Genomic DNA, 136840 nt, shown 5'->3' on the forward strand with positions numbered 1-136840 from the left:
TCCTAGCACTTTGGGATGCTGAGGTGGGCAGATCACTTGAGGCCAGGAGTTCAAGACCAGCCTGGCCAACATGCTGAAACCCCAACTCTACTAAAAATACAAAAATTAGCTGGACATGGTTACGTTTACCTGTGATCCCAGCTGCTCGGGAGGCTGAAGCATCAGAATTGCTTGAACCTCCAGAGGCAGAGGTTGCAGTGAGCCAAGATCACGCCTCTGCACTCCAGCCTGGGTGATAGAGCAAGACTCTGTATCAAAATAAAATAAAATAAAATGCACAAAACTGCTCATGTTACTCCTCTCAGTGGCTCCCTGTATTATTAGTCTGTTCTTGCACTGCTATAAAGAAGTACCTGAGACTGGGTAATTTACAGAGGTTTAATTGGTTCACAATTCCATAAGCTGTACAGGAAACATGGCAGCATCTGCTGGGATTCTGGGGAGGCCTCAGGAAACACACAATCATGGCAGAAGGGGAAGGGGAAGCCAGCAGTTCACATGGCCAGAGCGAGAGGAAGAGAGGGGGGCGGGGAGGTGCCACACACTTTTAAACAACCAGATCTCACAAGAACTCACCATTATAAGAACAGCACCAAGCGGACGGTGCTAACCCCTTTATCAGAACTCTGCCCCCATGATCCAATCACCTCCCACAAGGTCCCACCTCCAACGCTGGGGATTATAACTCAACATGAGATTTGGTGGAGACACAGATCTAAACCAGATCACTCCCCTTACACTTTGTGACTTTTGGGTTGTAGCCGAGACTTTTGGGAATCTCCCTAGTTCCAGGATCATCTCCACCTTCCCTCCCACACCCTGCTGGTCAGATCTATAACCTCCTTGAAGTTCTGTGCTGCCCACCCTCTGAGCCTTTGCTTACACTGACTGCTTTCTGCCTGTGACGTCCGTCTGCTCCTGGTTCCCCTCCAGCCACTCACTGGACCTCAGATAGTGCCCACTGTATGACCCACCTTGCCCTTTAAGGACTGGCTTTTCTGCCACTCCAGCCATTCATTTATTCAGCACAGTGTTAGGTGATGAGGGGTGACACACATAGAACCACATGGAGACAGCACATGTGGCAAAATGATCCTAGTCAATCCATCTAGGTGAAAGAAATTTGGGTGTTGATTGTAAAGGTACACCATTCTTGCAACTTTTCTGTGGGTTTTAAGGTTTGCAAAATAGAAAATCAAGTAAAAAATGAATAGACTCCAATTACAAGAAGGGTAAAAGATCTGAATAGATATTTCTCAAAGGAAGACATACAAATGGCCAAAAGGTACAGGAAAAATTGCTGGACATCACTAATCATTGGGGAAATTCATATCAAAATCACAGTGAGGTATTATCTCTCACTTGTTAAAATGGTGTTATCAAAAAACAAAAGACAGCAAATGATGATGCAAACGTGGAGAAAGGGGAACCCTCCTATGCTATTGGTGGGAATGTAAATTAGTAGAGCCATTATGGAAAACGGTATGGAGGTTTCTCAAAAAATTAAAAATAGAACTACCATATGATCCAGCAATCCCACTACTGGATATATTATCCAAAGGAAAGGAAGTCAGTGTGTCAAAGAGATATGTGTGCTCCCAAGTTCATTGCAGCTCTACTCACAATAGCCAAGACATGGAATCAACCTAAGTGTCCATCAATGGACAAATGGATAAAGAAAATATGATATATATACACAATGAAATACTCTTCAGCCTTAGAAAAGAAAGAAATCCTGTCATTCATGGCAACAAGGATGAACCTAGAGGGCATTATGTTAAGTGAAATAAGCCCTGCACAGAAAGACACATATCACATGATCTCACTCATATTTGGAATCTAAAGAAGTTGATCTCGTAGAAGTAGAGAGTAGAATAGTGATCATTAGAAGTTTGGGAGGAGATGAGGGAGGCAGGGGCAGGGAAAAGTTGGTCAGTGAGTACAAAGTCACAGTTAGAGAGAAGGGACAGGCTCCCATCTAATAACATACTGAATGGGGGAAAACTGAAAACTTTTCTTCTAAGATCTGGAACATGATCAGGACGCCCACTGTCACCACTGTTATTCAACATAGTACTGGAAGTCCCAGCCAGAGCAATTAGACACGAGAAAGAAATAAAGGGCATCCAAACTGGAGGAAGAAGCCAAACTATCCTTGTTTGCAGATGACAGGATCTTATATTTGGAAAAAACCTAAAGACTCTGCCAAAAAACTATTAAAACTTGTGAACAAATTAAGTAAAGTTGCAGGATACAAAATCAACATACAAAAATCACTGGCATGTCTATATGCCAACAGTAAACAATCTGAAAAAGAAATGAAAAAAGTAATTCCATTAAAAGGGCCACAAATAAAATTAAATAGCTAGGAATTAACCAAAGAAGTGAAAAATCTCTACAATGAAAACTATAAAACACTGATGAAAGAAATTGAAAAGAACACCAAAAATGGAAAGATATTCCATGTTCATGAATTGAAAGAATCAATATTGTTAAAATGTCCACACTACCCAAAGCAATCTACAGATTCAATGCAATCCCTATCAAAATACTGACATTCTTCACAGAAAAAGAAAGAAAAAAAAATACACAAAAGACCCAGAATAGCCAAAGTTATCTTAAGCAAAAAGCAAAAACAAAAACAAATCCAAAAATCTGGAGGAATCACGTTACCTCACTTTAAAGTATACGACAGAGCTTTGTTAACCGGCATGGTACTGGCATAAAAACAAACATATAGACCAATGAAACAGAATAGAGAACCCAGAAATAAATCCACACACCGACAGTGAACTCATTTTCAACAAAGGTGCCAAGAACACATATTGGGGAAAAGACAGTCTCTTCAATAAATGGTGCTGGGAAAACTGAATATCCAAATGCAGAAGACTGAAACTCAACCCCAATCTCTTGCCATATACAAAAATTAAATCAAAATGAATTAAAGACTTAAATCTAAGACACCAAACTATTAAACTACCACAAGAAAACATTGGGGAAGCTCTCCAGGACATTGGTCTGGGCAAAAATTTCTTGAGTAATACCCCACAAGCATAGGCAACCGAATCAGAAATGGACAAATGGGATTACATCAAGTTAAAAAGCTTCTGCATAGTGAAGGAAACAATCAACAAAGTGAAGAGACAACCCACAGAATGGGGGAAAATATTTGCAAACTACTCATCTGACAAGGTATTAGTTACCAGAATATATAAGGAGATTAAACAACTTTATAGGAAAAAAAACTAATTTAATCTGGCTAAAAAATGAGCAAAAGATTTGAATAGACATTTCTCAAAAGAAGACATACAATGGCAAACAGGCACATGAAAAGGTGCTTCCCATCATTGATCATCAGAGAAATGCAAATCAAAGCTACAGTGAGGCTGCGCTCAGTGGCTCACATCTGTAATCCCAGCAGTTTGGGAGGCTGAGACAGATCACTTGAGGTCAGGAGTTCAAGACCAGCCTGACCAACATGGTGAAACCCTGTCTCTACTAAAAATACAAAAATTAGCTGGGCATGGTGGTGCACCTGTAATCCCAGCTACTCAGGAGGCTGAGGCAGGAGAATTATTGAACCCAGGAGGTGGAGGTTGCAGTGAGCTGAGACGGTGCCACTGTACTCCAGCCTGGGCAACAGAGTGAGACTCTGTCTCAAAACAAAATGGAAAAAACTACAATGACATATCATCTCACCCCAGTTAAAATGGCTTTCATCCAAAGACAGGCAGTAATACGTGCTGGAGAGGATGTGGAGAAAAGGGAACCCTCATGCACTGTTGGTGGGAATGTAAATTAGTATGACCACTATGGAGAACAATTTGGAGGTTCTCCCGAAAACTAAAAATAGAGTTACCCTACAATCCAGCAATTCCACTGCTGGGTATATACCCAATAAAAAGGAAATCAGTATATCAAAGAGATATCTGCTCTCCCATATTTGTTGCTGCACTGTTCACGACAGCCAAGATTTGGAAGCACCCTTGGTGTCCACCAACAGATGAATAGATAAAGAAAATGTGCTACATATACACAATAGAGTACTAGTCAGTCATAAAAAAGAATCCTGTCGTTTGCAACAACATGCATGGAACTAGAGATCATTATGGTAAGTGAAATAAGCCAAGTACAGGGAAAAAAAAAAAGCATTGCATGTTCTCACTCATTTGTGGGATCTAAAAATCAAAACAATTGAACTCACTGATATAGAGAAGGGAAGGATGGTTACTAGAGGCTGGGAAGGCTAGTGGAGGGGATATAGGGGATAGACTGGGATGATTAACGGGTACAGAAAAAAATAGAATGAATAAGACCTAGTAATTGATAGGAAAACAGTGAGACTACAGTCAATAATAATTTAATTGTACATTTAGAAATAATTAAAAGAGTATAATTGGATTGTATGTAACACAAAGCATAAATGCTTGAGTTGATGGATACCCCATTTCCCATGATACAATTACAATGCATTGCATGACTGTATCAAAATATCTTATGTACCCCATAAATATACACAGTATTATATACCCACAAAAATTAAAAATTTAAAAATTTAAACAACTAATTAAATAGAAGAAATAAATTCTGGCATTCTATTGCACGGTAGGGTGACTATGGTTAACAATATTGTATTGTATGTTTCAAAATAGCTAGAAGAAAGGGTCTCAAATGTTCGTACCACAAAGAAATGATAAATGTATGAAGAAAAGGATATGCTAATTACCCTGATTTGAATTTTATACAATGTATACATGTATTAGAACATCACATTGTACCGCATAAATATGTACAATTATTATATGTCAATGAAAATAAAATAAAATTTTAAAATGTTTAAATGAGTCCAGCAGCAGTGGCTCTTGTCTGTAATCCCAGCACTTTGGGAGGCTGAGGAGGGCAGATCAGAATTCGAGACCAGCCAGGCCAACATGGCAAAACCCCATCTCTACTAAAAATACAGAAAATTAGCTGGGAGTGGTGGCAGGCACTTGTAATCCCAGTTACTTGGGAGGCTGAGGCAGGAGAATCGTTTGAACCCAGGAGACAGAGATTGCAGTGAGCCAAGATCGAGCCACTGCACTCCAGCCTTGGTGACAGAGCAAGACTCTGTCTCAGGGGAAAAAAAAAAAAAAAGGTTTAAATAAATAGAATATGGGTCTGCACAGAAATTAATTAAAACGTTAAGTTTATTGGAACTGATTGAGAGACCAGTATCCACTGAAATTCAGGGCCAGGGTTTGCTGTTACAGCTCCACACTTAACAGTAAATTTGCTGTAGTATTTAAATTTATTTATAAATTTAAACATGTATGTATTTGTTTTCTTTTCCTTTTCTTTTTAAAAAAATTTCTCCCACTTGAAGAGCTGATATACATGTTTAATTTGGAAGAAAAGTTAGGATAAAAAAAAACATAAGTAGATAAAAGAAATATAAAATGGATTATATGATACACAGTTTTTGTTACTCCACAATATATTATAAACACCTTTTCACGTTAATAAATACGTTGGTATTGTAATAGCTGCATTACTTTCCATGGAATAGATCCTGCATGAATTATGTAACTCCAAGATTTTTTTCCCCTATACACACAAAAACAAGCTCCAAGGCCGGGCGCGGTGGCTCAAGCCTGTAATCCCAGCACTTTGGGAGGCCGAGATGGGCGGATCACGAGGTCAGGAGATCGAGACCATCCTGGCTAACATGGTGAAACCCTGTCTCTACTAAAAAATACAAAAAATTAGCCCGGCGAGGTGGCGGGCGCCTGTGGTCCCAGCTACTCGGGAGGCTGAGGCAGGAGAATGGCGTGAACCTGGGAGGCAGAGCTTGCAGTGAGCTAAGATTGGGCCACTACACTCCAGCCTGGGCAACAGAGCAAGACTCCGTCTCAAAAAAAACACAAACAAACAAAAAAAAAAACAAGCTCCAGTTCCCTGATTCTGGCACCTTCCATGAGTCTAGCCCAAAAAGAAAAGTCAACGCCATTGCTGGCTTTTTGTTAAGAAAGGTGACATGTTGTTATTTGGGCTTCAAAGGAAAAAAAATGAAAACTGACAGGTTAGAATTAATTGAGAAAAGCACTTCATCTCAAATGCCATGAGCATTTCAATAGATGGAGCCCAGTCTGCTCAGCAGTGCTGCCCTAGGAGGCCAACGGAGTTTCAAGCCACTCCTGGGCCACTAGCAAGATGGCGAGGAGCTAAAAATAGACCCAGAACTGAGCACTGAGACTTTCCTGAATTCATAGGCATAAATACTGCCCCAGAAGAACTCACCTCTCTGACAGTTTCCAACCATGGCACGTCACACTGCCTAAAATTCTCAAGGATTATGATTTTGTAAAAGGCTTCTGTCGGGAAGTAGGCAGCTCTCTTGGGAGAAGGGCAGAGTGACTCTCCCATCAGGACAGAGTGGAGACAGCTGTAGCTTTGGAGTCAAATGGACTGGGGCTCGTTCCAGCTCTCCTCATCACCAGCTGTGTGACCTTGGGTCAATTCCTCAACCTCTCTGAGCTGCTGTATTTTCATCTGTAACAAGGAGATAACAGGCCACTTCCCAGAGTTATTGTGAGGATAAAATGGAATGTTGCCTGGAGCAGGGTATGGGAGGTGAACAAATGGGGTGTATTACTATTACTGAGGACTTGAATTTGTTTCTCAGATTAGCCAGATGTGGTTTTGGAACAGCTGCGTTTTCACGGGGTTGGTGGTGTGCATGAGAGCTGTGTGGCAGAGCCCCAAGCATGACGCATGGAAAAGGTGGACAGGTCTGTACATCCAGGACCAACCAGGGCATTTAGGGTAGGATGAAGACGTGCTGGCATGTATCGGGATACCTCATTCATTGCCATAGCCTCAGCATTCACAGATGTAACATTCATAGAGTCAGATATTCTCTAGTCAACTCTGAAGGTCTGTGAACCTTTTATTTAAAGGTTTGTGACCTTTACTAATAACCTGCTGTTTTGCTGAGACATTAATCTGAAGCACATCTGTAATGCTGAGACATTAATCTGAAGCACAACTGAAGATGTGAGTGAGACAGTGCATCTTATAGATTTCCCAGGGGTGGCCCCTAATGTGGCTTTGCAGAAGACATATTGAAAGCCTGGATTAGGGTTCAGGTCTATTAACCACCCTGACCCCAGAGCCTGATCTCTGCCCAAGATCCCAGTGGGGCTCAACACACAGGTCCCCCCTTGTCCTGATGGTGACCAGGTTCCACTGAGGGCTTTTCAGGACTGGAGTGACTGATGATGTGTTGGACGATCACCTGACTGTGCACAGACAACATAAATCCTGTTTAAATGGGTGCTGTGGAGCAAAGCTGCTTTCACCTCTGTATTAGTTTTCTAGGGCTGCTGTAACAAAGCACCACAATGGGGTGGCTTAGAACAACAAAAATATATCATCTCCCAATTCTGGAGGCTAGAAATCTGAAGTCACCATGTTGACAGGGCCATGCTCCCTCAGAAACCTGTAGGGGAGAATCCTTCCTTGCCTCTCTGGCTTCTGGTGCCTTTGGCATTCCTTGGCTTATAGAGAGATGTGTTGCTGCCATCTCTGCCTCCACTGTCAAATGGCTGTCTTTAGCCTGCACGACTCTGACCTCTTCTTTTCTTTTATTTTGTTTTATTATTTATTTATTTATTTATTTATTGAGACAGAGTCTCGCTCTGTTGCCCAGGCTGGAGTGCAATGGCACGATCTTGGCTCACTGCAACCTCCACCCCCCAGGTTCAAGCGATTCTCCTGCCTCAGCCTCCTGAGTAGCTGGGATTATAGGCATGCACCACCATGCCTGGGTAATTTTTACATTTTTAGTAGAGATGGGGTTTCGCCATGGTGGCCAGGCTGGTCTCAAAACTCCTGACCTCAGATGATCCACCCAGGCCTCCCAAAATGCTGGGATTACAGCCATGAGCCATCATGCCCAGCCTGACCTCTTCTTTTTAAAAATACCAGTCACATTAGGCTGGGCACAGTAGCTCACATCTGTAATCCCAGCACTTTGGGAGGCCAAGGTGGAGGACCGCTTGAGCCAGGAATTTGAGACCAGCGTGGACAACATAGCAAGACCCCATCTCTAAAAAAATTTTTAAAAATTAGCCAGTCGTCATGGTATGTCACAACAGTCTCAGCTACTCAGGAGGCTGAGATGGGAGGATCCCTTGAGCCCAGGAGTTCAAGGCTGCAGTGAGCTATGACCACACTACTACACTCCAGCCTGGGTGACAGGGTGAGACCATGCCAAAAAAAAAAAAAAAGACACCACTCATATTAAATTAGGGACCGTTCCTACTCCAGTGTGACCTCATCTTAACTAATTACATCCACGACAATGCTATTTCCAAGTGAGGTCACATTCTGAGGTACCAGGAGTTAGGACTTCAACATACCTTTTTGGAGGGCGATACAACTGAATCCATAAAAGCCTCCGAACTCATTTTGAGGCAAGCATTCTCTCTTCATGCCTGGGCTAAGATGAGAGAAACATCAGACATTCTCTCCACAGCCGTAAGGAGAACTCCTAAGAGAACCTGGGCCCACCTCTTTTCTGTGCCCTCCAGCCTGTCTGAGGATGCATCAGAGGTGGGGGATGGAAACGGGCCCAGGGAGACCCATGCGGATGGGCACCTCGCTCTCCCTACTCGGTCCATCCTCATGACTCTAGTCTTTATTATGCTACGTAGGGCACTCAGGGCGCTGGGATCCCAAAGTCTTCCCTATAAAACATTCAGTGAAGAAACAGAGAGAACAGAGGGAAGCCACTCCTCCATGAACACCCCTCCTGGTTCAGATTGCAACAGCCCAGGCTATTTGGCCAGAGGAATGGCTTGAAGGGGACACAGCCCTACCTTCTTGCCCCATTTTGGGACTTCAGCTAGCTCTGGTGGTCTGCCAGGAGGAGAGGCAGGCAGGGACTTCCTGATCCAATTGTTCAGGTATGTTAGAAACGGAAAAGTGATGACAAAGCTCTTCGCGCATTTCTTAATGCATTTTAAAGTCCTTAACAAAACAAACGTCAGAGACTGAATTGGCTCCCAGATGCTGGCCAAGGAACAAACCGGTTGGACAGTGTCCGGAGTCAGAGAGAGGACAGGCCAGGAGCAGGGTGAGTAAAGAGACTGCCCCTCACCTGGCACTAGGCAGCTTCTTAACGAGGTGCCTCTGGAACCTGGAGCTCCTGGAGCCCCCAGGCAGGGCAGGAGGGAGGGGCTCCTCTGCAAGAGCACTCTCTCCTCACCCAGCTGGTGCTTCCCTTCCCTTCCCCAGAAGCAGCACCGGGACACAGGCCTGTCAGCAAATTTTCCCTGGCACAGCTTGGGCCTCAGGCAAATTGGCACCCACTGAGATAGAGAAGGACAAGCACTGAAGCCTAGCCCCAACTCTCGCACCGGCTTAGGAAGAGAGCCAGTCTTGAAGTCACCTCCAGGGAGGCCATCGGCTCCAAGGCCAAAGAATGTGGCCTGTTGGGAGTAGAATTGAGGGGGGCTTTGCCTAACCCTCCCATCACAGGTGTTTGGGAGGCAGTGGGTCACTCCCTCCCGGTGGAGGTGGCCTCCCACGACTTCTCCCCATCACTCGGCTCCCCAGCACAGCCCTTGCTTTCCCTCTGCCATTGGACACCCAGTGCAGATGCTGAGCAGACAGCTCAGTATTGAGTCTGCCGGCAGGGCTGCCAATGTAAACTCAGGACTTGGGGATAAGATTTATAGACCAAGAGCGGTTGGCCTTAGATAGAAAATAGAGACTGGGGTGAGGTGCAGTGGGCCCTGGTGGTATTGGTGAGAGACTGGAGAAGGAGTCTCCTCTAATGGTTTCTATTTTCTCCACGAAAAACAAGGCACCTGCAAGGGGCTGGAATGGAGAGGGAAAGTGGATGTGGGGGTTGGGTGGGAAGCTGTGCAAGACAGGGAATTTCCTCAGGAGGAATGCAAGGCAAAAACTGCCCCATGGTGTTGCCTGCACATTTGAGGCTTAGGGTAATAAACATTAAGTGAATTGGCCCAAATATAAGATTCTCTCTAGCAATGTTGGGACTCTCAGGCACAGAATGGAGGAGACAAGGGCTTGTCAGAGTGGGAGGGAGGGAAACACGTTGAGGGTGTTTGCAACGAAGTTATGACAAAGACGGATGGTGAACTCTAAGCCAGGCGGATGGTAGGGTCAGTATGATGTGACCCTGTGCCTGGGCCTTTGGCAAGGCTTCCGGGACAGCCAAGTGTTATCTGCGCTATCCAGGTGCAATAAGCCAGCCCTCCCCCTCAGCACTGGCAAACCCACATTGCTTGCCCCGCTCTCAAGTGGGGAGGGCACAGGCAAAATCAGGCAACCACGTGCCTTGATCAGATGGAAGACTTTTACAAGTAATTTGTGACTAATAATAAAAAAGTGTAACTTGGGAATCATTTTCTTTGACTGAGTCTGTTGAAGGTTATCTCTGTCATGTTACTTTATCTCACTTATGTCCAGCTAAGCTGTCTTGAATAGAGGAGAAATGACAAGTGATGGCCAGCACAAGAGTATTGTGTAAAATCTGCAGTGCTGCTTTTCATGGACAGTCCCTAGTGAGTGATGCCTAAGTAGCTCTAGAAATATTTGTCCACATGAATGACAATGCTGTAGGGGTCTTTGTGCCCAGCAAATGGCTCACATCTGCGGCCCCATCTAACGAGCATTATGGAACAGAGTCAGGGCTACACAAGTTCATATTCGGAGGTTGCCATGGAGACTCCTGGCCACTCACCACCCTCTCTTTTACTCTTCTTCCAAAGTAGCAGGTGTGGCCTACCAGGCTGCCCAGCTACTGGGTGTTTCCTAGCCTCCTTGTGTGGAGCCCTGTGACTATGTTTTAAGAAACAGTGAAGTGGTGGAAGCGATGTGTGCCACTTCCAGGCCAATGTCTTAAGGCACAGTGTGTTTCCTCTACATTCTCTTTCAATTTCCCACAAACTGGAGCACAGAGGGGCCTGCAACCTGGCTTCAACCTGGGACAAAGTTGAAGGGATAATAAAGAACAAGATGGAAGAAAACTTGGGTCCCTCAATGACTAAGGGCAGCAAAGCTACCTGCCAACCAGTAAAGCTTACCTTGACTGTATCTTAGATCAGTTGACTTGGAACAGACTCCCCATGAGGTTTGTTGGGGAAAGCTCTCAGGAGCAGCACCTGTAAGTGGCAGGGCAGGAGAAACTGAACCACAGTGAAGTTGGGCAAGAGCCCTGCACTGATCCAGTGGGGAGTTCTAGATCTGGGATGGCCCTTCCAAGGTGTCCTAGGCTGAGGCAAGGGGTTGGAAAATGTTTACGCTATACCTATTAGTCCTTTTTGGATGAAGGCTGCTCCCAAAAGGGGCACAACTTGGGTGAGGCAGTCCCCTTTATCCAAGGGCAATTCCCAGAGAGGGACTAAGCTAAGAGGCCTCAACAACCAATGTGCCCAGCAGCTGGGGAAATGGATCAAGAAAGGGTTTGGGTGGTGCGCCGCAACATCCACTGCAGACTGTCACCTAAGGGAGAAACTTTGGTCTTCTTGTATTTTTTAGTAGAGACGGGGTTTCACCGTGTTAGCCCGGATGGTCTCGATCTCCTGATCTTGTGATCCACCCGTCTCGGCCTCCCAAAGTGCTGGGATTATAGGCTTGAGCCACTGCGCCCGGCCAGCTTTGGTCTTCTTTAAGCCACTGATTTATTGTAGGGTCCCTTTATTACAGCAGCTTCCCCCACTCCCATCTACTAAACCTCTCTGCTAGTTACAGGTACATATCCTGACCTCAACAGAGAGAAACTCCTTGAGATGGGCACTAACTCAAGTGGTTTGCAAAGTGTGGTCCCCTGATTAGCAGGGTTAGCATCACCTGGGAAATTGTGTACGTTGTAAATTTGACCCTTCCCTGTGAACCCACTGAGTCAGAAATTCTGGGGCTGGGGCCCAGCAATGTATGTTTCAACAAGCTCCCTGACAGAACACAAGATTGAGAACCACTGCCTAGGTTTTCTCCCTTCTAGACTCAGAGCACCACCCACTGTACAGGGCACATGGTGGCCTTGAGGGTGGTTTGGAACAGCCTCTCCTTGAAGCCCTGGAGCTGTGCATTAGGAGGCTCAGAGTCTGATGATGTTTCATCTGCTGTCTGGATCCCATTCTTCCCTTCTGATACTATCAGCACCCTCCTCTCCTCTGCCTTGGAGGAGTACAGGGCCATGAGATCCTCACCGCTTTGGGGCCAAGCAGACCTGGCTTCCAGTCCCAGCTGTGTCTACTCCCGGCTGACTGATCTTAGATAATTTGCTGTCTGTGCCTCAGTTTCCTCATTTATACAATGAGGATAAGCCCAACTCTACATAGTTATTGTGAGACCAACATGAGAAAATATACCTTTGTGTCTAATCCTGCCTAGCCCCCAGCAGCACTCCATTACCATAGCTAGCTCTGTCCTTCAATATCCTTCAGAGCTCACCTGTTTATTCCAATACAAATTTCCAAGAATAGGTCTGGGACTCATTCACACTGCAAGGTAAATCACCAGAAACTCAAAGTACTGTGACCCTCCCAGGGGAATTTGCATTTTAAACACAGCCCAAGGATCAGATTAGAACTATATACATTTTTAAGTTGGGTGGTGGGGAGAGGAGGCTTCCTTCCTAGCCCCTGAAATTACACTGCACATCAGGCTCTCTCCCAGTCTGGACTCAAGGCCTTTGACCTTGAGAAGGCCTCATTCTAAAGTGCCCCTTTCAACAGAAAGCTGAGCACACCACCTGGGTTTCAGCTGGTGGTGTTTACAGCTGTCAGATGAGCCTTGGGGGGCTGGGTGGCTCCCATTTCTACAGGGGTGGAGGAGGTGACACTTCTCTGTATTTGTTTCTTTCATCTGAAAGTGGAAAGTAATCTCTGAGATGTTCACAGCCCAGATCTCAGGGTTCTCCAAGTTCAGCCTGATTCAGACAGAGAAAGGGAAGAATTTTAAGGACACTAGTGTAATCCGCCTGCCCCAAAAGATTATCCCTAACATGCTAGTTGAGGGCTGATGGTCTTCAACTTGGGAACAACACCTTCCATTCTGCATTGGGAGTGCAGACACCCACAGGAGAAGGGTCAAGTGACTTCTACTGACATCAGAGATGAAGTTACTGACTGATAGCAGGCCTTTCCTGAGAGTGGGTTCTGGTAGGTGGGAGCTCTGGGCAGCCGAAGAGGGAGAGGGCCCAGCTCAAATCAGTCACAAATTGGAGTTCACTGATCATGTCTCAGCACCCAGTGCTATGTTGGTGTTTCATCCCAATTTTCACTTTTCTATGAGATCTCCATTAACTCCATAAGCCAGCTCTCTATATTCTGTGTTAGTGGCCAGTTACAGGAGGGATCCATCATACCCACCCAGATGGAATTCCCATACCCACAGACAGTCCACCCTCAATAGCACTGCTCGGAGATACTGTGTGCCTGAGAGGCTTGATGGATGCATTAAGAGGGTGAGGCTATAAAGCCTGTCCCCAGGGAAGCCCAGGGGTCAACTGAGAATAGTCAATTCTGTCTTTAAGATCCTGCAGAGGACTCAGAACCTGATCTGTTCCATGTTCCAAATTGAGGAACCTGAAGTCTTGTGCTGAGCCAGTGCCACTTATGATTTTCTATATATGGACAGAAAGTTTTGTTTTGTCCAGGAGGAACCTCCTCCTTTTGGGTTCAAGTGACTCTCACGCCTCAGCCTCCCAAGTAGCTGGGATCACAGGCGTGAGCCACCATGCCCGGCTAATTTTTGTATTTTTAGTAGAGATGGGGTTTTGCCATGTTGGCCAGGCTGGTCTCAAACTCCTGGCCTCAAGCTATCCATCCACCTTGACCTCCCAAAGTGCTGGGATTACAGCTGTGAACCACCACACCCAGCCCAGACAGAGAGTTTTAGAACTCAGCAGGCTGTTTCTCATGCCATCTCATCTGGTCCACCTCCAGCCTGTGAGGATAGGTAGCCAGGCTTAGAGAGGCTAAGGGATTTGCCCCAGTTACATAGCTAGTAAGAGAGGAGTTGGGGCTTGTCCCCAGGTCTTGCATTTCCAAATCTGGTTCATTTTCCATTGCTCAAGGAGACAGTTGTAGCAACAAAGCCCAGAGCCCAACTGAAGGGTCCCATGGCCTCCACCAGAGAAGAAAAAAGAGAGAGCAGCTGGGCCAAGTATGACCCTGAGATCCAACGGAAAGTCTGCTGTATTTCTCCGGTGTTGGTGGTCCTTCTCCTCAGGTGCTACCCAGACATGTGTGTTGAGGTTGTATAACGGCTTTCTCTTATGGTTTGGGACCATTCATTATTTTTCCAAGGAGACAGAGGCCAGGAATTACATGAGTAATTTCCTCAAAGAAGGTACTCTGTATATTAAAAGTTCTCCATTAAAGACTCTGAGATGGACCAGGAGAAGAGAGCCTTGATCTAGAAGAGAAATAGGCAGCACCTAGCCATGGAGGTCACAGCCACAGGCCTAGGCCCTTAGAGAGGCTGGAGCCTGACCATCTCTAGAAACACCCACTGGATGTTTCTGTAAGATCATGTGAGTGCCATGGCCCATCCAGTCCTCCTGGAAGGGGCTGGGAGGTGTGGATGGCCTATTAAACAGCCAAGCACAAGCGACCCGAGTGTTCCTTTCCCTCTAAGTGTCTCTTCAGACCAGTCACGTCACCATTGCATGGAGGAAACTGAGGCAGCTTAGCAGGCTCATCTCCCTGTGATGTCAGAACTGCAGGTGGCAGACTCCTTAGGAGACCACTTTTCAGAATAAAGGATGTCTTCTGTGTCTAGAAATGGCTCCCACTCCTTCCCTGCTCTCTGTGAGGCCTCGCTTCCTTCCTCAAAGCCGCACTGTGATGGTGGAGGGGTTTAGGGCCTGTGAGGTTTTGGCAGTAAGAGAAAAACTTCTAGGTTTGGTATAGAGTGAAAATTTTTATAGTGGAAAATTCTATTCCATGGCACTGTCTTACCTAATATATTAAACACCCTGGCTTTAACAGCTGGGGCATGTGCTCTTTAGCTCCTTCATGCCCACCTTCCACCCTTCCACCCACTCACCCTTAGAAAAAAGATCTTGCCTATTGTTTTCTCAAGAGAAGCTAGTTCACCATACCCAAAATGCTACAGTCTTAGTATCCCAATAAAGATCTTTAAATGTATTTTGGTAGCTGCTATTTAAACAATATGTTCAGTGGATAAAGACTTCCTTATTTTGCGTGCATATGGGACCATGTGTAAAAACAAAATGATTGATTTACACTCTATGTTGGATCCAAACAAGTCATGGCTAAATGATGGCATGATTTAGTGGAGAGCCACTTGTCCATCCCCTCAGTGGGAAGAGACCAGAAAGATTTGAGAGACGGACACACTGGGTCAGGCCAACTCTCAGTTACAACAGGGCACCAAGCTGATCTTGGGTTCACATTTTCTGTCACTTAATGTTTCCTAAAAGACTGAGATGTCAGGTTCCCTCTTCTCTGCCTTCTGTGATCACATGAGGGAATATAATTCACCTTGATTTCTTTTTTTTTTTTTTTAGAATCGAGCTCTCACTCTGTCATCCAGGCTGGAGTACAGTGGTATGATCATAGTTCACTGCAGCCTCAGACTCCCGAGATCAAGCAATTCTCTCATCTTAGCCTGTTTGTGCCACAGGCACATACCACCTGGCTAATTTTTAAAACTTTTTCATAGAGACTGGGTCTTGTTATGTTGCCCATAGCAAGGTCTTGAACTCCTGGCCTCAAGTGATCTCCTGCCTCTGCCTCCAAAAGAGCTGGAATTACAGGTGTGAACCACTACACCTGGGCCTGACTTCTGAACCACCAGTTTTTTGTTTTTTGTTTTTTTAGATGGAGTCTCACTCTGTCTCCCAGGCTGGAGTGCAGTGGCAGGATCTCGGCTCACTGCAACCGCCACCTCCTGGGTTCAAGTGATTCTCCTGCCTCAGCCTCCGGTAGCTGGAACTACAGGTGCCCACTACCATGCCTGGCTAATTTTTGTAATTTTCGTAGAGACGGGGTTTCACCATGTTGGCCAGGCTGGTCTGGAACTCCTGACCTCAAGTGATCTGCCTTCCTTGGCCTCCCAAAGTGCCAGGATTACAGGCATAAGCCACCATGCTGGGCCTAGTATTTTGTTTTACTATCGTGTAACAGACACTGTTGATGCTTCCCATAAGCCCTAAACCTACCCTTGAGTATTTCTGAGCATCTCTTCCTCAACTTCTATGTGCCTTTACTATGAACACCCCATACCAGTGACTATCTTTCTTTTTTTTTTTTTTTGAGATGGAGTCTCGCTCTGTAGCCCAGGCTAGAGTGCAGTGGTGCAATCTCGGCTCACTGCAATCTCTGCCTCCCGGTTCAAGCGATTTTCTAGCCTCAGCTTCCTGAGTAGCTGGGACTGCAGGCACCTGCCACCGCACCTGGCTAATTTTTTGTATTTTTAGTAGAGACTGGGTTTCACTCTGTTAGCCAGGATGGTCTCGATCTCCTGACCTCGTGATCTGAACTTGTGATCCGCCTGCCTTGGCCCCCCAAAGTGCTGGGATTACAGGCGTGAGTCACCACGCCCAGCCACCAGTGACTTGTCTTAAGAAGAAAACCTTTCAGTTACTGGAGATCATTTTCTCAGGTGAAAGCACCTGGGAGTTTTATTCACCCCCTACCACCCTCCACCCCAGGGTAGGTCTTAGCCAATGACAGACCAGTACAAAAGTGTGACATATTACAGTTTCTCAAAATGGCCACATCTTGGTCCCACATATTCTTCTAGAACATTGTTGCTCCCCAGCCAAGAGGAAGAGTCTATTTTCCCTCCTTTTGAAATTGGGTGGGACTTCGTGAGTACTTCTGTGCAGAATGTGGTGGAAGCAACGCTGTGTGGTTCATGAGTCTAGGGCCATAACAGGAGATACTGTTTATACCTGCCTCTCTCAGGACGCATGCCCTTGGAACCCAGCCACCATGGTGATAACAGGAGATATTGCTTATACCTGCCTCTCTCAGGACGCATGCCCTTGGAACCCAGACACCATGGTGTAGGAAGCCCAGGCCACGTGGGGAAGGTATGTATAGATTTGCTGGCTAAGGGCTCCAGCTAAGGTCCCAACCCACAGCCAAGACCAGCTGCCAGACCTGTGAGTGATTGTGCCTCCAGAGGACCCAGGCCCCAGCCTTCAAGCTGCTCCAGCTGGTATGGTGTGGGGCAGAAATGAGCTATCCCCACCAAGTTCCCCCCAAACTGAAGACCCGTGAGAAAAATTAGTTGTTTTGAGCTACTATGTTTGGGGATGGTTTATTGCTCAGCAATTAATACTTGACATAGACTTAGATACCTGGAAGTGAGACACTACCATAATGAAACCCAAAGAATGCAGCTTGGGACTGGGTGGCAGATGGAGGCTGGAAGCACCTTGATGAAGGGGTTAATGAAAACCTAAAGGGCCTCAAAGGGACGGTCGGGGAATCCGATGGCCCTGGAGGACCACTACAATATTTCCAGCCTCCTATGAAGAAGTGGGGCTTTATTTCTCCTCCTCTTGAAATTGGGCAGGCCTCAATGTTGCTACATAAAAAGAGCAAAATTAATGCTGTTATTGTTTTAAGCACTGTAGGGGAGGGGTAGGAAAAGACTATCTCATGAGGCGAATCTATTAATTACTCTCAACAAGCACTTTAAAAACACCAAATATACATGGATTATTCCTAAACTTAATTTAAAAAAAACTAGTAATATCGTGATTTTGATTTGCATTTTTATATCCATAATTAATTCTTTTTTTGTTTTGTTTTGAGATGGAGTCTTGCTCTGTCGCCCAGGCTGGAGTGCAGTGGCTCAATCTCAGCTCACTGCAACCTCCACCTCCTGGGTTCAGGCAATTCTGCCTCAGCCTCCCGAGTAGCTGGGATTACAGAAACATGCCGCCATGCCCAGCTAATTTTTGTATTTTTAGTTGAGACAGGGGTTTTTACCATGTTGGCCAGGCTGGTCTTGAACTCCTGGCCTCAAGTGATCCCCCAGTCTTGGCCTCTCAAAGGGCTGGGATTCCAGGAGTGAGCCACCAAGCCTGGCCTATATCCAAAATTAATTGTAAACTTCCCCTGGGTTAAAGACTAACTCACTAAGAAAAAATACATATTTTTACCGTTCCAAGAAATTGGGATTAACATTCCAAGCAAATTGGATGACCCTCTTGTTAGGCTGGGTTGCTCATAGACCATATTTTTGGCTGGGTCATGAGATCTGGAGCTATAGACACCTAGGGAGGTTTTTCTCATGACAACAACAAATAACTTGAACCTGATTATGTTGTGCCTAAACTTTGTGATTCCCAGTTCAAACCCTCCAAATGGGGTGGTCTCACAGCCTGTGCTCTGGGTTATATCTTCCTTACTTTCTTCATCTTCCCCAATTATCAAGCCTGATTTGAGTTTACAAAACCAGCCCCTCACCAGCAACCCAGATCCTTCCCCTCTACATTAGAAGTCCTCTATTGACTGCTTAATACTATTCTAAATTCTTTTCATGCTCTTTCAATCTGGCGGGGCCACACCTCTTGAATATATTTAAATCCAATTGGATTCTGAACATCCTTCCCTGTCTGTATAGCTCCCATTGAGGTTACTTCAATGACAGATGGAAGGCACAAAGATGATCATTGTAGCATCATTTATAACAGCCTAACAATTTGAAACAAATAAAATGGCCAGGAAAGAAACTGTTGAATCTCAGATCACATTCAGGGTAAGGTGGCAAGAGGGGAAATACAAGGTGGGCTTGGTGCCAGGCACCTGTAGTCCCAACTACTCAGGAAGCTGAGGCAGGAGGAGCTTGAGCCCAGGAATTCAAGGCTGCAGTGAGCTATAAGGGTGCCAGCGCACTCCAGCCTGGGTACTAGAGCAAGACCCCGAAAAAAAAAAAAAAGAGAGAGAGGAAATCAGTCACTTATGTAGGACTATGAAAGCCTAAGGAACAGGCCAGGGGGTGTGAGACCCCAAGCCAATACTGTACTTGGGATCTGTACATGCACACATGTACACCCACTGCTGACCACAGTGAAGCAAGGTCTGAAAGCTGCCTGGAAGGGGTGAACAGCCTGCATGTTGCATGTGCATAGTGGCATGTAGGACAGAGACGAAAAATTTACCTCATATTCATGCCCAGAATTTGAGATGCAGAGACTCAGCAAGCAGAATGGGCCTGCAAGCTGTACCTCCCGCAAAGGGAAAGGCCTGATCAATTCATTCATACAGAGGGGTGGTGCGGGTATGCAATGTCTATCTAGAAAGGATTTAGGGAAGGCAATTTGTTGGAAGGAAGACGATGGTATATTCGGGTGGAAACAGTGCTAGTATTATAAAGTGCAGTGCTTTTATTTTGAAATGGAGGCCAGGCGCAGTGACTCACGCCTATAATCCCAGGACTTTGGGAGACTGAGGGGGGTGGATCACAAGGTCAGGGGTTCAACACCAGCCTGGCCAAGATGGTGAAACCCTGTCTCTACTAAAAACTACAAAAATTAGCCGGGTACGGTGGCAGGCGCCTGTAATCCCAGCTACTTGGGAAGTGGAGGCAGGAGAATCGCTTGAACCCGGGCGGCGGAGATTGCAGTGAGCCAAGATCATGCCACTGCATTCCAGCCTGGGCAACAGAGTGAGACTCTCTCTCAAAAAAAGAAAAAAAAAAAAAAGAAATGGAGCTGGTAGCTAACCACCCTCCCAGCCACCCCTTGGCACTGCCTCTACCCGACACTAAAAAAACACAGAGAGGGTAGTGCCTTGCTCCACCAAAAAGACTCTCTAATGGTAAAGGCAGGGACTGAAAATTGGATTTGATGGAGGGGGGTCCCTTGAGAGCAGAAAGTAATGTTCAAATCTCTTACAATAAAATATGTTCTCCGGCTTAGTGAAATAGACAGGCTGGCAAGAGTGGCTGGGAATTTCCTTCCAGGTAAGAAACCTGAAAGGAAAAATTACCACTGGGCAGGCAGGACTTTCTAGAATGCCTAAGGGCTTGTCCCCCGTTCCACCAACTGCTGAGTCAGCAGAGGACCTTGTGTTTATTTAATTTTATATCTCGCCAACTGTGTCTGTATCAACACTAGCCCCAGACTTAGATTTAATCAGCCTTCACATTTATAGGTGATGCTTTTTGCTGAGAAGTTGAGAGCAAAGGAGAGAACAGAAGGAAAATTCAAGCTTCTGTGGAGGGATTCTACTAGCTGGAAAACCCCAATTCAGGGTGGTCCAACCTTAGAGGGAGTACAAGTCCCAAGTCCTGCAGAACAGGCATGGGGGAAGTATTCAAGTGCCAATGCTGATGTTCTGACCTGGAGATGGCTGAGCGGGTGCTGGAATTCAGCTGGAGTAGTGGAGGCAGTCTGAGTCCTGCCTGCTGGGCCCTCTCTGCTGAAGGAGGCCAGGTGCCTTGCCAGTGCAGGCAGTTCAGCCAGCGCTAGTGAGAGCCCACACATGCCCAGCTTTGTGTCACGGGTTGTGTGTTTGGAGTAGGGTCTGGAAGAAAAGCAAGAAGACAGACAGACCTCATGAAATAGAGGCAATTCAAGGCTATGGGTCAAACTTAAAGCACTGGGGCAGGCAGTGGGATGCATTTTCTTCACCAATAGGCATCAGAAAACCTGGATTCCAGGCTGAGCAACATCACAGCTGAGGTCTCTATAACAAAAGAGAGATCAACAAGAGAAAAAGTTCATTCCATTTTGATACAGCCACTTGACACATAATTTTACACAACCCAGATGAGCTATCTCAAGTGCAGCATTAAAATGGAAGGGCCCAGTGAAAGAACTAGATACACAAGGCCACATATCATATGATTTCACTTCTTTGAGCTGTCCAGAATGGGCACTTCCATAGAGACACAGGCAAATGCATGGTTATGAGGGGCTGGGGGAGGAGGTAATGGGGAAGGACTGCTTAATGGGTACAACGTTTCCTTTCGAAGCGATGAAAATGTTTTGGCATTAGATAGTGAGGATGCTTGTACAGCATTGGGATTATACTATTGCCACCAAATCATTCACTTAAAAAGGTTAAAATAGTAAATTTTACGTAGTGTTTTTCTATAGTTTTTTTTTTTTAATAGAAAGACCCACTTTCCTTGTTTGGTTGCCATTTGCTCCTGTGTGTCCTCTAAGGGAGCAACCTCTCTGTGCTTCAGTTCTCTTCCCCTGCAGCTCAAGGCTCTTACCCTGCCTATCCTCCAGGGCCATGGGAGGCCGTGTGAGAGCAGGAAGGGCGTGGGCATGGGCTCAAAGCCCACCCACAACCTCACTCGCTGTGGGAAGTGACCAAGTTACCTGGGTTCTGTGAATCTCCGTGTTGGCATCTACAAATAGAGTTTCTGGGAGTCCAGACTTTCGCTGTTTGAGTTAGAACAACTTTTATGAGGAACCAACATGTACAAACCAAGCAAAAAAAAGTACAAGTGTGTGTGTATATGTGTCGTGTGTATGTGGTGTCTAGCATAGATAGCCTCACTAAAAGGGAGCTAATGGAGCTAATAAACAGAACTAATAACTAATAGAACTAATAAAAGTGAAAGCAAATTATAAAATAAAACCTCTGATTAACCCTAAGGAACAGAAGATGGTGAAGTCAGCCATAGTTGTCGGTAATAGAAAAATAGGATTTGCGCTGACCTTTAAGGAGAGGTGAGATTTGGGCAGGTGGGTGTGGGGAGGGACAGGACAGGGCATACACGAGAAAGGCTTAGAGGTAGGAGCATGCTGGGGACTGCAAGAAAACTGGACTGGCTGGAGCAGAGTACTTGGGATACATAGGGAAGGACCAGGTGTTGGGCTTTCTTGAACATGAGGCCAAGAGTTTGGAACGCATCCTGAGGGCTTGGAGGAGTCATGGATGGTTCTTTTTTTGTTTTTTTTTTTTTTTTTTGAGATGAAGTCTTGCTCTGTTGCCCAGGCTGGAGTGTAATGGTGCAATCTCGGCTCACTGCAACCTCCACCTCCCAGGTTCAAGCAATTCTCCTATCTCAGCCTCCCAAGTAGCTGGGATCGCAGGTGCTTGCCACCATGCCTGGCTAATTTTTTTGTATTTTTAGTAGAGGCTCGTTTCCAACTCCTAACCTCAAGTGAACCACCTGCCTCAGCTTCCCAAAGTGCTAGGATTACAGGAGTGAGCCGCTGTGCCCAGCCATGGATCGTTCCTGAACAGGAAAGCAAGATGATGGATATCATAACAGAAGAGAATGAATCTGGCCCATACTGTGCAGCAATGCTTAAAGATAAGAGTCTAGAGGCAAGGAGATGAGCCTGGCATCTATGGCTTTAACCCAGCATGAGATAATGGGGCATGGGGGAGGGGAGTAGATCAATCTTAGAAACACCCAGTGGAAGATTCACAGAAGTTCTTCTGGGCTCCAGACTCGCCCTGCCACCACTACTTCTTGGCTTTTGGCATCAACAGCATTGGTCTAGCTATTTCTCATCTGTGGGTGTGTTCCTGGAAAAAGTTATAGTAGTAGCCAAGAAAATGATTCAAGGGACACAAGCAGAGCTGCATTGACAAGCCCATGTCAGGAAGCACAGTGCCGTGTGGAAGGAAGGAGCTGGCTCTCTGCAAGATTGGCTTGATGGGGTTCAGGGCATGCTACCCCCAAATATGGTATCTTGGCATTTGCAAAACGGTGGAAGTAGGAACATCACTTTCACCTTCCCCTCTTCTGCCCTGAAGCAGGCCATCTGATCTAGGAAGGATTTTTCTGACCCTCCCCTACAGCAGATCAGAAGACCCTCATGTGAGAGGTAAGGAGCATCCTCATTTCTGAAGACAAAGGGTCACAGAGGGGATCCAAACAAATGGACCTTGCTAAGTTCCCCTAGTTTGTTAGCATTAGATCATACTTTTAATTCAATCATACTGTACCACCGTCATTCACTTCTTCATCAAACCTAGCATTAAAAATCCACAGGTTTTACTGTTCCTTTGTGTCTTCATTTCCTTATGAATTGTAATCAGTTTCATGTAAAACTTACTAAATACTTTTATGCTTTTCTCTTGTTGATCTTTTCTCTTATTGATCTGATAGATCTCTTGTTGATCTATCTTTTGTTATAGGGACCTCAGCTGTGAACCTAGCAATGGGTGAAGAAAAGCTATTCCTTTGCTATAGGGTTGACCTTGCTTCTTGGAATTGGATGCCATAAAGCTCCAAGGCACTTGGGCTGCTCCTGCAGGTCTGTAGGATGGCAGCCAGAAAGGCTCATCATTCCCTGTGGCAGCCACAGGGTACTCCCTGGCAGGGAGAGTAGGTAGTTGCTGATACCATGTATTAATAAGGATCTCCATGATCCCAGCAAGTGGCCCCAGGAGAAAATTTTTGCTGTATCAGTCAATTGGGTAACTTTTTTTTTTTTTTTTTGAGACAGAGTTTCACTCTTGTTGCCCAGGCTGGAGTGCAATGGCATGATCTTGGCTCACCGCAACCTCTGCCTCCCAGGTTCAAGAGATTCTCCTACCTCAGCCTCCTGAGTAAGTGGGATTACAAGCATGAGCCACCATGCCTGGCTAATTTTTAGTAGAGATGTATTTTTAGTAGAGATGTAGTTTCTCCGTGTAGATCAGGCTGGTCTCGAACTCCCAACCTCAGGTGATCTGCCCGCCTTGGCCTCCCAAAGTGCTGGGATTACAGGCATGAGCCACTGTGCCCGGCAGGTAACTATTGCAACATGCCTTGAGCCCACCCAGGAGGTGGTGATTCCACTCCAGGGTATGTGGGAGCACAGATATCCTACAGAGATGCATGTTGGAAACCACAAAACATTTTTGAGAGGATTCTTAATAAAGAACTCTCTGAATTCGGTAATAAGAAAACATGAAACCCAACTTAAAAAAAATGAGCAGAAGACTTAGACAGACACTTCTTTAAAGAAGATAAACAGATGGCAAATAAACATATGAAAAGATGCTCAACATCACCAGTCATTGAGAAATGCAAATTTAAATCATGATGAGATATCATTACATACCTATTAGAATGGTTATAATTTAAAAGATGGACCATTCCAAGTGCTGGATAAAAACTGCAAGTGACTAGTACTTTTATATACTGCTGGTGGGAGTATAAAATAATACAATCACTTTGGAAAACAGTTTGATAGTTTCTTATAAAGTTGAACATACATCCACCATAAGATCCCACATGGAACAACCCTAATGTCCATCAACTGGGGAATGGATAGACAAATTGTGGCACATCCATAGAATGAACTGCTAGTCAACAATAAAAGGAAATGAACTACTAATATAAGCAACAATATGGATGAACCTCAAAACAATTATGCCAAATTTTAAAAGTGACACTAAAAAGACCACATACTATTCCATCCTAGAAAATGCAACTAATCTGTAGTTTGCTCAATGGTTGACTGAGGATAGGTGGGTAGGGACAGGCAGGCAGGAGGGAGGAATTACCAAGCACTACAAGGAAGCTTTTGGGGGAAGATGTTCACTATCTTGATGGTGGTGATGGTTTCGTGGGTACATATACACACATCAAAACTCATGAAATTGTACACTTTACTTGGGTGTAGTTTATTGAGTTTTGTTTGTCAATTATATCTCAATAAACCTGTACGGAAAAAACAAATCTCCAAGTTATCTGCATCCTATTCAGGGTAAAAGCCAAAGTCCTCATAGTGGTGAAGCAACATGGCTGACTCACCATTCACCATTCTGCTGCCTTCCCAGCTTCCAAAACAGTGCCTGGAACATAAAAAAGAGCTAAACAGGTATTTGTTAAATGATTGCCCAGCAGGACCCCAGTTAATAGCAGTAGTTATTTGATGAGTGTTAAGAACAAGGAGAAGAAAGCACTGACCTCATTTCTCTGGCATCTGTGTGTCCTGGAAAAAATAGTAATAATTTTTTAAAAAGAGCAAGAAGGAACTCCTCAAATGATGAAACATGGAGTTACTGTATGACCTAGCAATTCCACTCCTGGGTATGTTCCCAAGGGAAAGGAAAAATATGCCCACACAAAAGCTTGCTCATGGTAGCCAAAAGGTAGAAACAACCCACAGGCCTGCCCATTAACTGATGAATTGATAAACAAAACATAGTATATCCATACAGTGGAATATAATTTGGCCATAAAAAGGAATTGAGTACTGATGACACATGCCAAAACATAAATGAACCTTGAAAACATTGTTTAAGTGAAAGAAGGCAGTCATAAAAGGCCATATATGATATTATTCCATTTACATAAAATGTCCAGAATAAGTCTCTGTAGGGACAGAAAGTAGATTCGTTTTTGCTTAGGACTGGCATGCACTGGGGAGATGGACAGGTGATAGCTAAAGGATATACAATTTCTTTTTGGGAGTGATGATAATGTTCTAAAATTGTGGTAATGGTTGCATATATCTGTGAATATACTAGACACCATTGAATCATACACTTTATTTATTATTTATTATTATTTTTTGAGGCAGAGTTTCACTCTTGTTGCCCAGCCTAGAGTGCAATGGCATGATTTCGGCTCACTGCAACCTCCACCGCCCGGGTTCAAGTGATTCTCCTATCTCAGCCTCCCGAGTAGCTGGGATTATAGGTGCCTGCTACCATGCCCGGCTAAGTTTTTGTATTTTTAGTAGAGATGCAGTTTCACCATGTTGGCCAGGGTGGTCTTGAACCCCTGACCTCAGGTGATCCGCCCACTTCAGCCTCCCAAAGTGCTGAGATTACAGGCATGAGCCACCGCTCCCAGACGAATCATACACTTTAAATGGGTAAATTGTACACTATGTAAGTTGTACCTCAATAAAACTGTTTAGAAAGAGTAAGGTGGTATATGAGGGAAGGCAAGGCTCTTGCTCAGAGTTTGAGTGGAGAATGGTAACCCCTTTCTACGGTTAGTTCACTGGTATGGTTATGACCCCATCAAGCACCCCCTGAGAATGAGGTGGCTCAATTTATCCAGCAGAGAAGGGGCTAAGGGACTAGAGAGAGCCCTGGAATGGAGGAAGGACTTTTTCTCCGGGGACAAGTAAATGAAAGCAGTTCCTCGTAGCTCTGCAGCCCACGACTGGGGCTCTGGCTGCTGCCTTGCACTGTATTGAGCGACATGACGTCCCCCACTTGCCTCTTAATGATAATACCTTCTATTTATACCAAACACCTCTCCTCCCAGGAGAACGCTGTTTTCCCAACATTGATTCAGTAAGCCAGCCAGACTGAATTGAATTAAAATTCACAGCAGCCACTCACACAAGCCTATCCCTTTCCCCTGCCTGCCCCCTCCTTTGCGCACTGCTGTGATGCTCACAGCAAAGCAAAGAAGTCAAGAAGGTTGGACTTCTACACATCTGTCCCACTGAGGGACCCTGTCCCCACCCCGCTCTAGGCCTTGGGGGCAGCAGGAGTGTGGGCTAAGGGTCCTTCTATCATGGGAGAAATATAGTGCCAAAGAGAAGGGTCTTCATGTGTGATACCCTCCCTCTCTCCAGAAACATATCCACTTGAATCCATAGAAACTCAAAGGTGAGAACTGCTGATGAGGGATATCAGGCACAAAAGAGAACTATATTGAGAGTGGCATTGGAGTCTTTTCTGATTTTTACTATCTACCACACAGGCAGCTGTCTATTTGCCTAGGCCAAAGGGCAACACAGGCTCCTGGTCAGCACCAGTGGAGAGTTCTCCATTGTGCAGACCACCGGCTCACTGTCAGGCTCTGTTAGCCCTTTCCCCTTAGTACAGATTCCGCTGGCTCTGGCCAGTCTATATTCCTGGCCATTCCATATTCCTGGCCCGAGGGACAGAACAGCAGGGGCCCAAGGAAGAGCCGGCCCCAGTCTGATTGGATTGATGGATGGATGTCCCCAAATGCACACAGCCACACACACAGCACCTTACCTTCTCTGTGCCTCTGTCCTGCTCTGCCTATCTGGCAGAATGCCTGGGGGCCAGTGGGGTAAGCACAGTGCTGGGGCAGGGGTCTCCAGCACCCATCCCCACTCCTCACATGCCACACAGCATCGATGAGTCAATCAAGAGTAAGGCCTTTTTGTGGCACCGTGTGCCTGCCTTGTGCCACCTTCTGCAGAGAAGACCACATACCCTGTCTTGGCTGGGGAGATGCAGATGGCTTGAGAGATGAGGGCCTAAGGGTACCTCCCAGGGCAGGGTGAAACCATATGGCCCAAATCCTCAGGGGCTGCAGAGCTTTACTCACAGACCCTGGATCTCAGGGTAGGAACTACTTAGGTGTTGTTTCATCGCCTCCTGCCCCTACCCCATCCTCCTCTGTCGCCTTCCTTCCCTTGCCAACATCAGCAGCACTTAAAAATCAGGAACACCACTGCCTAAGTCTTCTCCACACAGGGCCTTGACCCCCTCACTGGCCTTCATTACCCAGGACCCCCTTGGTGTTGCCGGTCGTCAAGACCCGTTAGCCCACCAATAGCCATAGTAACCTCAGTTCCTTGAGAGAACACCTAGGGATGGGGCATGGAGCCCCAGGGATCACACAGCACCCATCTTTCAATAAGGCAATTGAATGGCCCTTCAAAAAGCAGGGCTCCATGACATGAACAGGATGTTCTTCAAACGACAGCCTGCCCCACTCCCACAGAAAGGGCCCAAGTGTTGGCCTCTATCATGTCATATTTAAAATACCAGTCAAAGAGCATTAGATTTCCTATGTGAATGAACATTCAAAGTTTGGGTATTGAGACTCCTCTTGAAATTGTAGTTAGGAGGTTGTCATTTGCATCTTTTGGATTTATAAGGATTGGGCAATTATAATAGCATTTTTTGGTATACCAAGTACACTTACATATGTTGTGGAAAAGTGAACATTTGATTAAAATGATGAAATATTAGAGAGGGGCATTCTTAGGTGTACGTAGTAGGTAGAGGGCAAGGCTCATGATAGCTCTGTGTGTGTGTGTGTGTGTGTGCGTATGTGTGTACAAGAAAGACACAGAAAAGACACCCCAAATGTTGCTCAGCACTCCACAGCTGCTGCAACAGGCGTTGAGGGCACTTAGAATGCTGCTGTTGGTGTAGATGAAATGGGTGTCTCCAGGACCGGCATTTAAACAGGAAGCTGCCTAGCCCAGGCAGTCCTGAGGAGTCCAACGTCATTAACGGCCAGTGGTGGTGAGCACACCTCATTGTCTCTCCATCAGTGATAACTGCTTTATCTACTGGGACAGCCACAGGAAGACGCTGGTGCTGATCATGAGCGCCCTCCAGGCGCTGCCTGGCACACAGCAGCCAGCACGTGAGCTCTGAGAGATGAGAAGAGACGCCAGGGCAGGTGGTCCCGGTTATCTCCATGGCCTCTGCCAGCTGCAAAATCCTAGACTTTTATGAAGATTCAGAGAGATGGGGAAAGCTTGGGAGCAGGATGGAGTGAGATGTGCCCAGGACCAGAGACTGTCAATGTCATCATTTCATAGGCCCCTCTCATTTGTCACTTGAGAAACTGAAACCCAGAGAGAGGAAGTGACTTGCTTAATGCCACATACTGGATAGGTGGCAGGTGAAGCCCAAGTGTCCTGGTCTTGGTTCTCTCTCCATGGTTACGCCTCATCTTGGTCTATTCAGGCTGCCATAACAAAATACCATCAACTGGGCAGCTTATAAACAACAGAAATTTACTTCTTACCATCCTGGAGGCTGGGAAGTCCAAGATCAAGGCACTAGCAGATTTGGTGTCTGGTGAGGGATCCCATTGTCCTAGATGAAACCTTCTCACATGGTGGAAGAGGCAAGGCCACTCTCTGGGGCCTCTTTTATAAGGGCACTAGTCCCATTCAGGAGGTCTCCACCCTTGTGACTTAATGACCTCCCAAAGACCCCCCCTCCTAATACCATCAACTTGGGGGTTAGGATATCAACACATGAATTTTGAGGGGACACAAACATTCAGAGCATAGCACCTATACTTGGCATTCCCATACCTCCCGATGGGTGGAAAAGGTCATCCAAAGGCCTGGATCTACGGAGACAGAGACTATCCCACAGCCTTGCCCCTACCTGAAATTCAGCCCAAACCAGCCAGTGACCTCTCAGCACTGCTCTGTCAGAGGCCATCAAGGCAGAAGGCACAGACAGAATGATTGACAGTCACTGGCCAGACAGGCCTCCCCCAGCAGCTGAAAAGGGGCTGTTCTGGGGCAAAGCTTCTTAGCTGTGGTCATTCCTGGGCTATGGTTTGCACCATCACAGTCACCAGCCCAGGACCAATTCAAAACGAGTGAGGGACATTCTGCTGGAGGCCCTGGGGACAGTAAAGGTTTCAGTCTTGGCATGTAACAACAGATCTTGTTCAGTCAAATGGGACAATAAAAAAGGAATTTGTGCTCAGATGCTGTGAAAGAGTCTGGCAGTTCTTCAAAAGGTTAAACACAGAATTATCATGTGATCCAGAAATTCCATTCCTAGATATACACCCCCCAAAATTGAAAACAGGTGTTCAGACAAATACTTGTATATGAATTCTCATAGCACTGCTGTTCACAATAGCCCAGAGGTGGAAACAACATAAACGTCCATCAACAGATGAATGAATAAACAAAATGTGGTATGTTGGTGAGGCATAGTGGCTTATTCTTGTAATCCCAGCACTCTGGGAGCTGAAAGCAGGAGGATTGCTTGAGGCCAGAAGTTCAAGACCAGCCTGGGCAACATAGAGAGACCCTTCTCTCTACAAATAAAATTTTTTTTTTATTAGGCAAGCTGTGATCACCCCACTGCGCTCCAGCCTGGGTAAGAGTGAGACCCTGGCTCTAAATAAGTAAATAATGTGGTATGTACACAAAGGAATAATATTAAGCCATATGATATGGTTTGAATCTGTGTTCTTACCAAATCTCATGTCAAATTGTAATCCCCAAAATTGGAAATGGGGCCTGGTGGGAGGTGACTGAATCATGGGGGTGGATTTCTCATGAATGGTTTAGTACTATCTCCTTGGTACTGTCCTCACAGTAGTGAGTGAGTTCTCATGAAATCTGGTTGTTTAAAAGTGTATAGCGGCCGAGCACGGTGGCTCAAGCCTGTAATTCCAGCACTTTGGGAGGCCGAGACGGGCGGATCACGAGGTCAGGAGATCGAGACCATCCTGGCTAACATGGTGAAACCATGTCTCTACTAAAAATACAAAAAACTAGCCGGGCGAGGTGGCGGGCGCCTGTAGTCCCAGCTACTTGGGAGGCTGAGGCAGGAGAATGGCGTGAACCTGGGAGGCGGAGCTTGCAGTGAGCCGAGATTGCGCCACTGCACTCCAGTCTGGGCGACAGAGCGAGACTCCACCTCAAAAAAAAAAAAAAAAAGTGTATAGCACCTCCCCACTTACTCTCTCTGGCTCCTGCTCAGCCACATGAAGTGCTGGCTCCCCCTTCACCTTCTGCCATGACTGTAAGTTTCCTGAGGCCTCCCCAGAAGCCAAGCAGATGCCAGCATCATGTTTTCTGTACAGCCTGTGGAATCACAAGCCAATTAAACCTCTTTTCTTTATAAATTACCCAGTCTCGGGTATTTCTTTATAGCAACCCAAGAATGGACTAATACACCATACAAGGAAATGAAGTACTGACCCATGCTATAAGGTGGATAAACCTCTAAAACATTATGCTAAGTGAAAGAAGCCAATCACAAAAGATCACATATTATATGATTCTGTTTATGTGAAATATCCAGAATAGGTAAACTCATAGTAGAAAGTAGACTGGTGGTTGCCAGGGTTGAGGGGAGGCAGAATAGGGAGTAACTGCTAAATGAGCACAGGGTTTTATTCTAGGGTGATGAAAGTGTTTTGGAGCTAGAGGTGGTGTTTGTACAACATTGTGAATGTACTAGGTATCATAGATTTGTTCACTTTAAGGTGGTTTTTTTTTAAAAAAAAAAAAAAGGAATTTGTGGGATTCCATGCCCCCCAAATCCAGGCACTTGAAGAATCTCATCAGGACTTGGTCTCTCTCCCTCCGTCCTTCAATGCTGCTCCCTTGGCAGGCTTGGCCACATGCTGGCTTCCGGACTTTCCATCAGACATTATCCCTAGAGCTAGTGATCCCCACTGAAGGACAGCTTCACTTTTCCCAGTGGATTCATCAAAAGGCCCTAATTTGAGTCTCGTTTACCTGAGCCAGTCCCTGAGGTCAGGCAGGTAAAATGCTCTAACTGGTCAGGGTGGGTCTTGGTCTGACCCTGTGGCAAGGGTCGGGGGTGAGCATCATAGGATCTGCCTCATCCAAACCAGGGGGCCAAGAAAGGGCAGGAGGTGTTCCCAAAGGCAATGGAGTATGGGTGGGCAGAAATAGCCAATGTCCACTCCAGGACTCTGGAAAGTGTAGCTTCTCTTTCTCCCGCCCTCTTCTTGTGCTGAGATACTTTTGAAGGCTGCAACACGAGGGGAAGATGGGTTCCTTGGCATAGCCCTGATCTCCACTCATCTGTCCCAATGCCACCAGTGTCTCAGCCCCACTAACTACATGTTCCTTCCCCTCATTATGCCCCCTGAGGTCATCTAACTGTCCTTGCCATGCCAGAACGAGCTGGCCCTCTGGGATTTTATTATGATGATGAATAATGATTTTGGATCAGGAGAATAGAGCTGGTAAGAAAGAGAAAACATGCCCCTTCCCTCATGGGGAGCTGCCATTTCTCTCACACTTGAATCCAAGCCCTCTTTCTAAGATCTCCTTCCACAATCACTGTGCCCACCCCAGGTCTTCCTTCCCAGGACTCCCTGAGCCCACATAACTAGGACCACTGTAGTGTTGATTATAAACTTGGTGATGGATTGACCAAAGGGGTATGCCTGGATGAAGGCTTTTATTCCAGAAGGCTTCTGTCCTCTGCAGTTGGGAATGACCCACCCCAGGGACCCCAGCCCCCATTCCCACTCAGTTCCTGGGCCTGGATGAACTAGCACAGCTGCTGAGCTTCTCAGGAAGCCAGGAGGTGGAGTGGGGTGGGGCAGGGAGAAGGTGGGTGCTAGGTCTTTTGTCTCGGCCCAAGTCAGCAGGCATGCAACTTGTACTCAGAATTTGCTGAGTCTCTCCATTGCGCTTTTTAAATAATTTGGGCTTGCCCCTACATCAAGGAAGTACCGAAGCCCTCTCCTACTTACATGAAAATTTATTTAACTATCTGTTTAGCACTTTGCTTAAGAAACAGGGCACTTCTCTCTAGAGAACAGGGAGGTGATTTGAGGTCTTTTTGAATGTGAAAGGAATCCAGTGTGCCAGGGGAAGGCACGGGAGGCAGATGAAGAATGTTTCATCTTCATGTGAAGAATGTGCTGAGCACTATGTGCGTGTCTGCCTCCAAGGGGTTCAGTCCAGCCAGGGACTAGGACCTGCAGCAGCAGAATCACTCTGCCTGGGAGAGCCGACGGTGTTCTGGCATTTCCTTCACTATGTTGACAAAGGAAGAGGAGCTGAAGCCATCCTCACAGGGTTAACAAGAATTCTGGAGAGAAATATTGTTATAATTAAGCATTAATCAGGCTGCACTTTGAAATGCATTCAAATAAAGAATGTAGCCTCAGGGAGTGCTCTGTAGGATGGAGGGGCTGGATAATGAGGCTGGCCCCACCTCCTCCACTCCCTTCCCCACCAGTGCCTGACCCCTTAATCTTGCCCAAATGGCCAGTTCACAAACATATGAAAATAGTCCATGTAATCTGTTTCCTCTCTGGGGAAAAACAAAACAAAACAAAAAAAACTGCACAACAGAAGGCTTTTCACAATCACAAATAACTCTTCCATGAAATCCTACTAAACGCAGATTTAATTCTGTGTGCTGTGTCCTGCACTGGGAGCCTTTCAGCCCAAATTGCATGCTTGCATGGATTGCCCATCTCACTAACCACACAGCCCTGTGGGCTCTATTTGTTGAATGGACTCTGGAGCCATGTGGCCTGAGTTCAAATTCCAGCTCCGCCATTTGCTAGTTGTGTAACCTTGGGCAAATTATCTGTGCCTTGATTTCCTCACATGTAAAAAGGGGTAACAGTAATCTACTTACAGGGTTGCTGTGTAGACTCAATGGGTTAGTCTACCAACAGCACTTAAAATAGCGCTTGCAGGCTGGGCGCAGTGGCTCAAGCCTGTAATCCCAGCACTTTGGGAGGCCGAGATGGGCAGATCACGAAGTCAGGAGATCGAGACCATCCTGGCTAACACGGTGAAACCCCGTCTCTCCTAAAAAATACAAAAAACTAGCCAGGCGCGGTGGCGGGCGCCTGTAGTTCCAGCTACTCGGGAGGCTGAGGCAGGAGAATGGCGGAAACCCGGGAGGCGGAGCTTGCAGTGAGCTGAGATCCAGCCACTGCACTCCAGCCCAGGTGACAGAGTGAGACTCTGTCTCAAAAAAAAAATAAATAAATAAAATAGTGCTTGCTGTAAGAGTTAAAGAAAGAAGAGAGGAAACACAAAAAAGCAGCTCAACAGTCAAAGATAGGTTTATTTCGGAGAATAAACCTGAGAGGGGGTTTTGGCTGATTTTGGTCAGGAGCACTCTCTCTGACAGACTAAGAGTATTTAAGGGTTCAGGGCGAGAGAGCTTATCACAGGCTTGGAATGTTTCTGTGTGGAGGAGAAGCTTATTGTGGGGTTGGAATGTCTCTGGTTGGAAGGGAGATTATCTTGGGGCTGACATCTCTCCGGTCAAAGCGGAGGTTATCTTGGGCCTGGCATGTCTTTGGTTGGATAGGGGTTTCTCTTAGGGTTGGAATGTTTCTGGTCAGAGAGGTCAGTTGTGGTTTATGGTCATACTGACATTAACCATTAGGCTGCTGCCCTTTGGGTTGGATTTAGGTGGTTTTTGATCAAGGGGAAGTTTAAAATGGCAGTGCTTGTCCAAGATGGCAATGTTCCTGCTCTGTCACTGGCAACATCACGTGTGCTATGAAAATGTTAGCTTACCATAAATAATAACATCATGTGTCTATAATGGGGTTGAAATTATCTTTGTGTAACATGAGTGGAGATTTTCTTATTAATCCAAGGGAAACTACTTACAAAAGTTTTCATAGAGTAACTGGTTCCCCAACTCCATTTTTTTTCTATCATATCTTAAGTTTATCAGCTGAAAATTCTCTGGTCACAAGCATGTTTAGGACACCTTGGGGTGGAGGAGTCACATTAATTTACACTTAATGATGTGTCTGAGTTCTCTGGGGGTTGACGATGGGAACTTGAGTTAATTGTCTGAAGTGGAGTTGTCATAGGTGACTTCATTAATTGGGACTTGTCTTTGCCATTTTCTCCTAAAGTGGCCACAGTGGGGCCTTCAATGCTTGTATGTCCTATTGTTTTCCAATGTTCCAGGCAGACTGGGCTGTACTCAGGAAATAATGAGAGTTAACAGGTACTAGCCTCACACAGAGAAAGCCCAACACATTCTCTCTCCTTATCCAGCAGAAATAATCAACAGGTTAGAAGAGCCCAGCTCACCCCCTCAGCCCACTCACTAGTGAGGGCAGGTCAGAAGCTTTTTTTCTCCATCAAAAGGTACCCCCCCTGCCCCGCACCGGTCTTCATGATGAATAAATGAACTTGTGTGTGTGTTTGTGAAAAGCTTTGAAGAGTTATTTTTGTCACACAGTCAAACTACATTCCTAATGATGCCTTTTCTCCTTGCTGGTTTCTCTTTTGCAGGGATTAGTCCAAGTTTGGTCTCTAGCAAGGTGGACAGATGGATGTATTAGAGATGACATCCACCAGGTCTAGACAGCTTCTCTCCCTGCAGAGTTTCTACTTCAGCAGGAAAAGGACAAACAGCAAAAGTAACAGACACCATCAATACAAGACTGCTAATTGGTGTTTGATTACAATTCAGATGTGGTCTGTGATTGAGTAAACACTTTCATTTAGATTATAATGGTTGCATATGGGGGAGTAGCTGAAGAATGACAAAAAGGGTCTGGCATAAAAGCAAATTAGAAAATAAGAAAAAGTATTTTATTATTCCTTCACCTTTTCATCATTTCTGTCAAAAGACAAAATTCAAAATGACAACAAATTTAGTTAAATGATTGAATTGGCTTTTGTTTATAATTCATGAATTGGGGTGACATCTCCTCTAAAAATTTAGAAAATTCTTACGATGAACTGAGCAGAGGAGGTTGGTTTTATAGGCAGAAAAGGCTGAGAAAATCAGAAACTGGGAACAAAAAGTGGATTGGTTAGCATCAAGTTACTTTAGGTTCCTTTCCTCAGGGTTAAAGAAGAGGGGACTTCCTTATCATGAGGGCTAACACTGGCTTGTTTGGGGATTGGCTTATTATGTCTCTCTCTCTTCTGATTCCTTGCAAGGTAAGATAAACAATTTAGTTTCAGTTTGGTGATGTGGGACTTTAGCACAAGTGATTCCATTTTGGCTTGGTCTACAGGGGCCTAGTGCAGGAGCTCAGTCTCAATCAATGGCCTCCTATAAATTGTATTCAACATTTTAAAAATAAAAATATTCAGATAAAATTAATCTACCACAGAATTCACCATTGTAACCATTTTACAGTATACAATTCCATTGCTTTTAGTATATTCACAATATTGGGCAACCATCGCCACTATCTAATTCCAGACTATTTTCATTACCCCAGAAAGAAACCTCATACCTTCCAGTTCCCTCCTCCCCCTATCCCCGGCAACCACTAATCTATTTTCTGTCTCTACGTATTTGTTTACTCTGGAAATTTCACAAAAATGGGAGCATATAATATGTGACCTCTCCTTTCATCATCCCTTGGGCATTCACCATGGGCCAGGTACTATGTGACTATCTGCCCTCAAGACGTTCAGTCCAGCCAGGGAAAAGGACCTGCAGGTGCAGAATTATCCTGCCCGGGACAGCCAATGGTGTTCTGGCATTTCCTTCACTATGTTGACAGAGGAAGAGGAGTTGAAGCCATCCTCACAGGGTTAACAAGAATTCGGGACAGAAATACTGTTACAACTAAGCAATAATTAGGCTGCACTTTGATCTACTTCTTTGTTGCTAAAAGTCTCCTAGCATAAGATACCTGACCACTTGCATACCCATTGTTTCTATAAAGAGGATTTCTGATATTTGAATCATAAGACTTTTTTTAAAGATCGCTTAAGATGTTTTTCAGATCCCAAATTCCAGCAAAATAGCTGATGCCAGCCAGTTTGAAGACTCCCACAAAGAAATGGAATTAGCATGAGAATACAGTTTCTTCATCTCCCTATCCCATGACTTTGCCGTGTACTATTTGACCAATCAATGGTCTCCACACTTTGGCCCACTCCAAAAACCTTAAAAACTCTAGCCCCAAACTCCTCAGGGAGATGTATTTGAGGTTCCCTCTCATCTCTTTTCTGGGCAACTCTACAATTAAACCTCTTGTCTCCGCTGCAGCCCAGTATCTTGGTGTATTGCCTTGCTGCACACATCAGACAACAAACCTATTATGGTTACAATTTTGCAGTAAAAAGAGGGAAGGGGATTCTAGGAATAGAGAATGGCAGAGATAGTGTGTTGTTTCGGGAAGGCTGAGATGGTCCTTGGGGCTAAAGCATCAGATGTACAGGGAAGGTAGGAAGATTTTGGGGAGAAAGGAGATAAGGCAACAGGTAAGTTACGTCAGAAAAGCAGAGCCTTGAGGGCTCCTTAAATGAGACTGGGATTGCTCCTGGCTCTGGGGAGCCAGGCAAAGGTCAGTGTGGGTTTTAGGAAAGAAACCAGCCATGAAGGGTGAGTTCAGAGGGAAGACTGTCAAGTGGAGGAATAGGAGGATGCAACAGTCCAGGTTTGAAAAGGCTAGGCCTCCTACTGTTGCAGAGGCAGTGGGCTCAGGAAGCAGGAAACATCTATTTGAGAGGAATTTCTAAGACTGATTGAACAGTGTCAGGCCTCCGAGCCCAAGCTAAGTCATCATATCCCCTGTGACCTGCATGTATACATCCAGATGGCCTGAAGCAACTGAAGATCCACGAAAGGAGTGAAAATAGCCAGTTCCTGCCTTAACTGATGACATTCCGCCATTGTGATTTGTTCCTGTCCCACCCTAACTGATCAATTGACTTTTTGACAATACACCCTCCCCACCCTTGAGAAGGTACTTTGTAATGTCCTCCCCAACCCTTGCGATAATGTACTTTGTGATATTCTCCCACCCTTAAGAAGGTACTTTGTAATATTCTCCTGGTCCTTAAGAATATACTTTGTAAGATCCACCCCCTGCTGGCAAAACATTGCTCCCAATTCCACCACCCATCCCGAACATTTAAGGGCTAATGATAATCTCACCACCTTTTGCTGACTCTCTTTTCGGACTCAGCCCGCCTGCACCCAGGTGATTAGAAAGCTTTATTGGTCACACAAAGCCTATTTGGTGGTTTCCTCACACGGACGCGTGTGACATTTGGTGCCAAAGACCCAGGACAGGAGGATTCCTTTGGGAGACCGGTCCCCTGTCCTCGCTCTCACTCTGTGAGGTGATCCACCTATGACCTCGGGTCCTCAGATCAGCCAGCCCAAGGAACATCTCACCAATTTCAAATCGGGTAAGCAGTTTTTTCACTCTCTTCTCTAACCTCTCTTGCTATCCCTCCACCCTTCAATCTCTTTCTTCCTTAATTTCAGTTCCTTTCTTTTTCTGGTAGAGACAGAGGAGACGCATTTTATCCATGAACCCAAAATTCTGGCACTGGTCATGGACTCAGGAAGACAGTCTTACCTTGGTGTTTAGTCAATGCGGGGATGCCTGCCTGATTATTCACCCACATTTCAGAGGTGTCTGATCACCACGGAGACGCCTGCCTTGATCCTTCACCTTGGCAAGTGAAGAGGTGGCAAGCACCACCTCCCCTGGGTGGCAAGTACCACCATCCCCTCTGTGTCTCTACCCTCTCTTTTCTCTGGGCTTGCCTCTTTCACTATGGGCAACCTTCCACCCTCCATTCCTCCTTCTTCTTCCTTAGCCTGTGTTCTCAAGAACCTAAAACCTCTTCAACTCTCACCTCACCTAAAACCTAAGCATCTTATTTTCTTCTGCAATACTGCCTGGCCCCAATACAAACTTGATAATGGCTCTAAATGGCCAGAAAATGGCACTTTCGATTTCTCCATCCTACAAGACCTAGGTAATTGTTGTGGAAAAATGGACAAGTGGTCTGAGGTGCCTGACGTCCAGGCATTCTTCACACGTCGTTCCCTCCCTAGTCTCTGTTTCCAATGCAACTCATCCCAAATCCTCCTTCTTTCCCTCCCGCCTGTCCCTTCAGTACCAACCCCAAGCATCACTGAGTCTTTTGAATCTTCCTTTTCTACCAACCCATCTGACCTCTCCCCTCCTCCCCAGACTGCTCCTCCTCAGGTTGCTCCCTGCCAGGCTGAATCAGGCTCCAACTCTTCTTCAGCCTCTGCTCCCCCACCCTACAACCCTTCTATCACCTCTCCTCCCCACACCCGGCCTGGCTTACAATTTTGTTCCATGACTAGCTCTCCCCCACCTGTCCAACAATTTCCTCTTAGAGAGGTGGCTGGAGCTGAAGGCACAGTCATGGTATATGTGCCTTTATCTCTATCAGACCTTTCTGAAATCAGCCAGCATTTAGGCTCTTTCTCATCAGACCCCATTAAATATACACAGGAATTCCAATATCTAACTCTTTCCTACAATTTAACCTGGAGTGACTTAAATGTCATCCTAACTTCTACTCTCTCCCCAGATGAACAGGAAAGAGTTCTTTCTCTAGCCCAGTCTCACACTGACAACTGCTGGCTTTATGAGCCAGGCCTCCAGGAAGGCATTAGAGCAGTTCCCCGAGAAGATCCCCAACGGAACTATCAGGCAGATTCCCCAGGTATAGCTAGGTGAGATTACATGATTTCTTGCCTAGTTGAAGGGCTTAAAAAGGTAGCATACAAATCTGTTAATTATGACTAACTTAAAGAAACTACCCAAGGAAAGGATGAAAACCCAACCCAGTTCCTGACTTGTTTAGCAGCAACCTTGAGATGCTTTACAGCCTTGGACCCAGAAGGGCCAGAAGGCCATCTTATTCTCAATATGCATTTTATCACTCAATCCACTCCTGACATTAGAAAGAAACTCCAAAAGTTAGACTCCAGCCCCCAAACCCCACAACAGGACCTAATTAACCTCGCCTTCAAGGTGTACAATAATAGAGAAGAGGCAGCCAAGCGGCAACGTATTTCTGAGTTGCAATTACTTGCCCCCGCTGTGAGGGAAACCCAGCCACATCTCCAGCACACAAGAACTTCAAAATGCCTAAACCGCAGCAGCCAGGCATTCCTCCAGGGACTCCTCCCCCAGGATCTTGCTTCAAGTGCCAGAAATCTGGTCACTGGGCCAAGGATTGCCCACAGCCCAGGATTCCTCCTAAGCCGTGTCCCATCTGTGCGGGACCCCACTGGAAATTAGACTGTCCAACTTGCCTGGCAGCCACTCCCAGAGCCCCTACAGCTCTGGCCCAAGGCTCTCTGACTGACTCCCTCCCAGATCTGCTTAGCTTAGTGGCTGAAGACTGACACTGCCCAATCACCTCGGAGGCCCCCTGGACCATCACAGATGCTGAGCTTCGGGTAACTCTCACAGTGGAGGGTAAGTCTGTCCCCCTTTTTTATTTTATTCCAGAAATATTTTAATACAATCATAGTACAGTTATGAAGTCACATTCAATCCACTGAATATATGCAGGCTATTAATAAAAATATTATACATCTTTATTCGCTACCTTAATATAATTAAAGTATTTGGTTCTTATAGATGACACTAATTACCATATTCATTCATATATGCACTGCTAGTCAAACAACATGGAAATAAATTTATGGATTATGATAGTGGGGCTTCAGTCCTTTTTGATCTGAAGTCTAAGTTTCAAAAGTGAATGTTTTCTTTTTTAAATGCCACAATATTTGAATCCTAGAAAGAACAGGCAACTAATTTAAGGCAAGATATTGAAACTTTCACAACTTTAATTTGAAAAAAGATCATACACGCCTTAACATTTAGATACCTATAGATTCATATGAAGGCAGTAGTAAAAATATCAGTGCAAGTTCTACATTGGGTTCCTCAGTAGAGAAAATAATAGGTTCTTTGAGTGAGCCATTATCTTCAAATCCCAAAACACTGGCAAGAAGAAATAATTCTTCTGATGCAGGACAACATGTAGCATAATTATTTTTAGTCAATAAAGGTGAGTAAAAAAATTGTGATTATACACAAAAATTAGTATCTTGGCCAGTTTGTTAAACTTTTGTTTTTCAGATTTACTTTAATGTCAGCTTTTAAAAAATGCTTAAAAATCCAACTGATTTAAAATTGATTGACAGTAGTAGTGCAAAGAGGCTCCCCTCTTTTTTTTTTTTTGGTATGGGCTGAAGATTAGCATTTTATAAAGAAATAAACTGTATGTAAAATGTATGTGTGTTTGAATGAGTAAAGGCACAAAATGAGTTCAATTAAGAGAAAACATTACCACTTGTTCTGAACTCTTTTTTCTTTTTTTTCTTTTTTGAGACAGTCTCACTGTTACCTAGGCTGGAGTGCAGTGGTGTGATCTTGGCTCACTGCAACCTCCACCTCCTGGGTTCAAGCGATTCTCCTGCCTCAGCCTCCCGAGTAGTTGGGATTACAGGCTTGCGCTACCACGCCCGGCTAATTTTTGTATTTTTTAGTAGAGACAGGGTTTCACCATGTTGGTCAAGCTGGTCTCGAACTCCTGACCTCGTGATCTACCCGCCTCAGCCTCCCAAAGTGCCGGGATTACAGCCGTGAGCCACCACGCTTGGCTGAACTCTTAACTGTACAGTATTATAATATACACTTTTAGATATGAATCCTTACAAGATTTCTTATAATGGAAGTGACAGCACATTTTTTAGCTCTACTATAGTCCATCCCCTTTGTAGTTGATATGGGGGGTACCCACTCCACACTACCTTCTTTTCAAGGGCCTGTTTCCCCTGCCCCCATAACTGTTGTGGGTATTGACAGCCAGGCTTCAAAACCTCTTAAAACTCCCAAACTTTGGTGCCAACTTGGACAACATTCTTTTACGTACTCCTTCTTAGTTATTCCCACCTGCCCAGTTCCCTTATTAGGTCGAGACGTTTTAACAAAATTATCCACTACCCTGACTATCCCTGGACTACAGCCACATCTCATTGCCACCCTTCTCCACAACCCAAAGCCTCCTTTGCATCTTCCTCTTGTATCCTCCTAGCTTAACCCACAAGTATGGGACACCTCTACTCCCTCCCTGGCAACCAATCACATGCCCATTATCCCATCAAAACCTAATCACTCTTACCCTGCTCAATGCCAGTATCCCATCCCAGAACAGGCTTTAAGGGGACTGAAGCCTGTTATCATTCGCCTGCTACAGCATGGGCTTCTAAAGCCTATAAACTTTCCTTACAATTCCCCCATTTTACCTGTCCAAAAACCAGACAAGTCTTACAGGTTAGTTCAGGATCTGAATCTTATCGACCAAATTATTTTGCCTATCCACCTTGTGTTGCCCAACCTGTACACTCTTTCCTCAATACCTTTCTCCACAACTCACTATTCCGTTCTTGATCTTAAAGATGCTTTTTTCACTATTCCCCTGCACCCCTCATCCCAGCCTCTCTTTGCTTTTACCTGGACTGACCCTGACACCCATCAGTCCCAGCAGCTTACCTGGGCTGTACTGCCACAAGCCTTCAGGGACAGTCCTCATTACTTCAACCAAGCTCTTTCTCATGATTTACTTTCTTTTCACCCCTCTGCTTCTCACCTTATTCAATATATTGATGACCTTCTACTTTGTAGCCCCTCCTTTGAATCTTCTCAACAAGACACCCTCCTGCTCCTTCAACATGTATTCTCCAAGGGACATCAGGTATCCCCCTCCAAAGCTCAAATTTCTTCTCCATCTGTTACTTACCTCAGCATAATTATTCATGAAAACACACATGCTCTCCCTGCTAATCATGACCGGCTGATCTCTCAAACCCCAACCCCTTCAAAAAAACAACTCCTTTCCTTCCTGGGCATGGTTGGATACTTTCACCTTTGGATACCTGGTTTTGCCATCCTAACAAAACCATTATAGCAACTCACCAAGGGAAACCTAGTTGACCCCATAGATCCTAAATCCTTTTCCCACTTTTCTTTCTGTTCCTTGAAGACAGCTTTAGGTACTGCTCCCACACTAGCTCTCCCTGACTCATTCCAACCGTTTTCATTACACACAGCCAAAGTGCAGGGCTGTGCAGTTGGGATCTTACACAAGGACTGGGACTGCACCCTGTAGCCTTTCATCCAAACAACTTGACCTTACTGTTTTAGGCTGGCCATCATGTCTCTGTGCAGCGGCTGCTGCCACCCTAATAGTTTTAGAGGCCCTCAAAATCACAAACTATGCTCAACTCACTCTCTACAGTTCTCATAACTTCCAAAATCCATTTTCCTCCTCACACCTGACACATATAGTTTCTGCTCCCTGGCTCCTTCAGCTATACTCACTCTGTTGAGTCTCCCACAATTATCATTGTTCCTGACCCAGACTTCAATCTGGCCTCACACATTATTCCGGGTACCACATCTGACCCCCATCACTGTATCTCTCGGACCCACCTTACATTCACTCCACTTCCCCATATTTCCTTCTTTCCTGTTCCTCACCCTGATCACACTTGGTTTATTGATGGCAGTTCCACCAGGCCTAATCGCCACTCACCAGCAAAGGTAGGCTATGCTATAGTATCTTCCACATCTATCATTGAGACTACCGCTCTACCCCCATCCACTACCTCTCAGCAAGCTGAACTCATTGCTTTAACTCAGGCCCTCACTCTTGCAAAGGGACTATGCATCAATATTTATACTGACTCTAAATATGCCTTCCATATCCTGTATCACCATGCTGTTATATGGGCTGAAAGAGGTTTCCTCACTACACAAGTGTCCTCCATCATTAATGCCTCTTTAATAAAAACTCTTCTCAAGGCCACTTTACTTCCAAAGGAAGCTGGAGTCTTCACTGCAAGGGCTATCAAAAGGCATCAGATCCCATTGCTCAGGGCAATGCTTATGCTAATGAGGTAGCTAAAGAAGCAGCTAGTGTTCCAACTTCTGTCCCTCACAGCCAGTTTTCCTCCTCATTGGTCACTCCCACCTACTCTCCACGGAAACTTCCATCTGTCAGTCTCTTCCCACACAAGGCAAATGGTTCTTGGACCAAGGAAAATATCTCCTTCCAGTCTCACAGGCCCATTCTATTCTGTTGTCATTTCATAACCTCTTCCATGTAGGTTACAAGCCGCTAGCCCACCTCTTAGAACCTCTCATTTCCTTTCTTTTGTGGAAATCTATCCTCAAGGAACTCACTTCTCAGTGTTTCATCTGCTATTCTAGTACTCCTCAGGGATTGTTCAGCAACCCCCGCCCCCCCCCGCCCCCCCCCCCCCCACACCTTTCCTACACATCAAGCTCAGGGATTTGCCCCTGCCCAGGACTGGCAAATTGACTTTACTCACATGCCTTGAGTCAGGAAACTAAAATACCTCTTGGTCTGGGTAGACACTTTCACTGGATAGGTAGAGGCCTTTCCCACAGGGTCTAAGAAGGCCACCATGGTCATTTCTTCCCTTCCGTCAGATATAATTCCTCAGTTTGGCCTTCCCACCTCCATACATTCCAATAATGGACAGGCTTTTATTAGTCAAATCACCCAAGCAGTTTCTCAGGCTCTTGGTATTCAGTGGAACCTTCATACCCCTTACTGTCCTCAATCTTCAGGAAAGGTAGAATGGACTAATGGTCTTTTAAAGACACACCTCACCAAGCTCAGCCTCCAATGTAAAAAGGACTGGATAGTACTTTTACCTCTTGCCCTTCTCAAAACTAGAGCCTGTTCTCAAGATGCTACAGGGTACAGTCCATTTGAACTTTTATATGGATACACTTTCTTGCTTGGCGCCAACCTCATCCCAGACACCAGCCCTCTAGGTAACTATCTTCCAGTCCTCCAGCAGGCTAGAGAGGAAATTCGCCAGGCTACTAATCTACTCCAGATTCCCAGGCATATGAAGACACCCTAGCTGGACGATCAGTTCTTGTTAAGAATCTGACCCCTCAAACTCTACAACCTCAATGGACTGGACCCTACTTAGACATCTATAGTACCCCAACTGCTGTCCTCCTACAGGACCCTCCCCATTGGGTTCACCATTCCAGAATAAAGCTGTGCCCATCGGACAGCCAGCCTGATCTTTCTTCTTCCTCCTGGAAGTCGCAAGCACTCTCCCCTACTTCCCTTAAACTCACTTGCATTTCTGAAGAGCAGTAATAACCCATATGAGCTGAATACATCCTTTCATTCTATTAAGTCTATTCATCCTTACCCTACTTTTTGCAACAGGGCTTTATGCAGTCACCCCCACTACTTGGACTGCACCCCAAAACCTTGTCATCCCTACTAGCTTCTGTCTAGTCATACTCCTATTCACCATTCTCAACTATTCGTAAATGCCACACTTTTCTTCCAAACCATCATAACTGGTATTTCCTGGTTTTACCTCAAACCGCCACCCCTAAGTCTCTCTTGAAGTGGATAGAAGATCTTCAGTGGCAAGGTACACTCCAATTCTTCTATCATGATGAAGTCTTTTGTCTTTTTTTTTTACTTTTCTACTCACTCTTAACCTTGCCCCCATTCTCCAGTCACTCTCTACCTCTCCCTAGTTATCTCTAGCATACTATCAATCTCACCCACTCTCTCCTCACTGCCTCCAATCCTTCTCTAGTAAAGAATGTTGGCTACGAGTTTCCCTTTCTTCCTGCTCTTATGCAGCCATCCCCGCTCTACAGGCCGACTGGACTACCTCTCCTGTCTTCCTGCACCTCCAAACCTCTTTTAATAGCCCTCATCTTTACCCACCTGAGGAATTTCTTTACTTTCTAGACAGATTTGGTGAGAACTCCCCACACATTTCGCACCAAGAAGCTGCCACACTTCTCCGCATCTACTTACGGCACCTTTCTCCTTATGTCAATTCCACCCTCCTCCCATGTTGGGCCTCTAACCACACAAACAACTATCCCTGCTGCCGCTCCTTTATGCATCTCCCAACAACAGCCTATGGAATCCCCTTAGGCAACCTTCCACCGTCCAAACGTTCCTTTACTCTTTATCTCCAGAACCCAGCCACATACATTACCAAACAGATGGGAGGATTCTAATTTTGCATTACTGATAAGCCCTCTATCATTATTGACAAACTAAAAACACTGGCAGTCACTACTATTAAGGAAGACACCTACCCTGCATCTCACTCCATCCTTGGCTACCCTCCCTCTCCTCATCTGAATCTCCTCCTAGCCCTTCCTCTTGCTTGCTTATACCCAGCCCCATGAGTAGCAGTGAAAGGTTACTCGTAGACACTATGCGCTTTCTCATACACCATGAAAACCACATCTCTCCCTCTACGCAGTTGCACCATCAATCCCCATTACAACCACTGATGGCTGCTGCCCTTGCTGGATCTCCAGGATTTTGGGTGCAGGACTCCTCTTTCAGTACACCCTCTCACCTTTTCACTTTACCTTTCCAGTTCTGCCTGACACAAGGTCTCTTCTTTTTATGTGGCTCTTCCACCTACATGTGCCTACCTGCCAACTGGATGGGCACATGTACTCTAGTCTTCCTTACCACCAAAATCCAGTTTGCAGATGGGAATGAACAACTGCTTGTCCCCCTCATGACACCAACACAACAAAAAAGAGTCATCCCACTAATCCCTATACTTGTGGGTCTAAGACTTTCTGCCTCTACTATTGCACTTGGAACTGGAATAGCAGGCATATCAACCTCTGTCACAACATCCCACAGCCTCTCTAATGACTTCTCTGCTCGCATTACAGATATGTCACAAACTTTATCTGTCCTCCAAGCCCAGATTGACTCTTTAGCTGCAGTTGTCCTCCAGAACTGCTAAGGCCCCAATTTACTCACTGCTGATAAAGGAGGAGTCTGTATATTTTTAAATGAAGAGTGTTGTTTTTACCTAAATCAATCTGGCCTTGATTTATAACAACATAAAAAAACTCAAGGACAGAGCCCAAAAACTTGCCAACCAAGCAAATAATTATGCTGAACCCCCTTGGACACTCTCTAATTGAATGTCCTGGGTACTCCCCTCTTAGCCCTTCAATACCTATTTTTCTTCTTCTTTTATTTGGACCTTGTGTCTTCTGTTTAGTTTCTCAATTCATACAAAACCGCATCCAGGCCATCACCAATCATTCTATACGACATATGCTCCTTCTAACAACCCCACAATATCATGCCTTACCCCAAAATCTTTCTTCAGTTTGATCTCTCCCATTCTAGGTTCCCACGTCACCCCAATCCCGCTTGAAGCAGCCCTGAGAAACATCACCCATTATCTCTCCATACCACTCCCAACAATTTTCGCCGCCCCAACACTTCACCACTATTTTGTTTTGTTTTTCTTATTAATATAAGAAGACAGGAATGTCAGGCCTCCGAGCCCAAGCTAAGTCATCATATCCCCTGTGACCTGCACGTATACATCCAGATGGCCTGAAGTAACTGAAGATCCACAAAAGAAGTGAAAATAGCCAGTTCCTTCCTTAACTGATGACATTCCACCATTGTGATTTGTTCCTGCCCCACCCTAACTGATCAATTGACTTTTTGACAACACACCCTCCCCACCCTTGAGAAGGTACTTTGTAATGTCCTCCCCAACCCTTGCGATAATGTACTTTGTGATATTTCCCCGCCCTTATGAAGGTACTTTGTAATATTCTCCTGGCCCTTAAGAATGTACTTTGTAAGATCCACCCCCTGCCGGCAAAACATTGCTCTCAACTCCACCCTTATCCCAAACCTATAAGAACTAATGATAATCCCACCATCTTTTACTGACTCTCTTTTCGGACTCAGCCCGCCTGCACCCAGGTGATTAAAAAGCTTTATTGGTCACACAAAGCCTGTTTGGTGGTCTCTTCACACAGATGCGCGTGACAAACGGCAGTTGGGTATCCCTAGATGGGGCAAGCGCAAGAGAGAGGGAGTCAGGGCTCTAAACAGGCTTCTCTTGATGTACAATGAGACCTCGGGTGAGGCAGAAGGAGCTGGTGAGTCCATCACCCTCTGCTTACAACACCACAGCTTCCCCTTTTTCTTAGGAATTCTTATGGGGCTGTCAGAGGTGTTGCAACCAGAGAAACTCCATCTTGAATAGGAGCTGCATAAAATGAGGCTGAATCCTAGTGGACTACATTCCCAGACAGTTAGGCATTCTAAGTCACAGGTTGAGGTAGGAGATTGGCACAAGATACAGGTCATAAAGACCTTGCTGGTAAAACAGCTTGTGGTAAAGAAGCCGGCTAAAACTCACCAAAACCAAGATGGCGACAACAGTGACCTCTGGTCGTCCTCAATGCTACGTTCCCACCAATTCCCTGACAGTTTACAAATGCCATGGCAACATCAGGAAGTTACCCTATATGGTCTAAAAGGGAATGCATAGATAATTCACCCCTTGTTTAGCATACAATCAAGAAATAACCATAAAAAGGGGCAACCAGCAGCCCCCAGGGCTGCTCTGTCTATGGAGTAGCCATTCTTTATTCCTTTACTTTCTTAATAAACTTACTTTCACTTTAGTCTATGAACTCGCCCTGAATTCTTTCTTGCATGAGATCCAAGAACCCTCTCTTGGGATCTGGATTGGGATCACTTTCCGGTAACAGGGCTTCCAAAGCCCTGTAGGATCAGACCTCTGCCCAGCCCAAAATGCCCTCACAGTGGTCTTCCACAGTTCTCTCCTCCTGCCAACAGCCTTGGCATGCCATTCCAAGCTGCACAGCTGCCCTCTGTCATTCACTCACTCTCTTCCTGGTCAATGCCTACCTGTCTCAGCCCTGCCTAGGTCAAATATCTCTATATGCATCTCCTGAAACAACATAGTTCTTCATAGCCATTGTCACCATGGTCATTTTTCATTGACTTGTGTAACTTTTGATCCTGAAGCTCAATGAAGGCAGAAACCACATCAATTTTGGCTCTTGGATCCAGCACCTAGCCACAGATCTGGCATTTAATTGGTGTTCCGTAATACTTGATGGAGAAAGAAATTAGCAAACCAAACTGGAATCCTGCCAATGAGCCTGGGGCCCTTTGTGATGTAGCTTCTGTTAAGAGAATTGGGAAGAGGGGAGAGAGTCACTGGAATCCTGGCATTTTCGCTCGGTGGGGCCTCCTCCACCATAGCCTGAGGTTTTCTCCTGATAAAATATGCTTATGAAGAATGCCAAGGATGGCTATAGCCTATCCCAGCATGAATCCTGCAAGTGCTTTGGCTGACTTATTACCTTCAGGTTACAGTATATTATGCTTTTTAAGTATAACATAATAATGGCTCATACAATGAGACAACCGCACACAGATTGTAATCAATGTTTGAGAATGCATTTATTTAGCACTTTTCCTCCTGCTCAATATGCATGGAAAGATTTGAACTTTGCAGCAAACCTTTCTCGAGCTGTTTTCTTCTCCAGCTTTTGTCTTCTGTCTCCCCTTTCATTCTCCATCTCCATCTGACAATTCTCCTCCAACTGTTCTACTATAAGGCTCTGAATTCTACTATAAGGCTGAACATTCTGAACAGAAAGGCCTGTATATTCAATAAGAGCCCCAAGGAACTTGCATGCAGGAGGGTCCAATACTATAAGGAGCTAGAATACCATCCACTTCAAGGCCAGCCAGCCCAGGGGATTGTTGGGTTGATGGAGACTGCAAATGCACTACTAAGTGAGTGCATCTGACTTCCCTTCTGGGCCTTAGCTTCCTTATCTGCTATTCCAACAGCCCCTAATGGTACTCCCACTCTCCCTCCTACCCAGTCATTAATATAAAGGCAATTTTAAATGAGTTAGGATCCTTAATAGCACAGTGCCTGGCACAGAATAGAGGTTTAAAAGCTGACGTGGGCAGATCACAAGGTCAGGAGATCGAGACCATCCTGGCTAACATGGTGAAACCCTGTCTCTACTAAAACATACAAAATAATTAGCCAGGCATGGTGGCAGGTGCCTATAGTCCCAGCTACTTGGGAGGCTGAGACAGGAGAATGACGTGAACCCGGGAGGCAGAGCTTGCAGTAAGCTGAGATCACACCACTGCACTCCAGCCTGGGCAACAAAGCGAGATTTCATCTCGAAAAATAAATAAATAAATAAATTGTTATATAGGAGGAAGGAAGGAAGAAAGGAAGGGAGGGAGGGAGGGAGGGAGAAAAAGGGAAGCTGACTGACCACATTCATGTGCTCAACTATAAAGAAGACCTTCTATTCACAAGAAACATTCCTCCCCGTAGAAGCCCTATTGACCCATGTAATACCTGGAAAGCCATCCCCAAGACTCTTTTCCCCAACCCATCCCCACACCTAATTCCACCAATGCTACCCCTCCAGACATTATTCCCCCACTACACACCCCTCCTCCAATTTCCCCACTCACCAATGCTCATTTCTGGGCTACTACCAAGTAAAACAGTCACCCCCCGTTTGCTACGCATTTCTTTACATCAAACATCATGTTCTATGCTGTGATCCATTTTCAGCATTGCAGTTTTAATTAATGTCTAATGAACAAATCTCGCCTTTGCATGTTTCACAACCCACAGACAAGTTAATAAATGAGAATGGTTTCATTATAAAAATCATTGCTTCCATAATCTATCTACTTCCAATGCAACCTTCCATTCTTTCCTCCTCTGGGTCTCATCTCCTTTTTAGAGTTGCCTAGCTAAAACAAATGCTCTAACTCTCTGAAAAGATCAGTTCAATATTCGTAGATTCCTGACTCATTCAAATGATGAAATATTAGCTATGGCAACCCTCCAGTATCTTTCTCCTAAGCCTTCCTCCCTTGCTTTGTTTTTGCTCTTGGTTCTGACAGCCTATTGGTTTTGGATTAGAAAGTTATTGATATTTCACCTCTCCCAACTGCAAGAATATAGAGGAACCAAGTGGAAGGAAAAATCCCACAGGAAAGTCAATCATGATAAGAACACAAGGTACAAATACCTGAGAGAAGAGGGGAGATTGGGAGATGAGACAAAAAATTGAACCAAATGAAGGTCAGGCCTGTTGATGGTTTCACCACATTTGAAGGTCTAAATTCCAATCTCAGACTCATTCAAGCAGGAACTTGTTCCTCCACACTGTGGCTTCTATCCTCAAAGTCACCTCATGATTCAAGATGGCAGCTGGAGCTCCAGTCATCACATCCATATTCCAGGAAGCATGACTGAGGAAAGAGAAATGGTGGAAGGGCAAAAGGGCCCCCCTTCCTGTGAAATTAGCTTTCTTTTATGCAGCCTTCCTGGAAGTCCCACATAATATTTTGCTAGAATTAAAAAATACAGTCTCACCTTATAAGGGAGAATGGAAAATAGGGTCTTGTAACTGGTCACAGTGACATCTCAAATAAAATGGGTGTTCTGTTGCTAAAAAAAGAGGTTGAACAGATATTTGTGTGGGAACTAGAAGTCTCATTGAGAAGCCAAACTCAAACATTTGCTGATATTTTAAGAGGGGAAAAAAAAGAGTGATGAACTAAAGACGGAAGAGGGAAGAACAGGAAATCTTAAGAATCCAGCAATACCTACCAATGTGAAATTCAGCTAAAACTTTATTTTAGAGTACACTATGCCAACAAATGATATTTCATATGTATTTATTGACATGAAAGTAATATAAATTCTATGTTCATTGAATAGTCTCAGGTACCTTGAACAGTACTTGGCACATAGTAAGTTTAAATCAAAAGATGTCTTGAAAGATACATGATGTTAAATTAAAAAGTAAGTTTAAAGTAGTATGTAAAATATCCTATAACTTTACTAAAATCAAATATGCGTATGTATATGTAGATAGGTAGACAGATAGATAAAGCCAGCCAACCAGGCAGTAAGATCATTAAAATGACTGATAACAGTAATTTTCTCTGCATAATATGATAGAATTGGGGTAATTTTTATTTTCTTATTTTTAGCTTTCGTGAATTTTCCAATTATTCTAAGTTAATTAGGCATTACCTTATATAGTTTTTAAAAGTCATATCAGAATTTAATTATGCATTACTTATACAGTCTTAAAAAGTTATATCAAAATCCATTTGAGACAAAAATCAATACATGTATGGCCTTCCTAGAGAACGAAAAAATCTGGATTAGATTTTAAAATAAGAAAGAGTTGAAACAGATATTTTAAAATCATTTTTTAAAAATCACTTCTTAATAAAGAGTGATTCAGCATTAGAAGACAGGACTCCATAGAGACATTCAGACAAGGAACCCACAACTTTTTGGACAAGAGGATTAGGAAATAAGGAGTTGCCCTCAGAGCTTTAAGGCTCCTCTTCACTCTGGGATTCTTGTCTTCATTTCCAAACTCCCTGTCAACAGGCAGCAATTGGTGGCTTCATTAATCCTCAAATATTATGGGGACTTAAAGATGACATAGTACATTCTTTACAAAGACAGATGTGGCAACTGAGTCCAGGGAGGTTTTAATACCAGAGCCCCCAACTTTGCACCCAATATGTTCCTAATTTGTTTTCCTTTTCCCCTGCAGACATAGTTTATGCCTTTCATTGTGGCCATGTTTGTGGGGAAACAAAGTTTGCCATAAAATTGGCTTCATTAAGCCAGAGTCCACATACATTATATATCTGACTCTCATTTTAGAAGGAAAAACTCACCTTTGGGTTTCACAGCATCAGTTAGTCTATGCCCTAAAGTTGTACTGAGAGGCTGAGAGGCCACCAATGGAGGTCCTGGATTATGAGAAAGAGACTCTTCCCTCTCCTCTCACCCATACTCAACATTAGCCCACCATAGTTCCTTGAATGCAATATGTTTTTTCTGGCTTCTATACTTGCACCCAGGTCAATACTCCTGGTTGGGATGTTCCCTCTCTTTCAGTCAATCCAAACCTTACCCATCCTTTAGGCCTTGACCCCATTCTTCTTGATATCCAAAGCTTCCTCTGATTCCTGCAGCCCTTGTTACAGGCTCCCTTCTCTGACCTCCTATGACCAGTACCACACAGTCAGCTCCTAACTGTATCTGCTATGTCATAGTCCTTATTGCTTCATACATGTGCATCTTATCACCTCAGCCAGACTCTAAGCTCTTGCAGGGAGAGTAAGGTTCATCACACACACACACACACACACACAGATTATAGTACACTGCTTTATACCTGGTAGGTTCTCAATAAATATCTGTTCATCAGTTATTTGGAAATAACCAGAAAACAGCTGAACAATCACAAATTTTTAACAAGTTGAGTTATAAGACAGTCTCATGACACAACTATATGCTGTTTACAAGAAACTAACTTAAGATCTAAGGACAAATAGGTTGAAAATGAAAGAATGGAAAAAGATTCCATGCAAACAGTAACCAAAAGAGACTTGGGTGGCTATACTAATATTAGAAAAAATGGACTGTAAGTCAAAAATTGTTGTAGGCCAGTTGCACTGGATCATGCTTGTAATTCTAGCACTTTGAGAGGCCAAGCCTGCACAACATAGTGAGACCCTATCTCTACAAAAAATAAGAAAATTAGCCAGGCATGGTGGTACATGTCTGTAGTCCCAGCTTCTTGGAAGGATGAGGTAGGAGGATTGCTTGAGCCCAGGAGTTTTAGGTTGCAGTGAGCTATAATTGTGCCACTGCACTTCTGCCTGGATAACAGAGTGAGACCCTGTCTCAAAAAGAAAATTTATTATAAGAGACAAAAAAAGGATATCATATACAGATGCTCCTCAAATTATGATAGGGTTACATACAAATTTAATTTCATTATTTTCTCTATAGCACAGTTAAATTGTTTCCAATTTTCCCATTTTTTTATTTTAAAGAAATTACTTTCCTTGGGATAAATTCTTTTCTATTGCCACCATTAGTTGAAAATATCCTAAGTCTAAAATGTATATTAGCTTACAATTGGGCAAAATAATCTAACACAAAGCTTATTTTATAATAATGTGTTGAATATCTTATGTAATTTATTGAGTACTACACATTAAGTGAAAATTGCAATGGTTTTACACCATCGTAAAGTCAAAAAGTTGTAAGTCAAACCACTGTAAATCAGACACCATCTCTATTAACAAAAGGGTAAATCTATCAAGAAGCTATAACAATTGTAACATATATACAGCAAGCAACAGAGCCTCAAAATATATGACAGCAGCACTGACATAATTGAAGGGAGAACTAGAGAGTTTTACTCTTGCAGTTGCAGACCTCAAATATTTCACCTTCAATAATGGATAGAACATCTAGACACAAGAGCAATATGAAAATAGAGGCATGTTACCCATGTTTTTTTCCAGTTCAACAGGAACCCTGTCCTCCAAATGCCAATGGAAAGAAAAGGAGGACAGTATTATAAGTGCTATTACAAATGTTATGGTTAAGTGCTGCTGCACATTTGAGACATGTCTTGCCTATCACCACTCAAGATGCACTTCATCATAAGGAACCACTTCTGGTAGCCAAGGCTACTGTCTTCTCAGGTCACAAGTCCAGAGTCAACACTTGTCTTCAAATCTCACAGAGTTCTAGGGAGATTGAACTACAGGGCATCCAGTATCAGTTACATCCCGTGTCACCAAAACACGTAGACCCTTGTCTAAGCCTCCAGTCAGACTCCTGCTTCCCCAGAATAATTTTATTTCAAGGGGCCTTTCTTCCAGCTCCTGGGCTGTGACCAGACTCTCCCCATGCTTTCCTCAACAAGACTGCTTGACCTTAAATTCACGGAAGACAAGTCAGATGTCTTTCTCTTCCATTCTGGAAGGCCCTGGGTAAAACTGGTTCACTTCTTCCCAGCTACCAGCTCTGTGAAACAAGGTGTGAGGAAACATTTGTCAAATGACTTAAAACATAAAAGGTTTTATAAAAACTTAATTCCAGGAGAATGGGGGGAGGAGGGCTGCTGTATCTATACTACTAAGAAGGCAATTCAACTGACCCTTCACGGGATAGAGATAACCATCTTCTCCATATTAAAAAAAAAAAAAGTATCCGTTACACAGCTAATTGCCAATAAGTAATGCAGACAATGAGTACTAGAGGAATTCTGAGAACAAGAAGATCAAAGAGGTTTGAAGGCAACCAGAACATTTTGGATCTGCTACTCCTTGGAATGCAAAACTTGTCACCAAAATTTTACCATCACAGATTAATTTTTAAGAGAAAGTATTTTGGAGCCAACTCCTTTATTCAAATTTAATTTCATAATTTTCTCTGTAACACAACTAAATTGTTTTAAATTTTCTCACTTCTAAAAGAAATTATTTTCCTTGGGATAAATTTCTAATTCCATTTTTTTGGATAAAGATTATCTTAATTCATATTTCTTTTTGTTTGTTTATAGACGGAGTCTTGCTCTGTCACCCAAGCTAGAGTACACAGTGGTACAGTGGCGCCATCTCGGCTCACGGCAACCTCTGACTCCCCGGGTTCAAGCGATTCCTCTGCCTCAGCCTTCCAAGTAGCTGGGATTACAGGTGCCTGCCACCACACCCAGCTAATTTTTTTGTATTTTTAGTAGAGACAGGGTTTCACTGTATTAGCCAGGATGGTCTTGCTCTCCTGACCTCATGATCCACCCGCCTCAGCCTCCCCAGATTACAGGTGTGAGCCACCATGCCCAGCCCATTGTATTTGCTTTTTAACAGCTTTACTGAGATGTAACTCACATACCATACAATTCATCCATTTAAAGTGTACAATGTAATGCTTTTTAGTATATTTACAGAGCTGTCCAATCATCACCACAATTAACTTTAGAACATTTTTATCACTTCCAAAAGAAACCCCATCCCCATTAGCAGACACTCCCATTCTCCTGAACTCCCACCCCTAAGCAACCACTAAGTTGTTTTGTCTTTATAGATGTGTCTATTCTGGACATTTTATACAAATGGAATCGTACAATATGTGGTCCTTTGTGACTGGTTTCTTTCACTTAGTATATTTTCAAGATTTATGCACATTGTAGTATATATTAGTATTTCATTCCTTCTTATTGCCAAATATGTCATTGTATAAATATACTACATTTTATTTATTATTAATCAGTTAATGGACTTACAAGTTCACCACTTTCTACTTTTTGGCTATTATGAATGGTGCTGCTATGAATATTCATGTACAAGTTTTTGTGAAGGTACATTTTTGTTTATCTCCTTGGGTATATACCTAGGAGTGGAGTTGCCAATTGGTTCCATTTGACTTTACCTAATTTTCTTGGCTAACAGTCCTATATTGTGCTTGTGTGTGTGTGTATATATATATATACATATATATATATACACATATGGCAGAAGACACACAGAGACAGAAAAGAAAAAGAGAGGCCGTACCTGCTTGCATGTCTTATCTGAAATTTTTGCATGCATAGCCGATTCAATAACCATAGAGTTGAAAAGATGGCATCAAAATGATTGGCTCAAAATATCCTACAAAGGGAAAACTTTCTGGAAAAAATGTCTAACTTGAGTTGAGCTTGTTTTTTTAAAGAGCCTGGAGAGGAGAAGAGAGAAGATAGTGCTGCAGTAGGGGCCACAGCACAAGTAAAGGCCTGGTGATTGGGCTGGATATAGAGTACTTGGGGAATAAGTAAAAGTTAGTAGATGAGGCTGGAATGATATGTTAGGAATCACTTCATCAAGGTCTTTGAATGGCAGCCTCAAGGGTTTAAAAACTACATTTTTATAGCTTTAGGGGAGCCATTGGAGACTATGGTTTAAATACGTCAATCACATGATCAGATCAGATGGGCATGATTACAGCAATGACTGGCAGCTGCAGGCAGGATGTACCTAAGTCGGGAGACACGAAGCAAGCCCTCGTCCTTAGGAGTCTATTGCAGCAATTCAGGACTGAGGTAAAGGCTCTGAGCATAGCCAGCTGGAAGTCAGTAGCTTAAATATTGATTTAGTGGGCAAAAGCCGCATTCATCACGGGGCTGGTTCCCTAAAAACCCTGTGCCTATGTGCAGGGAACTCATCATTTCCCTATTACATAAATTGATTAGGTCATTCAGAGCCGAGATTGATGCCAGAGATTTGCTGCTAATCAAGCTAGAATAGCAAGTTGGAGGACAAGACAGGCCTTCTGCCAACTGGGCAAGGAACTGGTCCCAGAAGCAGAGAACACTGCAGCGAAGTACCCTGTGTTTGCCTGGGGAGTCTGAGCAAAGATAGCCTCTGAGAGGCCTGGCAATGCCCTTCAGTTACATCTGGAGTCTCCAGGGCAACTCCTAGAATGACACTTCTCAGGGCTTCTGTCAAGAGCTGACCAGCCAAGTGGAATCCAGCCCCAAAGGTCCATGACAGGGCAGTCCTTACTGTGTGCTAAAGCTGTAAGAGTGGACGTACTGGGGGAACAGGGCCTAGGGCAGCATCTGTGGAGAGTCCAGGGGAGCCAAAGCCTTGGAGAAAGAGTTTACTGTTTTGGCAATAATAACAACAGTCTGCAATAACAAAAATTTGTGTTTGTATACACCTTCTACTGTGCTCCAGAAAAAAGGGAGGTTCAGCTTTCTTGGTGGATAAGATACTCTCCCCCTCACACAAAGACACCCTAGCCCCATTCTAAGAAGAGCCCTGCAAAACTAGCCACATGCCATCCAGTGCCAGGAAGCCTGGTTTTGACATGATGGTGGTGGAGTTTCTACCCATCTGTCCCTAACACAGAGGGAAGTGTACTTGGCTCCATCTATAAACTGAGGCAGCATATCTGGGAAGAACCAAATCTCCAGAGCACCCTGGTTTGGGACAATCAACATCCCAAGTCAGATGTCTTTCAGCTTTCACAGCTCTCCTGTTTGCAGTCCACTTCTCATTCTGCGACCGGCCCTAGTTTCGAAGGCGTGAAATGCTCAGTGAGTAGTAGAGGGAACACTTTTAGTACTATGACCTGTAATTGACGCTGCTGCCACCACTTTTGGTTGACCTTAGCCCCTACCTGGAAATGGGTGGAGGGGGCAGGGGGCAGGGGTCTGCTTTTTGCCACCGCTCACCCACCTGGGATATCTAAGTATAGTCACCATTATTATTTTTATTTGCTGCCATCATATCATCACCAGGGTCTTGCTTCCCGCAGTCCATAGTAAGGGGAGGACAGGGAAGGAGCTGGCTGCCCGAAGAGGATGATTTTCCGCCTGTACTGAGGGTGTTCCTCGCCAGAACTTTTGTGGCACCGGCAAAGCCGGCTTGTGTCCAGCAGAGAAGCACCCGCAGCCGCGCGGGGCATCCGTCGTGTTTTTCTGCCGCGGTGGGGCATAGGCGGGCAACCATTTGCCCGGGGCGTTCCATAGCACACCGTTCCCCGCGCCGGCCTCAGGGGAGCTGCTAGTGAGCTTCCCCTACACCTCCTCTATTCCTCTACACTCTGCCGCAGCCAGGGTCTTATTCCCCGCCCCGGGCTAGAGGGGTCGGTGAGCTGGGGTGGCGAATGCCGGGCCTGGGCTCTTTTTCCTGGTGGCACCTTGGTCCCCCACCCGCGCTTGACTCCTCCCCCGTCTCTATTCCGCAGCGTCCCCGCCCTGTTAGCAGCCTGCTTCAGCGACCGCACCTGCCTCGGGGGGCGGGTGAGGGGGTACACACGGGAGGTAAAAAGGAAAACAGGGAGGGTTTGGGGTGCACAGCGCAGAGGGGTGAGCAGCCTTGCCCGCGCCTCGGACCCCTGCAGACCTGGCGGCGCCCGCCCGCGGCTGCGGCACCGATGCGCTGTCCGCGGTGCTGACGCCGGCCGCCGCTCGGTCGGGAGGGGGAGCAAAAGCCCTCGTTCCCGGGTCGCCCGGAGCCCAGCGACTGCCTCTCCCCGATTTCCCGTTTCCAATGGAACCCGCTGCGTCCTGGGGCTGCGGTTCGATCCAGGGCAAAGGAGTGAACGAAGGTTACTTAAACTTCGGACTAACGCCCGAGAAACCAGTGTCGGCGATTCGCGTCGCGCGGCCTCCAGCCCTGGAGACCTCAGAGCACCACCAAGTTGAGCAAAGTTTCACCGCGGCATGAGATAAGGGAGGGATTCCAGAGGCGAACCGCAGGGAGGAGCAAGACGAGGTTCCCCGGCGAGGTGGTAGCCCGCACCGCAGTCGGACACCTGCTCCGGTGCCCCGCATTAGTGCCGCTAGAGCCACCGGGAGGCGTCGCGGCAACCCAACTCTCCACCCCCTCCCTCCTGTCCCTACTCACCCCTCCCCAACACCCCGCCCCGGGCGCCAGTGACTCCGCCTCTCCCTGCCGGGCGGCTCTTCGGCTGGAGCTGAGAAAGGAGCGCTTTCCCGGACTCGGCTCGGCTCCGAGGCTCCGAAGCCGACGCCGCCAGCTCAGCCCCGGGGGCGGGAGCAGGACTGCCAGCACAGCCCGCACCTAGGAGCCGCCGAGCCCGAACGCCTCATGGGACGCCCCCGGGGGCTCTCTCCCCGTCCTGCTGCCGCGTCCCGGTCCTAGGCGCCCGGGCTCCACGGCCCACCCCGCCCGCAGCCCGCGGCCTGTCTGGAGAGGAGTATGAGGCCCGGGGCCCCGCGGACGCCGGCCACCGGGCGGCAGGGGCCTAGCTGCGAAGCCCCGCGCCCGAGGGCTGCGGGTAAGGAGCCGCGGGAGCCGGCGAGGCGTCGGGGCGCGGAGAGGAGCGCCCCTGCCCGGGCACCCGCTGGGCCACGGGACTCGCGTGTGGCCTGAGTGCCGGGGAGGAGGCGGAGGCGCCCCTCCGTCTGGGCTCTGGGAAGGCGGCGAGGGGCTCCGCGGCAGCCCCGGACCCCTGGCCACCATCCTCACGCTCCTGCTCCCGCCGGGGGGATGTCGCGGCCCGGGCCCAGAGAGCCGCCCCGGCCCCGGGGCTGAGCTCCGGACCATGTCCTCCCGCAGCCCCCGGCCCCCGCCCCGCCGTAGCCGCCGCCGCCTGCCCCGCCCCTCCTGCTGCTGCTGCTGCTGCCGCCGCTCGCACCTCAACGAGGACACCGGCCGCTTCGTGCTGCTGGCGGCGCTCATCGGCCTCTACCTGGTGGCGGGTGCCACAGTCTTTTCCGCGCTGGAGAGCCCCGGCGAGGCGGAGGCGCGGGCGCGCTGGGGCGCCACGCTGCGCAACTTCAGCGCTGCGCACGGCGTGGCCGAGCCGGAGCTGCGCGCCTTCCTCCGGCACTACGAGGCCGCGCTGGCCGCCGGCGTCCGCGCCGACGCGCTGCGCCCGCGCTGGGACTTCCCCGGCGCCTTCTACTTCGTGGGCACCGTGGTATCAACCATAGGTGAGCGGCGCGCCGCCCCCCCCCCCCCCCACCGCGCGTCTTTCCTCTCTGTGCCTTTCACCTGCCGCCCTTTCCACTGCTCGGCCGCTCGGTCAGCGTCCCTCGTCTCTCCCTTCCCTTCTAATGTCCCTTTGCTTACTTTTGTCTCTCCCTCTCTTCTCCGCCGGCCCCCATTCTCTCTCTGTCTCCCTCCCGGCTTTCAGTGAGGGAGGAAAGCCCACCTCTGGCGCTCACCCCCCCGGTGGCTTGCCTGGCAGTGTGGCCTAATGGGGGAGAATCCGGGCCGCCTGCGCTCCAACACTGGCCGGCTCTGTGACCTGACCTCTGTGAGCCTCCGTTTTCTCCTCTAAGAATACGTGCCAAGGGCTACCTGTTCTTTCCTATTTTCCACCCACAACCCCCGGTCCTCAGTTTCCTCTCCAGGATGATCTCAAAAGCCCCGTCTCTCTCCACCCTCAGCGCTTTTATTTCTTTTCATAGTCTCCCCCGTTTCTTCTTTTACCGTGTTTTCCCCCTCAGTGGCCTCTAACTCCTTTACCCTGGAGAGGGTGACCACTTGCCCCAGAATCACTTTCCCTAGATCTCCTTCCCACCTGCTTCTCCTACAATCTATACCGCCCCTTACCTGCCCCCCAAAAGTAAAACCCGTTAGCCTGAGGCCAGGACTTCAGCTGCTGTTCTGCCTCCCTTCCTTGTGTTCTCCCCCAACTCCCAGCCCCTTCTCCAATTTCTTGACCGTTTCTTTGTACCCTTGCCACTTTTTCCAACCATTAGTGGTACCAAGGGGTAGCTGGGAGCAGGGATAGTTCCCCTATTCTTTCCATCATCTCTTCTCCCTTTTTTTGGATATAAACAGTTCACATTTTCTCAACCTTATGAAGAATGCTGTGTAAAGAGTCCTTCAAGCCCCCGCCCCTCTCTGTGTGGCCAGACTGCTGCCTCTGAGCTCCTGTGGAGAAATTCTGGAGCCACCCCTGCTCTCCATCCACCCCTTCATTCCTCTCTCTTCCTCTCCTCTCACTCGTTTTTCCCATCCCCCACTTTCCCTGGGTGTCATGTGAAACAAAGCCCCCCCCACTCACCTGTATAGAGTGCAGCAGAAATGCATGCTTATCACCTTGACAAGGCTTTGTGTGTCCCCAACTCCTGCTTTGAATCCCAGGATGGAAGAAGGCACTTGGCTGGTCACACCTCTAGTCACCCCAAGGCACTGTCTCCTGTGCAGTTTTGGAGGAGGGGGTTGGATTTGCTGGGCTTGAGAAGTGAGGGATTTCATAGACACACGTTCTGGAGTGGTTTGGTATGCCAGTTCAGATGCAGAGGCATGGACTCTAACTGACCAGGATAAGCCACAGCAGATGGCTGGTTGGAGGCAGGGAGAGAGGCTGCCTCCATGTGCAGCATATGAGCAGCTAGAGATGTCTCTCTAAGTGTATATGTATAGTCTATGAAAGCACTTCCTTGCCTTCAATGATTTTTCATGTGTCATGCTTGATCTGATTATTTTAAATAGAAAAGGCAAATATGGCCCCCGTCCAAGGCACACACAAATTGGATAAAAATACCCTTTAAAAAGCTATATCATGTTGTTATGGTGATAGAAGATATAAAATGACCCCCTCAAAAATCCCCTTTTAAGAGCTGCATCAAGTTGCTATAGCAACTAGAGTTTTTTTTTTTTTTTTTTTTTTTTTTAAAGCTTTAAAAGTACTAAGGATGCTTAGTCCTGGAGGATGACATCATGCATCCATAGCTCATTGTTGACTTGTGCTCTTCCTCTTGTAAACACACCCTTTCCCTTTCTTCCACCTGGAGGCACCTGTGCACATACTGGGTGGCCACAGCACTTTTTCCCAGTGACATGTTCTGGCTTCCTAATGGAACCCACAGGCTAAAGGGGAAGCTGTTGGCAGTGTCCCTTTCCTTTTTAGACCATGAGTCCATCCAAATAAAGCCCCATTCCAATGGCCTGTGGTCTCTGTGCCTCTCTGATGAGCTCCATCAGTCTGTCGTTCAGTACCCCTTTGGAGGCACTGATTCTGAGCCCAGCCACAGCTTCTAAAGCTTCTCTTTCAGTAATTTACACAAAATCAAGTCAGTGTGTTGGGAAATTGTTCCATGCCCCAGCCTTTAGTCTACTGGCAGGATTGGCTGTTCTTTAGTCAAGTGGAAAGGAACTATATTCTCTTTCTTGATTTGTGTTTTCAGATGTAGGCAAGCAATGTAGGAGGGCTACACTGAAGCATGTGGTTATGTTACGAGTGACCCAGCACGTTGCTTCCAAAATCTGCAGGGAAACATTCAAACCAGCCCGTGTACAGCCCTGGGTTGAACCAGCCCTCTGTGGGGATGCCAAGAGGGCTGGTTATTGCCCCTGCTGGGATATTCTGGGATCAGTGGTTCAAATTGGTCACTTCCATCAGTCAAATAAGTTCCACCAAATCCCCAAGTAGCATAATTGGCATTTCAGCTTTCTCTTTGCAAAATGTATTTGGATGAGGTTTAAGTAAAGATCTCCACAGGTCAGTTTCTCTTCTGCTTACATAGTTCCTTTCTCTTAAATAGCCTGAATCTCCAGAGACAATCATTATTATTATTGATGCTTTTATGGGTTCAACAGATCAGGGAGCCAAAGCTCAGTTTACAAAAAATGGGCAGTCAGAATTCTTTATCTGCTTCTTTATCCAATGAAGAGGAAAATTAGCATGTACTCAGTTTTATTTGATGAATATCACAGTGTATATGGTTCATACAGGGCTGTGGAATTCAGGGGAACAAAATGATTTGGTTTAGCTATTTATACTGCCTAATCAAAAGGACATATGTGTGTGTGTGTGTGTGTGTGTGTGTGTTGTGTAGACCCAGATATATGGTTCATCTAGACTTTAGTATAGGAAATCTTTCCTTCCATTCATTCCATAACATGATTGTGTGTATCAGGCTGTATTTTGAAAGGTTAAAGCTTATGCTACATGGCAGAGATTAAGGCATATCCCAACATGGGCAGCTGGATCGCAGCATTTATGAGCAACATATCTTGGCCATCCTCACTGAAGATGATTAGAACAAGAAGGGGACCTTTGGTCCAATCTCATGTGGCACAGGGTTAGGGGACTTGTCAGTGGTCACACAGTTAATGAGGGGTTCAGCTAGGTCCAGATACCAACTTGTGCAATATCCACCAATTTCATGCATATAATTGGTGGGAACGTTCTTGTTCGAGATTGAAATATTTAATAATGTCTATCTGTCTATCTGAGTGTAAGAGTGTGTGTGTGTGTGTGTGTCCAGGGCAGGGACTGGTCTGCTAGTCTATTGGTCACATCATCAACTGATTAAGTCTAGAGAAAACTTGAAGGATAAGACAGATGTTACAAACCAGACAAGTTAGAAGCATCTGGCAAGTCTTAGATAGCTAGACAGGCAAGAGCCAGCCTAAAGGGCAGAGATGGGGCACTAGCAAGTAGGAGAACTTCTGGCAAACTGTGGTCTAAGGACGGAAGTCACTTGCTTTCTGCCCTTTTTTGCACCAGTGTGTGTATGTGTGTGTGCACGTGTGTGGGCACATGCACACACACACTCTTGAGAGCACATGTGTGTAGAGGAGGGGAAGAAGGAACAGGAATGGGCTTTCACCTGGTGGAAGATGTAATGACAGGTATAGGTATGGCTGTGTGTACTCAAGGTTACATAGAACAGCACGATGAAGTAGAATGTTTGTCCTGACATTTGGTTTGAACAGGGCCCCATATCCACAGCTGGGCAGTTTGCAATCGTGTAGATACACGTGTGTCTACACAGTGCGGTACCAGTGGAAAATTTTGCCTGTGATTATTCAGCAGCCGTTCAGGCTGTGTAGAAAGTTAATCTGAATAGCTCAAGCGAAATAAAAATCCACTTTGTAGTCTAAATTATTCCTACTGATTGCTTACACAGAACTGAAATCCTGGGTAATTATTATTTCTCCCATTTATGCTATGTGACATATTCCCTAGGGGTTGAAATCAAGTTTGCTTTCATGTGAATGTATTCATTTATTCATTCCCCCAATTAATAAACATCTAAGACAAACATCACTCATCATAGATGCATGTGTGACCTCTGGCATGTTGTCTGCACCTCCTGTGATTGTATGAACTCCTGAAGATACCGTCTTGTGTTCTTTTAGCACGAAACAATGTTCTTGAAGATAGTATTCCAGCTCAATGATATTCCAAACAATCCAAAGAGAACCCATCACCTCACATCCTAAAGGATGTTTATCAGTTAACTTTGAAAAGATTAAATGGAAACTCTCCACTGGGGTTTTAATTATGCATCTGTTATCAGATTTACACATAGGAAAGAACATATTTTAAAATCTTTCTCAAATGGCAGCTTGATATAAACAGAAATATTTTTGCTTCCTTTTATTAGGTTTTCTGGCAGCGTTTTTTAGCTATAAAGCTAAAATCATGCCGCTGTAGACGGGATGGTGTAGGTATAAGAGTTGTCACTTTTGGCACTGCATAATTTAGCTTGCTACTTTCAGAATTAGGCACACTTAATTATTCAGCCACGAGATTAGTAACAAGTCCTAACTTTTTCCCTCTTTTTCAACATAGATTTTTAAAAACTCTTTTTGCTACGAAGGAAACTAAGACATTAAAAGCCCAAAATGTCACTACCACATTTACATTCAACGTTCTTCTAACATGTATGTAATCCAGCTGGAGATAGTTTTGATATCTGGAATGAAATACATTATCCAGAAGGAGAGGTGCACCCTTCCTTGCGTATTTCTGTCATCAACTTTTTTTTTTTTTAAGAGACACAGTCTTTACTCCATTGCCCAGGCTGGAGTACAGAGGTGCGAATACAGCTTACCATAGTCTCAACCTCCTGGGCACAAGCAATCTTTCCACTGCAGCCTCCCAAGAAGCTGGGACCACAGGTACACATCACCATACCTGGCTAATTTTTTTTTTTTTTTTTTTTTTTTTTAAGAGACAGAGCCTCAATACATTGCCCAGGCTGATGTCAAACTCCCGGGCTCAAGCAATCCTGCCACCCCAGCCTTTCAGTGTGCTGGGATTACAAACGGGAGCCACCATGCCCGGTCTCATCAACTATTTTTTATTGAAAGATGGTGCTATGACAGCTTTGAAGGACATTTAGGAAGAAAATATCTTCTTAAATTTGAAACTCTGAGTGGAGAGCAGGAAATGTATTACCATTCACTGCTCCATCCTCAGCATCCAGCATCAGACCTAGCCCATAGTAAACAATAATTATTTATTGTAGGAATAAGAGAACAAGTCATTCATGATACCACTGCATGAACACAACTCTTCATGTTTGCACATTCCCCTGCAGTTCCTTGTCATGCCTTTTGTAGGAAAAAGGAAGGAAACTAACTGATGTGTACTGAGTTGCTTCTGTTTTATTAACATTTTGTTACTGATGTTGTTTCTGTGTTTCCACATAGGCTGATTTTAGTGGGTGCATAATATTCCATCTAGTTGATGTTCTATAATTTACTACCCCTATTGCTGGATAGCTGGGTGTTTCCCACTTTGCGGCTATTTTGAGTAATGCCACAGTGATCATCTTTATGCAAGATGACCTTTTCTTTCTGTGATATCTCCTTGGGATGACTTCCAGCTGGTGAAATTGCTGAGTCAGTGGGTACTGCTGTCTTCATGGTGCTTGTGGCCAGCCCCTTTGGAGCGAGAGACTGTCTGGTCTCTTTGTATCTGAGCCTATGCCTCTATAAAGTCTAGCAGCGATTGGACAGTTATCCAGCTAATTGCTCCATGGAAAGGGGCCACACATCCACTTGGTTTTCTCCAGGATTGCACTCAGTTCCAGGAGCTGAACTGCCTCCGAACAAGGCTATGGCATTAGCGTTTTCAACCTCCCTTGTTTTAATGAGAGTAGCTTCCTTTGGGAAGTTCTGGGTGAGTGGAGAAAGGTAAGAAGAAAAAATAGGTGGGGGCACTGCCAGGTCATCAAACACTGAGACAAGAAAGGTACCTGGACCCCCCGTTCTCCCCTGGACTCCCAGGAATGGTCTGCCGCTATTCCTGGGCTAAGCCAGCTGAGAGAGAATGTATTTCCACTCAGTCTTGACTACGCCCAAGGGCCCCAGCATTGAACAGCTCAGAATTGCGCCGAATGGAGCAAAGGTACACTCCTAGAGTATTCTAGCTGGAAGCACCACAAAGATCCTTCAGAACTTTCCCCAGGCATGTGGACCATTTTGTCAACAAAAGCCAACAATCAGCCCATTATAGCAAATAGGAGCAGAGCTGCTGTAATTGGGGGTGGGGCCTGGAGTCCGGACCAGTGGGCCTTTCCTCAGATGACACCCGCTCCCTGAAGTCTTCTCTGAGGAGCCCTAGAGCATCTCCAAGACCAGGCTGAAGAGGGTGAATTTAACCTCGTTCCTCATTTTACACAAGGCTCAGAGAGGAAGAGAGGTTGCCCAAGTTACCCAGCAAGTCAGAGGGGGATTCGCTGAGAGCTTGAGCTCTCATCCTCCCTGGAAGAGTTATATCAATATTGCCAAAGGTAGGTGTACCTCTCCCACCCTCCCACACCCTTTCTTACACACATAATTCTCACACTCACAAACAGCACACACGAACACACACACACACTTTTCACATAGACAGGTAGAGAATCCAGCACAGTTCTGAGAGGGCACTAAGGCTTCCCAGAAGAGGTGAGTGTTGCGCTGCACACAGAGGGGAGGAGCTGGAGAGAAGGGTGGGCATCTGAGGAGCAGAATGCAGGCTGAGTGACTTGTTGGGGGGCTTCGGGTAAAAACTCCTGCTTGATCTGGAGATGGTGGTGGTAGCCCTGGGTAAGTGTTTGGTAAGTGTTCCCATCCCTGACACCTGGAGCGGTACTCCCTTGCCTTGCTTGGCTGCCTCAGATTCAGAGGATCTTGGAAACAACAAAAGGTCGTTGGTCTATTCCTGTGGTCACCCCCAGCTCAGGAGTCCTCCCCAAGCAAGGCAAGGGAGTACCGCTCTTCTGGCCCTTCCATTTTTTCTGTCCAGTTCCACTGACTTTCCAGGGTCTGGGGCTCTGCATGGGGTCACCAGCAAGCAACCCAGAAAGTGTGTGGAGCCCAAAGTAGGTGCTTTGGGCAGAGTCCAGCCGTGATCATCACCAAAGTTTTTTAAGAGACATGGTCATACTCTCTATACTCTCTGCAGAGCTTCTACACAGGGAGAGTTGCCGAGGAGCAGTGGGTGGAGGGACTTGCAACTGCAAGAAGCACAGCACTTTCCAAGAGGTTGGGGAGGTGCTGGTAGAAAATGAAGAAGGGTACTGAAGCCCCTTGTCTCTCACCCTAAGCCAACTCTTGGCTGCCACCACTGCTGTGAGACTCTGGCCCCCGGAAGTTCTACCCCAAACCCTGCCATTCCCTAGCCACCTACCAGGTGACTCTAGGTCCCCTCTTCAGGCGGCCACTGGCTATGGTGGAGAATGCTCTGGACTCTGTCTGTGAGTGCTGCTTCTTCCCTGTGCTTGGTCAACCCCCAACTCAGGGCTAAGTTCCTGGCTTACTAGCAGGTCAGTGGTAACTGGTGTGCCTGGGCCCTTAGAAAAATTGAGCTCTGGGGTTTCTCCTCCATCTGCTTCCTCCAGATCCCAGAGGATCTCATTCCAAGGTGACCTCAGGATGAAGCATCCAGAACCTTGTAATTGCAGATTTTACAATGTTCAAACACAGTGTCTTTATACTCACAGCAACAGATGTTCCAGACCAGCAAGGTAGGATAACATGCAGCAGTGCTTCTCAAACTGTAAGGTGCCTGGGAATCACCTGGGAATCTGGTTACCGTGTAGTTTCTGTTGAGTAGGTCTGGGGTGGGATCTGACAGTCTACATTCCTCGTGAACTCCTGGCCATGCCTATGCTGATGCACTTGGAGTCCTTAGGGTAGAGAACAGCGGTGAGTCAGGCACTAGGAGTCTAGACCTGATTCTGCCACTAACTGGCTGCGTGGCTTTAGGCAGGACGTATCACCATTCAGTGCCTCAGTTTCTCCCTTACTAAAAGAAGGGAATGCCCAAGGTCCTTTGAGCCCCTTCTTAGCTCAGATGTTCTTATATCTGGGAAGACTATTGGTTCATATCCTTCCAGTATAGTTTAGTGTAGACTCTAAACACACCAGCACTGCAGCCAGCCTGCTTGCCTGGATTTACGTCCTGATTCTAACATATTCAAACTGTGTGGTCTCGGTGAGTAGATATACTTCTCCTTGCCTCAGTTGCCTCCTCTCTAAAGTGAAGACCATGCTGGTTCTTACCCCATGGGGTTACTTTAAAGACTGAAGGCTCTAACCCATGGGTGCAGTGCCTGGTAACCCTGAGTAGCATCTGCTCCCCAGATCTCGGCAACCGTGTTGGTGAGCCCTGCCCTGCCTCTCTGTGCAGGAGGGGAGGCCGAGGCACGTTTCCTTCCCTGTAGCCCACCCGGCCACGCCACCCTCTGCATGGTCCAGTCCTCTGGGCCTCAGCCCCCCTGCAGTGTGGCACCTGCTGCAGTCTGGTTGGTCACTGCCTCTCGGGTGTGTTTTTGTGTCCTATGCTGTTACATAACCGGCCTGGAAGGGTACTTTTGAAAATGCATTTTCTTTGGGTCCTTAACTAGAATATCTTAATCATCCCTCATAGGCGCAGTGCTCTTTAATCATCGTCAAGGACATAATTGGTGGATAACTGAATGAATGATTGAGTGGTGAGTTAGACCAGTGACATCCAGTGCTTCTCTGCCCCCCACACCGAGAGCAGAGCCCTGGGCAGTCACACTGCTGCCCACCCTCCTTGTTTTCCAGGTGTGCTGGGGCCTCTTGGCAGTGCTTAGGCTGAGGAGGAGGTCATGGAGCTGAAGAGTAGCAGGGAAGCCGGATGCTGGCTGAGGCCAGGTCCCACCACACTTCTCTGGGGTGGGTCCAGTGTCATGGCTGCTGTGTGGAGGTCGCTAAAGGAAGGCACTGCAGCAAATAGCCCCATGTGTGGGTGCTAGGCTGCTGCTCCCTGCATCCCGGGACTACCATGGCTCCCTGCTGGGTGGAGGAAGCACCAGGACCCCCTTCCCAGGCAGAAGCCTCCTGGGGCAGGACAGGATCTGGGGCCAGGGGAGGCCACAGAGCCCACCAGCATCTCCCCTCTCCGAACTCTCCATCATGCCAGCAGCCAGTGCCTTTGTTCTAGGGAGTGAGGGGGATAATGGAGGCGTTGTTGGTCTCCCTGATTGACTCCCCTCCCTGCCACATGTCATGTTTGCCAGTTCACTGTGTTTTTATCTGCGTTTACTCAGTAAGCTCCCCAAAATCCTAGGACAGCAAAGAAAATTATATCCCATTTCACAGATGACAAGACAGGCTCAGAGAGGTTAAGCAACTTTCTTGGCATCACACAGCAAGTCAATCAATGGCAGAATAGAGGATCCAGGGCTCCTGACTGCTCAAGATTTTCTCTGCTGTCTCTGAATTGTGCAGTTCCACAGATGGGGAAGAACCACAGCCCAGTCTGGGGTCTGCAGGGTTGTGTGGGTGGAAGAGGAGGATGAAGAGGCATCAGCGAGAGCTGAAGCACAGTTTGGGGACTCTGGGATTTGGCTGTGCTGTACTTCTGGCAGTGTCAGTGGCTACACTAAAATGAGGGCTGCCTACTTCCTATCCTTCACCACCTAGTACCTCTTTGTGAAGGAGGCTGCCAACCAGATGGGAGAGGGTAGAGCACGTGCTTCCCACAGAGCTCACCAGAACTCTGAGAACTTGTTGAAGAGGACCGAGCTCTCGCCCAGACCTGAGAACCCTCAGCCTTGCACTGGAAATAGCTGCAGTGGGCATGAACAGGTAGGACAGAAAACCAAAAAAACAGGAGGGCCTCCTTTAAGCACACCAGCAAGGAAAACCTGGGGACATGGCCAGCTCAGAACTCACCTCCTGAAGGCTGGTTGGCTTGAGGGAGACTCTGCCTAAGGTCATGTCCTGGGACAGACCCTGCCCAGACCTTGCACCAAGCACCTGCCAGTACTACCCTCCTCTCTAGCCATCCTTAACTTCTGTCCCCCTTACCTCATACTTTAAGCCTTTAGGATGTTGCATATACTGTTCTCTTCACCTGGAATGCCCTTCCCTTCCTCTCTATTTTCTACCAGGTGAAATCAGTGTTCAAGATCCAGCTCAAATGGTGCCACTAGAGAGGGACCTACTGTGAAGTCCCTCTTACTGCCCTCAGACCTGTGACAATTATTTGTTTCTATGCCAGCTTCCCCAGCTGCGAAGTAAGCCACTGTTCAGTGGGATAAAATGTGTCTAAAGCTGGCCCAGGACCCAGCACATAGTAGGTACGCAGAAAACTTCACTTTCTTCTTTCTCCACCTCAGAAGCTACATCTTAGTAGTGCTTGTCACTGTTACAATTAATAACATGATAATAACCATAATGGCAGCAGCTATGCATTGAATGACTACTTGGAAGTGCAGCAAAGAGGTAATTTCTGTCAATCATGGAGCATAATACTTGGCACAAAGTAGGTGATTAATCAACATATGTTGAGTGGATAGAATGAATGAGTAACTGAAAACCCTGGACTGCTGGAAATTAATGACAAAAAATAAAAACTGAGCAAGCTGGGCCCAGGCCAGGTTCTCAGAACCTCCCAGGGCCTCCCTGCTGGGCCCCCCACCCCTGCAGCTGGAGGGGCTGGCTGTGCATAAGCCCCTCTGCTGGGCCGTTGCTTTAATGCTCTCTCAGTGGCTGGCAGGTGTGCAGCAGGGCAGCCAGCTCATTCTGGAGCTCTTCTCCCTGGCAGTGCTGTTTCTATGGCTCTCTGAGTCAGCTGGGTCCTTGTCCTGACCCTGCCCTGGACTGAAACCAAACTAGACAATTCTAAGCCTCAGCGCTTGTTATCCGCAGAAGGCGGTAGGAAAAGTTCAGTCCTGAACTAGGAGGGCTTCTGGTCCTAGTTTTCCCATTGACTCAGATTTCCTATCTGGCCCTGGCCTTGGCCACATCTCTTAGCCATAAGGAGGCCCTGCTCAATTCCACCTCTCAGTCCGGTGGTTCTACCTTTTCTCTTCACCTGCCCAGGACACATTCCTTAGAAACTGGATGTTGCTTCACAAATTTGACGGAAGTTTAATCAGTAATGAAATGCAATTCCACAAACCAGGAAAAGCCACCCCCACCCACACGGCCCAGCACCATCACAATGCCTCCAAAAATACTTGGGGAGGCTTTTATTGGAATCAGTTGTCCCAGCTTTCTGGAAAGTTTCAGTTGAGATAAACGCAAACTCCGAATCGCACTCCACGTGACTCCTCTCTAATCCTTTCCAAATGGCCATGATCTCCTTCCCTGCTGCCAAGTGTTCTGAATGCTGAGCGTCTCGTGTGAGCCTGTTTAGCTGCTAACACCAGAACCTGCCAGGGATGCTGCAGGGACAGCCCAGGTGCGAGAGGGAAAGGTAGACACGGGCCTCTGCCTGTGCTGCATGTGTTGGCACTTCCTAGGGGCAGGGTGCATTTTGGAGGCCATGCAGGTTTGGATTGTTGGGTTCTCTTCTAAAATGGAAGGTGGGGAAGGAAAGCTGAGATCGCATGGGAGCTAATTCTGAAGGTCTGGCAGCCTCAGTGGCAGGCAGGGAAGAGGTCCTTGCCTGTGTCAGTGCAGAAGTGAGACTGCAGGGCCTGCCCCTGCCAGCACCCTCTTTGTCACTCCCCACACTTCCTGCTGGCTTGGCATGGAATCACTTGTGTGACTGTGTGCTTAGCATCTGCTTCTCTTGCCAGATTCTGGGTTCCTGGAAGATGAGAACTCTGTCTCCTCCATTCCCCTCCATGTCTCCAGTGCCTGGCACAGGGCATGGCACATGGGAGGGGCTACAGAAATATTTTCCGAATCAATGTAAATTTGAATGAATGGCTGTTTCCAAGATTCCCAACTCTACCTAGGTACCTGTTTTATAAAAAGTAAAATATGATGATCAGATGATGACCTGCTTTGTAAAAGAAAGCTTTGCTTCTCAAAGGGATTCATTCCAAAGTTTCTGTAAGCAGCAACATACCCCATTATATTTACAGAGAGATGTAACTTGTAATCAATGTCAGGAACCCAGCAGCTGCATGAAGTCCACCTTACTGCCATTTCTACCTTCACACAGCCCCCAAATCCCTAAGGCATCTCAGTCCCTAACATCAAATTAGTGAGCAATATACATGACCCAGAAGGCAATTCAGAAGAGTATATAACAAGAACTGAAGTGAGTCGTACACCTGTACTGATTGGAGTTGTTCAGGCCCCTTGGCACAGTCAAGCAGAGATTGGATTGTATGCCTAACAGACGGAAATTGCCTTACAAAGCTCCTTGATGTGCATTGTTCAGCCGGGCAGGTATGCATTATTCATGTATCCATTTTAAGAATGAAGAAATCTGCATTGCCAAGTGACAATTTGCAGTACAATGTAACGGTTAGGGAGAGAATGCTGGGGGCCCTGGTCTTGCGTTTGAATTTTAGCTTGTCTTGGTCTGTTTTCTGCTTCCATAACAGAATATCACAGACTGGGTAATTTATTTAAAAAAAAAAAAAAAGTTTATTTAACTCACACTTCTGGAGACTGGGAAGTTTATGATAGAGGGCTCCAGCATCTGGCAAGAGTCATCCATGTGGAAGGCATCACATGGTGAGCAAGTGCGGAACAGAATCAGCCCAAACTCATCTTTTTATCAGGAGTCTGCTCCCGCAATAACCAACCCACCCCAGTGATGATGACATTAATCCATTCGTAAGAACAGAGCCCACATGACCCAATCGCCTCTTAAAGTTCTCACCTCTTAAAAGTCTTACAGTAGCCATTGGATTTCAACATAAGTTTTGGAGGAGACATTCAAACCATAGCAAGCTCTGTCATTGGGGTTGCCAGCATGCGTCTCCTGCCCATTTACTGAAGTCTACCTCACTGAGTTCCTCTCCAACGTTCTCCAGCCTCCCACAGATGATGCATCCAAGAACTGGGCTCCTTAACCATCTCATCTATAACCATATTTCTTTCCATCCCACCCCAGCAGGTCATTTGGTTCTATCTGTGTCCTTGCTATTACTAGTAACTGCATTACTTTCAAAGTTTTTGACTCCAGACATCTCACCTCTGACCACTACCTCCCATGCTTCCAGCTCCCATCCTTTGATCTCACCCTATATGGTCCCTACAGGTCCTTTACACTCCCACTCTTGTTTTTCCACCACCTTCTTTGAGCCTGCATTTCTTTTTTAACCCAGCTTGGATTCATTCCCTTTTCAGAGACCCTTAACTTCCTTGCCCCTCTCTCCCTATGTGGTACTCCTATTACAATACCAACTTTCCACTTACTTTTCATCTGCCCCCAAGCAGCTGAATGTGGCTAAGAAACTATGCAGAGATGCTGACTGGTCCAACTTTAAATTAGTGACCCTTAGTACCAGCTGGACACTCCACACTGGCAGCACCCCCCCATCCCACTGTACTTCCTACTGTGTCCTCCACTTATCCTCCCTCTTCTCACCTTTAGCCTCCCATTCCCCTCACTCTCTGCTAATTACCTTTTTTTTCACACTCCATTGAGGAAATAATCAGAAGGGGACTTTCTTATCTTCACACCCCTAAATCCACCCACCATGTGGAGCTGCTTTCTCTCCTGTGACAGTGGATGAAGTGCCCACTTACAAATGCCAGCTTCACTGGGTCTCACTTCCTCTAACTTCTTCCTGGACTTAGTTCCTGCCATTACCCACTCCCCATGCATTGTTAATTTATACTCTATTGGTATGCAAACATACATATTCTTCCTTCTTAATAGACCCTGTGTCACCCTCCTGCTACTTTCCCATTTCTCTGCCCTCCTTTACAGGAAACCTTCTCAGAAGAGTAGTCAACATCTCCCTCACCTGCCCTTCTCCCCTGGATCCACATCAATCAGGAGTCCAGCTCCACTTTTCCAGTAATTATGTGATTGTAAGGTGCCTAGTGGCCCCCTTCCTAAAAAAATCCAGTGATGACTTCCCTGTCCTCAGCATCTCAGCAACATTTGACATGGCTGACCATTTATCCTCAACCTCTTTTCTCTTGGCTTCCAGAACATCATGCTGTCCTGGATCCTCACGGGCTGCTTTCCTTGGTCCTTTTTGCTGGTTCTTCTCTATGTGACCTCTCAGTGTGAGAGGGCCCCATGCTCAGTCTTCACTCTGGACTGTCTCCAAACAATCTCTCACCTGTAGAGGAAAAACTTTTCCCCTACATTTTCTTAGTTTCAGTGACTAGGGCCCTGAATTAAAAGACAGATTAACAGGAGAAAAGGTTTATTGGATATACATATGGAGGCCTTCATAGAAAAGTAATTACCTAAAAAGAAGTTATATACTATTTTAACAAAGAGTGATAAATTGTGAAGTAATGATGAGATAAAAGGAGTTTGGACTTCTACAAGTGGTAAATTATGGGAAGATAAATATAGGGGGGAAACTAATGGAGAATAAGGTTTGGTTTTAGTAAGGTTTGTTATGCAGACTCAATCTCGTGCAATCTCTGGAGTGATAATGGGGTCCCCAGTGATTAAGAGTACAGAGAAGGGAAGGAGGACACCTTGGCAAAGGGAAATTTATGTCCTGCCTTTAGGCAGATAGGGGAGGATAAGGAGCTTTCTCTGCATCTGCTGCTTCCAAATTGCCTGCAGCTCAAAACAATCCTTATGCCAAAGTGACATATTTAGGGATGGCATACTCTGATCCCCTTCACACCCTTTGGCTTTGAACCCATTTATCTATTGATGAATAACCCATCTTCTACACTAAGCTTCAGAGCCATGGGTCCAACTGCCCACTTGGCATCTTCACATGGATATTCAATATGTATCAAAACTTTTAAAAGCCCAAAATAGAACTCCTGATTCCTGCTGTATCCCACTCTTGACTATTCCCCTCACAAGCTGTTCCTGCTCCTTGGTACGCTGCTCCATGAGTCTTCATCTCAATAAATGTCATCCATATAAAGAGTTGTCCTGATTCCTCTTTTTTTCCTAAACTTTCATGTCCAATTCATCATGAACTCTTGTCAGCTCAATCTGCAAGATACATTCTCATTCCATCCATTTGTCTCCCTGCCCATCACTACCAGTCTACCCCAACTGTTACCATCATTTCTTGCTGGGGCAATTAAGTCAGTGTTCTAACCAATTCCCTAACTTTCTCTATGCTCCTTGACAACCTGTTCTTCACACACAGCCAAAGAGATCTTTATAAGTGGAAGTCAGGCCAAGTCATTTGCTTGTTTGAAATCCTTCAGTGACTTCCTGTTGCACAAAATCTGACTCTTCACCATGACATTCAAGGCCCTGCATAATCTGGCCCTGCCCTCCCTTAGCCTCACTGGTACTGCTTTCCCCTTCACTCAATGCACTACAGCCACACTAGACTTACCAGACCTCTAGGCATTTGCACTTGCTGTTCCTGCTGCCTGGCGCACTACTCTGTGAGTCATAGCATGGCTGACTTCTCTTAACCACATTCAAGCCTCATGTCTAAAGCTAAAACATCACCCTTGAGGAGCCTTCCCTGGTCCCCCTGATTATAGTAGTGTCCCCCACTAACCCCTAGTCACTGTCCTTTCTGCCTTATCGTCCTTAGAACATGTACCATTTTTGGAAATCATCCTGTTCATGAACAAATACGTGTTTATGTGTTTGTTTGTTGCCTGACCTCTGCTCAATCCCTGCTCCATGAGACCAGGGTTCTTGTCTCTCTTGTCCACTATTATATTCCCACTGCCTAGCACAGTACCTTGTGTTTGTTGAATAGATGAACTTCCAAAGCTTCCATTTTAACATTTATAAAATGGGAATCATAATAACACTTGTATCCTGTGGTGGTTGGGAGAATTATATGAGACAGTGAATGCAGGTGCTTAGTCTTGCCCTGGTATTTCATAAGCACTCTAATGTGGGCCCATGTTTTTATTAATAGATAATCTGACTGAGTTCACATATAAGTGGCAAAGCTAAACCCTGAGCTGAATTCTCTGACCCCAGATCTTTTGTTCTTTCTAGTATGTCTGATGCCACCTCTCAGGTTGCAGGGTAGGCAGGTTTGAAAGAATAGTGTGAGTGAGGTCAGGACCAGCCTGCCTTTAGCAAGTTAAGGAACAGTGACAGGTGAAACTGCTTCAGTAGGTTAAGGTCATATTGGAGGGCTTTGAAAGCCAGGTGGAAACATTTAGACTTGGTATGGGGGCAACAGGAATCCACTGGAGTTCTTGAACAGGGGTGTAATGTGATCATGACTGTTTTAGAAGATTCTGGTGCTTTAGTCACTATATAGTTATGCCATTAAGTCAGGCAATCTCTTTAGTCTACATTGTTAGTCTCTAGACTGCCTTCAAACAGCCAGATAATTGTGAAGTCCCTTGTTTTGGCTATTCACCTCACACATTAAATCAGCCCATTATCAACTGTCTCTTCACTTTATCAAGAGCTTACCACTGTATTTCTGCCTGGGTGACAGAGTGAAATCCTGTGTCCACCCCCTCCAAAAAAAAAAAAAAAACTCGTATATCTCTATCAGTGATAAATCACTGAGGAATATGTGCTTAGTTTGTATATTCAGCTCTGAACTGCTATGTGATTCCAAACTCATTCAGGAGGACTGCCAACGTGAATTGTTTCTTTATGCACTCTAAGTGGTTCATAATCTATGAGTTATAATTTTATTTTATAACTACTGGTGTTCACATTTTAAACAGAGCAAAATTTGTCACATTAGATTGAAGAGCTATGCACTCTCGCAATGAGGTCTACCTCACAGGGTCGTGGTGAGGACCCTTGCATAGCCTTAGAACCAGTAAATGTTTGTTCATTTGTTTATATAGCAGTCCAGGATGCTGAATATTTGTGGCAGGATGAATTGGGTAGAGGGGACTAGGGATAGGGACTGGGGAATCACATGGCCTTTGGAAAGGACCAAAAGAAAAGGGGTAAGAGATATTTGCAGGAGCCAAAGACAGAATTTGGTTATTGGCACTCAACAAGACTCAACATGACCTCTGCTGACCTTGGGTCTTCTTACTCTCTATTCCCCCCTCATTCGTTGACATCATGCCCACACGGTAAGATCTAGGGAAAGGAGCTGACCAGGGGCCTGGGGATTTCTTTTCTGGTTTTGTTTGTTGGTTGGTTTTTTTTTTTTTTGCTTGGGGGGAGCCAGAGTCTCACTCTGTCATCCAGGCTGGAGTGCAGTGGTGCAATCCCTGCTCACTGCAACCTCTGCCTCCTGGGTTCAAGTGATTCTTGTGCCTCAGCCTCCCAAGTAGCTGGGATTACAGACATGCACCACCATGCCCAGCTAATTTTTGTATTTTTAGTAGAGATGGGGTTTCATCATGTTGGCCAGGCTGGTCTTGAGCTCCTGGCCTCAAGTAATCTACCCACCTCAGCCTCCCAAAGTGTTGGGATTACAGGTGTGAGCCGCCATTGCCCTACAGGGCCCTGGGGTTTCTAACAATGCTATCTGGAGATTTGTGGGCATGTCTCATAATGAGGGGAAGGCAGTTGAAGATGCTGCAGCCTCACAGGAAGTGGGGAATGAAGCAGGCTGAGGCTGGAGGAAGATGCCCGTCCTCCAAAGCTGGGCTCAGCAGGGCAGCCCTCCCCTCACTACTCAGAGATTGCTGAGGGCAGCCTCCTGTGCCCTGCAGGTGGGAAAGGCAGTACCGGTTGGTGGGGGCAGGGGTGCAGCAGAGGTTGGTGTGTAGTAATGACCTTAATTCATAGCATTTTTGTCCCTAGAGTCCCCTTCACTTCCATCTACATTCTTGCTTTATTTCTTTTTTAATGTTTTTCCATAAAACGTATTCTTTTATAGCTGTTTATGGCTAAAGGGCATCCTAGCTGCAGACTCGGAGCCTGTACGCTGATAAATTCTATCTCAGTTTCTGAGCTTCCCCCCACCACACCCCGTCCCCAGGGCCCAACAAGAAGGAAGGAGGTGATGCAGGCCCTTCAGGAAGAGGCCTAGCTCCTCTGGGTTGCAGGATTGAATGAGCCAGTATCTACAAGGCCCTGGTTCTACTCCCTTGTAATGTTTCCAGGCTTTCTCTGTAATACCGCTGTAGTGAGATACATGTCATTCAGAACTCCATGTAGCCCCCTAGATTTATGCACAGGGCAGCCTGTGGCTAGAACTGAATCTTAAACCAATAATCTGCCTTCCCCAGGACTAGCACCAAAATATTTTTATGTGTCAAGGAGTCTAGAACTGGAGAGCTCCAGAAAAACATGGTGCTGTGTGGGGTAGGGAGTAATATTGATTTCACACACCATATTTTCCAGAACACTTAGCAGGCCCTGTGTTCTAATTTGGCATCCAGAAAACATGATCCCCATTCATCCATTTATTCAACAAATATGTCTTGAGCGCCCCACTATGTGCCAGCAACTTAAAATCCCCAGGGATACAGCAGTGAAAAAGTAGACAAAGTCCCTACTGTATGGAGCTAACATTCTAGTTGGGGGAGATAGACAATAAACATACAAATAAATGTCAGGTGGTGGTAAATGCTGCAAAAAGAACAAAACCAGGGTGAGAATAAAGTGATGGAAGTAGGGTGGTCTGAAAGGGTCTCTTGGATGATGTGACCCCTGAGTGGAGGCTTGGAATGAAGTAAGGGAGTGAGCCGTGTGGCTGCCTGGAGGAAGAGAGCTCCAGCCAGTGCCAAGGTCCCTTAGGAGGAGCTTGCAGGGTTTGCTGGAGGAGCTGGAAGGATGCCAATGTGCCTGGAATAGTGTTTGGAGGAGGGGCAAGTGAGAGTTAGAATGTGACGTCAGAGCAGTAGCCAGAGACTAGGTCATGCAGGGTCTCCAGGCCACAGCAAGACCTTTGGGTTTTACTCTGAGTGAAATGGGGAGCCACTGGAGGGTTTTGAGAAGAAGCATGATTAGATCCTGAGGCAAAACTTAGGTTAAAATAAGCGGGGAGACAAAAGAGGCGTGACATGATCTGATTTATAAGATCACTCATTGCTGTTCAAAAAAACTGTACAGGGGAAATATAGAAGTGTGGGGACTCGTTAGCAGGCTTTTGAAATATTCCATGTGAGAGATGATGATGACTTGGACTAGGGCATGTTTGGTGGAGCCAGTGAGAAGTGATTATATCTTTCAGAATATCTTTCAGAAAAGAAATGCATATTTACTGAAGTGTGGAGTTTTTTGCATTGTTTTGTTTTCCTGTTTCTTTTAGCACCTTAAAGATTGTTTTCTGGCTTGCAGTTTCTGATAAGAAGTCTGTGGCCAGGTGTAGTGGCTCACACCTGTAATCCCAACACTTTGGGAGGCCAAAGTGGGCAGGTCACTTGAGGTCAGCAATTTGAGACCAGCCTGGCCAGCATGGTGAAACCCCATCTCTACTAAAAGTACAAAAATTAGTTGGGCATGGTGATGCACACTTGTAATCCCCGATGGGAGGCTGAGGCAGGAGAATCGCTTGAACCTGGGAGACAGAGGTTGCAGAGAGCCAAGATCGTGCCACCGCACTCCAGCCTGGGTGACAGAATAAGACTCCATCTCAAAAAAAAAAGAGAAAAGAAGTCTGTGAATATTTTTATCTCTGTCTATAAGTAATTGTGTCTCCTTTCTTTGGCTGCTGTTAAGGTTTCTCTTCATTCCTAACTCTCAACAAGTTGATTTTGATGTGCCTTTGTATAGTTTCCCTTATGTTTATGGAGCTCCTTGGATCTATGTGTTTATAAATTTTCTCAAATTTGGAAAGATTTTGACATTATTGCCTCAAATATTTTTGCTACCCTATCCTCTCTTTTTGAACTCCAATTGCACATATGTTAGTCTTAATTTACATTGTTCTGCAGGTAGCTGAGGCTCTTTTCAGTCTTTTTTTAGTTACAGTGCTTTATTTTGAATAGTTCTATTGCTGTGTCTTCAAGTTCAACCTTTTTCAGCAGTCTCTAGTATGTTGTTAACTCTATTCAGTGAACTTTTCATTTCAGACATTATATTTTTCATCTCTAGAAATTCTACTTGGTTTTTTAAAATTTTTCCCATTTTTTCATCATTTCTCCTTTAAATCTTGAGCATATTTTACATATTTTAACAGGTATTTAAATGCCTTTGCTAATTCCATAATCTTTGGCATTTCTGGGTCTGTTTCTATTGACTATTTTTCTCTTATTTGTGGGTCACATCTTCCTGCTTCTTTGCATATCTGATTTTGTATTTGAGATCAGAACATTATGAATTTTACATTATTGATGCTTGTTTTGTACTCTTTCAAGCAGGGTTGAACTTTGTTCTGCCAGATAGTTCTTTATAGATCAGTTGATATTTCCCAGACTTGTTTTTAAGCTTTTTATTTTTTTTTATTTTATTTTATTTTTTTTTTGAGATGGAGTCTCGCTCTGCCGCCCAGGCTGGAGTGCTGTGGCCAGATCTCAGCTCACTGCAGGCTCCGCCGCCCGGGTTCACACCATTCTCCTGCCTCAGCCTCCCGAGTAGCTGGGACTACAGGCGCCCGCCACCTCGCCCGGCTAATTTTTTTGTATTTTTTAGTAGAGACGGGGTTTCACCGTGTTAGCCAGGATGGTCTCCATCTCCCGACCTCGTGATCCGCCCGTCTCGGCCTCCCAAAGTGCTGGGATTACAGGCTTGAGCCACCGCGCCCGGCCGTTTTTAAGTTTTTTAAAGGCAGATCTAAAGGAGTCTTTTGCTTAGGACTAGATGAGCCACACTATTAAAGAATAACCTTTCTAGGGTCTCTACTGAATGCCTTGTGGATTCAGTGAAACCTTTCCACCTTTGACTGGTAGGGACTCAGGTGGTTCCTGACTTTGTGAGGGCTCTGGAAATTTTTGGTTTACAGCTCTCTGGAAGTTATTTCCTGGAAGTTGTTTTTCTCGGTCTTGTTTTTTTCTAGGTTTTACCCTATACCTGCATAGATGGTTATTCAGACCTTTGTGAATAACAAAGAGGGACCCCTAGCAGATTTCTGGAGTTCTTTTTCATGATAGTTCCTTCCTCTCCAGTACTTCACAGTAGTTATAGCAGTTAAGCAGTGACAGCTGCTTTATCCTCCGTGAACTTGAATTTCTCAATTCAGCAAGAGTGCTGGGCTCTGTCTGGATCTCTCCCACTCCCATGGCTGTCTGAAAACTGCCACCGGGCAAAAACTAGGGCTTTTGAAGGGCTCACCTTGTTTGTTTCCTTTCTCTCAGGGACCATATCCTGAACTACCTGTTTTCCAGTGTCTGAAAATAATTATCTCATAGACTTTGTCCAGTTTCTTGGTTGATTATGATCTGAGGGAAGTCTGGATTCAGCTACGCCCTCGTGCCTGAAGCAAAAGTCAGTGGGTAGAATCTGGATAAGTGTTGACAGTAGGGTGGCATGATTTGTTCCTGGATCAGATGTAGGGTGTGAGAGAAAGCAAAAGAATAAAAAAGGACTCTAAGACTTTTGCCCTTAGCAACTGCAAGGGTGGATTTGCCATTTACTGAGATAGGGAAGGCTGAAGTAGAATCAAGAAGGGGCTGGTTGGGAGGGAGAATCAAGAGCTTTGTTTTGGAAATGTTAATTTTGAAATGACTTTTCCACTTCCAAGCCAAATGCCAGCTAGACAGTGGATAGGCAAGTCTAGAACTCAAGGGACAGTTTGGGTTTGAGATACAAATTTGGGATTTGCCAGCCTATAGACCACTGGTTCTTAACTCTGGATAAAGCAATGTTATCATCACTGAAGAAGATACCTGCGAGTGGGTAATTTATAAAGAAGGGAAGATTAATAGGCTTTCAGTTCTGCAAGCTACAGGAAGCTTGGCAGGAGAGCAAAGAGGAAGCAGAAGGCAAAGAGGAAGCAGACAGGTCGTTCATGGCTGCAGCAGGAGGGAGAGAGCGAAGGAGAAGGTGCTACACACTTTTAAACAACCAGGTCTCATGAGAACTTACTATCATGAGAACAGCAAGGGGGAAATAAACCTCCATGTTCCAATCACTTCCCACCAGGCCCCTCCTCCAACATTGAGGATTATAATTCAACATGAGTTTTGGGCAGGGACACAAATCCAAACCATATCAACTCTAATATGTAGCCAGGAGTGAGAACCACTCATATGTGTTAAGAGTTTGAGACCAGCCTGGCCAACATGGTGAAATCCCATCTGTACTAAAAATACAAATTAGCCAGGTATGGTGGCAGATGCCTGTAATCCTAGCTATTTGGGAGGCTGAGGCAGGAGACTCATCTGAAACAGTGAGGCAGAAGTTGCAGTGAGCCAAGATCGTGCTACTGCACTCCAGTCTGGGCAACAGAGTGAGACTCCATCAAATAAATAAATAAATAAATAAATAAAGCCCTGCCAATATCAGCTAGGGGGCTCTGGAAGCTAAGGTAGGAGGATCACTTGAGGCCAGGAGTTCAAGGTTGCAGTGAGCTATGATCGTGCCATTGCACTCCAGCCTGGGCAATAGAGCCAGACTCAGACGCAAAAAGAAAAAGAAAAGATCTCCTAGGAAAGTGGTTCTCAACCCTGGATGCATATTAAAATTACCTGGGAGTTTTTAAGCCTTGATGCCCAGGTTGTGCCCTAACCAGTTGTATCATTCTCTCTTGAAATGGTGGCTTACAAATTAGCATTTTGTAAAACTCCTCATGAGAGTAACTTCAATTGCTGTCAAGGTTGGAACCACAGAGTCCCAGGCGTGATCATGGGAGCCAGAAGAAAAGAGATCTGAAGATTGAGCTGCAGTGCCCTTGAAGATGAAGGAGGCTGAGCTAGGAGGAGATGCAAGAGAGGGCTTGCAGGCTTTCCTCAAATGTCTGAATTGTGGCTGTCTACTCACATTTAAGAATTAAAAATAGAAAATTGGACTGGAAGCTCAGTGTGCATAGGCGGGGCTTATGGACTGTGGGCTTTCTTTTTGGGTCAGGGGTTGGGCAGCCAGCCACTATCTATATGGCCTTTCCCACACCCAAGTCTCTTCAGGGTTCTTCCGGGCAGTTCCCCTGCTTCCCCTTCTCAGCTGTACTCCCTCTGAGCTGTGGGTTTCTCCACCTGCCTTCATCAGTTACAGCTCTCTCAAGCTGTCCATCTTGCACCAGCATGCTGAAACTTCTCGGGCCCTTCCACTGTAAACCCTCTGCCCATTCCCTGTGTTGTTGCTAGTTTATACCTTTATGTCCTTTTACCATCATTTAAATAGGGCCTTAAGAGGGAGAGTAGACAAATTGAAGTAATTAAATAATCATCTTGAACCAGAAGTCTCCCAACTATTTTTTTTCCACTGAGAGTCTCCCTCTGTCACCCAGGCTGGAGTGCAGTGGCATGATCACAGCTCACTGCAGCCTCAACCTCCCTGGCTCAGAAGATCCTCCCACCTCAGCCTACCCAGTAGCTGGGACTACAGGTGCTCGCTACCACACCTGTCTAATTTTTGTAGTTTTCATAGAGACAGGGTTTTGCCATTTTGCTCAGGCTGCTCCCAACTTTTTAAACGTGAGGATCGCTTTAAATGCGAGGAATATTTTCACAGCACCCATATGATGGAAGTTACATATACTTTCAGTATCCATTAATTAATAGGGAAAATGTATATTGACACACACAGTCCTCTGAATTAATTCAGTAGCACTTCTAAGTGCATCTTCATTAGAAAACCATTTACATATTTTTGGAAGGTAATAGCATAACCATGTAGGAGAACGTTAAGGTTGCAAACAACCATTGATGACCAAGTAGGCTGATATGCCTTTGCAATAACTGCAGAGTTCCCAAAGGATTCCAAGCCAGATCATTGGGAGTCACAGTTCTAGACCCTAAAAAGCCACTGGAGGTTTTTGAATAAGAGAGAGGGTGTTACTGAAGAACTTATGACACTTGCTTCATTTACAGCTTTTCCCTGTCTATAGTTGCCTCTTCAGAAGGTTAGTGCTGGATGGGTTACTCCCTGAGGGAGAGAGCATATAGATGATACTGGCCGCCCCAGCCCTGAGCAAATTATTTGAGAAGAAAAAAAAAAAAAACTTAAGTGCAATTCAGTGTTGGCTTTATATTCCACGACCTCCTCTTCTCTTTTTTTCTTATCTACTCTCTTTAGAAATTCTGTTCCTTGCTGTCCATCCGTTAGCACAAATGGCTTGCATTTTGAGGTGGTCATGCTATTAGCACTATGCTGAGCATTTTACACACTTCATGTCATTTAATCCTCATCAGCATCCTGTGGAGGTGAGCACAGTTCACATCTCATTTACAGATGAGGACATTGAGGCAAAAAGAGGTTAAATGGCTGTCTCAGATCAAAAAGCCAGCAAGTGACAGAGCTGAGATTCTAGCCCAGGTGTCCCTGACTCCACAACTAGTCCCCCTACTCCCCACAAAATTGGTGCTGCACAAATGATGAGGAATTGAGAGACATATGAGCTACTTATAAATGACTGAATGGGAAAAGACATCCATCTGTGTCCAGGCTTCCCAAAGGGTCCACTCTCTGGTAGCAGCTTTCCTGGTTTCTTTCAGGAGAAGCCACTTTGCATTTCAGTGATCCCCAGCCTTTCCATGCCCGAGTGTGGCTAATGCTGCCCTCACTGCAGCCTTTCCTCTGGCCAAACTAGTCAGCAAGACCCTGAATTGTCCCTCCGGTCTTCATTCATAGCATTCTCCCTGTGTGGAGCATCCCTGCCTGTCCTCTCCCCTTCACATATCGAAGGCACACTCCCTCTGCGGAGCCCACCTTCATCATCCAGGCTTCATGGAGCCTTCTCCTTCGTTCGCCTTCTGCCAGTGATGATCTGACCTCCTAGCACCTTGCCATCTCCTCCCTTGTGTATGACTTCGCTCCCCACCCAGACGGTGAGACCCTACCTTTAAAAAATAATGACAAAAAGAGTGGTATTTAATTCACTCAAATAATAGATACTTCTTATAGAACATTTGAAAAAGAGAGAAGCATAAAAAAAGTGAGGGGAGAAAAGCCCTTAGCCTCATCATTAAAATAGTACTCCAGAGATTTTTTTGTCCTTGAGTCTATTTTCTGGATGAATTTTGGGTTTTGTTTTTGTGTATTGGTATGTGATGTTGACATCAACTTTCTAAGCATCCCTCTTTTTGGATGTATAGTATTCCTCGGAGAGGATGTGCCATGGTTTGTCATAAGCGTGACTGCATCCTCCCCCACAGGACCTAGCCTGGGGGACCCACCCAGGAGGGCCCTGGTGAAGACTGTGTGAGTCATTGGGTTGTCTGCAGGGTAGGAAAAGGGTGGGTTGCACCATGCGGTATTTAAGCTGCAAGGGGGCCATTTAGGAGGCTGGAAAATTACAGAGTGCTCATACTGAGCCTACATCTGCCAGAAAAGGGCATTTAAAACAAATCCCATGAAATTATAGCTTTTGCAGTCTATGAGTTGGACAGGAAAGTACACACAACCAATGTGTTTCAGTAGGAACACCGGAAACAATGATGTTAGCCATCACTGGGGCCTGGGAAGGAAGGGTTTGAAAGAGAAAGGTCTTCCCAAGTGTGGTTCTCAGTAAACATTCTTTAGAATTCAGAGCTAATATGGTTTATGCCCTCAGCAGAGATGCCAGGGGTTCCCTGGGTTATAGAGCCTTGCTGGAGGGAACAGCTCTTCGAAAGGGAAGTGTTACAGGCTGAGGCTGTACCAAGCATTGATATGGGAGGGTTCCTTTGGTGTAGCTGTATCCCTGAAACGCCGCGTGTATGCCGAGGGGGAGTCAGGTAGTCCAGGATGCTAGTGCTCGAGTGTCTGTGTGTCTGATGTCAGGATGGAAGGCTGTCTTTGTTGCTAATACTCTCTGCTGAAGCAGCAGTCATTCCAATAGAAACAGAGGAGACATGGGTGGTGGGCTTTCTAGAATGTTGGCCTTTGGAAGCCACCAAGAGTGGAGGGAAGGCAGGCCCTGGGTGCTTACCCCCACATCTGGGAGTCCCTGCTTCCAGGAGCAGTGACAGCCATCCTCCTGGCTCCTTGGTAGAAAGAACCTCAGTCCTCCTCCCATCAGTGGCAGAAGTAGCTATGAGGATTGAAGCTGGGTGGGCGATGTCTCAATCCTTGGCAGAAGGATGGGAAACAAAGACTTTAAACATGTTAAACATCCTTTTACAGATCTCCAGAATTATAGTGACAGCGGGGAGGAGGGAATGACCCATCCCCCATCCCCAGCTTGCTAGCCCAGCTCCCGGAAGATCAGCCTCTGGGCAGTGCCAGCCTGCATGACCGTCCTCATCCCCCCACTCTGCCCTTTCTCCCAAAGAGCCAACAGAGCATATGTCTTGGAGAAGACACCCCGTCGCCTTCTAGGTTGTCCTGCCATAGAACAGCAGCACCCAGCAATACAGCAGAGCTTCCCACAGGTTTCTGCAGTGTCGTCAGAGACCCGCAAGGAGGGTCAGCCTTTGTGAAGTCCCTGACTCAAATTCTGACATTACCTCTATCACTTATTCACAAAGTGACCTTAGACTGCACTTTTCTGAGCCTCAGATTATGCATCTAAAAACCGAGGATAATGCTTACCTCACTAGGTGGTTGTGAAGAAATGTAAATAAACCGTGTGTGAAAATGATCTCTAAAACCAGAAGACCCCACATAAGCCTCAGTGAGGAAAGCAACACAGTGTAGTAATCAGAGCTAAAAAAAAAAAAAAAAAGAAAAAGAAAAAAAAAATGTAGTTGTCTATGCTTGTGGTGGTGGTTGTTGCTATTTATTGTGGTGATGGTGGTTGTGTCAGGGTCTGCAGTCTAATGCCCTGGTAGCTCCTTATTCACAGCTACATTGATACATCTGCTCAAGTAAATTAAAATCCCCACCTCAGAAAATTCCTTTAAAAAGAACACGTTAGACAAGCACGGTAGTGCACACCTATAGTCCCAGCTACTCGGAGGCTGAGGTGGGAGGATCTCTTGAGCTCAGAGGTTTGAGGCTATATTGTGCTATGATTGTGCCTGTGAGTAGCCACTGCACTCCAGCCTTGGGAACACAGTGAGGCCCCATCTCTGAACAAATAAAAATAACTCATTCTCATGCCAGTATGTGAACTGACCCATGTATTTGTTGACCCAGAAGTATAAAATGTGTTTTCACTAGTCAGTGCTGAAAACCTGTAAGTTTCCCATGTCTTGCTTGCTTGTCACTGTGCATGAGTGAGCTTCTCACACACTCAAAGGCAGAAACCATCTGAGTGCTCTCACCTGGCTTTGATACGCTCACCTCACGCCGTCCCTGTTGAGGACCTTAAGGGTCACAGTGTGGCAGTGATTTCTCTGATAAAACAAAAATCTATGTACTGTGACTAGGGCCCAGGTGAAATATCTCATAGGCTCCTGAAAGCTCAACCTCGCTGCAAGACCCCAGAACAGGCCCAGGGTTGCTGGAACCCACCCCAGAGACCCTCCCCTCAGAGCTCCCATGAAGGGGAGCAAGAAGGGAGAATGGGTGGCAGAGGTATTTCACAGTTTATCTGAAAATTGAAAAAAAAAAAAAAAATCCTTGTTGTTCTGTTTATTGAGCATCTACTAAGCACCTAGTGTTGCACTGAATCTCAGACTAGGACTGTGACTTGTTTGCAAAGGCTGCAGTCCCTGGGCTGTGCACGTGCCAGGGTGCTTGTGAGGAGCAGTCGGTCTCCGCGACTGAGCATCCTCAGGAAGACCAGGCTGTGCGCCTGGGCCCAAGCCCAGTGTGGAGTGAGGAGAGCTGCGTCAGAGAGAGCCTCGACAGAAGTGGTATGATGAGAACCTGGAGGGGCCCAGCAGGCCTGATAGAAGCAGCTGGTTCCTTGGCTGCCCCCACCCGCCCAGGAGGTTACTTCTCTGGGTATAAACAGTCCCCTGCAGTTAGCAGGATAAATATAAACACAGCCTCCTGATCAGGGCTCAGAAACCAAGCTTTGCATCCTGGGCTCCCTGCTGCCGCTGCTGCTGTTGCTGCTACAGAAAACAGAATGAGCCAGGGTGCAGCCACGTGGGGCTTCTGCAGCCAAGCAAACAGGCGGCCCCAGTCTCCTCCAGCTGCCATAACAAAGTACCATGGACTGGGGGACTTACACAATGGAAATGTATTTTCTCACAATTCTGGAGGCCAGAAGTCTAAGATCAAGGGGCTGGCAGGGTTGGTTTTTTCTGAGGACTCTCTCCTTGGCTTGCAGACAACCACCTTCTCTGTGTCTTCACATGGTTTTCCTTGTGGAGGTTTGTGTCTTAATATTCTCTTCCTATAAGGACACCAGCCAGATTGGATTAGGGCTCACCCTGATGGCCTCATTTTACCTTGATTCCCTTTTTTAAAAAGCCTTTCTACCAATGCAGTCACATTCTGAGGTACTGGAGTGTTAGGATCTCAACATGCATATTTATGGGGCATACAGTTCAGCCCAGAATAGGGTCCTGGGAGGTCACCGAGACCATCTCCCTGCCTTCAGATTGAAACTCATCAGAACATTCCTAGAGGGAGGAGAGTTGGCCCAAATTTTAAAGACCACCTTAAGGGAAGATATTTCATATATTTGGTGTGGCTTGGTGATTTTCAGAAATTGCTGTTGCTGGTGACTAAAAGCCAGCTTGCTTCCACAAAGGATTTGAATGAATATAAGTGCTGAAACTAGAATAACTGAACCACAGGCTCTAAGAGTGCAGGACCGTGTCCTAGCACAGCACTTACCATAGCAGGCTCCTAACAGGCTTCCTGTGCACAGGAGGAGAACGAGGGAAAGAGAGAGGGTTGAAGGAAGCTAAAAATCACTGGAAAAGGGTGAGGGATGTATCAGGTACTGGGGTGCAGCTGTACAGCAATGAATGGTCACAGTGGCTCTGTACTTTCCATTGGAACACTCAAAATGGGCAGTAGGGCACTCAGGGTTCAATAAAAGGCAGCAAGTCACAAGCGCCCTCAGGAAACGAGCACCTCAGATTCTGAATTCTAGAAGGAAGGAATCTCACAGATCGATCTTATTTATGTAGAGACAGGGTCTCACTCTGTTGCCCAGGCTGGAGCACAGTGGTAGAATCACAGCTCGCTGCAACCTTGACCTCCTGGGCTCAGACAATCCTGCCTCAGCCTCCTGAGTAGCTGGAACTGCAGGTGTGACCCACTAAGCCCAGCTTTTTTTTTTTTTTTTTTTTTATTGTTTGTAGAGATGGAGTCTCACCATGTTGCCCAGGCTGGTCCCAAACTCCTGGCCTCAAGCAATCCTCTTGCCTTGGCCTCCCAAAGTACTGGATGACAGGCATGAGCTACCGTGCCTAGCCTAACAGATCTTTAAAGAGAGACATGGGCAGTGATGATTTTTCTTTGGTTTTGCAGAAGATACAGGGAGAGTCTTCAAATGGATGCTTCCACTGTCCCTTCAGAAAGGCAGAAGACAGAGCACTAAATCTGAGTGAAGGCACTTCTGTGGGCAGTGAGGACACTATCGTTCACCTGCTATTTTCTGATCACCCATTTTAATGTAGAGATGGCATTTGAGGGGTCTTTACTGCTATGGTTACTGGGGTCTCATTCAAACCCTGAGGAGGTGAGCCCATGCCCTCTCATGTCCTGGGCCGGATACTCAGCCCCCTGGCACAGTGACTACACCTCATGGCTGGCACAGAGTAGGAAAGTGAGTAGCTGTGAGTACACATGTGAGGGAGGGGTGACACTGTTGTGAAACTTTAGCACCATTTCTTGTATCTTCTCCAAAGCAGGTCTGCCCGGCAAGGTCTTCTCCTCCCTGCTTCGCCCTTTGCGGAGGCCTAACCTTAAGAAGGAGCTGAAGAAGCATATTTAGTGTTTCCTCTGTGCCAAGCACTCTGCTAAGTCCACCAACTGTCCCCTCCCCTCTGATCCTCACAACCACCTGTAAGGCAGTGCTGTCTACTTGATAGATGAGGAAACTGAGGCATAGGGAATAGCTTGCTGATGGCCAACAGTGAGTAGCAGGGGCTGGATCAACCTAAACCCTTGACTCCAGGGCTTGTGATTTAGCCACTGTACTCACACATGGGCAAGACACGCAGCCTCTCTGAGATAAAGAAAACGCAGTGTCTGCCCTGCTCCTGAGCACTTCAGCTGTGGATGTCCTTGGCCTTCCTGGGAAGAGCTTTAACCACAGCCTCCCCTACTTGCTTCCATTTCTTCCCTTTTTGGCTCCTTTTGCAGCCCTCCGCAGTCTGGCATCCGCGTAGTGGTGCCCCCTTCTCTCCTGCACAGAGCCAGCTTCCTCCCAGTTGCCAAATCCCAGTAGAACTGTTAGGTTACCATCATACTAGATTCTTCCAGAAATTTCTGACCCCTTGTCCCCTCATTCCTTCCTTCCTGAATGGCCTCTAGCTTCAGCAACTTTATCCTCTCCTGTGCTTGTGGCCTCCCTTTGGCCTCCCTTCCTTAGTCCCCTTTTGGCTACTCCCCTAGTCTGGGCCACCCCACCTGTTTGACCCACAGCCTCTGAGCTGGACTCGCTGATCTCACCCCTGCAGTCTGTCCCCAGTACTGCAGCCAGAGACACACTTTTTTTTTTTTTTTTTTTTTGAGATGGGTCTTGCTCTGTCACCAGGCTGGAGTGCAGTGCTGCGATCTCGGCTCACTGCAACCTCTGTCTCCAGGGTTCAAGCGATTCTCCTGCCTCAGCCCCCCGAGTAGCTGGGATTACAGGCATGCGCCAGCACGCCCGGCTAATTTTTGTATTTTTGGTAGAAACGGGGTTTCACCGTGTTGGTCAGGCTGGTCTTAAACTCCTGACCTCAGGTGATCCACCCGCCTCGGCCTCCCAAAATGCTGGGATTACGGGCGTGAGCCACTGTGCCCAGCAACTTTTTTTTTTTTTTTTACTACCACCTCCTACAAATTTTTAATAAACAGTCATTGATTGAGAGCATATAAACACTATGAACAAAACACAAACTGATACACCCTCAAGTGTTTCCCTTGTTATAACTGAAAGATTATAGGCTTGAGAGATGAGGCTGAGAAATGGGAGATACAAATTCTCGCTCAGACTTGAGGAAGATTGACGTTATGCAAGTTACATTATTTATCCTGGATTCCATTTCCCTGTCTACAGAATGGGAGCAATGATGATATTGTCTTTACTGGGTTATGGTGATGACCACGTTAAATAAGACAAAAAATTTGCTCCACATTGCTTGCAGCTATTAAAGATGTTGATGGGTGTTCCTTTAATCTAATTTCCTTTTAAAATTGCATGAGATTCTGCTGACAGAGAAAAAGAAGACAGTTATCAAATATATTCAGCATATCTGCTGTCACTTGAAATCTACTTGAATATTATATTTATTTTTCTTTTTGTAAAATCACTAGTTTATCTGTTTCTCCCTCACATTAAAATCAAATGAAAGTCTTGGTTTTTCTCATTTCAGGGACATTTATGTCACCTAATCTTTGCCCTGAAAGTGTGCAGGAGGAATTTGCTGGCTAATCTCTTTGTCCAGTGTTTTCTCTGTCACCCAGGCTAGAGTGCAGTGGTGCAATCTAGGCTCACTGCAACCTCTGCCTCCTGGCTTCAAACGATTCTCCTGCCTCAGCCTTCCAAGTAACTGGGATTACAGGTGTGCACCAGCACGCCCGGCTAATTTTTGTATTTTTAGTAGAGACAGAGTTTCACCATGTTGGCCAGGCTGGTCTCGAACTCCTGATCCACCTGCCTCGGCCTCCCAAAGTGCTGGTCTCAAGTGATCCACCTGCCCCGGCCTCCCAAAGTGCTGGGATTACAGACATGAGCCACCATGCCCAGTCCTTTTTCACTCTTTTCTTCTCTGTTTCCAGCCCCTCTGCCTCAGGGCCTTTGCTTTGGGCTGTTGACTAGCCTGGAACACTCTTACCCTCATCCTTTATCAAACATCCATTCCTTAACGAGGCCTCCCTGGATACACGCCACTTAAAACCATGACCTGCCTCCTCCCCACCCACACACTCCTCACCCTCTTAGCCTGCTCTATTTTTTATTTTTCCGTAGCACTTGCCACTTTCTCACAGGCCACATAATTGTTTGTGGTTTATTATTCTGTCTCCCATACTGAAATGTAAGCTTCTTGAGGGCAGGGGACTTTGTCTATTTAGATCACTGTTGAATCCCAAGGCCCTAGCACAGTTCCCAGCACATAGTAGGCCCTCAATAAATGTTTGTTGAATGAATGCAGCCTCCTTCAGAGACTCCTCTTCTGCCCTTTAGATACTGGAGTTCCTCAGGGGCCTTAATTCTCATACCACACGTGCTCCCTGGAAAGTCTTATCCACATGACACCTGAACCCTTGAATGCCAACCTGGACCTTGCAGACCTTGTGCACGACTGCCTCCATCTCCTGGCTAAGGCATCTTCACTACTCAGTTCCAGTGGCACCTGCTCTGGGACACCCTCCCAAACCTCTTCTCTTGCTTCCTGGAATCCCCTGACATCTCCCTCGCTGTCATTTTCATACGACATTGTGGTCATTGTGTATGAGGATAGGGATCATATCTTATTCATTTTTATTTATAAATGTAAATAACAATGTTTGTTGGGGGTGAACTTACAGTTTCAAAAGTAGCAGCTATCCCATTTGCACCACAGAAAATGTGAAATATTTATAAAAGCATATAGAATAAACTTAAAATCACAGCCAGGCGCGGTGGCTCACACTTGTAATCCCAGCACTTTGGGAGCCCGAGGCGGGCGGATCATGAGGTCAAGAGATCGAGACCATCCTGGCCAACATGGTGAAACCCTGTCTCTATTAAAAATATTAAAATTAGCTGGGTATGGTGGCAGGCGCCTGTAATCCCAGCTACTCGGGAGGCTGAGGCAGGAGAATCGCTTGAACCCGGGAGGCGGAGGTTGTAGTGAGCCAAGATCATGCCATTGCACTCCAGCCTGGGCGACAAGTGAGATGCCATCTCAAAAAAAAAAGGAATATCACCCATATTTTCACAACTGAGTGGTGTGCTCCATGTATGGAATTAAGTACGCATGTGTGCACATATGCACATACATAGCCAAGTAAATTAGAACACTTGGAAAGGATTTCATTTACAAAAAATAATGAATGGCATCTAATAAAATGCTATTATGGGCTGCTGAGCACAGCAGCATTTTGAGAAAGATGAAGGCAGCCCCTGAGCGCCGAGAGCTGGCCTGGCACTCACCGCAGGGCTGGGAGGATCTGCCATGGAGCATAAGCGTTTCATAGAAGCCCTGATCAGGCAAGAATGCCTCATGTCCACGACAGAGTGAGAGAAAAACAAGACCATTCACCCCATAAGCATGTCCAAACACAAACCAAAACAGGAACATCGTCCAAACCACAAAAACACCAAACATCCCTCATCTGGTTAGTATGAGCAACTGCTGCTTCTTGGCCAGTCACAGCTTGGCCTCGCTATGTCGTTCTCATAGCTAAGAATTAAGATACCCAGTCATAGAAGTACGCCCGCTCTTTGGCAGTATCCCATCCAGAGTGAAACCTGCTTCCTTAAGCCCTCCCTAAATCACCTAACTCAAGAACTCAAGCCCAGCTCCTAGAATTAGCCCTCTTTGATACCCTCTGACTGAGATGCCCCCGAAGCCGTGGCGGCCAGGATTCCTCATTGCAGTGAGCCAGTAAGCTCAATTGTGTTTGACTACAGGTGTGTTCCTGGAGGTCTGTGGGCAATCTTATTCATTATAGTCTTCCTTCCCCTGCCCTCATGCCTGGCACACAGCAGGTCTCAAAAACATGTGGAGTTAACTGAAACTAAGATGGAGACCATGTTTCTGGTAGTGTCTGCTGGTGATCACTGGACAAACTGCCAGTTCTGTTGGGAATTTAGCAGCTGCTCCCTGAGGACCTGCATTCTGGAGGGTGGCAGGAAGTCCAAGACATGGGCCATGTCCTCATTGGCAAGCTACTGTAGAAAAACTCAAAGGGTTAAATCTCTGGGACAATAGGACAGGGGCTGTCACAAGACAGCACACAATTAAATGCCTGGTGAGCTGAAAGTGCTGCCAGATGATGGAAAGTATTCAGACAGGTGAAGAGAAAAGGAAATAAGTCATTCCTGAACTTGAAAGGTGGGTCTGGGGAGCTCAGGGCAGCTGAGCCGGAGAGTGATCTGGGCAGAGCTGTGCCTCAGCACCACCAACTGGGACAGCGTGCAGAATGAGCCAAAAGGAGAATGTTTCCAGAAACCAGGGAGTCTGGGTCCCAGGTCACATGAAGGGAGGGGGACAATAGGCAAGGCAAGGAGGTGGCAGGAAGGTAGATTTGAAATTGGGCAGATCTGAGTTGCAATCCTGGTTGTGCCATTTTCTGTGACCCTGACCTTCAAGGTCATTAATGTCTCTGAACCTCAGCCTCCATCTCCTTCTATCGCACAGGGTCTGACACAAAGTCATGCCACAGATCCAGGGCGGGCATTTTGGCCACAGCAAGTACCCTGGCGCAGTATGATTGATGCTCATCTCAGGGAAAAATCACAGTCGCATTTTCTGAACCTAAGGCTGAGTCAGGCCTCAAGAGGTGGAGTGGAAAGAGCTGTGGGTGTGGGACTGGGACCTGTGCTGCCTTACTTCTCTGAGCCTTGGTTTCCTCACCAGCATAATGACATCTCCCCCAGGAGTCGCTCTGGGGATTACACCTGTGAAAGCACCAGCAAAGTGCTTGGTCTGGGATAGGGGCTCCATAAATTCAGTTTCCACCATCCCTCACTTCCAGTGTGCCGGCCATCAACCTCTCCATCTGTCTGTGGCAGCTGAGAGTGGAATGTGCCTTTAGTTCCAGCCCCACCCCCATTAGAGGAAGGGTGTGCCCTACCCACCCCTGCAGTGTGCTGCAGTGTGACTGTGTGCTGCAGTCCAGTGGCCACAGCCAGGTCCTGACAGAGACCTTTGTGCTTTGACATTTTGGGCCAGATGAAAAGAGAGAGAGAGACCCTTGTGCTGAGGTACTGTGGGCAGCCCCTTTACCAGCCCATAGGGCCGGTGCATGTCAGGGACTAGCACAGCAGACACACAGCTCCCCGTGGGCCTCTAGAGCACCTCCCTGGCTGCAGCTGAAAGGTGTGGGTTTGTTTTCATCATGGCTCCTCGTCTTTATTCCTCCTTTGAAGCAGCCAACCAGGTTGGCTTCTATGGGAAGGTCAAGCATGGGGACACCTCAGTTGGAGGGAGCCAGGGCCTTAAGGAGTGGCCTCGGTGCATTGAGTCGTCCCCGAGGGCTCTGAGTGCCCCCTCAGCCTGGGCACTGTGCATCCCCAGATGTGGCTTGTAGCTCCATGGAAAGGACGAGACTGTGCTTCTCCAGGTGTATAAAACCGAATTCACTGAGAGGGCTTGGAACTATCCACTTGAGAGCAGAATCCTTTGCTTTACAAACCACCAGAAACTTCCTTTTAAAATCTCCTGCTGTGTGATAGAGGAGTTGAGGTAAAGTGATTGAATTGACATTGTCTTGCTGCTCTGAGCAGCTTCTCCCCATGGCCAGCCAGTCTGTCTCCCTTCTGAGAGGTGGTATGACCCCGGAGCTCTTCCCCACACAAGCCCCACATGGGCGCCCCGAGGTGGGTGTGAGGAGTGAGGGACGGGGTAGACGGGCAGAGCTTTCCTCATCTCATTGCTCCTCACATTGGGGGCCGGGTTCATTGGTCACGTCTTTGTCCCATCAAAGGCCTCCCTTGGTGTTGGATTTAGTCTTCTCCCAAAATTCTGGGCTGAGATGAGGGCTCTACTCTTTCTGTGGGGGGCAGAAGGGGCGGTGATCTCATCCCTGGAAAGGATTAGTCATCAGGGAGACAGGGACAGATCTTGGGGAGGGGGGGCTGGAGACGGGCTGTATGTAAATGAGTCATCTTCCCGCCAGCCCCGGGCCGAGCTTGACAGCTGCTCCCCAGGAGAGGTTGTTAAACGGGAGCTACCCGGAGGCAGGAGTGGTTAACTGGCTTTTAATAACTCATTTTACTGAATGATTTCTGGTGAGGAGAGAAAACCTTAATCCCAGAGATAAAGCACAGAGTGGTGGGGAAGGGGGGGGCTTTGAAGTCAGCCCCGCTCGCAAGGAAGGCTGCGCCGAGGTACAAAGCCGATTCAAGGAAGCCACTTGCATTTGCTCACAGTTAACCAAAACCTCTCTAATGTTAGAAATCACTGGCCTGAGCCTGTGGGGTTCGTCCTCTGTCCCTAGCTCCCCTCCTCCTGCCACCTCAGCTGTCCCTACCTCCCATCTTGCTGTCATCAAATGAAGAAAGTCACCTCAAAGGCCCCCAGAGAACAAGACAAAAGCAAGCAGAACAGGGGCAGAGGGCCATTTTCTCTGTGCCTGGCTGGCTGGAGCCTCTCTGTCCTGATCGCCGCGCACCCAGTGCGAGAGGGGTGCACTGCACGCTCCCACCCCACACCTGGCTTTGGAGGGAAGAAAACCAAGAGCTTCTGTCCTCAGGGAGCCGTCCATCCAGCTCTGCAAATCAGACAAACCAGCAAGTGCCAACAAATACAGCAGCCCACGGTCTCAGCTGTTTCACAACAGCCCCATTTTAAAATTTCCCTCCCACACAAACACACTCTCACTTTGGGGACTGGAAAAAATGGTACCTAACCTCTAGCCAGGCCTCCTACCCAGCACAGGGGCCAAAGCTGGAAGTGAGCCCAGAGGTGATGAGGAGATGGGGACCCAGCGAGGTAGGAGAACGGCGAGTCCAGGGTAGAGCCAGGCTACGAGGGCATTTCCCTGCCATGGAAATCCATATGTCATGTTGTGATTTGCCTATTCCTTGCCTGCTCCACCTGAGCCGCTTTGCTGTGAAATAAGGTCCATGCCTCACCCTTTGTGCTTCCCAGCTAAGCTTGGTGCTTTTGGGGAGCTCACTATGTCCCAGGCACTATGGGATGCATGTGGGAACTACATCCTCATTTAATCCTCACAGTGACATTCAGAGGGAGGGCAGTGGGCCGGGCACAGTGGCTCACGCCAGTAATCCCAGCACTTTGGGAGGCTGAGGCAGGCAGATCACCTGAGGTCAGGAGTTGGAGACCAGCCTGGCCAACATGGTGAAACCCCATCTCTACTAAAAATACAAAAATTAGCCGGGTGTGGTGGCATGCACCTGTAGTCCCAGCTACTTAGCAGGCTGAGGCAGGAGAATGGCTTGAACCTGGGAGGTAGAGGTTGCAGTGGGCCAAGATAGCACCACTGCACTCCAGCCTGGGCGACAGAGTGAGACTGTCTCAAAAAAAACAAAAATAAATAAATAAATAAATAAGGTAGGGCATTGGGCCATTTTTAGAGGGAGAAGCGAGGGTCAGAGAAAGTAAGGAATGTGTCCATGCCACCCCCTCAGCAGGTGGAGGCGTCAGAGCCTGACACCACCATCCCTGTTACTGGTTCTGCTCTCAGCTCTCCAAGAGAGGCCCTTCCCAAGCCTGCAGGAGTGAAGACTTGCTGAGTTTGTCTTCTGAGCATGAGGCTGGAAGTTTCTACAAAGCAGGGCACAATGTCAGGTGCTAGGCTTGGATGCTGCCACCTAAAAGTGCCAGGCAATGCTCACTCCACAAAGCTCCTGTAGGGTCAGCTTGAGTCCAAGGTGGCTAGGAGGTGCTCCCAATGTTACCAGATGGAAGGCCTTGACTGTGAGTTGTCCGGGTTCTTGGCATGTTAAACAAAGAATAGAAAAAACCTTACAAAGCAATGAAAGAATAAAGCAATGAAAAACAAAGCAACAAAAGAACGGTTGTCAGGTGTGGTGGTGGGTGCCTATAGTCCCAGCTACTCTGGAGGCTGAGGCAGGAGGATCACTTGAGTCCAGGGGGCAGAGGTTGCAGTGAGCCAAGATCATACCACTGCACTCCAGCCTGGGTGACAGAGCAAGATCCTGTCTCAAAGAATACACTTAAAAGAAAAAAAAAAAAAAACACAGTAATGAAAGCACAGATTTATTGAGTACATTCCACAAAGTGGGAGCCGACTTAACCAGGTGGCCCAAGAGCCTCTCTATTGCAGTGCTCCCCTGGGTTTTTGTTGGGTTTTTTTTCATGCTGTTTACAAATGTGTTTATTGTTACTAGAATGTGTGCTCCAGAATTGTCAATGTTGTCTGCTTTGTTTAAAGCTGTATCCCTAATGCCTATGACAGCCTGCTACATCATGTGCAAATAAATGTTTGTTGAATGAATGAATATTGTTTTTTGTTTTTTGGGGTTTTTTTTTTTTTGAGACAGAGTCTCGCTCTGTCACCCAGGCTGGGGTGCAGTGACGTGATCTCAGCTCACTGCAACCTCCGCCTCTCCCCAGGGTTTTTATAAAGCTAAAAGAATTTGCTAGCACCCCTAGGTGCCCTTTAGAGGCCTAGGGTTAGTTACACCCTATGAAGGACTGGCCCGTGACCAATCAGAGGCTGAAGTGACAGCTTGGCCCACGGTCAGTCAGAGGCTGAAGTGACAGCTTGGCCCACAGTCAATCAGAGGCTGAAGTGACAGCTCGGCCCACGGTCAGTCAGAGGCTGAAGTGACAGCTTGGCCCATAGTCAATCAGAGGCTGAAGTGGAAACTTCCGTCTTGTTATCACAGGAGTGAAGATGTGGCCTGTGTGCTGCCTAATCTTGCCTAGAACTGGCTGCACCCACTGTTCTTATGCCTTAACCTTTGGTTACCCCAATTCCCTGTTCTCCTGCCTCACCAGCATTGTCCCTTGCCTTCTTCCACAGATTCCCCTGCTCCATCAGCCAGAGTCACTGGACGTTTCCTATGGGCCAGGCTTCACCAGCAGGCTGAACCCCCTCACTCTGCCCAATGGCCCTGGGCACTGCACTCTCCCAGCAGGGGACACCTTTCCCAAGCCTAGGCCTCTGCTCCCTGTCAATCTCTTGAAATCCCACCTAATTTTTTTTTTTTTTTTTTTTTTTTTAAGACAGGGTCTTGCTGTGTCACCCAGGCTAGAGTACAATGGTGCAGTCATGCCTCACTGCAGCCTTGACCTCCAGGGCTCAAGTCGTCCTCTCACTTCAGCCTCCTGAGTAGCTAGGACCACAGGCACAGGCCACCACGCCCAGCTGATTTTCACACTTTTTGTAGAAATGGGGTCCCACTATGTTGCCCAGGCTGGTCTTGAACTCCTGGGTTCCAGCGATCTATCTGCCTCAGCCTCCTAAAGTGCTGGGATTACAGGTGTGAGCCACCATGCCTGGCCCCACCCAATTGTTAAGACTAAACACAAGTATCTCTTCTTCCATATGTCCTTCCTAATCATTCCACCAGGAAGGCCTCAGCTCTCATGTTGACCTAAACTGGTCTGGATGCAGCCGGGGATTGGGGAGTGTTTTCAGTTCCCCAGGTGATTCTATTGTGCAGCCAGAATTGAGAATTTCTGCTCTTGCCAAAAGCAACCTACCTCTCCTTCTTCCAAACTCTTGTATATTTGCTGCTTTCCTTTACCACACTGCACGCTCCTTCCTCTAGTTTCAAATCTCTGCCATGTGCTTGCTTTGTGACCTTGGGCAAGTTACTGAACTTCAATGTCTTTATCTGTTAAATGCAACTCAGTTTACTAATCTCACAACTGGGGACAATAATCATCCCCACTGTAGTTCATCAAATCTAAGACACTATTGGTTACAAACACACCATCATGGTATGTACCATTAAGGATTTAAAATACTGCCAAATAAACAACCAGGCCATTGACTGTAAGATGCATTTTCAGAGATATTAACATGAGATGAAAAAAGCTATGGCTTGGAATCAATGAAAACACGGAGCCTCGTGTAGTTGTTGTGAGGATTAAATCAATCGATAACGCTTGCAGCACTTGGCACAGTGCATGGAAATAGTGAGGCTCGATACACAGCAGCGGTTATTATCCCCTCCGCATTTTCAGTCCTCAGTAAGTGCTTTAATGACTTCTCCAGTCATTCTTTTAGCACCAGCTCTCCCAAAAGGTTCAGGGCTTGTCCAGGGTGATCGGTTGTCCTCCCCAGGGGTGTGACATGGAGAAGGCTGACATGTGCAGCACTGAGGTACTGGGGCTGGGGCACATTTCCCAGGGCAGTCTCTGGCCCAGTGCCCTCTCAAGTGTCCAGTCCTCCACCATTGAGTCTGGCCAGAAGTCCCTCCTACTCCCAGAGAGGCGATGTCGCAGTTCCAGCCACAGAGCAGGCTGTTGGCAGCCCTGCCCTCCATCCCACAGCCCTCCCCACATCTCCCACTCCTCCCTGTTCAGAGAGAGAGGGACATGGGAAGACCTAGCCGCTGGCCTGGCTGGGCAGGGCTCAGCCTTGTGTGAGCCTTGGGTCCTTGATTATTAAAGTGAGGCTCTTAATCCCAACACTGGCCAGTCAGGAAGGATCAAATGAGATGGGGCTATTGGGAGAAGCTTCTCAGAGGAGTGTACCAAGCTGACAACTGGGGTCATGAGTAGGGTTGCCAGGTTTAGGAAATAAAAAGACAGCATGCCCAGTGAAATTTGAATTTCAGATAATCAACTATATTTTAGTATAAGTATGTCCCATGCAATATTTGGGACTTAAAAAATGGTTTCTTGTTTACCCAAAAGTCATATTTAACTGGGTGTTCTGTATTTTACCTGGCAACCCTAATGAGCCATGGGCCATGCCCAGTATTTCTGAGTCTTTTTCCATCCCTGCCCACTGAGTCCACGCCTCAGCTTTCCCATGGCTTCTCTGTAGCCATGAAAATGCTCTGCACTGATTGACTTAGGTCTACCCATCCTTGAGCCAATCATGGAAAGGAACTAGATTATCCTGATTGACCTAGACTAATAGAGCCCATTCCTGGAGTTGGGTCACTTCTTCAAGTAGCCTGGCTGCTGCTCAACATAGTACAGGTTGGGAGAATGATTGGTAAGGAGAGAGCTGCAGTGCCCACCACAAAAATTTTAGGTCAGTGGAAATTTAAATCAAAATATTTGTAGTTGAACAGATTCCAACCAATAGGGTCATCTGGAATACCTTATTAACATTATTTCTTTAAGAATGGCATTCTTAAAGGAATATTCTACCTACATCAGATTTATCTGGGCACATTTGTTAAAATGAAATTCCTAGGCTCCTTTTCTGACCCACTAAATAAACCTCTGAGCGGGACCTGCCATGGAACCTGCTTTTTTTTTTTTTTTTTGAGATGGAGTCTTGCTCTGTCGCCCAGGCTGGAGTGCAGTGGCGCAATCTCAGCTCACTGCAAGCTCCGCCTCCCGGGTTCACACCATTCTCCTTCCTCAGCCTCCCGAGTAGCTGGGACTACAGGCGCCCGCCACCTCGCCCGGCTAGTTTTTTTGTATTTTTTAGTAGAGACGGGGGTTCACCGTGTTAACCAGGATGGCCTCGATCTCCTGACCTTGTGATCCGCCCATCTCGGCCTCCCAAAGTGCTGGGATTACAGGCTTGAGCCACCGCGCCCGGCCGGAATCTGCATTTTAATCATGCGTCCCAGTTGCTTGGAACAGCCCTGGTTTATACATGCTGTCCTGGGGTAATTACTAGTAGAGCCACTTTCACTCTCAGAAGTATCCCAGATTGGACTATACAGTACGTTTTATTTCCCTGTCTCACAGTTGACAGTGCAGAGCCCAGCAGGAAAAGTTTCCAGTGGGTAATGAGTCAAGACTTCCCATCTGTCCGGCAAGTGGAAAGAGCATGGACTTCAGGGTCAGCTCAGCCACATGCAAACTGACTTCAGTGAATGCGTCCCCTCCCTCAGCCCATTTCCTTGCCTGCATTGTTGGGGGTAATAGTGCCTCCCTCACAGGGTGGCTGGGGGCCTGGATGGGAGGAGTGTGTCAAGGGCCCAACTGAGGCTGCCACCCAGGGCTGCACGATACAGATCAGTGCTGGCCCCTTCATCTCACTTCCATGCTCTCTGAGCTGAACTCCGAAGGCCCCGTCACCAGGGCCCCATTTGCGAAGGCGGCACCAGACAGGCTGTGGGAACGAGCTTCACAGCTTTTGTCAAAGTGGCATAATAAAGCCCCCAAGTGTCTGCTCTTTGCAAACTGGGATGGCAGATCAATTGTGGCATAAACAAAATAGCAGGCTTGGTGCGAACCCAGGGACAGATTACGCCTCTGCAGGGTGTGATTGAGGGGGAGGAGGAGATTCTCAGGGTGGCTGGGTTTGCCTTTTCTCTGGCTGAAGCTTTGAGGCCCCCCTCCAGAGCAGCTTGGCTCCCCACAAATGGCAAGAGCTTGGGAGACTGCTCTTCTACTCCGGGAGGCAACTGGCTAGGCAGTGGCACAAGCATAGGCCCCAGTGCCCTCAGCAGGAAGCCTGTCCCAGGGTCTCAGCATCCCCCAGCGCTCTGAACCACTGACCGTGATGTGGAAGAAGATGGACCGTCCTCCACCCCGACTTTGTCTCCTAGGCTGAACTGAGTGTGCTCTGTAGGAAAGCGAAGGGCAGTAAAGCAGGCACAGAGAGACCTCAGGAACAGGACAGTAAGGACGCTTTCACTGGCTGCCCTCTGCACTGTCAGAGACCCTTCTGGCCCGCCTGCCCCTTCATTCTAGGCAGATGGTGCTACACAGACAGTCTAGTATTTAGCATCATTTGGGGCCTGCAGCACTCCCTGGCTAAGTTATGCTGGATGCAAGCTGAGTCAGGGCCATAAGAGGACCCCAGGACAAGTTCTGGCCCAGACTCTATGTGCCCTGTCCCAGGGGTAAGCCTGCTGGCAGCAAAGGGGACAGGATCTGTACAAAACTGCTAAGACACCCAGTGAGGGGCCTCTAGGAAGGCAGCCCAGAGACTATGAGGACGGGAACTGCATCTGTCTGGTTTTGCACCATATTCCTGAGCCTAGCATGATGCTGCCAACCTGATGCTGTCCACAGTAAATGTTTGCTGAAGGAATGAATAGGTGGATATTGGTCTTACCAGCTTCATGTCTGGTGTTGGTTGCCTTGCTGAGGCTCTCGGATAAAGCCACACCCCTGTGAGGACGGAGCATGAGGCCGGTCTCATTCTAGGTTTGGTCATCCAGGAAAAAGGCAGATCCTCAACTGGAAACCCAAACTCCAATAGATGACCTTGGGCAGAAGCCAGGAGTCCAGACATGCAAGAGTTTAGAGGAGTCAGAAGAGGCCCCCAGAGAGTGGAGGAGATGGCCTCGGCCTCACAAAAGTAGGTCAGGCAGGGCAGGCCTGTGGGGGCCCCAAGAGGCCAATAAGTACCCCGGCTGCAGTCAACCAGGCAGACTGTCACCCAGAAGCAGGAGTCTCCTCTGCACCTCATTCCTCCTGCTGTCCCCAAGCCCTGGGTCAAGTCTTATGTAAATAGCCCAGCTTGTCTGAGCTGTGCCATGGGAAGGTCGTGAGTCTACCTTGGCAGACTCTTTAGGGGACAGGCCATGGCCTCTCTCCCCTGCAAAGGGGGCAGCAATGATCAGTAGAAAGGGGGCCAGAGAGGACAGAGGACTCTTAAGGATGGGAGTCACAACTCTGAGCAGCAGCCGCTCTCCCACGAAGATGCTCCCCTGGCTGTGGTCCTGGAGGACTGCAATTTGGTTTTTAAGAAAAATGGAGCTTCCTTGGTGCCCTCAGAATACAGTCTAGTGTGGTGGAAAGAGCATGAACTTTAGATGCTAGCACACCTGGGTTTCAATCTCGGCTCCACCATTTGCAAGCTGTGGGGCCTTCGCAACTGCTTCACCCTTTGACCTGCAGTTTCCACATGTGTTCAATGGAGCTGGCCTCCCCCACAAGTTGTCATGATGACATGCAATGATGCACTGTTAGGTGGTGGCTTTCACCACAGTGAAGAGAAAATCCAGGTGGAACCAGTTTATTAAATGGGCCAACACCAGAAATGGCTTTGTCTCATCTATTGTCCTCAAGAACTCCTTTTTAGATTCCTTAACATCTTGGGTAGATGCTAGAGTTTTCCAAATAGTTGGTTTTTATGTCTTTTTGTGTTCTGGGTTTTTTTGTTTGTTTTTTTTTTGAGATGGAGTTTCGCTCTGTCGCCCAGGCTAGAGGGCAGTGGCGCGATCTTGGCTCACTGCAATTCAAGCGATTCTCATGCCTCAGCCTCCCAAGTAGCTGGGATTACAAGCACACACTACCATGCCCGGCTAATTTTTGTACTTTTAGTAGAGATGGGGTTTCACCAAATTGCCCAGGCTGGTCTTGAACTCCTGGCCTCAAGTGATCCGCCCACTTTGGCCTCCCAAAGTGCTGGGATTACAGGTGTGAGCCACCACACTCAGCCAGTTTCTTTCTTTTCTTTTCTTCCTTTTTTTGTTTGTTTGTTTGTTTTTGGAGACATAGTTTCACTCTTGTTGCCCAGGCTGGAGGGTAGTGGTGTGATCTCGGCTCACCACAACCTTCGCCTCCTGGGTTCAAGAAATTCTCCTGCCTCAGCCTCCCGAGTAGCTGGGGTTACAGGCATGCACCACCATGCCCGGTTAATTTTTTGTATTTTTAGTAGAGACGGGGTTTTTCCATGTTGGTCAGGCTGGTCTCGAACTCCCGACTTCAGGTGACCTGCCCATCTTGGCCTCCCAAAGCGCTCCTCAGATTACAGGCGTGAGCCACCATGCCCGGCCTCTTTTGTTGTTAAGTACCAGTTTTAAGATTGAGACTCATTCTCAGATGTTTAATCAAATCTTCAAATTCACTTCTAATCAGAGTTTAGCCTCCCCCTCTAGCTCCAGGCTGACACATGGCTCAGGGGACCTGCAGTGGATGGGGCATGGGGGTGATCTTACATCACTGGAGCCACTATCATTCCTTCTTAACTTTTGCTGGTGGGGTTGCAAGGCTCCCTGTTAGAACAGGCATATATGCTTTCATGGCGCCTATTTATGATAAGGTACTTGGGAGCCCTGCACAGGGACCACTCCCTGCCCCATTCCCTGAGCGGGCACTGCCCTCTCCATCCTTCCTCCTGTGACTCCCTCTCATGCCATCCCCAGCCCTCTGCCCCTCAGCCTCTTCTTGCTAGGGCCCCCTTGCTCCAGCAGGCAGTCCTCTTGAGCAGTCTCTTCAGATCTCTTCCTTCCAGTATCCACTTGTCACCCTCTAGTGACCCATGTCACCCTCACACCTCCTGATGCAGCAAGCCCTTGAAGTGCAGATGGCTCCCGTGACTGCCTTCTTCCTCCCGTGCCTGTGGGGGCTACCCCAGTCAGCCTCCCAGCCAGAGAACTCTCGAGCACAGCTCTGGACTCCAGGGGACACTGCCGGGTTCTCCCAGGACTCTCACCATGCTCCATTCTGGGTGGGCCTGTAAGCGACTGTGCCCAGCCAGCTGGGAAGTGAGCTGCCAGGCTTTCTTCTTGCTGAAGCTCCATAAGTCCTCTTTTTTTTTTATTCGGAGTCTCGCTCTCTCACCCATGCTGGAGTGTAGTGGCGTGATCTCGGCTCACTGCAAGCTCCGCCTCCCGGGTTCACATCCCAGGTTCATGCCATTCTCCTGCCTCAGCCTCCCGAGTAGCTGGGACTACAGGTGCACGCCGCCACACCAGGCTAATTTTTTGTACTTTTTAGTAGAGACAGGGTTTCACCGTGTTAGCCAGGATGGTCTCAATCTCCTGACCTCATGATCCGCCTGCCTCAGCCTCTCAAAGTGCTGGGATTACAGGCGTGAGCCATGGTGCCCGGCCCCATAAGTCCTCTTGACCTTCCCTGCTCCAACCATCCCCTGGCCTGGGGGTGAGTGAAAGAATCCATAGCACTCCCCACTGCCACAACAACTCCCCACAATGACTTCCCAATTGATGGAAGATCCCATCAATCCCCAGCCTTTCCATATAGCCTGGAGGTGGGGGTGTGGGGGGTTGCTAGCCCCAGACCTGTTTTGCTGTTTTAGTGAGTCCAGCATGGATGTGTCTGGAACTTCTCTTTAGAATGGGCAGAAATGTACACATACTGTTCTCAGCTTTGAGGCTTTAGCTGAAAAATCCAATTCAACATTTTCTTAGACAAAGTATTGGTTTTCCAGGCCCAGCATTTTCAATTACCTTAGGAATTTAACAGAGTTATCCTTCTATAAGAGATTTTGTTTTCCCTCAGTGAGTAGATGCAGTGTTCTGCATACTGGTCTGTGTACCAGGCTTGAAGCCAGGACAAAGAGGTGGGAGTCTGTCCCCAAGATGCAGGTCACAGCCCCTCAGCCCCTACTCCCTCACCTATACAGTGAGGGGTACAGCAGAATTGGGTATCTGAGAGTTCTAACAGTCTAGAAATTTAAAATTTTTTTCTCATTATGAGTACAAAAAAACTCACAAAACATAGAATTTTACAAATTATTATACAGCTAACACACATGTAACTACCACCCAGGTCAACAAAAACATTTCTAGCACCCCAGAGGTCCCCTATGTCCCCTCTCAGCTACTACCCCCGGCCATGCTCTAGAGGAAGTCCCAATTCTGACTTTTTATCAAAATTACTTCCTTGCTTTCCCTTATAATTTTACCAAGCATGCATGCATCCCTAAAAAAGGCTATAGTTTGGCCTGATTTTGAATTTTATATTTATGGAATAATGCAGAATGTATTCTTTTGTGTCCAGCTTATTTTGTTCAACATTCTTTTTGTGAGATTTATCCGTGTTGTTGCAAGTAGCTATGGTTCATGCTTTTTATTTTTATTTATTTATTTATTTATTTATTTTATTTTATTTTATTTTTTTGAGATGGAGTCTCGCTCTGTCGCCCAGGCTGGAGTGCAGTGGTACAATCTCCACTCACTACAAGCTCCGCCTCCTGGGTTCATGCCATTCTCCTGCCTCCACCTCGTGAGTAGCTGGGACTACAGGCGCCCGCCACCACGCCCGGCTAATTTTTATATTTTCAGTAGAACGGGGTTTCACCATGTTAGCCAGGGTGGTCTCGATCTCCCGACCTCGTGATCCGCCCGTCTCGGCCTCCCAAAGTGCTGGGATTACAGGCGTGAGCCACCGCGCCCGGCCGGTTCATGCTTTTTAATTGCTGTATAGTTTTCATGAATAGACAATCATTTAGTTGTGTTGTTAGACATTTAGGTTATTGGTCTAAAACGTTTTATAAATATACACATACACTTCCACTCCACTTATAGCCATGTAAATTCAGAGTCGATTTCTTTATAAACTCAAGAACTTGAGTGTGGCTTTAAAATGTAGCAAAATCCCTCTATCAAGTTCTTGGTTACACAGCTACTTTGTTTTTTTTCACTTTCTGTGAATCTAGGGACATAATTCATCTTCCTCAACATGGGTAACATAAGATTTTTCCCTAACCTGAGTCATTAAGCATAAGATGAACACCACGCTCAGGCAACTGGGCATTTTCTTCAGACAGTCTAGAAAATGATTGTTAGCACATAGGCTTAAGGAATGTACTCTGAAAGTATTACAAGAAATATTTTCTATAGTCTGTTTAGAGAACTAGAAAGCCACATAAGACAAACTCTTCTCCACTTTCCCAGGGCTGGCCCCACCCCACTGGCAGGGCACAGGTAGCCTTTCTGCCATAGGGCACAAATTAAACAGGGATGCCCCTGATCGCTGCCAGAGTTGTTGAACGGTACCATAGTGCTGCTCAGACAAACGATCCATTGTTTTCAGCTGACTCGAAGCAGTAAGTGAATCTTTCCACTAAGAGATGAAACCCCCTCCCATAGCCAGAGTCAGGCAACCATGGGTCCCACAGACCTTTCCACTAAGAGATGAAACCCCCTCCCATAGCCAGAGTCAGGCAACCATGGGTCCCACAGACCACAGCCAGCACTGGGCAGGGAGCTCAATCTGGAGAGGCAGAGCTGCCGCTCTGCACTGCCCTGGATGGCATGGGTGAGCACACTGGCAGGCAGCCACACCTTCTGCAGAAATCAATTGATAAAGACACCCTTAAAGTCTGTGCTTTGAACAAGTTGTAAGTTAACAACGATAAGGGCCTAAAGCAACACGCAGTTGTGTAGACTTCCCAAAACAAAGCAATTTTAGACATACCAGCAGCACAGGACCCAGCTGGGCCAGAGCCTTTCTTTGGCCACAAGTGTGAGCAAGGATGATTGATGGTGACCCTTGGTTGAGAAGGGGCCAGCACCCAATGGCAGAGCCATGCTCAGTCTCTGAAGGGTATGGGTTGACTACTCTCAAAGAATCCTTTTGTCAGCCTCACAAAGCTCTTTTCAGAGACCATTAACTCTAGCTACCTGGTTACACTCTACCTGGTCCCAGAGTCAGCAATCCCAATGAAGGCAAAGCCCTATTAATGCTTCCCTAACAAGGCTGTCTGCCCAGGTGTGCTACAGGTTACATTTAAAAACCAGGCTTTTGGAGAAAGACTCATAGTCAACAGTTGTTCAGCTTGGATTCATTCCAATTCCAAATAACTTACTTTAGGAAAGAAGAGGAGCTGCAGTTGACTTTTGAGCACTGACACTTAATTTTGGGGTCCTTTCGTTAGTAGGCAGAGTTGGTAAACCGATTTTTTTTAATAACAGGGAGGGACTGAAAATCTATGGCACACTTGGGAAAAAAATTGGGCACATATGACAACTCTTTAAAAACTGCCCTTTAAACAGAAAAGCCTGCTATTCTAGTGTGAAAGACTTTGGAGTCATCTGGGAATTGATTTGAAATGCACATTCTCTTGTCACCCCATATTCACATTGTAAGAACTAGGGAAGTGACGGACTACCCACTTGGCCTTATGCCCAATTCCAGAGGCATGAAATGTTGGCAGACTAAGAAAATATGGTCCTTTCTACACCGCTAGAAAAAATAACAAAGAATTTGCTGGACATGGTGGCATACACCTGCAGTCCTATCACTTGGGAGGCTGCGGCAGGAGGATCACCTGAGCCTAGAAGTTTAAGGCTGCAGTGAGCTATGACTGTACCACTCCATCCAGCCTGGGTAACAAAGAACCTGTCCTCCCCAAAAAGAAAATATGATCCTTTGAGCAAAGGCCTTTTCGAAGTGCCTGTGAAGTGAAAATTAGTCACAGCACTAAGATTACTTGGCTTTTTTCACCACTCTCAAGTAGGCAGTGGAGTTTCCAAGTAACGAGACTGGTATAAAAAGTGCACACGCACATAAGAAGCTAGATATCTTTGAAGAGATCTGTGTTGGTTTTGATTTCTAATGTAAATATTTGTAATTCACCCAACAAAACTCACCTACTCTAGTGTATTAATGTATTTATGAACTAAATGACAGTTTTTAAACAATTTGGAGGAGTGGGAGAGCAGGTGTCCCTGGTTGGCTTTGTGGGTATCTCAGTGGTTTGCACCTGTGCAGCAGTGGTTTCTATTTTTTGTCATGATGGGTCCTTCCTAGTGACTACCTGCCCCACCCACTTGGGTTTATAGGTCCCCAAGATGAAGGGCCATGTCTCCTCCATCAGTTTAGGGGCTGCCAAAATCAAGAACCCTATCAGGTGCCACCAAGGGAGAGAAATGACTAAGTGCTGTTTTTCCTCCACCTGAGTGGTGCCACTCGAGATAGGAGCCATGCAAGCACCTGCATGCCCCCGCCCCCGTCCCCCTTGACGCCCAGTGAGGACCACCTGCGCGGCCAGGACCGCGCTGACCCTGCCCTGTCTCCACAGGTTTCGGCATGACCACCCCCGCGACGGTGGGCGGGAAGGCCTTCCTCATCGCCTACGGGCTGTTCGGCTGCGCCGGGACCATCCTGTTCTTCAACCTCTTCCTAGAGCGCATCATCTCGCTGCTGGCCTTCATCATGCGCGCCTGCCGGGAGCGCCAGCTGCGCCGCAGCGGCCTGCTGCCCGCCACCTTCCGCCGTGGCTCCGCGCTTTCGGAGGCCGACAGCCTGGCGGGCTGGAAGCCCTCGGTGTACCACGTGCTGCTCATCCTGGGCCTGTTCGCCGTGCTGCTGTCGTGCTGCGCCTCGGCCATGTACACCAGCGTGGAGGGTTGGGACTACGTGGACTCGCTCTACTTCTGCTTCGTCACCTTCAGCACCATCGGCTTCGGGGACCTGGTGAGCAGCCAGCACGCCGCCTACCGGAACCAGGGGCTCTACCGCCTGGGCAACTTCCTCTTCATCCTGCTCGGCGTGTGCTGCATTTACTCGCTCTTCAACGTCATCTCCATCCTCATCAAGCAGGTGCTCAACTGGATGCTGCGCAAGCTGAGCTGCCGCTGCTGCGCGCGCTGCTGCCCGGCGCCCGGCGCGCCCCTGTCCCGGCGCAATGCCATCACCCCGGGCTCCCGGCTGCGCCGCCGCCTGGCCGCGCTCGGCGCCGACCCCGCGGCCCGCGACAGCGACGCCGAGGGCCGCCGCCTCTCGGGCGAGCTCATCTCCATGCGCGACCTCACGGCCTCCAACAAGGTGTCGCTGGCGCTGCTGCAGAAGCAGCTGTCGGAGACGGCCAACGGCTACCCGCGCAGCGTGTGCGTCAACACGCGCCAGAACGGCTTCTCGGGCGGCGTGGGCGCCCTGGGCATCATGAACAACCGGCTGGCCGAGACCAGCGCCTCCAGGTAGACCGCCCGTCCGCCCGCGCCAGGGACCCTCTCCAGGCCGCGGGGCCGCCGGGCGTGGTTTGCTTCCCTTCTCTCAGTCACTGCTGGCGCTTTCTTAATCTTTATCCAATAAAATGAAACAAAAAAAATTTTTTAAAGAAATACTATTTGGCCAGGCCTGATGTTATCAAGGGCAGGTTTTGGGGACGCCTGTGTTCCTTGTGAGTTCCCTTTTCGAGAACCGTGGCCCCCAGCATATTCTCCTTCAGGGAGAGAAAACGTGGCCCCCCCCAGGTCCCCACCCAGGGCATACCGCAGCGAGGAGGGTTTTGCAGACTGGCACTAAACCCCTTCCCCATGCACAGAAGCAGCCGGCAACCCCAAAGCATATGGTGCAACTTTTCGTGGCTCTGAATTACCTCCTCAGCATTTAAAATCCTGGCCCAGCCTAGCAGCTTCCTTCTGGTCGTCAGAAGTGATATAGTCACAGTTTTGACAGGTGGGGGTAGGGACAGCCATATGTTGCCTCCCGATGTATATATATAGAACAGCCACTACACACAGAGAATGGTGTAGTATTATGCAATGAGATGAAACATAGCACCAACTTGCGGACTGTGGCATTTCCCCCAGATTTGGAAATTGCAGTGGTGAGGGGCTTAGCTGGCCTTTCTCAGCCCAGAGTTAGTCCATTTAGCACAGAGCACAGGGCAGCTACTTCTAGTGGCGGGCAGTGAGGAGGGGAGCGCTGAGGCTGCAGGAGCCCTGCTGGGCTTTAGCTGGCATCTCCAGGCTCGGATCGGCAGATCTTGAATCCCCCAACCGTCCTTTCTTTCACAAGCTCATCCACAGCAGGGCTTTTCAATATTAACCAGGAATATCTGAGTCTCCTCAGACAAGATATTTCTTTGTTGGTGTGGATTTTTTTTTTTTTTCTTAACTACTGTTGATCAGTTCAACTTTTCCCCCTTTGAGAGATCATGGGGTTGCTGGGTGCAGCCCTCCAGCTTCTCCTCCTCCTCCTCTGAAGGAGGCAGCTCTGCCAGCTGCGTTCTTGGGAACCAGGGCCTGCAGCACCAGGAACCCAAAAGAAGCCATCTTGCAAATGTCAGGGTGTTTGGTTTCAGAGGCCATGATGTGTTTGGGGTCAGGAAAGACAGCATCCCTTTCTAAATATTGTTTATCAAGAGGATTTGTCTTCTCCATGCACAGCCTATTGGAGATAGAGGAAGGCAGGAGGGAGGGAGCTGGTGAAACTGGTGGATGGAAGTAATGTTAGGATTAAAGTTTTGCTCTCAGGCTGAGGGACAGATTCTCCCAGACTTGCCTTCTGCAGCACAGGGGGTCCCTGACCTGAAGGAAGGCCAGATACCCAGGCTTCATGGAAAGGATGGTGGTCTGGGGCTGTAAACAAACCCTCTCTCTGGCCATTTTTCTCATCTATGATGAGGGTAAGGACAGGTGCCAGAGTTTATACAGCCACGGCGTGACCCACCAGTAGGCAGAGCTTCTGATAGGAAGTCCTAGAAAAGCACCGCCTCACCGCCTCCAGCTCGAGCCATGCTGTGAAATCTCTCTCCCTGGCAAATGTGCCTGGAACACACACATACACAAACATGCACGCATGCGCTCACGCATACAGCATTTGAGTCAAACTTGAATGTCAAACTCTTTCTTTCCCCTTCTAGTTCATGGCAGGAAGGGAAAGCTTACCTGAGATCTCAGTGACTCTCCAGCTATTTTGGGTATTTTCTGGTTTGAGTTGGGATTAGTTTTTAAACATGGGCCCTAATCTGGGGTGAAGCCAGTGAAGCAGCGCTGGCCAGGAGAGAGGGCAGTCTTGCTAAATACTGAATGGTGGGCTCCTGTGAAAACCATGCTTTCAGGATTCACTGTGACTGTCAGGCCAGCCCAGCGAGTGCCCCCACATCCAAGCCATGGTTGCGGTCACAGTGAAGGGATTGCCCACTCAGAGGGGCACATGTTCTCTAGGGCAGGGCCCTCTGACGGGACCTGGAAATAAAATCCACGTTTGTCCCTTTAAAAAAGGGAACGATTAAAAGGCATTCAATTAGAGGTGTTACCTAGGCAACAGGAAATAACTTGGGGATCAGAGCCATCCAGAAAGGGAAGAAGAGATCCCCATGATAGAGGCATCTAGATAGTGAGGACTTGATCTGGGGGCAAAATAACAGCCTACCCACAGGAAGTGAGCCCCAGCAACAGTCCAGCAGCCTAAAACCCAGGTATCAAGACTGTGTGAGCTAGACAGGCCTAAAGAGACCTCCAGGCAATCCCCCGCCCAGCGTGCAGGACTACACAGAATCCTGGTCTCCATGGGAGGACCCAGGACCCACCTCCAGAGAAGAAAAACTCGAAACATTTCTTGGCAGTCTTCTCTGTTGGCGGTGCTTCCTAGACTCTATCCTAAGTTGCTTATGCTGCAGCCTCAGCTGTTTTTACTTCTTTTCCTATGCTTTGGTTTTGGAAAGAGGCAATTGAAGGCAGCTTGAGCAATCTTCTAAAGGAATCGTAAGCATGGTTTCAAGGGGCAGGAAAATGAGACCCTTCCCCTTCCCATCCCCCAACTTCCCAGAGAAACGCCAGTCCTCCAAGGTACAATGGCAGCTCAGGATCCAGTGGCACATGTTTATTTTTGCCTATGTTCCCCTGTCCCCGTCCCCCAACCCAGTCTCAGTCACACTGCCATGATACGTCACGCCATCATCCTTCATCTCAGGCCAAAGGGCTCAGTGCCCCAGATGCCAGGGGCTGCTTCACTGAAGCAGGCATGTGGTTCTCCCAGCATTTCAGGCACAGTGACATTGATAGGGATGCCTTTCTTTGGTGCAGGTTCTTCTAGACCTCGGACCAAAAAAGAGCTCCATTCCCTCAGAAGCTGGGGCCTCTCTCACTATCCTGGGGGTCTCGTTTTTCCCACCACTGGTAGCTCACTGTAGCCTACAATTTCCTCACGCTCCAGGAGTTGCTTCCTAACCTTAGGCCTGGACTTACCCACCATGCCAGCACTGTGGGGCTCCCTTAAAGGTGGAATGAGCTCCAAGAAGCCCTTGCCATATGGCTGTGGCCACATAGAAGCCAGAGTCTTGGCGAGCAGCCTTCTCAGAGCTGAGCAGAAAAGTAAAGCAGCCACCCTGGGTGTCCTAGCTTGCTAAAGCGAGATGGTCAGGCCTTTGTGTCCTCTGAATGAAGCAGTGCCTCCAGGCCTGGAGAAGGTATCAGAAGGCTTAGGCAATCTCAGGCTCTCATTTTGTGGAAAATGCCAGGCAGCCCTGGGCATTTGCACAGTATCATGCATATGTATATATATATACACACACACACACATACACACCAGCCTTACAAAGAGCTACTATCCCTTTTCCCCAAGGAAAAGTCTCAGTCTGGGCCACTTTAAGAAGAAAGATTTCCCATTTTAACTCCCTAGAGATGTACCAGGGCCTGGAAAATCCCTCTCTGCCTTGGGGGAGTTTTATGTACAATTTGCATGTGTTCAGGTTTCACACAGAAGCCAGCATCCAAACCCAAGCCAAACCCTGGAAAATAGCTGCTGAATTGACCCAGGATCCTCCGTCCTTCAGACAGGCCTCCCAGCAGACCCCCTCTTCCTGTGGGCTCTGGGGTGAGGGGTGACTGAGCCCTCATGGCCAAAAGAGAAGCTTCTGGGGAACTGAGGCAGACGGCAGCCCAGCCAGGCAGAGACCATAGGAGCGACGGGCCCTGTGGTTCGATCTTACTGTAACTTTTTACATTCTTAAAAAACAAAAAGCACAATTCCACATGTACACTGTCTGGAAAGCACAGCCAGACAGCCAGCCTAGGGCACTTCTGAGTCCAGAAGAGGCGCTGGGGCTTTATCTGTTGCAGGGTTGTTGTTTTGTTGTATAATGTGCTCGTGGTGACTCTGAAGGCTCCTCACTTTGTAGGGTGGAGAGGGAGGGAGGGAGGGCCTGCTGAGGCCATTCCTGACCCCCAGGGTGGGCTCATCAGCATGGACTTGGGGCCTGGACTGTTGCCCCTGGAGCAGCTCTGGCACCTTCAGGCACCCCAGAGCACAATTGCTACATCTTCCACGCTAGTCTCATGCATTGAGGATTTCTGCACTCGGACCTGGCCCGAGACCCTCTTACCCTTCCCCTTCTTCCCTAAGGAAGCTCCCCATTGCTTTACAAATCATTTTTTATGCTATATGTTCTCTCAGGAGGGGGCTAGAGCATGCGGGACAAGCCTGCAGGGTTTCTCAAACAATACATCTATTTTTCTGAGCAGCACTCCAAGAGAGGACTTAAAGGGTGTTTAAATTAACGATGAATAAAGTGCAGCCTGCCACTCCTCTGAGCTGTTTGCTTTCTGTGTGTCAGAGCCGCCTGCCTCCCCATCTTCCAGTTCACACCTCCTCTCTGGAGGGCCTGGGGGACTTCAGCTGTTAGGATGGGGCACAGTGGCAGCTCCACTGGGAAGTTACTCTACAAAACAACAGTGAAACAGAGCCCAGGGCACCAAGGGACCTCCTGGGCAGCTTGGCCAGGCTGGGCCAAGGCTGGGGGACTGGGAGATGGATCCAACCTGGCTGTGCACGAGGCTCTGCAAATGGAGCTTTAAAGGATCCTGAGGCCTGGGCCCTACTCCCAGGACTCTGATTTCATTGCTCTAAGGAGCAACTCAGGCCAGCCCAGGAATTTTTTGGGGGGGATTCCAATGGCAGTCATGAATTTGAATACACCCTGTAAACACAGAGCACTCACATTATGGTGGTGTAGAAAGAGCGTCCACTAAGAAACTAGGAGGTCTGAATACTAGTTTTGGATCTGGCAGCCATTTAGCTCACTCCAATCCTGTTTCCCCGTCTCTAAATTGGGATAATGATACCATCCCCCCACCTCCCAGAGGTCTTACGAGAAATAAATGAGGGGCTGGAAACTCTGAAAAGTGTGAAATCCTCCACCATTGCAAGATGTCACAGTTATAAGAGGCATTTCATGAGGATATGGGACCAGGTTGCCCTATTGCTTCTGCATGGGGTCCTTCCCACAGTGTCAGCTGCGGATGACGTTCTTCCAGCAGGTTGCCTTTGCCCAGGTTGCCTTTGCAAACCCCTTCTTTTCAGAAGCAGCTTACTTGCCCTAATAATAGTGCAAACTCTACTGAGGCCTTCTCTCCCCTCTACATCCCCCTCCTTCTTTTCCTTCAATCTTCCCTAGAAATGAGAAGTCACTGACCGTCAGGCTCACACTGGCCCCACCCACCTCTATCTACAAGATCACTCCCCACTCCCCTGGGCTCCCCACTCTGTTGAGCATGACCACTCAGAAGCACAAGCTCCCCCATCTTCTATCTACAGCAGGGACTTTCATGACATCAAATGATAAAATAAGAAGTTTTATACAACTATACTGTACAGATCTTGCACTGTTTTTCATTCTGGTATTGTTTTGTTTTGTTTTAACTCATTTATGCTGGAGGTTGCAAAATTTTGTGTAAAAAATCAGACCTTGGCGATGACCTTAAGCAGCGGGATGTAAATAACTCCCACAGGCTTAGTGTTCCAATAATGGAATGCTAGGCATAAGTGGGTTACTGCTGGTCAATGCTATTAAACTGATTTCATGATCTGCCTATGAATTACACCCAGCAATCTGAGAAACACTGGCTTATAGTGTTTCTGGAAAGAGGCCTTCCTGTTAGCTTCCAGCCAAGACCCATTAGCTAGGCTGCCATGGTGCAGAGGCCTGAGTTCTGGTCACCCATCAGCTCTCCTCTCTGTTGGGGTCTCCAGCTGTGCCCCAGTTGTGTGATGGGCACAGGTGGCTGTTTTACTTGCATGAAGTAGCCTAGATGATCCTTGGGTTCCTTTCAAGTTCTAAGGCTTGTGATTCCTATAACATTTCATATGACACTCCAGTGATCCCTGGATGGACTGCCATTCCTCTCCCTTCTGTGGCCAGTTACCTTTCTATGAGCATATCTAACAAGCAGATTTTAAAAAGGAACTTTTAGCTGGGCATGGTGGCTCATGCCTGTAATCCCAGCACTTTAGGAGGCTTAGACAAATGGATCACTTGAGCCTAGGAGTTCGAGACCAGCCTAGGCAACATGTCAAAACCCTGTCTTTACTAAAAATACAAAAAATTAGCCAGTCATAGTGGTGCATGCCTGTAGTCCCAGAGACTCAGGAGGCTGAGGTGGGAGGATCACCTGAGCCCAGGAAGTCGATGTTTCAGTGAGCCATGATCATGCCGCTGCACTCCAGCCTTGGTGACAGAGTAAGACCCTGTCTCAAAAAGAAAGAAAAAAAAAAAGAAAAAGAGAAGAAAAAAGAACTTTATATTTACCAAGCCAGGCCCCTGGACAAGAGACTTGCATATTTATCTTATTTAATCCCCTGGCCAATCTTGGAAATTTAACACTTTCCTCCCATTTTGTCTTGGGTCAGAGAGGTCAAGTAACTCATCTAGTTTGGGGTCAGGTATCCCCTGTGTTAGGGGCTGGAGAGACAAGGGTGAGAAAGACAGGATGGCCCTTGCTGTCCCTGGACTCCAGGCTCCTGGAGGCTGATGGGGACAGAGAGCTGCAGTACAGCCTGCTGACGGCTCCCTGTCCACCAGGCATTCTGGGCTGCCATGGGCACACCAAAGAGAGGCAGCCACCCAGCCTGGGTAGGCAGAGTAGGCTCTCAGAAGCAGCTGTCCATGCTGAGCCCGAGAGCAGCAAGCCTGCTGACAAGGAGCAGGAAGAGTGGCCCGGGCAGAGCAGTGTGTGGGGAGAGCAGAGCAGGGGCTTGTTGAGGGAACCGTATGTAGTTCTGCAGGACTGGAACACGCAGAGCAAGGGAGGTAATGGGGTGCAGGGGGCGGGCAGATAGCGAAGGGCCTTGTAAAACAAAGCAAAGACTTTTTGCCTAATCCTAAGGACACTGGCAAGCCAGTGGAGGGGTTTTAAGGATGCGTGTGCTGCTGAAAATGACTCAGAATGCAGGAGTGGAGGAGGAAAGCAGATGGCAGGGTGGACCGAGGTAGTGCTAGTGAGAACAGAGAGAAGTGGAGATATTTGAGGGACACCTGAAAGGGTAGGTCCACAGAATCAATGCTTTGCCTGGATGGGGATGATAAGACTGAGAGAGAGGAATTGGGATGGAGCCAGGTCTCAGGCTAAGCAGGCAGGTAGACAGTGGTGCCACCACTGAGCCTGGGAACCCAGGAGGAGGAATAGAAGAGGTGATGAGTTCAGTGAAGGAGAAGTTGGACTTGAGGGACTCATGAGATAACCATGGGGGAGGGGTTTCCACCAAGCAATTGGCCTTGTGAGTCTAGAGCTCATAACAATGATCCAGGCTAGACCAACATTTTGGAAGTTCTCAGCATCAAGACGATGTGAATCACTCAGGCTGTGCGTGTGTAGAATGAGATAAAAAGAGGATCATAACCAGCATTTAAGGGACAGGAGGAAGAAGAAAAAAGACTAAGGAAAGAGGGTCAGAGATGTGGGAGAAAACCGAGAGCATGGGATGCCATAGAGCCAGGGAAAACAAGGGTTTCAAGAAGGAATGAGTGCCAAGTGCCACTGAGTGATTAAGACATGGACTGAAGAAAACACCCACGAGATTTATCGAAGGGAGATATCAGTGACCTTGGCAGAAGCAGCTTTAGGGGAGTGTCATCTTCTTTAGAACTGGTGCTGCCTGGCTAATTTTCATGGGTCACACATTAGGGATACTAGTTAGGATACAGATTCAAGCCACTCTAACAGAGGTTCAAAATAATACTGGCTTCCATGGGTAAAAGTTCATGTCTCTCTCTCAAGAGTGAGTGCAAGCATAATCTATGTAGTATCAGACACCCAGCTACTTCTATCTGTACATATCACTTGTGTTCTTTTGTCATTGGCCAGAACTTTGTCACATGACCTAATATAGCTGCAAGAGAATCCAGAAAAGGCAGCTTTTATTCAAAGTGGCCATGTACCAAGTGGGGCTGGTACTCCTAAGAAGAGTGTTGTTCATCTCATGTTCAGGCCAGCGAGGGGACATTAGGCAGCTGCAGTGGGACCTCTGAGGGGTGACAATGAGGGTAGTATGATAGCTGCCTGTTGTTACTGGACTGATTTAGACTTCAGTTGGAAACAGAAAGTGAATCCCTTCCTCTGTCCTCCCTCTTCCTGCCCTCCCCCACCAACAAGCTCTCCCAGTGGTAAACCTGTTTGGAAGGAATCCAGCAAGGAATTCTGGGGAATGTAGTTTGTTCAGCAATGCAGAGCAGAGTTCAGAGGCAGTGGGTGTACAAGAACACATCATCCTATTAGCACACTTTAGCCATTGTGAAGTTCCCAGAAGGTGCTTTCTCACTGTAAGTCCTAGAATCTGGGCAGAGAAAGTTATATTCCTGACCCCTTTGTGGTCCATTTTTGAGAGCTTCCTACTCCATTTTTAGGGAGATGTTTACAGAAGGGATGTTTGTAGAGTTACAAATAAAAAACTTAACCAGAAGGTAACAGATACCAGGTCATGAGAGCTCACTGCTGCCCCTGTTCTGTCTCTCTGGCTGACTGCAAGCAGATCTCCTTCCCCCGCGAAGTTTCCTTTTCCATGTCTGCAAAATGAGGCACTGGTCTTTTGGCTCTATCACTCTGAGGTTCTGAAAGGAAGAAGAGAGGAGAAAATATAGGAGTTCCACGGGGATTTCCATCAAGAATGATACTCAGCAAACATCTGCCGAGTACCTGACCCAGCTTAGACAGTTTGTTTCAATTCTTTTTTCTCCATGGACTGGGAGGAGCAGGACTAGCCACCTGGATGCAGGATGGAAGGAAATGTCCTCCACTAAGGACTGGCCAGCTTCTTGCTGAAGGTGCAGCTTTAACGCACATACCCCACCCCATGAGAACCTTCATGAGCCCCAGATCCTCATTTTCATTTGTTTTTTCTTCCTCAAGGACAAATAAAGTACCATTCTCCAGAATTGCACAGTCCAATAGGTAGCCACAAGCCACACACACAGCTCTTTAAATGTAAGTGAATTTAAATTAAAGTTTCAGCTCATCAATTGCACTAACCCCATTTCAAGTGTTCAATAGCCACATGTAACTTGTGACTACCATATGGGATAGCACAGATATAGAACATTTCTGTCATTGCAGAAAAGTCTACAACATAGGGCTGCTCTGCCTCACTGTGGTCTCCTCTGCCTCGAAGTGGCCTCGTCTTCCTCATCCGCTATGGAAAGACCCCCACCTGCTGTTCACCGTACACCCATCCCTCTCCCACCCCCAGGGCAAAAGCATGTGGTTACCCTGGGACGTCACACCTGTGCGGGTAACATCATGCACTGAAGGCATCTCTCTGTAATATGGAAGTCCCTCCCGCCACAGACACCACAGATGCTGGGGTTCTGAACATATTTCTTTGGGATACATGTATTTGCACACATGAGAGCATTGGTCCAAATACATATATGCAGGCGCAGGCACACAAATATTTATATTAAAAGCCTAATTCCACAAATGACTGTAATTAAGACACAAAGCAAAACCTCATGAGGTTGCTCCCTTCAACTTGCACATTTATTCTGCCATGCTTTGGCAGCAGGTGAACAAACAATGGACGATTTGTTTGACTCTGCAAAGAGAGGGAAACGAGGCTCAGTAAGGAGGCCACACAGCAATTCACTAGCTAATTCAAGCAAAAGCCAGATGTCCTTCCTGCTAGCCCACAGCTCTGTCCTGTCCATTCATTTGGTGTTGTGTTCATTCACTCAACAAACATATGTGAGAACCTACTGTGTGCATGCTCTGTGCTGGGCCACACAGAGATTACACAATCAATGAGACATGAATCCAGCCCTGTATGGTCTAGGAGCTAGGACCTGTCAGTTGGCAACTATAGAAGCAGTGATATCCCAGTCATATCGCCAGGGGCAGGCTCAGAGAAGTCCTGGAGAGGCTGCTTCAGATCTGAGTTCCATGCCAAGCACTGGGTTGCTCTGTGCTTCACCCAGCTCCACTTCTCCAGCCCTTCATTCCTTTTATATCTTCAACCTGGCAAAGAATAAGCTATTCTTTGTTTATTCTGGGCAGCCAGTTAACCAGTTAATATTAATGCCAGGGTTAACAGATCTGTTTCTCCCATACGCCATCTTGTCTTCTCCACCTAAAATTGCTCTAAGATAAGTTCTTAAAAATCCTTCTTCTCATGGGCAGGTCGCAGTGCTGTTGTGTTCCACTGAATAAAGACAAACCACGAGAGCTGGTCATATTCATAGCTGACCAACTACCTGCAGTGAGAGTGTAGGGGTGTTGAGATAGCCCCCAGGGCAGATCCTGGAGCCTTGACTTTTGTGTACCCAGGATGCTTTCCTGTCCCTTTCTTCTAGGGACACTATCTCTGTTCTTGTAGATAACTCCACCCATCTCCATGCAGTCTAGTGGACCTGCCAATCACAGGGTCCCTCCTGTATCAGTTATGAAAGCATTCAACTGCAATGAACAGAAAACCCACTGAAGGGTAGTTTTAAGAAATAAAAATCAAGGTTTATTTCATTACCATAACCAGAACTCTGGAGCAGGTGGTCTGGGGCTAGCGCAGTGACAGTGATGCCATCAGTAAGGCTGGCTCATCCTTCCCGCTCTGCCATCCTTTCCATGTTGGCTTGCCACCCCATGTGCCAGATGGTAGGTACCCCTCCAAGGCTTACATCCATGTTACTAGTAGCAAGAAGTAGCAGGGAGAAGGTAAAAAATGTTCTCTCCCAACAGGACTTTTCCTAGGCCTCCTTAGGACTTTCTGCTGCATCTCATTGACCAGAAGAGAGTCACATGATCGTCACCACCTATAAGGGTGGGAGGCAGAGAATGTTGTGTTTTCAGTCCCCTGTACAAGAGGACAGCATGGGGGAGGGGATTGGGATGGGTGTGAAGTGAGAATGCACACAGTTCCTGCTGCCTCCCCATCAAGGCTGGATTGATCACGGTTCCGAATTCTCAGAGATACAGCCATTGCTCTAAGGGAGGGTGCATGCCTCAGGTCGGGGGGTAGGGGGAAAGTCCCCTGGCCTGACACAAATTGGAGGTGGTAGAGTAGCCCTTTCTTGTCTTGGTTTATAAATTAGGCCTGGCGGCATGAGTCAGGTTCAAGTTAACGCAATAGAATCCAGTCCAGTTGATTTAAGCAGAAAAAGACCTATCATTGGCAATCAACTCCAACCTGGCCACCTAGCTCTCTGACACTGACGACCTGACTGGGTGACAGAATTGTGACTCCAACACATCACGCCACAGTCCTCAGGCAGGGTCTTACGTGCTAAGGGGAGACACCTGGACACCACAATCCTGCGCCAGGTACCATCTGCACACAGCAGGCCACCTCCAGCCAGCTAATACTGATACAACTGACGTGTTGGCAGCCAGCCAACATCACTCAGCGACTGTGCTTTCCTGCTATGGGACAGAGAATTTGCAATCTGTTGGTTTTCAAAGCCCTACCCCATTTCTCCTCCCCCGTCTCATCCTGAACAACCTTCCAAGACCCTGTCCTGAATCAGGTTTCCTGTTTGGCAATAAAACTTTTTCACTCAGTGCTCAATGTTCGTTCTCTAATGGGCTTTATTTTCTCTTTAACTTGGACTGTTAAATGCACCCCCATCCCTGGGAAGCCTGAAGAGACTCTAGGCTTGAGCTCTAGGTTGAGCTCTGGGATTAACTCTCAGGAGAGACACACCTACAGAATCAGGTCACTGAGGAGGTTGTTCTCTCTCTGATCAAGAAAGAGCCTTTTTCAGATGCTACCATGATAAAGCCACTACAGAAAAAACAGAACCCCTCACTTGCCCCCCCAAAAAACCAGCAGAAGCATGGGCTCCTTCTCCAATCTGCCTTTGAAAATCTTGCTGAAGTGCCTCTAATGTGTAGAATCTAAATCTCATCCAGATTGGTAGCTGCAAGAGAGACTGGCTTCTGCTGGAGCAGAGGGAGGGGAAAGTCTTGGCTCCTGGGAGATGGAGATGGGAATCCCACCAACAAGATAAAGGTCCCAGAAAAGGCAACATCATAAATTGACCTTGCTAACTTTTGCCTTCAGAGGATGGAGGCTGAACATAAGCCCTAACATACTTTCTGTTAAAAACAAGTTTTCTGCCATTCCCGCTTACATTTCTAACAAATGCTCAGTCTCCAGTGTTGACTTAATGTTTATGTGACAGGGTCTCTGCCAGCCCAACTTCTAATATTATTCACAAAACACCCCAACATTTCACAGCAGTCCCTCAATCTGTCTCCCTTTTCTGGGTTCCAACTTCCCTTGATTCTCTTCTAAGCACGAGAGCTTGGGGCAAAAGAGTGGGAGGGAGGTTTCTACTGGCTAGAGAGTCCAAGAGAGAGTCACTGTTTCAGAAACTTGGAACGTTCGCTTCTCCCCACCCCACATATCCTCACCCTTGCCCTCCCTAATAAGGAATTTTCCTTCTCATTGGCTAAAAAATCAAAACAATAAAAAGGAAAAAAATCTTATTCTGACAATGTTTTAATCCTACACAAGTTAACAGGAAGGATGCAAAAGCACTGGAGGCTGGCCACGCAGAGGCTCACACCTGTACCCCCAGCACTTCAGGAGACCGAGTTGGAAGGGTTTCTTGGGCCCAGGAGTTCAAGACCAGCCTGGACAAGATAGCAAGACCTCATCTCTACAAAAAATTTAAAAATTAGCCAGGCATGGTGGTACATGCCTGTGGTCCCAGGTACTTGGGAGGCTGAGGCAGGAGAATTGCTTGAACCCGGGAGGTGGAGGCTGCAATGAGCCATGATCACACAACAGTACTCCAGCCTAGGCCACACAGCAAGATGTGGTATCCTTTTTTTTTTTTTTTTTTTAAGATAAAGTCTCGTTCTGTTACCCAGGATAGAGTGCAGTAGTGCAATCTTGGCTCACTGCAAACTCCACCTGCTGGGTTCAAGCGATTCTCCTGCTTCAGCCTCCTGAGTAGCTAGGATTACAGGCATCTACCACTAAGCCTGGCTAATTTTTGTGTTTTTAGTAGAGATGGATTTCACAGTGTTGCCCAGCCTGGTCTCAAACTCCTGGCCTCATGTGATTCACCCACCTCGGCCTCCTAAAGTGCTGGGATTACAGGCGTTAGCCACTGTGCCCAGCTGTGAGACCCAGTCTTAAAAAAAAGAAAAAAGAAAAAAAAAAAAGAAGGAAAGAAATCTAAAAGAAAGCACTAGAGGTGGAATCAAGCTTCTGGCCCCAAGATTTCTAAAGTCTAGTTGTCTCCTGGGTATTCCTTTTTGACTCCTTTCCCTGAAGATATTAAGGCCCTCTCCCCAGCGCCCCCTACGTCTCTCTTCCTGAAGTTTGCAGGCAGCGAGCTTACCCTGCTCCTCTCTGTACCATGCCTATGGGTGCAGGCCTGGCTGCTCCTGCACCTTTGTGCTTTAGGTGCTTCGCTCCCACTGAAGAAACTCCAGAGAGATTTGCCACAGCTGCCACTGTCCCCCAAAGGCAGTGGTAAAACAAGCCAGCTGGCCACAGAGGGAGCAAGCCAAGCTCCACTGGCATGTCCTCCTTACTCTAGTTCACTCACTGCTCACAAAGGAGGATTTTTATATGGGAGAAGCCTGGATTGGAAGCAGATTTGCCGGGACCATGACTTTTTCCACCACACCAAATCATAGCCATGGAAAGCATTACCTTGACCCCTACCTGCAAAAACGCGCTGCACTCCCACTGCTTGTGAGTTCCTTCTCTTCTAACATGTCCTCTCCATTACCCACTTCAAGGCCCAACACCAGGTGATCCAAGCCCACCTGGAGAGTCCCACAGACAGTTGCCTGGAGAGTCATCCTGATCTACAGTATATTTGTATAAAGGAGAAGTAAACCTCCTTAATGTTCCACCACTGAGATCCAGGGATTGTTTATTACTGCAGCTTAGCCTTGCCTATCCGGACTGATACACACCTGTTCACTTGCTGCTCTATAGCTGTTCTCATCATGGCTCCTGAGGGCTTATGATTTCCCCTGGGAGTGCAAAATCTCCCGAGGAACAAGGGCCATCATGTCTTCCCTTGTACAAGTCATCACCTTGTTGAGGATTGCTTTTCTCACTATAAATGGAGCTTAAAATGTCAGCACATATTTCATGAAGGTTTTGTGAGAATCAAAAGAGACAAATCATGGAAACACCTCAATTTTTTTAAGTTTTAAATCCCTTTACTCCCCATTTCTCCATCATCAACCCCTACCCCCATCTTTTCCAGTGCCCATGTTAGGGCTAGGCCACAAGCAGCTGATAATAAAGTGACCAGAACATCACCTGTCTCAAATACTTGTACCCAGAAAGTATTCAAGGAAAAACCCTCAGGCAAATCAGAGGTTGCCTATAAGGTGAGATTTCAGGGCATCTTCCCCCCACTTCATCTCTCTCCCCAATTTCACTTTTAAACAAACCCACTCCTCACCAGCTTCTTGATGCTGAAAGTTGGTAAGACAGCCTGCTATAGGACCTTTGAAACAACAGGAGGTTCAGGTCCAGACATCTTTTGTGGGAGGTCCCCAAGACCACCTGGGATTTAATGATTCACTAGAAAGACTCACAGAACTCAGAAAAGCTATTCTGCTCATAGTTGTAGATTACTACAGTGAAAGAATACAGATTAAAATTAACAAGGGAGCCGGGCGCGGTGGCTCAAGCCTGTAATCCCAGCACTTTGGGAGGCCGAGACGGGCGGATCACGAGGTCAGGAGATCGAGACCATCCTGGCTAATACGGTGAAACCCTGTCTCTACTTAAAAATACAAAAAACTAGCCGGGCGACGAGGTGGGCGCCTGTAGTCCCAGCTACTCGGGAGGCTGACGCAGGAGAATGGCGTAAACCCAGGAGGCGGAGCTTGCAGTGAGCTGAGATCCGGCCACTGCACTCCAGCCTGGGTGGCAGAGCAAGACTCCGTCTCAAAAAAAAAAAAAAAAAAAATTAACAAGGGAAAAAGGCATACGGAGCAGAATCCAGGAGAAGCCAGGTGCAAGCTTCCAGTTATCCTCTCGCAGTGGATTCATGTGGACAGTGCTTAATTCTCCCAGTAATGATGTGACAACACATGTGAATGAAGTACAGATCCTCCTCCACTCATGATGGGTTATATCCCAATAAACCCATTGTAGAGTGCAAAACTCACAAGTTGAACCATTGCAAGTTGGGACTGGCTGTATTGCTCACTTGAGACTTGATGTTCAGGGTTTTTATTGGTGGTTGGTCACATAGGCCTGGAGCACCTGCATGACTGATCTTAGCTTCTCATTCTCTGTCCCTCTAGGGCTCAAACTGATACAATGTGGCCCAGGGCCCCAGGGGAACAAAGACAAGTGTTCATCATAAATCGCACTGTTAGCATACATTTTCTAGAGTGGTTCTAAGTTCAGCATTCAAAGATACTCTTTGAATACAAAGCAGGGTATTCTCAGGGCTTAGAGATTATTTCTGAGGCTCAGGCTGAGGGCCAGTCTTTTCTTCAGAATGTGAGGGGTGTGAGTACCTCAAGTCAGCTAAGCTAACCCTTTACTGCATACACTTGCACTCCACACAGTTCCTCATCTGCAGGTAGCCTCTGCCTCCCCAGTTCATGCCAACAGAGGCCAGTAACCAAAGTGGATAAGAAGAACAGTGGAAGCCACAGGTGGTCTTGACTCCCTGACCCTCCCAGCAGAACAAGCACCAAAGTTCCCAGACTCAAAGACCCTCCTTCCTTTTGGGGGGACCCAAGGAACTGATGCACTCTCTAGGAGGCTTGGTGTGCCCATGGAAGCTACATTGTGCCCCATTCCTTCTGCTTCGTGAGTCTCCCTGGCAAGTGGGAGTGGCCCTGGCATACACCTCTGTAACCACATTGTTGATGACATTCCACTTTCATCCCTTCACACGTGTCTCATTTTCAGCTCTTTTGGTAGGTTGGGGGAATTGTCTCCCCACCAATACTACAGTCCCTAATAGTGTCCCAAAAAGTGGGCCTGGCTGTCTTTCTTTCCTGTAACCCTCTTGCTCAAGGATCCAGGGCCAAACTGGGTCAAATGGCACTCAGATGGCACTATACAGTGTCATACCCAAGAGTGCCTCTCCCCAGGGAACTCCAAGGTCCGATGCAAGTGCCAGAAGTCCCTGCAAGCTCACAGGAAGTTTCTTCTCCACCTTGTCACCACCCTGGTGGATGGGAAGGGGCCATCTCGGCCCTCCATCTTAGGGATGAGTTCCAGGGCCCAAGCACCCACTCCAAGGCCCCCTCAAGGGTTCTTGCACAACCATGTACCAGACTGCCTGGTTCTTCCAGAGCCTGTCAAGAAGCAAGTGAGCCTCCCACAGGGAAGCAAGTGAAGCAGGGTTATACGAATCCATCCCCAGAAGATGACATATGTGAAAAAATCATGTCAACGATTGAAAGCCATACAAATAGAAATGAGGAGGATTCCTGAGATTTTTGCTGACAGAAATTTTCTCTCCACAATATGACTTGAAGTATAAATAACTGGGGAGGAAGGCGATTCTGTGGTTTCCACTTATACTACAATGCAAATGACTGGTAACAGAACTCTTGCGGAGGGCTGCTTATGGCCAGGCTGAGGCAGAAATAAGCCTCAGTGGTACCTCGAGGCCATGGGGAGAGAGGGCTCCTAGTGAGAGGTGGGCAGGCAGTGCACAAAGGCTCACCCACATAGTGGCTTGTCAGAAGCCTTACCTGAGAGGACAGAGCGGTTAGGGTGGCTTGTTCCATCAGGAAGGGGGCTGACCAACAGGGGCCTCACCTCCCAAGTCACCTAGACAAGGCTTTGTGAGAGAGTGGCCCACAGCCCCGGGCTGACAGGCTTTGGGAACCAGGATGCCAGCAAGGTGGACCACAATCGTGCTGGGAATTCGGCTTCCAAAACTGAATGACAGTCTGGGCTCCTGAACTCCTGGGCCCGCTCACTCCCCAGACCTGTCTTCTCTGATAGCGACGTCAGCTTGAACCCAAGCTTGGCAAATGTGGCTCCTGGGAGCCCCCAGCTCCCACAGTGAGGCCTCTTCTCTCCCCTTCTCTAAAGCCTGCCCACCCCTCAACCCCCAGGTAGCTCCTGCTCTCAGCTCTTATACTCCAGAATAAGCATTGAGAAGAGTGTCATCTGCAGCGTGTGGGGGAGGCAAGACTGGAAGACATGGGAGTGGAGAAGGGCCACAGCAGGCAGGGCCAGATGGCCTTGGCGTAAGCTCCACCTGCCCCAGCACACGGCATTTTCAAATAGTTTTTCTGGGGCTTCAACCACAACTGTCCTCAAACTCCTCTCCAATTAAGGAGGGGAATGGGCTTCAGAGGTGGACAGTTGAGTCACCCAGGCCTTGGGGAGGCCAGCTCTTTCCTCAGCTCCTCCTGCAGATGCTCAGTCATGGCTGAGCCTACTCCACCTTAATCCTGCATCCACATGCTTTCTGACTCAATGTTTCTGGGAAACAACATCACAAAAATCAATGTTTTAGTGTCTACTTGGTGCTAGGCTGACTTTAAGAGTCTGGTAGGTCTTTCTATTCAGACTGATCTAGATGAGAGTCCCATTAAGCAAATTCTTTAACCTCTCTGAGAATCAGTTTCAGCATCTTGAAATGGGGAAACAAGCAATCCACCTTATTGCACTGTTGTGAGGATTAACTAAAATGATTAAAGTGCCAGACATACTGTCTAGCACAGACATTCAGTGACTATCACTTCCTCTTTTTGCTTCCTCTCCCACAAGTTCAACTTTTCTTATGCGAACATGACTATCAGGGCCCATCCATCCATCCACTCCATCCATCCATCCATCCATCCATCCATCCATCCATCCATTTATCCATCCATCCATCCATCCATCCATCCATTTATCTATCCATCCATCCATCCATCCATTCATCCACTCATCCACCCATCCATCTGTCCATCCACCCATCCATCCGTCCATCCACCCATCCATCCATTCACTCACCTATCCATCCATTCAGCAATTCATCCATGTATTGATATTATATCATTTATTGAATACATACTATGCACAAACTGCTGCAAGTTGTCCACAGAAGTAGAAGTGGAAATATATAATCTAGAAGCAAAAATTTACTATAAAGGCTATGATATAAATAACTTGGCAAAAAGTGAAAAGTGTCATAAAAGAGGTACAGGGAAAGTGCCAGATTAAACACCCCAGGCCTCTCTTCAAGCCTCAGTTGAAGTCAACTGCCACGATTACACTTTATTTGATAAAACACTTCTCTTTCCCTGATGAAGACCACCAGAATGTTTGTTTCCTTTTACACAGGAAGGTGACTCAAATTCTAATTATCCTAACCCAGGAAATGACTTTGTCTTACCTTGCATTTTACTGTATTCAGTTCTTAGTTGCTCCATGAGGACACTCTACAGAGCCCAGGTTTCTTCCAAGATTTTAATTGGACCTTCCAAGAGGGATTCCGAAACCCACAAAACAAGCTAAATGAAGAGATGACAGATACATTACAGGAAGCCTCCTTAGGCCAGACATTCCCTACACAGTCATGTGCAGGTGAATCAATCAGCCGAGAGCTCTGCAGTGTCAGCAGCCCACCTCCACCCCTTCAAAGACCCCTCTCTCTCCACCTCCTGGATCCTGCCCACATTTCAAGTCACCCCAGGAAGAATAGGGGGAAAAAGATCTCCCAATGAAAGTGCCTGACCAACAGTGTTTGTAACTGATGAAAGACAAAAATCTCACACCTTTTGTTGCCACAGTAAAAAATAAGGATCCATCCATATGTTGAAACACTCGACTCACAGAACTCTCTGCAGGCTGCCACTCACCCCTGCAGAAGGAATTGACCACAAGGTCCCTGCCAAGATGTTGCTGAGAAAATGCTGCCAGTTGTGTTGTTTGGCATGGTGGATTTAGAGACAGAAGACCTAACTTTGCCACTTACCAAGTGTGTGAGTTTGGGTGAGGCCCTTTAGCTCTCTAAATCTCTGTGTAGGCAAGGCACAGTGGCTCACACCTATACTCCCAGTACTTTGGGAGGTTAAGGTAGGAGGATCACTTGAGTCCAGGAGTTTGAGACCAGCCTGGCCAACATGACAAAACTCTGTCTCTACTAAAAATACAAAAATTAGCCAGGCGTGGTGGCACATGCCTGTAGTCCCAGCTATTCAGGAGCCTGAGGCAGGAGAATCACACGAACCGGGGAGGCAGAAGTGGCAGTGAGCCAAGATCGTGACACTGCACTCCAGCCTGGGCGACAGAGCAAGACTCCATCTCCAAAAAAATAAAATAAAAAATAAAAAATAAAAAATTAGCTGGATGTGGTGGTGTGTGCCTGTAGTTCAAGCTACCTGGGGGACTGACGTGGGAGGATCGGTTGGGCCTGGGAGGTTGAGGCTGCAGTGAGCCATGACTGCACCATTTCACTCCAGCCTGGATGACAGAGGAGACTCTGTCTCAAAATAAATAAATACATACATTCATCTCTGTGTATTATCTTACTTGGCTGTAAGTGAGGACTTCACACACCTTGCCTACACAACCAGCTTGTCTGAGTGCCAGAGTGACAATGATCGTGACTGTTCTCTCTGTGAGCCACTCCCAGGAGGTGAGGAGGCACAGTGGAAGCCAATCTTCCTTCCTTCCATCCACTCAGCATCCTTGAGTGAATAACTTTCCTTTTCTGAGCCTCCTTGTTATTGTCTGTGAGCATTACCGGTTGTGTACAGATGAAATTAGGTCATCCTTGGCTGGGCGCGGTGGCTCACGCCTGTAATGCCAGCACTTTGGGAGGCCAAGGCGGGCAGATTATGAGGTCAGGAGATCGAGACCATCCTGGCTAACATGGTGAAATCCTGTCTCTACTAAAAATACAAAAAAATTAGCTGGTTGTGGTGGTGGATGCCTGTAGTCCCAGCTACTCGGGAGGCTGAGGCAGAAGAATGGTGTGAACCCAGGAGGTGGAGCTTGCAGTGAGCCAAGATCGCGCCACTGGACTCCAGCCTGGGTGACAGAGAGAGACTCTGTCTAAAAAAAAAAAAAAAAAGAGAGAAATTAGATCATGCGGAGTGTGGAGCAAAAACCAAGTGTGCAATAGATTTTAGTTCCCTTCTGGGAGATGTTTGCTGTCCCCACTCAGCAGAGCCTCCCTCAGCCAAGTTTGGGAGGCAAAGGATCTGCCTGGATCCCCAAGCTCAAACCAACAGAATATGGTTAGGTGCCCACCTCCTCTGATGCATGGGGCTGATTCTGTTGCCAAAACACCAGGGTTTCAGTCTAGGTCCTGCTGCTCACCGCACAGAAGCAGATCTCTGAGATGAGGAACACTACTAGGGAAGAAGGCTTTATTTGGGTGCTGCAGCCAAGGAGATGGGAGATCAGTCTCAAATCCATCTCCTGGACCAGTTTAATTTAGGAGTTCATATGGCAGGGAAGAATTTTAACTACATGTGGGAAAAAAGGAATTAGGGAGAGGTAAGGAAAAGGAGCTGGTTCAAACAACAGATGGTTGCTTAGGCAATCATGATGCATGAGGGGTCTGGCGTCTCATTGTCCTGATGTGGTGATCTGGTAAGTTTCAGTTCCTAATACCATCTGCCAGGCCTGAGGGTCAGTTTCCTGAGGAAGGAACTCAGATAAGACAAATGTAAGTTTCAACCTTTCAGAGCAGGAGGGTTCGTTTCTGTTTATCAAAAACAAACAAACAAACAAAAAAAAAAAAACAAAAAAACCCCCACTAAATATCAGTTCTATAGAACAATTGGGCCAGTTTCAGTTCCCACTTAGAAAGCCATCCAGGCGGCCGGGAGCGGTGGTTCAAGCCTGTAATCCCAGCACTTTGGGAGGCCGAGTGGGGCGGATCACGAGGTCAGGAGATCGAGACCATCCTGGCTAACACGGTGAAACCCCGTCTCTACTAAAAAAATACAAAAAACTAGCCGGGTGAGGTGGCGGGCGCCTGTAGTCCCAGCTACTCCAGAGGCTGAGGCAGGAGAATGGCGTAAACCCGGGAGGCGGAGCTTGCAGTGAGCTGAGATCCGGCTACTGCACTCCAGCCTGGGCGACAGAGCGAGACTCCGTCTCAAAAAAAAAAAAAAAAAAAAGAAAGCCATCCAGGCTCAGCAGCTTCTGGGTCCTCAGAAATGATTTTCCAAAATCTTTTCTCATTTCACTACACCATCAGTTGCAAATTGCGCTCCAATTCAGCAATCTGTTACGAGACATTAAAATCATTTCTCCACCTCTGGCCTTTGGTGAGCAAAGGGACTTAGCTCTTCATACCTTAGTACAAGGAGATTCTCTTTTTCCCAGGACCACTGAGAGCTCCTGCAGTGCCTTAGCATGAGGTAGAATGAGGCACCCCTCTGAGCAGACAAATCACACACACCCTGGCATGCAGTAGCTTGCAGGCTGGAGTGCAGCTCCTCTGGGCTACATGCTGGCCACCCTCATCAAAGCACAGGGCGCACTAACTCCCGGCTGCCCATCCCACCTCCCCTCCTCATCACCACTGCCACCATCATTGTGGCAGGAACTGACATTGGTTGAGGGTTTGCTGGGAGCCAGACACTGTGCTCAGCTTTCCTCATGTCTTTTCTCCTAGAATCCTCACAAATCTCCTATAAAGAAATGTGCAGATGGCTGGGTGTGGCGGCTCATGCCTGTAACCCCAGCACTTTGGGAGGCCAAGATGGGTGGATCACTTGAGGTCAGGAGATTGAGACCAGCCTGGCCAACATGGTGAAACCCCATCTCTACTAAAAACACAAAAATTAGCCAGACATGGTGGCATGTGCCTGTAGTCCCAGCTACTCGGGAAGCTGAGGCAGGAGAACCGCTTGAACCAGGAGGCAAAAATTTCAGTGAGCTGAGATCATGCCATTGCCCTCCAGCCTGGGCAACAGAGTGGGACTCCACCTCAAAAAAAAAAAAAAATATGTGCAGATATGAGCTGTTTTCCTCAGACTGTCAACCTTTCATTTTTTTGGAGGGGGATATTTTATTTTATTGTTTTTGTTTGTTTTGAGACAGGGTCTCACTCTGTCAGCAGCTCTCTGCAGCCTCAAACTTCTGGGCTCAGGTGATCCTCCTACCTCAACCTCCCAAGTAGCTGGGACTACAGGTACACACCACCACACCCCATTAATTTTTGCATTTTTTGTAGAGGGTTTTGCTATGTTGCCCAGGCTGTTCTTGACCTCCTGGGCTCAAGTGATCTTCCTGCCTCAGTCTCCCAAAGTGCTGGGATTACAGGTATGAGCACTATGCCCAGCCTCGAGGTGGGTATTGTTAAAGAAAAAATTATTCATGACACTTGCTATGGATAGTAAGGCAGACTACACAAGGGGGGCCATGGTCAGAGGAACGAGGAGCACTGCAGTGGGATCTTGCAGTTGTGGGGAGAGATTGCACTCGGTTCTGACTATAGCATAGGCAAGTGGGGATTTGCAGCCATGGGCAGGGTGGTCAGTGAATGGAAAGTAACTGAGAGGAAACATCAGGGAGAGGGGAATCCTGTTAAACCAACCCAATAGGACTCTTGTTGAAGGCAGGTCAGGCTGATAAGATGTAGACAGTGGCCAGATACCAAGTCTAGAGGCGTTTCCCTGCCCTGACTTGGCAGGATTCTTGCTCAAACTAGATTCTGCAAGAACATAGGCTGGGCCTGGTCAGGAAGGTCTCGGACAAGCCTCATTAAAGTTTTGGTCAAAAGAGAGTATCCATCCCTACTTCCTCTCGGTTCGGGTAGAGTTGCCCTGGTGGTCTCTGCCTCTGGTCCGGGTGATCAGAATCCTTCTGGGATCTTAGGTGGCCCCTGAAGACAGAGGCCTTCTTTCCCTCTGAGGAAATACTGTAAGGGCTGAGTGCAGTGGCTCATGCCTATAATCCCAGCACTTTGAAAGGCCAAGGCGGGCGGATCACCTGAGGTCAGAGGTTTGAGACCATCTTGGCCAACATGGTGAAACCCCATCTCTATTAAAAGTACAGAAATTAGCCAGGAATGATGGCAGGCACCTGTAATCCTAGCTACTCAGGAGGCTGAGGCAGGAGAATCATCTGAACCCGAGAGGCAGAGATTGCAGTGAGCCGAGATCACACCACTGCACTCTAGCCAAGGTGACAGAGCAAGACTCTGTCACAAAAAAAAAAAAAAAAATTAGCTGGGCGTGGTGGTGTGTGCCTGTAATCCCAGCTACTCGGGAGGCTGAGGCAGGAGAATCGTGTGAACCCAGCAGGCAGAGGTTGCAGTGAGCTGAGATTGTGCCATTGCACTCCAGCCCGGGCAACAGTGTGAGCCTCCAACTCAAAGAAAGAAAGAAGAAAGGAAAGAAAAGAAAGAAAGAAAGAAAGAAAGGAAAGAAAAGAAAGAAAGAAGAAAGAAAGAAAGAAAGAGAGAGAGAGAGAAAGAAAGAAAGAAAGAAAGAAAAAGAAAGAAAAAAAAAAAAAAAAGAAAGAAAGAAAGAAAAGAAAAAGAAAATACTGTAAGGATCTGACCCTGTTGCTGTCAGTAGCCATGTCCCTGTCACATGAAGGAACCCAAAGACAAAGATGACACTCAGGATGAGAGAGGAAGCAAGGGAGGACGAGGCTGCATGCCCCCCTCCAATTTTAGAACTCAGCTGGGGGCCTGGGCTCAGCACTCCTAACCTCAGATGGTTCTGGGGTAGAAGGTGGTCTGGGTTGCATTTCCCTCACCTGAAAGCAAAAGAGCTCTGATTACTAGTAGATAGGTAAATTACATAGATTTGATTGCTACCCTCCTTCTACAAATGAGGTTAAAGGTCTGAGGTGCAGAGGCAAAGCAGGGACCCTTGGGTGAATTTATTTCATCCTACTTGAGCACCCATGCTGGACGCCGTACACATAGAACAGCACAGAAGTGGTTATTTTTCTCTTTGAAGCAACAACCTATGAAAGAGGTGTAGTCGCGTGTTACTGATACAGCTTCACTTCAATCTAACCCATGCATGCAAGGCTACATTTATGGTCTGCATGAGGCCACAAAACAATTAGAGTTGCCTTCAACAGCAGTGTCTTTGATGCATTTGGAATCTGGGTAGTTCACAGAACATGAGGTCCATTTAGAAGTTGGTTGTCATGGGTTTTCATTCTGGTTCGATCAGTGCCTGAACCATCCAGGGACCCTTTGGTCACAGGCAACAGAAACTGCACTCAGAGTATTTCTGGTATAATACAAAATTTGTTTGGTGTTTGTCTCTCCAATTCCTAGCACATAATTTCCTGAATGATGGAAGTGTATTTTCTTATTTATAATGAGCCCCTTTCAACTACACTTGAGTTTATGCTAATGAGGTGACCCTAGATAGCTTCAAAACAGGGTTTGGTAGCCAGAAGAATCAACCCTGAGTGTAGAGGGTTGGAACTTTCAGCCCCACCCTCCAATCTCAAAAGAGAGCAACCTCCTCGGCTCCTCCCACCTCAGCCTCCCAGGTAGCTGAGACCACAAGTACGCATCACCATGCCTGGTTAATTTTTTTCTTTTTTGTCAAGATTGGGTCTTGCTATGCTGGCTAGCCTGGTCTCAAACTCCTGGCCTCAAGCAATCCTCCTGCCTTAGCCTCCCAAAGTTCTGGGATTACACGTGGGAGCCACCACACCTAGCCTGGAGTTTGAGTTCAATCACCAATGTCCAGTGATTTCATCAATCATGCCTACTTAATGGAATCTCAAAAAAAAAAAAAATCCTAAACAAAGAGGTTCAGGGGGCTTACAGGTTGCTGAGCATGTCAAGGTGCTGGGAGGGTGATGCATCCCAAGAAGGCATGGTAGCACTGAGCCACCCCTACTCCCACCCCCATACCTTGCCCTATGCAACTCTTCCATTTGGCTGTTCCTGAGTTTTAGCCTTTATAATAAACCAGTAATAGTAAGTAAAGTGCTTTCCTGAGTTCAGTGCGTTCTAGCAAATTATCAAACATGAGGAGGGCTGGTGGGAACCCCCAAATTTATAGTTAATTGGGCAGAAATGTAGGTAGCCTGGGCACCTTCTTTGCAGCTGATGTCTGAAGTGGGGGTGGTCTTGTGGACCAAGCCCCTACCCTATGCCGTCCAGATAGTTATTGTCAGGATTGGGTTGCATTGTTGGATACCCAGTTGGTGTAGGAGAATAAGAGAGCAGCTTAAGCCAAAAGGGAATTGGTTGGCTTGGTGACCTAGAGACTCCCTGACATAGCCCAGGGACTCCAATAATGTGCTCAGCTCACTTTTGCTCCACCATGCCCCTTTCCCCATCAACATAGAATAGTTCATCTCTCTATGTTGATCTCATTCTTTCCCACTGCTGATAGGCTCCCTGGGATGGCTGGGTGGGGTACACGAAGATGAGAAGAGGTGGAGGTGGGGTATGTCCACAGACGGCTATAGCAGCATATAAGCTCAATAATCACGGAGGAAGGAAAGCTTCTCGTTCCCAGAATCTAAAGCTGATGGCATGGCTTGGGTCATTGGTCCTCTTCTGTGACCAGGACAATGGGCCATGTGATTGGTAGCAGCAGCAACCAGCAAAGACAGGGAGGGACTGGGGAACAAACAAGACATCAGGCATCTCCTCATTGTCAAAGCAGATTTGAGTTTGTGGAAGGCTTAGTGGTGGTCATCCAGTCCAGCTGCCACAGATACTCAGGATGGGGCACACAACTTTTACCCCTCCTTTCCTGGGAATGGCCACCTCAGTGGCCACTACCTGTGTGGCCTTGGGTCGGTGGTTTCCTCATCTTTAAATCAAGGGTTTGAACTTGATACAGTTGTTTGAAGCCCCTCCCAGCTTGGATCATCCAAGGACTGTCACAGCTACATGAGATGAAGACTGCTTGCGGAAGGGCCACGGCCTGAGCTTCAACCTGTGCAGGAGCTGGTGCTCTGGCTGTTGAAGCAGGGCTGGCCAGAGACAGGCAGGCGGAAGGGCTGAAGCCAGGACAAGAGGAGAACAGGCCAAACAGAGCCATCGGTCAGGATGTAGCTGGGCAGGGGCATAAATGGAAGATCAAATTGCTCACGGTGAGTGGCCCAGGCCCGGAAGAACTGATGTCAGCATATTCGAAGTGGTGAGGGTGCTGTCACAGAACTCAGCCCTCGGGCTGCCTGGATCACTGAGGTGAATAGGGTGGCAGAGATCTGGAAGCTCCAGGAGAGGGACCAGGGAGAGGAAAACCTGTATGTGGAATGGAAGCAACTCAGCTTTAGGCCAGGAGGTTGTGCCTCTCCTCACTTAGCTACTGGGCTTCCAGGGCCCAGGTGGGATATACAGGAGAATATAAAGCCAATGAATGGCCAAGTCCCCAAGGCTCCCAGGAAATGCTGCCCTCTCTGAACCATCACCTGAAACCTCTGGTGACCACAGAAACTGGGAGGAGTCACCACGGGACTAGCTCCAGGGGAGACTGTGATGCCTGGCTTACCAAGTACCCGAAAACATGCAGGTAGAGTGCTCACGAATCCAGGGGAGACTCGAAGGAAGGGCTGCTTTTGAACTGCAGGAGAGGCCAGTTCAAACAGGAGTCTCCTTCATAGAAGGAGGAACCCAAAGAAAGATGTGGATGGAATCCAAGCAGGTCGGAGAGAGAATGTTATTAAAAGAGCCATAGATGTCTACTGAGGAAAGTTAGAAGAAAGCAGTACTGGCCTCAGAAAGCCCCACGAGATGACCCTGGGGCCTGTGTCAGCAAGGTTCTTGGAAGGAAGGAGTTCGGCCAACAACTGCGATGGAAGTCCTGAGCCGGCCATTCTTTCCCTGGCGTTGCTCTCAGTGAGGGGTCCTTAAAGCACAATTTCTTCCCTGAAGGCAGCAGAGTACTTACAGTACTGCCCTTTAGAAATATGACACAACTCCTAGAAAAAAAGAAAGGGCTCTCTCTTCCAACTCATTTATGTTCTGGTTTGTCGGTTCTCACGCCAAGGGAGAAACTGGTGGGAGTGGAGGAGAGAAAAGGATTCTTTTAGTAAGTATTACGGTCTTCCGAAAGTCTATAAACAAGGTACCAGCTCAGTAATTATCACTTAGATCTGGTGCTCAAAAAATCAGTTCCG

General features: G+C 47.1%; 1 protein-coding gene and 1 long non-coding RNA gene across 2 annotated transcripts; one reads left to right on the forward strand and one right to left on the reverse strand.

Annotated features, from left to right (window-relative positions):
- The first annotated feature begins 57923 nt into the window (after positions 1–57923).
- KCNK12 (potassium two pore domain channel subfamily K member 12) lies at positions 57924–109943 on the forward strand. Its single transcript, XM_033175787.1, has 2 exons — positions 57924–59367; positions 108906–109943. The coding sequence occupies exons 1-2, from the start codon at positions 58977–58979 to the stop codon at positions 109805–109807; spliced, it is 1293 nt and encodes a 430-aa protein (XP_033031678.1). The 5' UTR covers positions 57924–58976; the 3' UTR covers positions 109808–109943.
- On the reverse strand, positions 100749–102510 carry LOC117062344. The gene is made up of 3 exons (XR_004428314.1): positions 102243–102510; positions 101681–101747; positions 100749–100984 (listed from the first exon to the last, which is right to left on the reverse strand). It is a non-coding gene; the product is annotated as an uncharacterized LOC117062344 (long non-coding RNA).
- Positions 109944–136840: the final 26897 nt, after the last annotated feature.

This window comes from Trachypithecus francoisi, unplaced genomic scaffold (genome assembly GCF_009764315.1).
Source record: "Trachypithecus francoisi isolate TF-2019V2 unplaced genomic scaffold, Tfra_2.0 Lachesis_group17, whole genome shotgun sequence".
NCBI classification, from domain to species: domain Eukaryota; kingdom Metazoa; phylum Chordata; class Mammalia; order Primates; family Cercopithecidae; genus Trachypithecus; species Trachypithecus francoisi.

Excerpts from the sequence above, each read along its gene's own strand:
- KCNK12 (XM_033175787.1), top strand. The coding sequence starts at position 58,977 with ATGTCCTCCCGCAGCCCCCGGCCCCCGCCCCGCCGTAGCCGCCGCCGC. Across the intron at positions 59,368-108,905 it reads CACCGTGGTATCAACCATAG|GTTTCGGCATGACCACCCCC; the intron begins GTGAGCGGCGCG and ends CTGTCTCCACAG.